The sequence below is a fragment of the Adiantum capillus-veneris genome, chromosome 21 (assembly GCF_014529385.1).
Source record: "Adiantum capillus-veneris isolate H3 chromosome 21, ASM1452938v2, whole genome shotgun sequence".
Classification (NCBI taxonomy): Eukaryota; Viridiplantae; Streptophyta; class Polypodiopsida; order Polypodiales; family Pteridaceae; genus Adiantum; species Adiantum capillus-veneris.
Window position 1 is genome coordinate 30331456 of NC_140951.1, and position 144179 is coordinate 30475634.

Consider the following 144179-nt stretch of genomic DNA (forward strand, 5'->3'; position numbering starts at 1 on the left):
ATAAATTCCTTGGTTCGTGGATGCTTAATGGCTCTGCAATTGCCTATCCTGAAGGTGTGTAGGTTGACAACTTTTGCATGGGGATCATACGGCTCCCGAAACAACAACAATCCATTGATGTCCAAAATAATTAGTCTTTGCAAACATTTTGTAAAACAAATAAATAGTTGGACAATAGATTGAATTTCATTTTCTTTTACATTGGTTATTACTGGAACAATCATGTCAATGTCTAGCAAAGGTCCATACTGGGTTTGCCTGTCATCAAGGTTTTGTCCAATGTTGACATCCTCGAGCTTCTTCTCTTGTTCTTCTGTTGTTTGAGACTCTTGGGTCTCCAGTGTTGAGGGCTCCATTGCACCTGGATGCTTCTAACGTGGTATGATCTGTTTGTATGTCATGCATAAGTGACTCTTGATTTTCAAGCTCAATAGGTGGAGGTGTGGGAAAGGTATGCTCTGCTTGAGGGTTAGAGCGTTCTTTCTCAGCCACTCCCTAGGCATAAACTTCTTCCTCTTTTGAAACCCTCCAAGTGCAAAGGGAGTTTCAACATTTATTTCTTTGTCAAACCCTCAATCTGTGTGATCTTGCTCTTGTGTGGGCTTCCCATCATTTGTACTTTTCTCCTTGTCAAACTCTTCTTATGTAGTATTTATCTTCTCAGAAGTCCCTCCCTCCTCTTGCTCCTGTCCTTTCTCAGTTGCCCTTATGGAAAATTTTTGTTGTAATCCATCAATAGTCATTGTTAACTATACAATGTGGTCATCCAATAGCGTTTGTTTTGCATCCATGGTCACGTGATGTGAAATTGCAAGAATATGTTGGATTAGGGTGGAATGGTATCGGTGCAAATACTCTACGGTGTCCTTCTTTGTTGCACTCTGCAAAAGACAAAACAAAAACAAAAAGGATTTGAGACACATTTTTGTCCAAACTGTCACAATGTTATAGTAATGATGTGCAAAATGCATACCTTTGACATGAATGGCTTTAGTGCAAAAAAGCTCCGCAGTATATACTCGGCATGGAGGAGGCATATCCATCAACACGAGTTACCATACGTCTATAAAGGAACCGTGACTTCCTTAATTTTGACCTATAAAAATCTAGATTCTTGCATAGCCTTCCATATATGTGCAATTGTCTTTTCATGCTTTTGCAAGCAAGAGGAGTTGGTATGAGCTGTCTCCATTGTTTATTACAAATAAAACCAATTAACTCTCAATACTCATAGTCTCAATTTTGAATGTGTTCCTTGAATTGAGTTTAGTGTCAAGACAGTTGGCTTGTCAAGTTCAATGCAAACGAGGCTCTAGTGGCGATTGCTCTCAAATGGAAAAATTATGATTGTTACTTGCAGCATTGGACAATGAGCAAGACACTTCTCGAATGTGCCGATAGGGGCATTTTTCATTTTGAGAAAGGAAGAAATCTAGGAATCCAATATATATATTTTTGCATGGCTTTGTGGAGTTAGCTTGCTCTTTATCAAACTACAAGAAAACTACTAGTTGTTAGTCTCTAGCCTCAAGGATGAATAAAATTATGCTAAAGCTGGTGAAAGAATCTTACTTCAGGAAGATATATACAATTAAATCTGTGATTTGAGCACATGGATCCCGCAATATACTGATATCCGTTGTATCTAATGCAAGTCTTCTTATACCATCTTCTAGCTGTATATCTACTATTAATCCTTCCTCCATAGATGACAAAATTTTGTTGTTGCTGACATTGATTTTGTGTGTAAAAATGTGATAGTTTTTAAGCTCTTCTTCTATAGCAATTTCTCCCTTTTCCTTCTCTTTGAATTTATTCATCTCCTCTGCACGCCAGTTTTCATGTTCAATCGTGGCCCTGGTATTCACATCGTTGGTGACTTCTACAATCTTCACTGCCTCTGGCTTTGATGGAGGAATAAGCAAAATTTTATTCATTTTATTGTCTATAAATTCATTGGGTTGAAGCAGCTTATCATATCTCCACCCTACTCTTTTAAAAATTTCACTGTCCTTGTCCATGATCGTTACCCTGTGCGCATATGCTGCAGTGATTGTTATGTCAATGAAATATTCCAACAAAAAATCTTTTGCTACCTCTTATACTGCTAGTAGTGCAACAGGTTTCCACCTCATGGTCCCAAAACATGGTTAGTCTTTTTGAATAGAAGCTCTGGTACTAGAAGATCAATACATTTCTAAGCCTTCCTAATTTCCTTGAACAGCCTGATGTCTCTTTGTAGACTATTCATCCTTGGAGCTTTCAAGATTTTCATGGGATTTCCTGGTCTCTTCTTTTTACTAACATATCTTCCTCCTGCTTTAACAACCAAACTTGGTCCTTTGCTTGCCTTTCTCACAGTCACCTTTGTTCTTTCCATTTAACTATAAGCCAATCTCTCTCTCTCTCTCTCTCTCTCTCTCTCTCTCTCTCTCTCTCTCTCTCTCTCTCTCTCTCTCTCTCTCTCTCTCTCTCTCTCTCTCTCTCTCTCTCTCTCTCTCTCTCTCCCTCCGTGTGTGTGTGTCCCCCCAGTTGAAAAAAGTGGCATTGTGGTGCACAGGGGTGACTTAGGAACAACTGATAGAATGATATCCTTACACCATTGTGCACACAGGGTTCCAAGCTATGCTACAACAACATTAAAATTATTTTCTATTACACATAGGGACACCCACACACACACACACACACACACATGCTCTCTCTATCTATCTCTCTCTTCCTCTCTATACCCTGGTTGTAGTTCTCCTCCATGGTTTCATTTCCATATTTGACTCTCTATCTATGACAAAGTGTCATTATGGTGCACATATGACGTTTAGCTGAAGGTAGTGAGGGCCGCTTTTCAAATTTTGGACCACCTCTCTCTTGGTATGTGCTTGATAGAAAGGCTTCAAGGCTTCACAGAGGAGGAGGGACCTGATGCATATATGTTTTGTACATAGCTATTGTTTCAACACATTTTGATCTTGGAAATAATGAGAGGTAGGAACAAGCCCTATGAAAAAGAAAATATTCATTAGATGCTGATTCTACTCGACGGTCACTTCTAATGGTTACTTCAGGTACGAGCGCTCTCAGATTGTTGCAGGTTACTCTAAGTTTATTCCTTTTGACCAAGAGTTGACATGCCTAGAGAACAACGGTGTCATATATGTGAAGGTATTCGACAAAGAGCTCAACCTTGTGACAATGGTCACAATAAGAGAGCAATGCAATTTTTTGAAACTTTGGCATGACATCATGGAGGAGACCGCAAAGAACGAGCCCTTTTAATCCTATTTCTCAATTGGTGGAAATAAAGTAATGCAACAAAGGGAAAAAGAGATTATCTGTAGGGAAATAACTGGCTGAGTTCAAATCGTGCCAATGTAACTTGAATGAATCTATATCATGAATTACATTCCAACGTTTCTTGCAATCTAATTCTTTTGTTTCAATTGTGAGATGATCCCCACAATTTGGTTATATCTTTATTTCATTTGTAAGATGAGGTTTGTCTCACTACCTCTGTCCCTTTGTTAGTTGGAAGTGTGATTAATGTATATTTTGAACAACAAATGGAGAGTTTGATGTATAATCTCTCTTTGTTACACACACACACACACATTTCCATCGCACCATATTGAGAAGTACAAAGAATAATATTAATCTAGATAGCTAGCATTTTGGAGAGTATTTGTAAGTACAAATTTTGAAACAGTCAATGGGTTGAATTAAAAATTTTGGAGATGAGGCATCAAAATGTCCTCTAGATAAAAGTCATGCTCTTGACCTTGAAATGAGGGTGGGAGAGAGTGGTGCTCGATGGATTCAGCAAGCCCTTATGGCGTGTGTCATCTATCAACAAAGCGTTGATATCCTCATATGGGACATGGATTTGAAAAAAAGGGTTATAGAATAGGAATACATTTGGTTTGGTAGGGTGCTAGTGGCCTTCAATGTAAACACACTCCTTCTGCAAATACAAAAAATCAAATTGCAAAGTTTGATTCCCGCTACGGTGCAAACCATATTTACAAGGGGATTGAGGTTTCTCTACAGCATAGAGGACCATATCGCCCAGAATCTTGGAATAAAAAATTGAATAAACTCCTTGGTTCGTGGATGCTTAATGGCTCTGCAATCGCCTATCCTGAAGGTGTGCAGGTTGACAACTTTTGCATGGGGATCATACGGCTCCCTAAACAACAACAATCCATTGATGTCCAAAATAATTAGTCTTTGCAAACATTTTGTAAAACAAATAAATAGTTAGACAATTGATTGAATTTCATTTTCTTTTACATTGGTTATTACTGGAACAATCATGTCAATGTCTAGCAAAGGTCCATAGTGGGTTTGCCTGTCGTCGAGGTTTTGTCCAACGTTGACATCCTCGAGCTTCTTCTCTTGTTCTTCTGTTGTTTGAGACTCTTGGGTCTCCAGTGTTGAGGGCTCCATTGCACCTGGATGCTTCTAACGTGGTATGATCTGTTTGTATGTCATGCATAAGCGACTCTTGATTTTCAATCTCAATAGGTGGAGGTGTGGAAAAGGTATGCTCTGCTTGAGGGTTAGAGCATTCTTTCGTAGCCACTCCCTATGCATAAACTTCTTCCTCTTTTGAAACCCTCCAAGTGCAAAGGGAGTTTCAACATTTATTTCTTTGTCAACCCCTCAATCTGTGTGATCTTGCTCTTGTGTGGGCTTCCCATCATTTGTACTTTTCTCCTTGTCAAACTCTTCTTCTGTAGTATTTATCTTCTCAGAAGTTCCTCCCTCCCCTTGCTCCTGTCTATTCTCAGTTGCCCTTATGGAAACTTTTTGTTGTAATCCATCAATAGTCATTGTTAACTATACAATGTGGTCATCCAATAGCGTTTGTTTTGCATCCATGGTCACGTGATGTGAAATTGCAAGAATATGTTGGATTAGGGTGGAATGGTATCGGTGCAAATACTCTACGGTGTCCTTCTTTGTTGCACTCTGCAAAAGACAAAACAAAAACAAAAAGGATTTGAGACACATTTTTGTCCAAACTGTCACAATGTTATAGTAATGATGTGCAAAATGCATACCTTTGACATGAATGGCTTTAGTGCAAAAAAGCTCCGCAGTATATACTCGGCATGGAGGAGGCATATCCATCAACACGAGTTACCATACGTCTATAAAGGAACCGTGACTTCCTTAATTTTGACCTATAAAAATCTAGATTCTTGCATAGCCTTCCATATATGTGCAATTGTCTTTTCATGCTTTTGCAAGCAAGAGGAGTTGGTATGAGCTGTCTCCATTGTTTATTACAAATAAAACCAATTAACTCTCAATACTCATAGTCTCAATTTTGAATGTGTTCCTTGAATTGAGTTTAGTGTCAAGACAGTTGGCTTGTCAAGTTCAATGCAAACGAGGCTCTAGTGGCGATTGCTCTCAAATGGAAAAATTATGATTGTTACTTGCAGCATTGGACAATGAGCAAGACACTTCTCGAATGTGCCGATAGGGGCATTTTTCATTTTGAGAAAGGAAGAAATCTGGGAATCCAATATATATATTTTTGCATGGCTTTGTGGAGTTAGCTGGCTCTTTATCAAACTACAAGAAAACTACTAGTTGTTAGTCTCCATCCTCAAGGATGAATAAAATTATGCTGAAGCTGGTGAAAGAATCTTACTTCAAGAAGATATATACAATTAAATCTATGATTTGAGCACATGGATCCCGCAATATACTGATATCCGCTGTATCTAATGCAATTCTTCTTATACCATCTTCTAGCTGTATATCTACTATTAATCCTTCCTCCATAGATGACAAAATTTTGTTGTTGCTGACATTGATTTTGTGTGTAAAAATGTGATAGTTGTTAAGCTCTTCTTCTATAGCATTTTCTCCCTTTTCCTTCTCTTTGAATTTATTCATCTCCTCTGCACGCCATTTTTCATGTTCAATCGTGGCCCTGGTATTCACATCGTTGGTGACTTCTACAATCTTCACTGCCTCTAGCTTTGATGGAGGAATAAGCAAAAATTTCCTTCATTTTATTGTCTATAAATTCATTGGGTTAGAGAAGCTTATCATATCTCCACCTTACTCTTTTCAAAATTTCACTGTCTTTGTCCATGATCGTTACCCTGTGTGCATATGCTGCAGTGATTGTTATGTCAATGAAATATTCCAACAAAAAATCTTTTGCTACCTCTTACAGTGCTAGCAGTGCAACAGGTTTCCACCTCATGGTCCCAAAACATGGTTAGTCTTTTTGAATGGAATCTCTGGTACTATAAGATCAATACATTTCTAAGCCTTCCTAATTTCCTTGAACAGCCTGATGTCTCTTTGTAGACTATTCATCCTTGGAGCTTTCAAGATTTTCATGGGATTTCCTGGTCTCTTCTTTTTACTAACATATCTTCCTCCTGCTTTAACAACCAAACTTGGTCCTTTGCTTGCCTTTCTCGCAGTCACCTTTGTTCTTTCCATTTACCTATAAGCCAATCTCTCTCTCTCTCTCTCTCTCTCTCTCTCTCTCTCCCCCTGTGTGTGTGTCCCCCCTGTTGAAAAAAGTGGCATTGTGGTGCACAGGGGTGACTTAGCAACAACTCATAGAATGATATCCACACACCATTGTGCACACAGGGTTGCAAGTTATGCTGCAACAACATTAAAATTATTTTCTATTACACATAGGGACACCCACACAAACACACACACACACACATGCTCTCTCTATCTATCTCTCTCTTCCTCTCTATACCCTGGTTGTACTTCTCCTCCATGGTTTCATTTCCATATTTGACTCTCTATCTATGACAAAGTGTCATTATGGTGCACATATGACATTTAGCTGAAGGTAGTGAGGGCCGCTTTTCAAAATTTGGACCACCTCTCTCTTGGTATGTGCTTGATGGAAAGGCTTCAAGGCTTCACAGAGGAAAGGGGACCTGATGCATATATATTTTGTACATAGCTATTGTTTCAACACATTTGGAGCTTGGAAATAATGAGAGGTAGGAACAAACCCTATGAAAAAGAAAATATTCACTAGATGTTGATTCTACTCGACGGTCACTACCTAATGGTCACTTCAGGTGAAGAATAAAAGTCAATAGTGAAAGGGAGGAGAATCTTATGCATTATGGAGTTGGAGTCAACAAAATATTATCAAATTCAAGCATAATTCACTTGTGAACACAAGGCTTGCGTATGGAGTCAAGAGGGGACCGCCTGGAAGACTTTTGAAAGGGAAAAGACGGACACATATTTTTGTGGGATTTTTCTCTAACTTTTCCATTTTGAATTAGAAAAAGTTTCAACAGCAAAGTTGTAGGCATTGAGTTGATCTTTTTGCCCCTATCTTGTTTATATTTTTTGGAGCTACAGGTTGGGAGATATGGCCAAAATGGGTGAGCTTATCTGTTCACATGGGAATAAGTCATGATTATCCAACTATACAGACACAATTTTTTATAGGTTTCTCTCCATTATTGTTGGATTTTTTTATTATCTTATCAAGATTCTCTCAAATATTATAAGGAAGCTCTTGGACCAAAGCTATGGAAGGTGGCATGGAGACAAAGCTCGCCATGATGAAGGCAATCAGGAGGAAATTGGTCAATTAACAAGGCACATAGAGCTCTCTCATTGGGAGAATGCCTCTAACTGAGATTACTTTTTAGTAACTCCTTTTTCTCATAATATTTTCCCTAATCACTCTGTTGACCTATAAAAGGAGGCCTCCTCTTTTGTAAACATGACACAGACTACCCCATCTACACACTATCCCATACCCACATACCCACACACCTACACATACACACCCTTGTGCTACATGCTAGTAGCATGAACCCTAATCACATAATCACAACACCATCACCATTACTATCCACAAAATGAGCACCATATCTCCACACACTTGTAATGAAGGATTGAAGACACGATTTCAAGAAGAAGAATGATGGCTACACTCATGATAACCCTTGCCATAAACTCCCATCCTTCCATTATACATCCTATGGTCTTGTACCCTTCTCATCTTCTTGCCCTATGCTACCTATTGTATTCATATTTTTCAAGCAATCAATACACTCCATCTCGGTGCCATACCTTGTGTTGTTTGGGATATACTTCATTGTAAGTATGGTATATTCTTATTTCTTTCCATTTTTCTTATGTTGCGGTGTGCGGATTTCCCACGATACACACACTCTCTCTCCCCCTCTCATATTCCTATCATCTTGCTACTTGTGTCTTAAGGTGTGCCGAATTGCCACCTCTGGTATGAGAAGTGAGCATACTTGCATGTCCCCCTTACCTCATTATCTTCCTTACTACATGCACAAGTAGCAAGCCCATTCTCACTCACTCATCATCCCTCTCTTCTTGTTTTCCAACAACCCCATCCCACACTTGGAGGTGGATCTTGAAATTTTTCTCCATGGCATGTTTAATTGTGTATATGTATGCATTATAGCCGCATATCTTGCTAGGTGGTGCCCCTATTGTGTACGTCCCATGAGGAGGCCATCGTGCATAGTCTTGGCGCACTATAACACGTTGCACAAAAATCAACGCAGATATCGACGAGACAAAGCTTCTTTTAAAAGTAAAATTCCTTGAAATAAGCATCGTAATAAACGCCGGTATCATAGTGATAGTATATGCAATGATAGAGACCATCGGTATACACGTTGTTATATGCGCTAGAATACACGCTGTTATTTGCACCCTAATAAACACAATTATCTAAGCCGGAAATGTTTTTATATTCGGAGGTCCATACCAGTGTATATACCAAACTCTCTCTTTATTTGGGCAGAGAAGGCTAGGAACTGATGCTGCATGTACTACAGCAACAAAAAACAATCCTCTCTGCCCAAAGGAAGAGTGCACAAACAACCACACTCCACCTACAATTTGATGCTAAAGAGCGAGTGTATAGAGATTAGCAAAACTGTAAGAAGAAACAAACCACAAAATCAAAAGCTTAATCATGACAAGTTCTCAAGAGCATAACCATAATGTTGACTCCCAAACCATAGGCACAACGGCATAAAGATTTTATAGCCATAATTAAAACATGATTCGAAAACTGCAAAACCATAAACATAACCCACTTTCCATATCATAACCATTACCATAACCATAACAACCATACCATCATTGCAAAACCATAACCATAATCTGATTGCCAAACCATAGGCATCACATGATTGCCATACCATCACTAAAAACCATAACCATAACTTGATTGCCAAACCCTAACCATACCATGATTGCCATACCATCATTGCAAAACCATAACCATAACTTGATTGCCAAACCATGACCAAAACCTTTGTGCCATACCATAACCATAACCATAACCATAACCTCTGTGCCATACCATAATTGCAAAACAAATCATAATCGCAAACGAAATGCAAAACCATAAACATAAGCACTACAAAACTGTACATGCAAACAATCACTGAGTAAGACTGTACCAAGAAGACCACAACTACAAAAAAGACTGTACCAATAAGACTGTATCAAGATGATCGAGTAAGAATGTATCAAGAAGACCCTCATGGTAATGCCTCCCATTCCACATCATCTCCCTCCTCCTACAACAACTGGGTCAAAAGGGCCACAAGTCCATGCTTGTACCCATACTTCTCCTCTCGATGTGTCAGAAGGCGCTTCACGAAAACTTCCTACAAAATTATGGTTTAATCATGAGATAAATCTTCAAATAGCATATATATTTTCAACAATGCAAAGCATATGCATAATACTTACAAACTCATAGCGAAACATGTTGTAGTTTCCACTCCCAAGATGTGACACTCCAGCAGACTCTGTTAGCAGCAAGCTAACTTGGATATCATTTTTCAGAGCTTTTATTGTGAAAATACTTATTATTTTGATGAATTGAGAATGTTGTAACTTCTACTTTCCAGATAAACAGTGTAATTGATGAGCCAAGGCTAAAGCTTCTAGATTGTATCAACCTGTCTTTAGTTAAAGCTCCCAGATTATTAATTTTGACCACAAAAACCTTGGCTAAGATATAAAAGCCTATTTTTGTAAGTTTTTCAAATTTTTTGGATAATAGAAACACAGCATGAGCTAACAGAGCTCACTTCTCTCCTTCTTGTGCTTCCTACTCCCTCCTAGGTTGTCACATTGTAGTGCAATAGTCTATTGCGTTGCAACCGCAGGTAAGAGATCTATGCATTGACGTAATCATTTCATGGTAATTTGTAGCTTTTGGCATCAGTGACCCGTGGCATAATTTCATCATAAGTAGCTTTAAAACCATAAACTAAGTATAGGCAAGGTATTGGGACATCATTGCTAAGCATTTAGATGCATTCTGGTTCAAAACGACTAGCTCAAAGGCTCACCGCCCGCTGTTAATAATCGTGATTTTTGCACTTGACCTAAAGTGAGATTTGAGACCATAATCATGTGTGCTTAGGTCTTATAAACATGTCCTAGAAGTTTTGTAATGTTTAAGTGTTGCTTGATCCTGTATCGGTTGTGATTTGTTTTCTAATGAGCGACTAGCTTTGGGTGATTTATGTCATTTGAGTGTAGCTTGAGTTAGATGCGAGTTGTTTATTGTTTTCCAAGAGATTGGAAACCTCTTGTAGAATCTATGCACTAGTTGAGTCAGCTTCGTCCCATGGATTGACAATTATATTCGTTGTTCTCGTTGTGTCTGCAATAAGATAGGAGTGAGGTTAGACACCTGTCCCACATTTGGCGTCGCTGTCGGGGAACGAAGAGACCTAAACTAGGGAAAAATACGAGTGTCTTGTGAAGTTATCCTTTAACTTCCTCCAAGATCACCTAGAGCCAAAACTTTCTTTTTAAAATCGTATAGCTTAAGATTGTCGTCTTTTGCTGTATAGAGGTAGCTTGGAAGTAGGTTGTACGTGCTAAGTACCTTTTAGGATTGTAGGATTGTAGAATTAGATTAGGATTTTGAGAATGATTGATGGACGAGACAAGTCTTAAGATCAAGGCTCAAAAAACCATAAAAAATAAGAAAACGAGTGTTTGTGGACACTTTCCATAGCCCCATTGCAGTAGAACCTAGGAGTAGGATAAGTAGAACCCGAGGTACTCGGATCTCAGAACATTGCTCTATCCGAAAGAATCAATTGTGAGTTGTTTATGTGAAGTTACAAAATTTCAGGCCTACGGCTAGAAAAAATTCCAAAAGGCTGTCAACCATTGAATCCGACTGGAGATTATGCTTTAAACATTGTATGAACCAGTGGGTAAGCTTAAGAACGCAATTGAGCTAAAATTTCAAGAGTTTGAAAAAACTTAGATTAGTTACTTTTTCTTGATATTTTAGGCCAAATTAAGTTTTGACTTGACTCATAGGCTTAAAATAGCTCATAAAAAGACTATCCCTTGAAAAAGTTGAGAAAAGTGCTCATTTTAGGCCAAAAGTACATAATCGTGATTATTTACTTTCAGCTCAAAAGTGACCAAGGTTGATATCAGAGACTCTATGCATGTGTACAAACATCTTTTGTAAAGGACCATAGAATTTGGATCACCAAATTGACTCTAAAAACTTGGTAGAAACTGAATTCTGTACTGACTATCGAGAAGTTGAGTGCAAATTGGGAAACTTTTGTTCAAACTCGGTGAAACCAAAAAGTTGAGTACATGCTCAGTTCACCAAAAAGATGCAAAAATTTGCAAGAAGTAAATAATCGTGATTATTTTCATCTGTCCCATTTTTCAACTTTTTTGACCAACCCAGTATACCACTAGTTTTAGCATGTTATATTAAGCCCACAAATCAAATTTGGTAAGATTTGGATCATTGAAGTGAAAATTGTGGCCAAATTTGTAAACTCAATCTGCAGACACAAAACTGTTGACTATTTGAACAAGAATTATCCAAACTTCATGAAACTTGGCTAGGGAGCTTAAGTTGAGCTGTTTAACCAATCTATGTCAAGATTTTCGCAAAAATTTGCATAAAAATAGCAGGAGTAAATAATTATAATTATTTATATCTGCTACAAAATTGGACATTTTTGCACATTTGAGTATACCACAAGGTCAAGCATATCAAGTAGACCACATAAATCAAATTTGGTGAAATTTGGATCACAAAAGTGAGACTTAAGACAGATTCTTGAAAACTGAGTCTGTGGACACGAAACAGTTGATAACTTGAACAAATTTTGTTCAAACTAAGTAAAATTTGTCTAGAGACCTTAACAAGTTGAGTACTAGTCAAATCAAGCCAAAAAGTGTAAAAAATTGAGCAAAGTAAACAATCGTGATTATTTACTACTGATACACAGAGACAGACTTTTTGACTTTTGAGCTTGTACAATTGTTAGACCACCATAATGCAAGGCCACCAGGAAGTTTTGAGTTCAATCGGATCCAAATTAGTACAAGTTCACTTAGTTTCCAAGTTGCAAATTAGTCATTTGGATTTTTTTAAAAGTAGAATCTGAAAGTCTCAAGTACTGACTCACTTAGCTCAAATTGAAGAGATACACATAGACCAGTCACAATAGTTAGCAAAAATTGTACAGTCTTTGTGAAATAATAGCTAACTTGATTAAAAATGATACAGGAATCAGGTTGCAAACGAGGAATTGAAAGCTTGACAAGAGTTGCAATCAAGTCAAGTGGAAGAAGCTGATAACAAGTCAATCCGACGGTAAGTACTTTATCCAGGGCTTCACAAGTCTATATGAACCTTAGATCTGGTCGTATATAGCAAACCAAGGCATAATTGTAGAGACCGCTAGTAGAGTATCCACCAAAGAGAGTGTGACTCAAGGAGATCACTTGGACACTATCTTTGAGGAAGTCTCAGACACTTTTTTAGAATCAACATCTGAAATGTCTTCCTATTCGACTCGTTCAGAAACCGTAATGATAGTGCGATATAAGAACATACTCATCTTTTATAAGACTAATCGCCATGGAGCTCAGGTTTACCTGGATCCTAATGAAGAGTATGCTATTCGCATTAATGACCATGACATAGATTTTGAAGAGGAAATCAGGGCAAACAAACAAGGAAAAATGTACATGGATAAAAATGGAACTCAGTATTTATAAGTTGAAAACCTTGACATCATAGACAAATGGGGATTAGAAGTAAATACCATAATTCTAGATATGGCAGCAAAAGAAGGACCACCGACTTTAGAATTTGAGGGATATGATCAAGCTGATTTGAAGTCCTTGAAACGTCTTAGTATGGTTAATCCTACAATTGGAGTCTATTGTTGGGAGGATAGAAACGTCAAAGATATTCAATGGACTTCTCATGTCAAATTAGGACAATTAACATCAATGAAGATCATCTATATCTTCAAAATTAAAGACAAGGATTCAATAGATCTACCAACCTACCTATTTAGGGATTGTTATAACAATAATTTTGTTATGATGAGCCATGAGGAGGTGGAACAAACCAAATACCAAGGGTAGTCCATAGGAGATTGCATATTGGGCCAAGGACAAGAAAATATTTCAAAAGATGAACTCCACAAGAGATTTTTCGAGAGTAATGTTAAGAAACCATAAACTACCTCATCACAAAGAAAATCGGGTAACACTAAAGCTAGTCTAGTGCTACATGAGTCACTATTTCCAACAGGCCGGTTTGAAAGACTCGGAACATGACCAATTTTTAGGAGACCGGTGTCCAAAAATTTGCGGTCTTTCCAGCAAAGCACCGGGCTTTTGGCTGTGAGAGTTTGTGAGAGAACTCCAAAAACTATATGAAGGAGTTAAACCATAGATGCCATAAAGTATAGGGTTTGGAAGGAAGTGCAATCAAAGAAGCTTCATTCTTTCTCTCTTGTACACACACACACAAAGAAAGAACACAAAAGAGAATATCAAAACAATACAAAGATGAAAACATCAAGGCTATGGTCATATCTTATCATGGGTAATATGAAAGGGTTAATAGATGAGCTAATCACGTTCAATCTTTGCCGATCAAGCAGGCTACGAATTGTTCTTTGGAGTTGTAGTTTTGTGCTTACCATAATATATATGTTTTGTCTAGTCATGGGGATTAATTGTGTATACAAATCCTCTTGGTTCATAGCAAGATAACTACACTTACATCAAAAGAAAAGTTACAGTCTATAAGAGGTAGTATGATGAGATCCGGTGAAAGAAGTATTTCAGTGAGCCTTTCTGGGACAAAGAGAAACACTATACGTTGTTGAAAGTGTATTTTACGGCTAATCCATACGTTAATTCTAATAGACCGCACAGAGTTAAAGTGATAGAAATTCTCATCATGTGGATTATTCATCTAGGATAGTATGTGAGAAATGTAGATATGAGAGAAGTGAAGAGATGAGAAGTTTCCCTCCCAAGCCCTATTCTTGTCCGTAGGCAATAAGGATACTACGGGGAGAGATGTACCTGTAGCAAAGAGAACCTAGAATTTATAGAGAAAATGAGTTTCTAAGAGTGGGAGAGATAGATTTGGTTAAGGATATGAGATTTTATATATATATGTGTGTGTGTGTGTGTGTGTTGGATTAGAGATGAAAAAGAAAACAACAAGGAATTAACAAAATATCAATGTAGAACACATCTTACTTGTCAAACCCTTCGGTACCAATTTTGATGGAGAGAGAAGAAGAGGGAAGAATTCAACTTTGATTGATACACCAAGTCCAAGAACTTCCTCGATTAGAGTTGATCTTCCAAGGATAGCCTACAAGAATGTCTAGTCATCCTCTAGGAGAAAGTGTAGGCTTAGGCTTATGTTAATGGCTAAGTACAATTAGGCATTACTACTCACTCCCTCAGGAATTCCTCTCATCAATGTCTTGAATGACACCTCATGCAATACAAAAGAATGACATTGCTACTTGACAAAGTTTTGTAATCATGCTTGCAATAATGCATTAAAATAGGGGTATCTTTGAGAATCGTGCAAGCTAGTGTCCCAACTAGGATTTGATTCCTTCCTAGTAGCTATTTAAAAAGAAATATAAGAAAAATATGAAAAATACATAGAATATATATATATTGAAAGTTACCCTAGATATAGGATCTAGCTAGGGTGTGAGATAATAATGAGATAGTAAAAAGAAAGAATCAATTCTTTTTGCCCCAAGTTAAAGAGGCGGAGCTATTGACTCTTTTCAATAGTACTTTTTGATGATAAAGTAAGAATATGTCACCCTTGAGATAATAGGATGAGATAGAAAGATTACTATTATACTTAAATATACATATGTACATTATAGGAAATATAATTATGTATCTAAAAAGTTACAAGATAACTCTTATAGCATGCATTCCCACTATGTACGTGTCACAGCACGACATCCACCCCCTCTAAACCTGCACATCCTCTAGTATGTGCCACATTGTCTCTTTGTAAGATTAGTCCTCTTGTACATCTTCCTTGCTTTCTTCTTCACTGGATGATTCTAAAGCTTCCTCTTTACTTTGACTTTCACCTATGTTTTGTTCTTCCTCCTCATCAACATCTTCTGGATCATTGTCTCCTCTTCTCTTAAACATTTTGATCCTTTTTCGTGCAATGGGAATATTTACTTCTGTATCATCTAGTTCAGACATGCTGTAAGTAGCATTTTTATACACATGTTTTACAACATACGATCAAACCATCTTTTTGAGAACTTACGCATGACTGTGTGCTGGTTATCAAGGCTACTATCATACACTAAAACCCAGTCACCTTTATCAATTGCTTTGCTCCTGAGCTGATGTCGCTTATCAAAGTAGTCCTTGTTTTTCAACTTTGCATTTTTTAGTCGTTCTTTTGCAGTCTCAATGTCTCTAGGTCTTCTCTCTAGTTGCCTTATGCGCAATGCAAGGAGACCTTCCCTGCTAAGCCCCTCTTGCCAAGTTAGTACATTCCATGTGGGAATTGTATCTTCAATCGGCATCACTGGATTTTGACCATACATTACCTCCGCACGCATGTAGCCAGTTACTAAGCTATGTGTTGTACGATCAGTCCATAAAGCATATGGTAACAATTTTGGCCACTCACCAACTCTTCCTTCGCAAACCTTGGCCAAAGCTTTGATGATAGGAGGATGCCCTCTTTCACTCTTTCCATTGCCTTCAGGGTTGTAAGCTGTAGTAAGAGAAAGCTTAATTCCTAATCTGGAAAAGATCTCCCTTGTTTCTTGCATCCAGTTCACCTATGTGTGCAACGATCTTTCCCACACAACCATAACGGCAAATCACCTCATCAAGAAGGAATTCGCACACAGCTTCCGTTCTTAATGCTCTTCCTTCAACCTAATTAGTTAGGTCCTCTCGTGAAGAACCAAGTATCTCATCTGCTAGAGTCCTAAAGGCATTGTGACTAGATCCACAACCCATTTTTAGTGCATGGCTAGTGGATATGTAGGGTGCAATCCATCACGATATCGAACATTTAAATACATTTGACAAGTTACACATGACTCCACAAATTGAGATACATCTTTGTACATACCCTTCACCAGTATTTTTCTTTCAACTTGGAGAAGGTTGCCCACACACCCCTGTGTCCAGCCCATATACTCTCATGAAACTCTTACATGATCTTTACTTGAGTATCTTTTTTACATATAACCCTTTGTGGTGTAGCACCCTTTTGTTTAGAATGCTTCCACAAGTAACCATCCCTCAAAAAGTAACCATATGATTTCCTACGTATCCTCTTGAATTCATGTTCAAACAAATCATTCTGTTTTGTTATAGTACTCAAGTAGGTTCCAATAAGAAGCCAATCACCTTCATAAAGATCTTTCAAGAACAATTCAAGTGGATTAGTCATGTAGACATTCTTACCTTTGACATGAGAGATGGAATAGGACTTTGTGCCCACATCATCTCCCTCATCAATCATATGTGACTCATCTTCATACCTTGCCCTTGATAGCATATCTGCCATTGTATCGTCTTTACCTTCAATGTGCTTAAACTCAGGGTTTAAGGACTTAATGTAGGCAATCCACCACAACATAGCAATGTCTGGCATTGAGCAGCTTGTAATCATCCCAAGAAGTGGGAGACAATTTGTTTCAACAACCAGGCATGCACCAATTAGGTACTCTTTGCCATTTTTCAAGGCTGTAACCATACCCCATAAATCTCTCTTTATCTGTGGATAGTTTCTTTGGCAAGCACTTAGTACCTTTGCTCCAAATCTCACCACATACCTGTGTCCTTCTTCATCATCTTGCCCTATTGCCCATCCAATCCCTGTAGGACTAGTGTCTACTGTCACAATTACTGGCCTTTGACACTCATAGTCTACCTTTCTCAAAGTTGGTGCTGACTAGAGAAACTTCTTTAGCTTTTTCATGGATTTTACATGTGTTTCTGTCCATTTAAACTTTTGATTCTTTCTAAGAAATTGATAAAGAGGATCAGCTACATGTGCATAATGTAGAATCCAAATAACATAAAAGACACAAGCTCTCAAAAACCTTCTAACCTCAGTGATTCTAGTGCATGTTTCTTTCATTCTTTGGATGGCATCTACCTTTGCTGGACAAGGTTTCCTACCATATGGGCCGCACATGTGCCCCACAATGAGTACTTCATTCACACCAAACATAGAATTTTTCCGTGACAATGTAAGATTCACTTCTTCCAATCTAGACAAAATTTTATCACAATCATTTAGGTGATTTACCACAAACCTACAACATCCCCTGAGATTGAAAGCTTCATCTTTCTCACTTTCTTCACATCCTTTGATAGGAAAACCATCAATGAAAGGCATTGTGATTTGAGGAATAAAGTCACGTAAGACCTTATTCATCCCACTCATCATATGTGCAACTGAGTTGGTTGCTCCATGTGGCAAGGTACACATCCTTACCAAACTCAAAGGTGTCCTCATGCATTACGAAATTTCAGAGGTCATTTGGAGGGCCATATGAAGATGAAGGCTACGTTACGTAGGAAAGTACGTGGAAAGACTCAAAAAATAGGAAAATAGGATAAAAATTTCACGAATCTAGGATTGTAGCATCATAATTTCCTTCCTTTTACTGAGCTTTTAGGTGCTTGCATGTGGTCCCACTTCTGATATTCTCTTATGGTTATTAACGTACTGGAGGGTGACCATTAAGCCCGCACAAGATATTGGAATTGTAGAACGCTTTACCTCCATTAGAATGCTTTCAAAGTGAATCTCCCTCCACTAAAGCTTTTCTCTGAGAGCTATGGCTTCCACGTTTTCTCGCCCAAGAAGTTCCAGGTGTTTATTGTCTCTCACACCAACAACCAACAGCTGCACTTTGCCTAGAAGGCCAAGTAGTAGCATATCCTCAATTACAATATCAACTTCAACAAGTGCAGAGAACCAATGGGTTGGACAAAGGATAAACAAAGGTTCATGGGTCCTCATGCAACCAAGAAGACCCAAGAGGTCTAGTGGTATCAACGTTTACCGCTCAGCATGGAAGGCCAGAGTGTTGGATTTCAAAGTTGATATCGGCAAAAGATCTGTAAAGGAAGTTCTTGTTCAACATGTGTTTACCCATCCAAAGGTGATAGCAAACGGTGGAAATGTATCAGATATACATCAACCACGTTGCAATTGTAAGTACTCTTGACATGTGAACTTACTGATAATCTCATTATAACTTTTCTTATATATTTTGCAATGTTTCTCCCGCTTGTTATGAGCAATGTCTCCATTCTTCACAGCTAAATTACATTAGATTTGTCATTTTTACTTATTAATACTCTTGGTTTAACTCTTCTTATATATATTGCAGATGTTTATCCCTCTTCTTATGAGCAATGGGAGCCTGTGGAGTGCATAATAGGCCTCTTCCATGTTGTTCATGCCCACATTGTTTCTCTACAGTATTCAAGGAGGAGCAGCAAAAGACTGGTTGATGAGGGAATATTTTTTTATGACCACTTCTACCAACTCAGCTCAGGGAATAAGAATGGCATGTTGGTGAAAGTTCCTCTACCAACCGATTGGAACACTGTGGACTGGCCAGTTCCCGAGGAAACAATGGTGGAGGCAATTCGAAGTAAGCTCTACAAGGATATACAGAGGTCTCTACATAGCTCTATTCCCACCAAACTGGTTAGAATTGAAAGCTTTTGTCCTGTTGCACTCTTCATAGAGTTGTTTCATAGCTACAACATCCGTGTTACGAAAACTATGTTCATGTGCAAGTCATTTCAGCAGTCATCCTGTGACAAAATTCTTGATAGAGGATGGTATGTAAAGGAAGAGATTGGTTTACGGTGCGAGGTCGCGCTTGGTACTCTAGTTGTCAAGTACTAGAGTACCAAGGCCAATCACTGTTACTCTCATCCATCTCGCCAAAGCCTATGGACATGTTGTAATTAACCTACCTAATGGCCTACACACCACTATTTCTCACGTATATTATGTCCCTGGTCTCAAGAAAAATCTCATCTCTGCAGTGAGCTAACCAACAACGGAATCATCATCAAATTCATGCGAGAAGGCTGCCACATTTTGGCACTAAACAAAGATGGTCAGTATGTCACACTTTTGGTCCCCAAAACTGGGCGTCTTTATCCATTGGGTGATTCATCTCCTGCACATGCATCTGCATCATCCATAAAAACAAAAGAAAACACACTCAAATGGCATTATAGACTAGGACATATTTCTCAACATGTTTTGCACCAACTCACTCATCGCCAACTTGCACTAGGTCTTCCCAAGCACCTCACTCACATCACACTTTGTGAGGGATGCATTCTTGCTAAATCACATCATGTCCCATTCCCTACTTCATCATCACGAGCCACTGCACCTCTCGACCTTATCCACTCTGATGTTTGTGGCCCATTGCCCGTCAACTCGCTCATTGGCAATAAGTATATGCTTACTTTTATAGATGATTTCTCAAAATACACAACTACTTACTACATGGCCAAGAAATCCTCGACCTTCTCTCATTTTTGCACATTCAAGGCATTAGTTGAGACTAAACATGGCTGCCATATTAAAACTCTCCGCACAGATCATGGTGGGGAATACACTTCTCATGCATTCAAAGATCTATGTCTTTCTACTGGTATTCGACATGAATTCTCAATCACCGACCACCCACAACAAGACGGTCGTGCCGAGCGCAAGAATCGCACACTATTTGAAGCTGCTCGTGCCATGCTTCTTCAAGCTAGCCTCCCAGACACCTATTGGGAAGAAGCTACCGCCAGTACGTGCTACATTCAAAATTGCATTCCATCCACCCGCAATCCTACTACTACACCCTACACCCTCTGGCACGGTCACGCACCTCATCTTGGCCACCTTCGCATCTTTGGAAGCATTGCATACCCACTTGTGACGCAACCTTTATCAAAACTATCACCACGTTCTCAACGCACAACTTTTGTCGGCTATGGTGACCGCTTTGGCATCAAGGCATACCGTCTCTATATCCCAGACCATCACAAGTTTATCTTTGCCCGCACCGTCATCTTTGATGAAGAATTCATCATCTCAGGCAAATCTTCTCCACCATTGCACCCTACATTCTCATCACCAGTCCACTCTTCTCATCAATCTTTGTTGACGGCCTCACCAACACACACACCCATGCAAATTTCCCACCCTTCTAGGCACAATCTTGAGCCTCCCTTCACCATCCAAAGGCCTTTCCTCATCGCCCATCCACCTCCTCGTGTCTCGCATTCTCATGCACAGTCAATCGGCAACACTCCTGCACCACCTCTTACACCTATCTCCTCACAATTGACACCATCACCAACACCGTCCGTCCCGACTACCGCTACTTCCATCACACCGCACACACTCGGTGCTCCACCTCGTGAGCTCCCATCACCTTCGTTACCGGTCTCACATTTTTTCCGCAACTCCCACGAAACCTTGCTAGTTACTCCCATCCCAGAAGATGTCGACAAAGTCAAGCCTTATAGCTCTACTTCTGCCACCTCGCCATCGCAACACACTTCAGCTATACACTTGGACCAAGCCGCCTCTAGTTCGCATGGCCGCACCCGCTCTCTTCGCAAGATCTATGAAGCCACCAATTTCTCTGCTATCCTCAGTGATGAAATGATTCTTGAACATCCACTAGAGCTTCTTGAAGATGCCCTTCCCCTCTCTGTTCTTGATGCCCTCGCTTCTAGCAAGAGCAAGGACTGGCATGCTGCCATATTGGATGAACTCCAAGCCCTCAAAGAAGCTAACACTTGGGAGCTTGTGCCACCTCCTAAGAATCATAACATTGTCTCATGCAAATGGATATTAAAGAAGAAATACCACCCCAACGGCTCAGTTGATCGCTACAAGGCACGCCTTGTCGCTCACGGCTTCACTCAACAACAAGGTGTGGATTACTTCGACAACTATTCGCCAGTACTGGATATGACTACATTTCGACTTCTTATTGTACTTGCTGCTAAGTTAAATCTTCTTTTACATTATCTTGATATAAAAAATGCCTTCTTACATGGCTTGATCCAAGAGCTCATCTATATGCTACAACCTACTCATTTTGAAGACCCTCACCACCCTGATTATGTATGTAAATTGCATAAGCCCATTTATGGCTTAAAACAATCTGCACGAGAGTGGTACATCCGCATGCACCACTACTTGCTCAAATGTGGCTGGGAACGTCTTATGGCAGACTACAATATCTACATATGGCAGACCTCTAAAGGCATGGCTATCTTAGGCCTCTTTGTGGATGACATTCATCTTCTTGGCACATCAGAGTACATGTTGCTACAAGCAATTGATTGCATCTCTCATGAATTCCCAGTAACTGACAAAGGACCTATGACTTATTTTCTTGGCATTGAAGTCATAAGAGATCCAGCAGGTAAATTTATCCAATTATCCCAATCCAAATACATTGAAGAACTCCTCCTCTTCTATGGTATGTCTGCTTCAACCCCTGAGTTTACACCTTTGCCTGTTAAGCACAAGCTTGCCCCTGAATTTCATGATTACACTCACACTGATGCACTCTACTGCCCATCCTTTTATTTCCCAAAATTCTGCGGACAATTACGTTATCTTATCTCTTGCACCCGTTTCGATCTTTGCTACACAGGCCATATCCTCTCTCGCTCTATGTCAAAGCCCTGTAAAATGCACAAGCAAACCGCAAAGCACACCCTTCGCTACTTACGCACCACTTAACACTATGCCCTCACTTACTATTACAACCCCTCTAGTCCCATCTCTATTTCAGGATATGCTGATGCCAACTAGGCCGGCGACGATCCTCGATGTTTTTCTACAGGAGCCTATGTATTCACTTTGGCTGGTGGTCCTATCGCTTGGCAAACCAAACGATAATGTTCTACTGCAAGTTCTTCTACTGAAGCGGAATACGTTGCTACTGCTCTTGCCTCCCGCGAGGCTCTTTGGATCTCTGAATTGAAGCTACCCTTAAATATCTCGACTAATCCAATAACTCTTTTTTGTGATAATCAGTCTACCATCGCACTTATAGAATTACCTTCCTTCTCATCCATGCTCAAACACATTAAGATAAGCTTCCATCTCTTGAAAGAATTAGTCGCAAATGGCTTCATCAAGCTAGTGTATGTTCCATATGCAGAAAATTGGGCAGAATTTCTCACCAAGTCTGTGTCCGCCTCTAAACAAACAGTCTCATCGCGTAATTTGAGTTTGATCCCTACTGCATGAACTCCTCATTGAGGGGAGATAGCATGTATCTACGACATGGCTACATCACAAAGCTTTTTTGTATCTGCGATGTGGCTACTTCACAAAGCTTTTTTATTCATCAATCTCAATACGCTACAATGAGAAGTCCACCCTTAAGAGGGGATGTAAAAGTAACTTATGATTTTAATATGTGTGGACTTCTTCCCACCTACCTTTTTTCCCAAAATCCTTACAGCTAATTCCCACATGGACCCCTTTTACCTATGCAAGCCTCAACATGTGTCTATTCCCACCTACCTATAATTCACATGTGATGGATAATCCTCACTCCCTCAACTTGTATATAAATCTCATTAGCTGCCCTCATTTGTAACAAGGTCTTTACTCTCCATTCAAGTGCAATCTATTTTCATTACTCTATTTCTATCTTGCACTCTCTTATGTTTTGACATTAGTATATTAATTAATAGTGATATTAATCACATTTAAGTGAATCTTTAAGTTCTCACAATTGGACCCGCCGAAAACTTTGAAAAAGGAGGCCACCATATTCTACCCCCCAAGACGCTACCGTGGACACATAATAACAAGACCTCCTCGAGTCCTCGGCAAACCCTCCTCCGCAACCTTTCTGCATAGAATCAGAAAACCAAATGTGAATTATCTTACGAAGTAGGTTAATCCAACAATCCTCAAGAGCTCAATGCTTTACTAAGGCCTTAATTATGTCGGCCAAAACTGCAAGAAAACACACAGAAAATTGTTTTAGGACAATCAGCAGATGATGAGTTCCACTTGGGCTAAACAGGTGGGTGCTTCTGGTGAGACAATTATGAAGCTCATGGTGCAGTGTCGGAATGCTGGCCGTGCGAATTAGGAGAGGAGAGGAGGTCGCCGGATCATGCAAGTGAAGGGAAGGTGGCGGGGTGGTGACGAAGCGCACGCCACGCTATTGAAGGCACACACGCAAAAGGCTCCACTGTTGCTCCATAGTCAGCAGTCGCTTGGCTTCGCCATTAACAGGGACCTCGCCACGATACCGGCGAGGTAAAATACTGCTGAAGAAGGAATAATAAAGGGCTCGCTCGCTTTTGTTATGGTTATGGTTAAAGCGGTAGATCAAATTCTCCGGCGCATCCACCGTTGGCGTACACTGCATGAGCAGCAGCAGTCGATACGCATACCCTAGCGACAACAACATGCAGCAGACCAGCCATATATTCAATCGATAATGGCAATGCAGGTACCATTGTCGTTATTTCCATGCAGAGAAATGAGTAACTGAATTACCTGAAATGGCGATGAGCATGAGGAGAAGGTAGAAACATAGTCGCGTATTTCTGCCGGGTATGAATAGCATGAGTATGAGCGACATTAAGTTGGCTGGATCAAGTGCAGCTTCTGTATTTTTAATTTTTAACGGACCGAGCGTTTATGCTTTATCACGCTTAGGTAATACTTAGAGTAGAGGGCGCCCTTCTCGGCCCGCGGGATGCTCTATATTAGAAAGTCCGAGCCAGATAGTGTTGCATATAAATGTAAAAGTAAAAAATCATGGAAAAAATCATTGCAATGGTAAAAACAAACGCATGATATTCGTGTGTCGCCCTCACGAGTTCTCGGCCCGCGGGATGCTCTATATTACAAAGTCCGAGCCAGATAGTGTTGCATATAAATGTAAAAGTAGAAAATCATGGACAAAATCATTGCAATGGTAAAGACAAACGTATGATATACGTGCGTCGTTTGATGGTGGCCAAATTGACGGTGTCTAATAGGCCAAGTGGCTACCTCCAAGCGCTCATTGACAACTAAAACCTAGTCCTCATGGACTTCTCCGAGAAGATTATTTTTTACTTTGTAAATGGGAAGACTTTGTCTTTGCTCCTTTCTTAGTAGCTTTGAGCGATGGCCATATCTACTCAGGCATGTCATACATAAAGTTTGTACATCACGAAGCCCTTGAGTAAGATTCCACTCTCCTCTAACTAGCACGGGATCCTCCCAAAGGAAATTCAAATTCTTTGGGATGGAAACAAGTTGACTAACGGAGATTGTGTCACTTGAAGCACTTTGAAACAAAACATGTGGATTTATTATGATTTTCACAGGTGTTCACACATCAATGGAGTACCTTGTTTGCCCCCTTTAAGTAGGTTAGTTCATTCTTCTTGCTTTTGTTTTGATACAATAGTCTAGATCCATCAACATCACAATTGGGGTAATCTCTGATTCCAAGATCTAATTGCTCATCTTTTCATCTCTTAGATGTGGTTGTTTTCTCTGGTGAGTCTTTGATGTCATCTAGATGAGACATTTTCATCCTCTTGTGTATTGATAACCCTTAAAATCCCGCTCTTTGCAACTTTTTGAAGGTTGATTTTTCCTTTTTCCTAGCTAGCAGGGGCGAGCAACAAGAAGAGCAACCTCTAGACACCCTTCAAGGCTCCCGTGCTGCTCAATGGGGATGGGGCACAACACAACACAAACCAAAACAACAAAACCATAGCCAAATCCCAACTACACAAGGGGCACCACCTAGTTTAAGAGCGAACTAGGACGCAAAAGAGGAGAATCGTTAGAGCAACCCACAAACAAGCAAGGAATTTACACTAACCCTAACACCAATGGAACACTCTCACACACTAAAACACGAGAGAGAGAGAGAGAGAGAGAGAGAGAGAGAGAGAGAGAGACATTAGGAAATTTTAGAGGTCTTTTGGAGGGCCATATGAAGAGAGAGAATAATAGAGCGCGTCCAATGAGCACGAAGGCTACATTACGCAGGAAAGTAAGTGGAAATACTCAAAAAATAAGAAAATAGCATAAAACTTTCACGAATCTAGGATTGTAGCATCGTAATTTCCTTCCTTTTACCGAGCTTTTAGGTGCTTGCATGTGGTCCCACTTCTGATAATCTCTTATGGTCATTAACGTACTGGAGGGTGACCATTAAGCCCGCACAAGATATTGGAATTCTAAAACACTTTCCCTCCATTAGAATGCTTTCAAAGTGAATCTCCCTCCACTAAAGATTTTCTCTGAGAGCTATGGCTTGCACGTCTTCTTGCCCAAGAGGCTCCAGGTGTTTACTGTCTCTCACACCAACAACCAACAACTGCACTTTGCCTAGAAGGCCAAGTAGTAGCATATCCTCAACTACAATACCAGCTTCAATAAGTGCAGAGAACCAATGGGTTGGACAAGGATAAACAAAGGTTCATGGGTCCTCATGCAACCAAGAAGACCCAAGAGGTCTAGTGGTATCAACGTTTACCGCTCAGCATGGAAGGCCAGAGTGTTGGATTTCAAAGTTGAAATCGGCAAAAGATCTGTAAAGGAAGTTCTTGTTCAGCATGTGTTTACCCATCCAGAGGTGATAGCAAACGGTGGAAATGTATCAGATATACATCAACCACGTTGAAATTGTAAGTACTCTTGACATGTGAACTTACTGATACTCTCATTATAACTTTTCTTATATATTTTGCAATGTTTCTCCCACTTTTTATAAGCAATGTCTCCATTCTTCACAGCTCAATTACATTAGATTTGTCATTTTTACTTATTGATACTCTTAGTTTAACTCTTCTCATATATATTGCAGATGTTTATCCCTCTTCTTATGAGCAATGGGAGCCTGTGGAGTGCATAATAGGCCTCTTCCATGTTGTTCATGCCCACATTGGTTCTCTACAGTATTCAGGGAGGAGCAGCAAAAGACTGGCTGATGAGGGAATATTTTTTTATGACCACTTCTACCAACTCAGCTCAGGGTATAAGAATGGCATGTTGGTGAAAGTGCCTCTACCAACGGATTGGAACACTGTGGACTGGCCAGTTCCCGAGGAAACAATGGTGGAGGCAATGCGAAGTAAGCTCTACAAGGATATACAAAGGTCTCTACGTAGCTCTATTCCCACCAAACTGGTTAGAATTGCAAACTTCTGTCCTGTTGCACTCTTCATAGAGCTGTTTCATAGCTACAACATCCATGTTACGAAAACTATGTTCATGTGCAAGTCATTTCAGCAGTCATCCTGTGACAAACTTCTTGACAGAGGATGGTATGCAAACGAAGAGATTGGTTTACGATGCGAGGCCGCGCTTGATACTCTAGTTGTCAAGTACATGATTGCAAGCCAATCACTGTTACTCTCGTTTTGGTATATGCGATTACAAATGCTCAACGGTAAGTACATTCCTATGGACCAGGTTTCTGCAGGTTTGGAAGATAATCCTGTTGTGGATGTGGAAGAGATTGATAAAGAGCATGGCCTACTGTTGGTGGTTACAATAAGGGAGCTATGCAGTCTTCAGCATTTGCGGCATGACATAATTGAAGAGTCAATGGACAAGGACCTATCAGATTTTTCCTTTTTCCTAGCTGGCCGTAAGGTGATGCGACGAAGGGAAAAAGATATTTTGTGCAAAGAGTTGGATGGTCGGGTTGAAGTAGTGTCAATGTAACAGATATTCTTGTGAACCCAAGTGTATACAAATGACTTTCAAGACATGAAGTTTATTGAGCTCATTTTTCAATTGTGCCCTGTGAAAAAGTGTGCTTGAAATACATTTCTTTACCATGTCCAATCTCTCTCTCTCTCTCTCTCTCTCTCTCTCTCTCTCTCTCTCTCTCTCTCTCTCAGTGCAGCCGTTTTTTGACCTAGTAGACAGCAGTCCACTCTTTTGATCATAACTTCTTCATCCCAGCTCCGATTTGGGTGATCTATAGCCTCAATCGAAGAGCACGAAGTCCTCTACGCATTGATGTAAAGACAGAAATTTTCAGAGTTATGGAAGGCGTTTCTGTAGCAGCATTTCCGAAGTGAACAGGTTCAACAAAATTGATTCTCATCTCCTATTTTACATACAATGTCTTCCGGCACTCGCAAAGGTTCTTCTTCTTCAACAAGGTCCACAACCATTGTGGAAAATGATCCAAAATCTCCTAAGTGTGGAGATAGAAACACAACCACCCAACCAACGACATTGGAAACCATGATCATGGCGTACTTGGTATCATTGCAAGAGACCGTAAACAAACAAGGCGAAGACTTACGAGTACTTGCAATGGAGAATGGCACACTAAGGGTACTTGTGGTTGAGAATGAGAATCTCAAGAGGACACTTGAGATGCAAACAACACGTTTGATGCAACTTGAAGAGGAAGTCAAGGAATGTAAACGCTCTCTTGTGGACTTGAATGCTTTGAAGGAGCGGATGAGCAAAGTGGAGCATGACCATGTCTTGAAAGAGGAGAAATTTGACACTATGAGCCGGGATGTATGCGACATGAAAAATGTATGCACAAACAAGTCTTGGGCTGATGTATGTGGTAGCAATGTGGTTTCTAATTCCTCACTCATGCAAGCTATGGTTCAAACAAAGAATGTTGAGAATGTAGATGTGGAGGAGTTGAAGAAACGGGAGCGACGTTCCAAGAACATTGTTATTCGTGGAATTCCCGAAGAGAAGTTAGAGACACCTCCTTCTCTTGCCATTGTTATTGAAGATTTCTTCAAAACCCACTTTGGCATGTCCGGAGTTATGGTCTATGGAGCACATAGAGTGGGGAAGCAAGGAGCTCCTCGCTCGGGAGAACGGCCAATTGTATGCACCATGCCGGATGAGACCAAGCGAAAGATTATCCTTGATAATAGTTGGATCTATTTGAGCAATACAAAATGTTTTGTATGTGAAGATCGCACTATTAAGCAACAAAATATGCGTCGCAAGGCATATGAGGAAAAGAATAATAAAAACAATGAAATCTCTCATGAAGAAAATGTGCCCAAGGAGGAGCGAAGTCTCTCAAGCAAATAGGGATGCGTGACCTATGAGACCGAGTTACAATTGAAAATATGCTTTCGGAATTGTAATGGATACCCATGGAATGCGGGGGTTGGCATTGATGAACTAACAAGCAAAGCCGATGTTGTACTTCTTGTTGAAAGTTGGGAGCATGATACACAAAGAATTAACGGCTTGGAGGATTACAATGTACATTCATTGATGTGGTCAAAGAATCTCAAGCAACGAAGAGGACAAGGAGGGTTAGCATGTATGGTTAAGAAAGGATTGGAAGATTTTGTATCAATTGTGAAAGATGACAAGTACAAACGTTATGTATGGCTGAAAATTATGACACCAAAAAGAGCACCCATTTTTGTAGCCGGTTGCTACATTCCTCATTATGATTCTCCCTTTTATGCTTGCATGGATAGAGATCAACCATTTTCTGATTTGGAAGAGGACATTGCTTATTTCAAAGGTGAAGGTGATGTTATTGTATTTGGGGATATGAATGCTCGCACAAAAACATTGCAACATGATACTCAACAATTTGATATGCCATACATTTCAAGGGAGTTGGAGGAAGTTCACTTGTATGATCGTACTTCAATGGATGAGAAAGAGCCGGATCACTATGGAAAGTTACTTTTACACATGTGTAATAGCACGAGTATGCTCATTGCCAATGGTGTATCTTTGTGGAGTGGAACCAATGGATTCACATGTAGAAGACATAATGGGGATAGTGTGATTGACTATATGCTACTCTCTGAAGCCATCATGTATCGCATAAAGAGTTTTATGTTTGGTCAATGGACCCCGGAATCCGACCATCGCACCTTATGTATTGACCTTTCATGTGGAGAAGCAACTAAGCATGATAATCTCAGCCAAAGGAAAGAGAAGTTATCACTATGTATGGATTTCAAACGGGCACCAATGTACATTGAAATGGTTGAGCAAAAATTATGGATGACAAAGCTTCAATGTGATGCACCATTGGAAACTAAATGGGAAGCTTTCAAGAAAGCTATTTGTTCTTGTGCGGAAGAATGCTTTGCCATAAAGCATCTCCATGGTATCAACAAAGATAGATCACGCAAAAGGTGGTTTGATAAAGAATGTCAAGATGCTCGAAAGTCCTTGATAAAGCTTGATACAACTATGGACAAAGACAACTATCAAAGTCATTTGCATACATACAAGGCATTGATTCAAAAGAAGAGAAGAAGATGGGAAGTAAAGCAACAAGAATTTCAAGTCCAAGAAAAGGCACATGCATGTGGAAGATTTTGGAGAAACTTGAGAGGCAAGCGGGTTGAGAATTTTGGTAACTTGAGTCTAGTGGATATGTACACACATTGTAGGCAATTATATGAGCAAGAAAATACTGAAAAAATGCCATTTTATGGTTCACTCCCATGTATGCCGTCTTTTTTTACTATTGAGGATGTATGCGGTGGGCTTGAAAAGTTGGCCACTCGCAAAGCGGGAGATCTTCAAGGTATCAAGCCGGAGATGATCAAATGGACGGGAGATTTTACCCATGAGTGGATGTGTGATATGTTCAACCTTGCACTTCAACATGGTATGCCTTATGATTGGAGTACTAATTGAGTTAAGCCTTTGCATAAAGGAGGGGATGTAAAGAATGTAAGCAACTACCAGACTATAATGATTGGGCCTCTTATGGCAAAGTTATTTGGGTGCATAATGGAGATGAAATTGAGTGATTGGGCTGAAGAGAATGACAGGCGTGCAAAGGGACAAGCGGGTTTTCGTCGATGCCATAGCACCATTGATCATCTTGTCACTCTTCGTGTTCTCATGGAGGAAAGTCGGTTGAAAGGCAAGCGATTGTATTGTTGTTTTGTGGACTTTAAGAAAGCCTTTGATATGATTCCACGTAACAATTTGTGGAGAAGGATGGAAGAACTCCAAGTGCCAAGTGAGTTTATGCTTGCGGTTTCTTGAATCTATGAGAAGGTGATTTGTCAATTGCGCATGGGAAGAGAAATTTCAGAAATTTTTGTAAGCACTATTGGGGTTAAACAAGGATGTCCATTGTCACCAACTCTCTTTGGTCTATGCATCGATCAATTGGAACAAATGGTACTTGACTTTATGCAAGAAGAAGGCATTGAAGAGGTCACTATTTGCAATGCGGTAATCATTCTTTTGTTGTATGCGGATGATGTAGTGTTTCTAGCACACACTTTAGAAGATGCACAAAAGCTTATGGTTGTCCTTGAGAACTTTTGCTTGCATAGTGGGCTGATTGTAAATGAATCCAAAACAAAGGTTATGCTTGTGAAAACCAACCATAAGGAGAAGCCATGCATTGTGTACAACAACGAGACACTTGAAGTTGTTGAGAGCTTTAAGTACCTTGGCCTTGAGGTTCCATCCAATCACAAGTGGCATGAATGTGCTATGCGTCGTTTGCAAGCGGGAAAGAGAGCATATTATGCATTTGAGAACATGTGTAATGCGGGAAACATCAAGTGTTGGGTTCTCAAGAAGTATCTTTTTGATGCATTGGTGACACCGGTTCTTCTGTATGGAGTTGAAGTGTGGGGTGGGAGCATCTCAAAGTCTACTTGGAAAGATTTTGAGAATGTCCAAAAGCGTTTTCTTACAAACTTTCTCCAAGTTAAGACACAAACACCACATATGCTCCTACTTCTTGAGTCGGGATCTCTTCCAATTGAGATTATGGGCATGGAAAGGGTTGTGGAGTACATGATAAAGATGCGTCAAAACCCCTCACATCGACTTCCTACAATTGCATGGGAAGCAAGCAAAAAAGTTCAAAAGACGCATAAAAGCAAGATCTTGAGTACGGGATGGATGCAAGACATAAAGAAGTGGTTTGGGAGATGGGATGCATTACACTTGCTACATGATGCTTCAATTGACTCTCAAGTGAATGAAGCTTTTCTACAACGCCAATGTATTACGGCTTGGGAGAAATCCGGTGGGTCACGCTTCATACATTACACCACCTATATTGCCCCCAACTACAAAACCATGTTCTTCGCTGAGAGAGGAAACCGTACTCACACTTACATGCTTGAGCCTATTCCCTTGTCTGCGATACGCACTATCGCAGCAATTCGGCTTAGCTCCCATTTCCTTCGATGCGAGATAGGGCGTTGGGGCAATGGAGAAGAGTCAAATCGATTATGCACATTATGCTCACTGCAAGTTCGAGAGTCTGAGTACCACACACTACTAGAGTGCTCAGCTTTTGATCACATCCGAACTTGCTTCTCTCACATTTTCAGCCATAACTTAGACCTACACACTTTCCTCTCCCAGCCAAAGTGTGGGCTCTCCATTGCGACTCTCATCACTACAATTTTGGAGCATCGAGAGTCACTCATCAGCCGTACACATACTACATCACATGTAACTTTGGTCCCATAGGTCATATTTGACCTCCGAGGACGATAATAAAATCTATCTCTCTCTCTCTCTCTCTCTCTCTCTCTCTCTCTCTCTCTCTCTCTCTCTCTCTCTCTCTCTCTCTCTCAATGTTAGACAAGACAAAGACAAAGACAACCCTTAAAATCCCGCTCTTTGTAACTTTTTGAAGGTTGATTTTTCCTTTTTCCTAGCTGGCCGTAAGGTGATGCGGCGAAGGGAAAAAGATATTTTGTGCAAAGAGTTGGATGGTCCGGTTGAAGTAGTGTTAATGTAACAGATATTCTTGTGAACCCAAGTGTATACAAATGACTTTCAATACATGAAGTTTATTGAGCTCATTTGTCAATTGTGCCCTGTGAAAAAGTGTGCTTGAAATACATTTCTTTACCATGTCAAATCTCTCTCTCTCTCTCTCAATGTTAGACAAGACAAAGACATGATAGAAGAGTCATCTTAATTCATTAGAAAGTACAAACTCGTCCGTGAACAATGGACTGAGATACAATTTCTGTAAGTATGGAATCAGAATGTCTTCAAGGTAAAAATCGAAGGAATGCCCCTCGAAAGAAGGTGGTGAGATAGTTGTTCCCGACGGATTTAGTTCTCCCTTTTCAGGAGTATCATCAATCAGTAGTGTATTAGTTGCATCAAAGGGTACACCGATTTGGCTAAACGGTTTGTACAAAAGAGGTAAGTGTGGTTTTTTAGGGTGGTAGTGGCCCTCAACGGTAACGCATTTTCTTTGATCATACAAAAAGGCAAAATCTGACGTGTGAGCGTGGCATACACTGCAAACTATTCTAACTAGTGGCGACAAGTTTTGCCTTTGCATTGAAGACCATATGGCAACTCTGAAGCGCGGAAGAAGAAACTGAATAAATTCCTTGGTTCCTGGACGAACCACAATTCGACAAGTTCCCATCCGAAACGTTTGCAAATCCTCAAAGGGTTCTCTGTCACCGAGAGGCACCCGCATCAGCAGCAATCCATTGACATCCAAGATAATCAACCTCTGTAAAAGTTGACAAGTACATATAAGTAGTTAGAAGCTGAACATATTTTGCCATACTTGAATAGACATTATCGGAACAACCGTATCTACAGGTAGCAAGGGTCCATACTGGGTCTCTGTAGTGTTCATGTCGTTGTTGCTCTCCTCTGCTTTATCTTCATAGTCATCATTCACATCTTCATCAGGGGTCTCCCCCATGGCTCTTTCTGCCTCATTCAAGGTTTCCTCCAAGGTCTTTTCCTCTCCCTCGGTTGATCGGCTTGCCTCATACATCCTTGCCTGATCCATATCAGTTTGCTCATCCCTAGGCCTGCTTTCCTCATCCATATCCTTTTGCTCATCTATAGGCCTACTTTCCTCATCTTGGGTTTCAGCCATAGGCTCTTTTGGCTCCTCCACTGGCTGACTTGGCTCTTTCATTGTCTCCTCTGGTTGTACACTAGCACCTTCCATATGCTCATTTGACCTTTCCTCATCCTCGGCTCTTTCATCTTTTGCTGATATGACCCCCTCGGCCCGTTGTGATTCCACTGTATCGGATGCAGGGGTTTGTCGTGGTGTCACGTCATGTTTTGTTAGATCAATAGTGCGGTCATCCAAGCCGCTATCTTCAAGCTCTCTGGGGCTAGACATAGTAAGCAGGTGTTGTATTAAACTTACCCGGTATCTTTGCAAATAATCATATGTGTAGTTTTTTAAAGCACTCTGCAAAATTGAAAGACCACATGGTGAGAATTCTTTTATAGACTAAACCAAAACTAATTGAATGCATTGCCAAATGGGTACCTTAGTCATGAAAGGTTTTAATGCAAAGTAGCTTTGCAGGACATATTCTCCATGGAGAAGACATCTCCAACGGCAAGAATTTCCATCGGTTTGATTTGGGACAGGTACATCTTTGATTGGGGCCTTGTATAGTTCATACCTTCCACATAGCTTGCCATAGGCAAGCAACAACCTCTTTATACAACTGCACAAAGCAATGTCAAGATGTTAGCATGAGGCTTCAAATTTACATGGATATCTATAAGAAAGACTTTCTGATACAAAACACTTACAGCCTAATTTCAGGGTGGGTTCCTTTTATTGAATTGAGCACCCACATTGCTGGTTGGTCAACATCAAGGCATATGAGACTCCAGTGATGGTTGTTCTCATATGGAAAGATGATGACAGTAACTTCCAGCATAGCACAGTGGAGAAACCAACTCTCAAAGGTCCCAGATGGACTGTTCTTTTGTCTAATAATCACTGACATTTGTGGATCAAGAAGAAACACCTCTGTGTGGGTGTGTAGTGGGAGTTGACTTTTGATCAGGCTGCAGAGAGTTTACCTGAGTTAGCAAACCTATTATCTGAGTTTTCAAAGCTAGCAAGATAGTAACACTTACTTAAGACAAGCATAGATAATTGTGTCTGAAATCTGAGCATCTGGATTCTGCAATAAATTAATGTCCACTTTTTCCAGAGCTAGCTTTGTGGCTCCATCTACAAATGGTATCTCTGCAAGCAAACCATCCTTCATTGAAAGTAGAGTTTCTTGATTGCTTGCCTCTATGGACAGGGTCACATTGCATTCTGTTGCCTCTGGGACTCCACTGCTACTTTTGCTTTCTCCTTAAGCTCTGCTTCCCTCATGTCCTCTGTTTGGCGAGCAATAGTCTCTGCCCTTGCCCTTGTATTCACATCATGTGTGACATCTACAACTGTGAGTTGTGGCACTAGCTCCGGGGGGTATAGCAAAATTTCCCTCATTTTCTTATCCTTGCAAACATTGGGGACTAGTAGTTTGTCATACCTCCACCTTATTCTTTTCAGTGTCTCACTATCTTTGTCTATTATAGTAACCCTGTGGGCATGGGCTGCAACAATGGTCATGTCAATGAAGTACTCCAGTAGGAAGTCCTCTGCTACTTCTTGTAGAGCCATTAATGCCACCACCTTCCACCTTTTGGTGCCCCAGGTAGCTTCTTCACATATGGACCTCACCATCCTCTGGAAGGGCAGCTTTGGTATGCATAAATCTACACATTTCTGTGCCTTTCTGATTTCTTTGAAAAGTCCCATGCAGGTTTGTAACTTCTTCACCCTTGGCCCTTTCAGAATTTTATTGGGTTTTCCAGGTCTTTTCTTTGGGGTTGCAGATCTGCTAATTGCTTTAGATGCTAATCCTGGTCCCTTGCCTGCCTTCCTTGCAGTGGCTTTTGTTCTAGCCAGTTCACTGTACACAAAAAGAAGAGTCTCTCTTTCTTTCTCTCTCTCTCTCTCTCTCTCTCTCTCTCTCTCTCTCTCTCTCTCTCTCTCTCTCTCTCTCTCTCTCTCTCTCTCTCTCTCTCTCTATAGCTTAGCATATTTAAATAGAGCCCATTACTAAAGGCGCGCATGCAGCACGTTTTGACCTCAACAAACACCTCCGCGCGCCGTTAGTATAAGGTAAAATAAATACTCTCTCTCTCTCTCTCTATAACACTCAGACATACACTGGTCAATGCACAGTACTAACGGCGCGCATAGAGACATGCACACCGGTTATGCCTCTCTACGCGAGCCTTTGGTAGAGAGAGAGAGAGAGAGAGAGAGAGAGAGAGAGAGAGAGAGAGAGAGAGAGAGAGAGAGAGTGAGAGAGGCTGTGTGTGTGTGTGCCTGTATTTGTGTGTGTGTGTGTGTGTAAGTTATATTTGTGTGTGTGTGTCTCTCTATGTGTGTGTGTGTGTGTGTGTGTGTGTGTATGTTATATTTGTGTCTGTGTGTGTGTGTGTGTGTGTATGTTTTATATGTGTGTGTGTGTGTGTGTGTGTGTGTGTTGTGCTTGTGACTGTTTGTGTGTGTTGTTTGTTAAGATTGAGCTTAGTACTGTGACAGAAACAGAGATAGAGTGATAGAGGCAAAGGCAGAGGGAGATGCAGACCTTCGTTATGTCGATGGGTCGGCTTGCTGTCAGAGACGCGGATGACGGCTCTTGCACTCTCTCTCTTTCACTCACTCTCTTTCACGAGGTGTGGTTTTTCTCTCTCTTGACCTCTATATATGACGTACAAAAGTATACGGTCTCAATAATGACCGCACGTGTGACAACATGCAATTATACTCTAATTTATAGTGACACGTGGGGCACCGCCGTGTGTATCCGTTATAGGTGTGATTTTGAGAGAGAGAGAGAGAGAGAGAGAGAGAGAGAGAGAGAGAGAGCCATAGAAAGAGAGAGAGTGATAAAGAGAGAGAGAGAGAGTGATAGAGAGACAGAGAGAGAGAAAGAGAGAACAGATTGTGAGAGAGATAGAGAGAGGGAGAGACACAGATTGAGAGAGAGATAGAGAGAGGGAATCCTTACTCTCAGAGAGAGAGAGAGAGGGAGGGAGAGAGACAGAGTCAGTTTGACACACAAAAATCAATGGAGGAGACACCTCCCTTGGAGTTCCTGCAAACCCCACCAACAAAAGGTGATCTCTCACTCTTTCTCTCTGTATTTCCAACAGTTGGTACAAATTGTGTGTGTGTGTGTGTAAACCAAGAAAAACCCAGACTGTTGTTCAACACACACACACACACACCTCAACACATACTTCCATAGACAGAGACACACACACACATACACACAGACACACACACACAGAGATATACACATTCTCTCTCTCCCTCCCCTCTCTGTCCCCGTTACTAACGGCGCGCAGAGCCAACCAAACACTGGCTACAGCTCTCTCAGCGCGCCTATAGTATAGTTATGACTCTCTCAAAAGGCACGTTTACATCCTTACGCGCCTTTCCCTCAATTGCACTTAAGGCGCACGTAGAGAGTTGCAAAAAGCACGTTTTCGTCCTTGCGCGCCTTTAGTACAAATAGACACATACACACACACACACACACACACACACACACACAGAGACTATGTGTGTCTTTGTTTGTGCTTTGGTGAGAGACAGATATATATATATATATATATGGAGAGAGAGAGAGAGAGAGAGTGAGACTTGTCATGTTTCCTTATGAATAGGATTAAGGTCCAGTAGGCAGAAGAGGCTGAAACCAGACCCAGAGCTTGTGCCAGGATTTCAACCTTTGTAGGCTCAGTTGCTTAATGTTTCTGCCAAAAGAACTGTTGACTTTTGTCAGGACATATCTGAAGAAAAGTCAATTGGTGAAGATCAATCAGAGAGGTCACCAGGGCAAGAGGATCCCTCACCCTACAAGGCTGTGGTGCCCTGTACAGTACTTCTGAAGAAAAATACAAGAAAGAGGAATATAGACTTCTCAGATGATGCAGATGTGCTAGAAAGTAGTCCCTGTGCAACTAAATGTAAAGCCAAAGAGGATGTGTCTTCTCTGGAAGACCCAACTGCAACTGATGAGAGGATGTTTGATTTTGCAGCATCTTGTGGTGCTGGAGAAAAGTTTGATCTAGTTCATTCTATGTTTAATCCAAAGTTCGACATTGAAGACCTGTTAGCTCAGCACAGTAATTTCTTGCAGTCCTACAGAGATAAGTTTGAAGTGATGGTGTAGGTAGGGAGGGTTGTTCTGCCTACAATGACTCTTGTGCATTTAAATGACTGTGGTGGAAAGGGACAGGGACTGAAGAATTATAGGGAATTACCACCTTCTTGCCGACATTCAGCCTGCCCTTTGCATCAAAAAGAATGCAAACTCCTTCAGGAAGCCTTTGGCTTTATGATTTACCTGAACAGCCTGTTTGGATTCCTCATGCAGAATCCCGATGAGGTGTTAGAGGAGCAGGATGCAACACCAGATGAAGAATGCGAGGAGACAACTCATAAACAAGAAGTCGAGGAGGTTGAAGACACAGTCGACCTTGAGGTAAGATGTAAGATGCTCTCTGTGAGAACCACAGAAATCAAACTTCCATTGGATGTCAGTAACTTCACTGAGAAGCATGCTCAGATGATGTTGCCTGCTGTGCCTGACTTCAGGATTGGAGACAGGACCTATATCTTCTTACATGATGTGCAAAGTGTCTTTTATTTAAGGGAGGATTTCTCCCTGGCTATTATTTCCAGAGTCCAAGAGGAGAGGAGTGGATTTGTTTCAGAGGATAGTAGTGATGATGAGGCAATGGAAACATCTAGCAATCCAATGGAATGCCTTCGAAGATGATTTGAGAAAGCTGAAAATTACAAGGAGACACTACCTGATGAAGCCACCTTCCAAGCAATAAGACAAAGCCTAAGACCATCAACAAGTAACAAAGAAGTGGAGGATTGGTTTAACCATTCAGGGCAAGGGTCAACTACATCTGTAGACCTGTGGCAAGAAAACCTCTTTCAGCAGGATGAGAGCTTCATGGTAACTCTCTCTCTCTCTCTCTCTCTCTCTCTCTCTCTCTCTCTCTCTCTCTCTCTCTCTCTCTCTCTCTCTTTGTGTCACTTCTGACATGGTATGTGCAGTCTTGGATTGCTGACAAGGATGACTTCCTTCGGCGCCGGACTCGAGAGTATCGAGGAAGGGATGCGGCCCTAGCGCAGTACCTTTCAAAGCTTTGCGAGTCGCCGATAGTAGTTTTTCACAATTCCATGTCACAAGAGGGTTCAATAGCAACTTACACATCCAAGACACTATCACGCTTCTTGGGTGGACCGGTGCTACCCAAAAGTGCAGATAAAGTCATTCTTGTGGACAAAGTGTTTGCTAGAGATTGTTTTGGTTACTGCCCGGGCTATACAGGTGGTCGGGCAGCGTATTACTACACCTACACAGCAATGGCACTAGCTCTTGGTAGACAAAACCCAGATGAACTTTTAGAGTATGGCAAACATCTCATGATTTGTTACAAGGGTGACGTGCCAAAAAACAAAATTGAACCTTCAAAATCTTGATACACTTCAAGTAGCAATTGTATAAGATCATGTATTACATAAATTTTGTACAATGTCATCCACTCAAAGTATCTTTCTCCACTTGTGTTAAGGCGGTTACGCCGCTAGCGGAAGCTAAATAGCAAGAACTCAACCAACAACAGAATTTGTCAGACGAGGATGGAGCTTGACCCACAGGCGCATAAAAACAACTAGGTGGGTGTCAAATCACCTACTCGACCTTCTAATGACAATCACTACTAAGGAAATCAAATCTAAGTTCTAAAATACGCAAGTGACTGAAATCCGTACTACGAACGAATGCTATACGAAATAGGATCTAGAATCATTGAATCGATCTCAAACTCAAGGGGAAGTCTATACACTAGGTGAGAACAACACCCTAAAGACTTGAACTGCAAAATCAACCTATAACCACTCCGTGCGGCAAACGCGTATGAAGACAGGCCGAAAAATACAGGTGACCGAAACTTGACCCCGATGGTACTAATGCGTAGCTCTACTCGTTGTGGTTCTATAAATATGCTGCACGCTCTATTCCGACACATGAGTTGGAAGAAAACTCACACCGAAGCTCATAGGAACTTACCACACGTAGAAGCCGATAGCACGCACTCTTGGTATCTGTGCGTAGCTCTCACCGTTGCTAGCACAATGGCGGTGTCGCTTCTCCAATGGCGGCCCCGTAGCTCGCGTAGCAAGGAGATAAGACTCTCTCTCTCTCTCTCTCTCTCTCTCTCAGACACAGTCACGGCGCTCAAAAACTCACTTTGATTAATAATTTAATCCTCCTCTTAGGTTACAAAACTTTGGCTTATATACCTTAGCCTTGGAGGTGAGAACATATCTAATTATTTACATCAACAGGTGAAATTACTTCGAGATTACAAGCTAGAAACTCAATTGAGTCCCGTTACTTAATGAATGGCTCAAATCAAAATTAATGTCGGAAAGACATTTATTACAATCAATGGTTACAAAATGATGGGTGTGAGCAAAAATGCGGGTGTGATCCTTTGCTGGCTCAACACTCCCCCCCTCCGCGTTCATGTCGTCCTTGACATGACTTTTAGGCTTGATCAATAGAGTCCTGTCGTCTTGAGCATCTGCAAATGTGATTCGTAGCGTAGGTTGCCGATGGTCAAGGTTGGGCCAAATATTTTGCTTTCGTGAGTGAAAAAGCCGGTGTAGAAAGCTTCTTCGAATGTTTGCATGTGGAAGCTAGGCAAAAACATAATTCTTTGGTACAAGAGATGTAACACCTTTGGTGATGGCTGCAATGAAAGATCATACATCATATCCGTCACTGTGTCGGCCGTCGATAGTAGACTCGAGGTAGTGGCTTTATCTGGCGCGAACACTTCAATGCATGCTAAGAGAGTCCTGCAGATTTTCTTTAGCATCTGACACGAAAGGTCAGGAGAGCCAGTAAAGAGTTTGATGGTGCCCGTTAGGGTTTTCACCATGTAGGCTTTACCTATTCTCTCTCCTGCCTTTGGTCCTGGCATCCTTGGGTAATTAAGCCAATTTGGCTTCTTTTCTGCAATCCTACCATGCTCTTTCCAGCTTCTGACTCTTGGCACCGGGCAGAAGGTTGCATCCTCCCGAATCTCCTTTGGAGCCTCTACCAAGTAGATGAGGTAGGCTGGGTATTTGTTCAGCCAACCTTTCCTCCATCTAGGTTGAGAATCTACAATCTTCTTTGATTGTTCATCCTTTGTGATGTCGCCTTCGTAAAGAGCGACATACTGCCCCTCCTCTATTCTCTTTTTCGTCTTTATCACTTCAAATTTCATCAGAGGGAAAGGCAGGCTGGGTTGCATCCACTCTTCATGGAGCACTTTTGTGTCTAAACCTTGAAGTCTAATGGAGATGAGGAGTCTCCTTTCCCATTCCATTTCCGCCTTGGCACTTTCCTCTGTTGACTTTTCTATTTGGTCCTGGAGCCTTTGTTCTTCTTCTTCGGAGATTCCTGAAGTCGAGGCCACTTCTTGAACTGGGGCTGGATCTTCAATTGTGGTTGCCTCTCCAGTTTTTGGTAGCTCTATGGCTGCTCCCCCTGCTTCTTCTTGTGGTGTCTCTGTTTCTCTTCTTTGTTGCTCTTGGAGGTCTTGGAGCTGTTTGCGGAGGGCCTCATTTTCTGTCCTTAGTGTTTGGTTTTCTGATGTGAACCTCTCCTCTGCAGCCAATGATCCCTCCGCCATGTGCAATCTTTGCACTTGCTCTAACCTTAGCTCTCTTTGCAAACTTCTGACCTGATCTTCCAGAGCTGGAACGAGGGCTCCCTCTTGTTCTGTTCCTGCTCTGCTAGCTCTAGGGGTGGTCCTGAGTCTCGTGATTGTTCTTTCTTGAAGTTCGACTCTTTCCCTTAGCTCAATGAGCTCATCCTTGGCTGCCTCCAGCTCATCTTCTATTCGCTCCTTTGCTTCCTGTGAACTTGTTACCTCTCTTGAAGCTTCGGCTAGTTGGAGTATCAAGCCGTCTCTCTCGTTTTCTGCGTCGTAGAGTGATGCTTTATGACTTTCAGATTCAGTCATAGCATTCTCTAACATCTTCTGCAACTCTGCTTCCTTTTGTTTTGCTGTCTCAAGTGCTACTTCCTTTGCTCTGGATCTTTCTTTAATCTTGCTGAGCAGTTCATGCACCATATGCATGTCTTTTTCATCTTCATCTGTCAACTTGACAGCTCTTTCTGCCACCACCTCCAATGGCTTCGGCTCGTCCATTTTCTCTTTACTCTCCATTGTACCCTTTGTCTTTTCCTTCGTCCCTTTCCAATCATCTTGTTTCCGTAGGGATATCCCATAAACTGCCTCCAGGGCCTCTTCTTCACTGTATCCGATCGCTACCAGATCCTCATAATCATCTTTCTTTTGCTGAACTGGATCTATCTCCTTTTCCTTGGTCCCGGCCTCCGGCTTTTCCATAATTTCTGTTTCTATTTCTATTGTGGTTTCCTCCACAATAATTTCCATCTTCTTCGGGCTTGGTACAACAGTAAAAGAGGGCTGATTGTCCTCAGTCATCTTGGCTTTCCCTTTGTTTGCTTGCCCGTCTTTCTCTTGAGGTTCAGTAGACTCATCTACTTTCTTCTTCCCCTTGTCGTCCTTTTGCAGCTCAGCTTTTAAAAGCTGTACTTCCTCTTCAGTATAAGGCTCGACAGGTTGCTGCTCCAGTATGGCCTCCGACTCCTCATAAGCTCTAATATATTGATCATATTGATCAACATGTGGCCTGGCTGAGCTGGTTCCGACTTTACTGGGGTCTGGCACCCACATTTCTTCAAAGTCCCCCTTTAGAGCTCTTTCCGCTCTAAACTGCTCTACCAGCCTTTCCATTCTTGTGGCTTTTTGACTTTTGGTTTGCTTGGGATCGGCCTTCTTCTTCTCTTTCTTCTTGAGCGGCTCGTCCACAGCCTCTTCAGGTTCTGAAACTATTTCTAGTTTTCGGCGTGCTCTTGTGGACGCCCTCTTGGATACTTCTTGCTGTTCTTTCTCTTCATCGGCTTCTCTAAGCCACTCATTCTGGGAGGGAATCCGTGGCCCTTGATCCCTAGCTCCAATAGCTTCATAAGCTATTCTTGTTAGGATTTCTCCTCCTCCTATGTACTTTGGCTTCTGGTTGTGCATGGCGATTACTTGCTCGTGGATGTATTGAGCATAATTCACCTCTTTTGGCATGTTGCTCTTCAGTGCCCATGTGATGGTTGTCGCAATGGCATGGGGTGGTGCAGTATACTTCTGCGGTCTTTTATTGCACACATGGAAAAACTGGTTGTATAATCGGCAAAGGGTTGCCGCTCGTTGATCTGCCATATCTCCGTAGGTTGTATTTTGTTTCTTTGATCCATAGACCTCTATGGCCTCCCTTCTTTCTCTGACAGAACTCCCTTTGTTGTGCAGCTTCAATGCATCTGCAATGAGCTGTGGAGTGATCTGTACTTCAACTGTTTCTCCATCCATGGCTGTCAACGTGGCTTTCCCATCCTTCTGAATGGATGTTGCCAACTCATACACTCTTCTTGTGTCTACACCTGATGGTCTCGAGGTGAAGAACCTGTGTAAGTCAGCCTTTTCCAGGTATCTGCTGATGTTCTCTGATCTGCTATAATCCACTAATTCTTGTGGGATCATAGGCACATCGACCGATTGCCCTTGAGGATCTCTGAAAGTCCCCTGGTAGATCTTTATTCCCTCTTTTTCTAGTACTGCTTCCTCCACCCATGTCTTGGTTGGCTTGAGGGTTTCTGTTGGAATATCAAAAGGTTCTGCTTCTGCAAGAGCATCCTTGATGGTTGGTCTTTTTCTCTTAGTTGCCGATGACTTAGCGGAATCCATGGATCCTGTAACTCCAATCACAGAAGTTAGCGTCTTTTTAGTACTGAAAGCCGAAATGAAGCTTTTAACTATTCAAATGACTTGAAAATTGAAACATGAGCTATTCAAGGCCTAAGGATGCAATGTAGGTGAAAAAATATGCAAACTGGGCTCAAAAACATGCTTGAGACATCATACGCGTATGATGTCTTTTGTGTCAGAATGACTTCATATTGGTTGTGCTTGTAGCTGATAGTGTATACATGAGTATCATATGCTTGGATTTGAGTTTGGATCCCATTCGGTCAAGTTTTGGCCAGTTTAGTCCAATTCAGGCTCTTGGCAAAATTTTGAAAGGGAAATGGATTTTATGATCCAAATTGGATAAAACTTGGTGGATTACTTTCAAATGGCATGTAGAACACTTCTGTTTGGTGGTTGAAGCCCTGAGGTGCCAAAATCACATAGTGAGACATCATACGCGTATGATGTCTTTTAGTGCATTTTTGGACCAATTTTCTCTATAAGCTTGGTTTTGGCTTTAGATAGGCTTATTCAGTGGATTTATCAAGTTTGGATAGAATTTGGACTAAAAATGGCTCTGGAGACATCATACGCGTATGATGTCTTTTTCATCAATTTTTCATGGGATTGGTTCTGTGGACTCTCCATGTGCTAGTGAAGGACTGTTTATACTCAAATCTTGGTTTGGACTTGAATATGTTGGATTTGGGACAAAAATAGGCTTTGTATGAAGGATTTTCTCTTAATTGGACTAATGGGGTGATCCACTTGACCAAATGGTTCCAAACTTCATATGTAGCATGTATTAGATATATATAATGGATGTATGATGACAAATGAGCATTTTTGGCTCTGTAAGTGCAAATAGACATTATACGCGTATGATGTCTTTTGTGTCAAAATGGTGCTTTTTGGTTCCAGATAGCTTGTAGATGTGTTAATCAACAATCCTACAAAGTTTCATGAGTTTGGAGTTATTTTGACAAAATTAGGACCAAAAATCAATTTTATGGCCTACTTTGCGTCTTTTTGGTTTTCCTTGGGTTTTCTAACTCCAATTCTCATGATACTTGGTTCATAGGATGTGATTAACATGTGGAATGAGGCTATGCACTCAAATGTTGAAATGAATGTGAAAATCATGCTGTGAGACATCATACGCGTATGATGTCTTTTCTTGAAATGTTGGTCTTTTTGTGCAAAGAATGCTTTGTGCTAGTGCCCTAAGCCCTGCTAACTAGTTTTCAACTTAAAAAGTCATTAGTTTAGCTAAAAAGCCCCCTTATAGGCATTTCAGTCTCCGAAGTCGTCTTTTTGCCTTGGAGTTGAATTTCTTCAACTTTTCTTCTTGAGAGTTGCATTTCCAGCTCATTGGATATGTTGTGAAGCCATCCAGTTGGTTGGACTTGACTTTGGCTCCCCGTTCTCCATCTTTCTCCATTTGGTTGCCCGAAGGCGTCTTTTTCACCATCGGTAAGTGAATCAGCTTTCTTTTGGGTTTTGCTTGCAAACATAAGTCATCCATGTATAGTTGAAACTGCTCGTGAAGTTTCATGTCATTTGGTCGTCAATTTTAGCCGTTATGCCAAAATGACGCTTTGTGTGTCCGCAGCCGAATCGGTTGTTCCGACCTACTTTTGGTGATCCAAACCCGGAGATACTCCAAGGTTGCATTGCCCTCGATGTTGTTAAGCTTCCTGAGAAGTTTTGTGTCGTTCCGACAACTTTTTTCTGTTTGCCTCTTGCAGGCTCTGTTGACCTAGGGTTTTTCCAGTCGTTCTTTCTCGAGCTTTGAGTGCTAGAAACTCATCTCCTATACTAGGGTAACCCACCTCTAAGTTCTTGCAAGGTTTGGTTAGGCGGTTGTGCCCCTACCTAGCGTTCCTCCCCATTCCCCGTCTGCTCTTGTTTCTTGGTTTTGGTGAGTTTTCGCGACAAAAGTTAACGATAAGCATCAAAAGCTTATGGCAACGAGTCTACCTCTCATGTCTGGTGTCCTCTGAGCTCTCGTAGCAGTCGTAGAAGGCGGTAGAAGGTCGGATGCTCCTGTGTGCTCTTTGCTCTCTCCAAGAAGGTAATAGTAAATGAGCTTGATAGTGAAGTGAAAAATACTTAACTTCGGGCTTCCCGGATCACTTGTTACCAAATTTGACATGTGCTCCTATCTCGTCGTGAAATGCACTTTAGGATTTGAAATTTCTCAATTTGGACTCCGTTTGACCTGTTTCTGAGAAATCTGTCCACTTTGCCAAAATTCTGTCATTTCGGGCTTTCCGCAACTTTTTCAGAATTGTACCCAATTTTTACCATGGGTTGCCCTTGTCATTAGGATCATCGCCGTCTATTCTTTTCTTTTTTCCGATCTCATTTCACCTGCTTTTTTATTTTTCTTTTACTTTCATTAAGAAAATCATAAAAAACAAAGAAAAATAGCAAATTGAAGCCAAAAAATTCCAAACATACACGATAAATAGCTGGTAACCTTGTGTATATGAATATACACTTCTTTGTGATTTCTGGACTTAGATTACCACTTTTTTCCACTTTTTAGCTCCAAAAACACTCTTATTTAGTGATATTTACACATCTAGAGACCCAAATTCATCATTTGATCCCTTCTTGTTGCAAAACAAGGTATATAAGGGCATAAATATTATCAATATCCGCAATCAAACATAAAAAATTGCAAAATCATGTAAGACATTGCCCTTGTAATATAATTTTTGTTTTTCTTTGTTTTTTCCGCTTGTAGCTGCTTTGTAGCTCCTGTATACCTGCCCCCCTCCTAGTCTGAGTCCTCCCGGATGACTATGAAGTGTCTGTGGGTGAAGCATTGTAGTTGTTTTGGTCATAAGTTCCCAATGCAATTGTAGAGCGATGATACAACATTCTTTCCAATAAAGCTGCTCTTTGTTTGATTGAAGGATTGGTGGTCAGGTTTTGGGTTGGTTTTGGCACTTCGGTAGTAGAATCAGTAGATGGATTCTTCGTTACCTTGTTGTCTTTTTTCACAATCCAAATCTGCTTCCGCTTTGCTTGTGCTTGCCACAAACTCTTTGCAACCCAAACCTGCTTTGTTCTGTGTGTTGATTTCCTCGCCTTGAAATACCTAGGAGTTTCCGTTGAGTGTATTGAAGGGAGTTCCTGTTTACAAATCTTTGGGATCCAAATTTGCTTGTTGTAGCTTTGTGCCGTCATGAACTTCTTTGGAATCCAGATCTGTTTCACTGTCCTTGATTGTCGGGGATCACTCTGTTGTCTGGTATTGAAGACTCTGTTTTCCACCTTTGTGTTCTCTGGCACAGCCTTTTTTGGTCTCCATACCAACTTTGACTCCGTTTTTTTCCAAGGTTGAGCTGTTATATTATTGCTTGTCTTCCTTATCCACTGTTGAGAATTCCTCGTCGAAGAGTAATCCGGTTGTATAGAAACTTTTGGTTGCCATTGCTTCTTCTTTTTCTCTGGTTGTTGTTTATCTTTGTCTTTGGATTCTTCCTTTGGAGTTGGCTCTGCTCCTTTGGTGAACTTAACTGATTGACTTTCACCTTCGTATTTGATAAGCACTGAATTAGAACTCCAGTCAATCATTGCATTATATTGCTTCTGCCATGGTTGTCCTAGCAATAATGGATGTTGTGTAGCTTGGTCTTCAACCACGTAAAACATATGAGGATACACATACTGGTTAATCTGTATATGTAAAACTGTGCATCCGACAGTTTTGATTGAATTCTCATAGTAACTCTTTAACTCTTGCTTGGCAGTTTGTAGTTTAGTGTCATTTGTCAATTGTCTATACAAACTGAGTGAAAGTAGGTTAGCTTGAGCTCCTGAATCCAATAGTGCTCTGGCTTTGATTTGGTTGGTTCCTACTTTGCATTCAATGATGGGTTCTTCTTTGTCATTATCCATTTCTGTTATACTGACTGCGTTTATTCGTATTGCTCCTTCATTGCGCTGTTTCTACGCAGTAGTCTTCTTTTCTCCATTCTTTCCTTCGCCTCGGCTTGCGCTTCCTCCTCAATCTTTTTCTTTTTCTGGACACGCAGCTTTTCTTGATGTATTTTGAGAAGCATGTCTTGTGTTAGCGGCAACAGATACTTTTTCACTCTGCATCCACTAATCCAATTGGGCATTTCTTCTCCGTCTAATGTAGCAAGCTTGACGGCTCCACTTGGTGATAGATCTTTAATCACCAGAGGTCCCATCCCTCGCTTTTTAAGCTTCTTAGCATGCTGTTTCAGAGTGTAAACTAGGACATAGTCCCCAACTTTAAACTCTTTAGTCCGCACATGCTTATCAAAAAATTCCTTTTGTCGCCTTTTTTGAGCGTAGATGGAAGCTACTGCTTTTAGGCGAAGCTCATCTAGCTTTTCCAGGTCATCTATTCTATCAGAGAGCTCGTGCCCTGTCCACTCTAGATCCTTAGCCACCCTTAATGTTGAAATCAAGAATTCTATTGGTAAGATAGCATTTAGCCCAAAAACCATGTTATATGGGGTCGTTCCTATTGATGTTTTATATGCTACCCTATATGCCCTTAATGTTGAATGCAACTTCTGGTCCCAGTCAGTTCTCGACTCAGATACAATCTTCGTAAGGACCGTGCATATGGTTTTGTTTGTTGCTTCAGCTTGTCCGTTTGCTTGTGGATGATACGGGGCTGATTTCCTATGGATTACCATGAATTCATCTAGAAGGATCTCTATCACTTCATTTATGAAATGTGTGCCTCGATCACTCACAATTTCTATTGGCAATCCATATCGTACAAAGACGTATTCATATAGAAATTGTGCCGTGGTCCTGGCATCTGCTTTTTGAGTTGCCTTTGCTTCGACCCACTTTGTTAGATAGTCTGTAGCCACAATGATGTATTGTGCATGAGTCTTATATGCAGGAGGTGAAATGGGTCCGACATAATCAATCCCCCATTTTGCAAAATCTCTTGCCCCCATCATTGGTCTAAGCGGCATATCATCTCTTTTAAGTGGTACTTTGGTCCGCTGACAGTCATCACACCGTTTAACGTATTCCTCAGCATCCATATGTAATGTTGGCCACCATATTCCTGTGGCTAAGACAAGTTTTGCTGTCTTATCACCTGAGAAATGGCCTCCACCTACTCCTCCATGAGCTTGCTCCAGGATTATCACATACTCAGACTCTGATGCGCAAATCCTAAGCTGGTTGTCTTTACCTCTCTTATAGAGTTGATCTCCTATTAAAGCGTAATCTCTAGCTTCTGTCTCTACAGATTTCTGACGAGCTTTTGACGTTCCTTCTGGTAAAGTTCTATTTGTGAGATATTCAACAATATACTGACTCCATTCTGGAGCGATCGTTATCTGATATAATGTTGAATACTCGGGTGGCGGTTTTGATGAACATACAATACATACAGTGACATATTCATGTACGCTTTCTTTCATTCCTGGCCAATAGACTCCCAATTGTAACAAATTCCTATATGTGTTCCTTCTTGAACAATGAAATGCACATTCCTGAACATGTGCTTCGCGCAGATATATACTATATTCCTCAGGATTGATGCATAGTCGTAAAACATGATCATTTCCCAATTGATACAACCTTCCTGCAATCAATTGAAGATTCTTGGATTGCTGAATAGCAATATGTTTCAGGTTGTATTCTCTTCTATCGAACTCTCCTCCATAGGTTAATAGGTTAACGACATTTTGAGACCACTTAGGTATCATTTCTATGTTGAACAAGTACGCGTCTGGCATGTCGTCATCTACTCCTATAGGGTCTTCTCCATTCGTCAATCGCGAAAGATGATCAGCTCTAAGATGTGTTTTTCCTTTCTTTACTACTACCGTGAAGTCGAATTCCAGTAAGATAATGAACCATCTCACTATTCTCCCGGTATTGCATGGTTTATTCACTAGGTAGAGCAAGGCTTGGTGATCCGTAAAAAACACAAACTTGTTGGCTAGAAGATAATGCCGAAATTTCTTCACAGCATATATCATTCCTAATCCCTCTCGCTCTGTTGTGGTGTAATTCTTCTCTGCATGGTTGAGCTGTCGACTGGCGTAACAGATAGGAAAATCCATGTTTCCTTCTTCTGGCTGAGCCAGAATGCATCCTATTGCATATGCCGAAGCATCTATGTGCACATGGAATATCTTCTCCCAATCTGGTGATTTCAAGACTGGAGCAGTAATGAGTGCCTCTTTCAATTTCTTGAATGATTCCTCACACTCCTCTGTCCATTCAAAGTTCACTATTAGCCTGTAAAGTGGTTGGCCTATTATAGCGTACATGTAAATGAATCGTCTATAATATCCAAATGTCCCATAAAGCTCTGTACTTGTTTCGCATTGGTTGGTCTAGGCATATCCACTATAACTTTTATCTTCTCTAAATCCGTGGATATTCCGTTTTGTGAGACAATATGTCCCAGAATTCTGCCCTGTCGGACCATAAACACACATTTCTCAGGATTGAGACAAATGCGATATGTCCTATATTTCTCAAATACTTTTCTTAGGTGTTCTAGATGCTCATCTCTCAGTAGAGAATGTACACATAAGTCATCCATGTAGATTTCTAGAAACAGCCTTAAGTATTCTTTGAAAGCATGCGTCATCAGCCTCTGGAAGGTTGCGGGAGCATTGGTTAGACCAAAAGGCATAACCCGATAAGCATAAATTCCCCACTCCGTTGCAAAAGCTGTTTTATGTTGATCTTCCAGTGCTATGGCTAGCTGGTTATATCCTGAAAAACCATCAAGAAAGGAGTATGCTTTCCCTGATACACGCTCTAGAACATGATCAGTTATCGGCAGGGGATAATTGTCCCTGATTGTTGCAGCATTCACTTTCTTTAAGTTGACACACACTCGGAGTTTTCCGTTCTTCTTAGGTACTACCACAATAGGAGATACCCAATCAGTGTGTTCAATCTCGTATATGAATTCAGCTTCCATTAGCTTATCTATCTCTTCCTTGATTCGCTTAGCAAAAGTATCATTATATGTGTATGGTCTCTGTCTGCTAGGCTTTGCGTCTTGTTTCAGTGGGATTGAGTGTTGGCATATCGATGGGTCAACTCCCTTTAAGTCCTTATAAGACCATGCAAACACATCCCTATACTCTCTGAGAAGACTCAAAAGTCTCTCTTCCTCGCCTGGAGACAAATCTGTGGCTATGTACACCGGTCTAGGTGGCTCACCTGGAGCTGCTAAATCAACTTTTTTTGCATCCTCCGGTCCGTCATAAGATTCGTTCTCCTTCCTCTCTCGAATAGGTGGGGTTAATATCACCTTCCTATCCTCTATTGTGAATTTCCTATAGTGAGAGGGAACATCCATGTTTTCCTTGATTTTGACGTTTTCGTCCTCTCCACTCTCAATTTCTGTCGTCCAAACTTCCTTCAGAGTTTTCTTGAGCTCTCTGTACTTGTTTCTACGTTCTAACTTGGACTCCGTGTATTCTCTGTTGCGCTTGTTCTTTTCTGATTTTTCTGTTTCAGTTTTCGTTCCATTATTTTGAACTTGATTTCTTGAGCCTCTTTTGTCTTTTCGTAAGCTCTTTTGATCACTGCCTCTCATTCTTCCAGAAATCTTATCCTTAACACAATCTTCAGCCTTTACTAGCATTAGGAATTGATTTTTTCCTCTTATTCTAGGCATCGGATTGGTTCTAACCCCTTTTGTTTTTTTCTTTGCTCTATAGTGTTTCTGGCGTTGTTTAGTTTGGTTCGGAAAATCATAAAATCGGACATCCGTTATAGTTTCTTCGTTTCCGCTTGAATTGTCCGTTGACTCGTTGTCTGCTTCATTTCCCCACTCTGGATGATTGGGAATGTCGTGAAACACCTCTTCTTCATCTTCCTTTTCCAGTGTATCGTTCTTTTCAGTTTCTTTTTCGAGTACAGTTCTCAACATGAAATACGGAACCACGTCGTACCCGTCCTTGTCGCAAAATTTCGTTGTGGGACCATCCGGAATTGCACAAACATCTAGGGTTGCTAGAATGTGTGTCCATTCTAATGGTTCAAACGTGTCCTCTGGAAAGGGTTCTCCTACATAAGTTTCGTCTTCGATAGCCCTTTCTAAAACACATTCTTCTCGTTTCAGACTTCCACATTTCGAAGCTCCACACATCCATAACTCCTTGGGTTTACCTAACCAAGCTGGAAATTCGGATCCCGCCAAAGTAGCTGAATCAAACTCCTCTACCGGTGTTCGGTTCACATCTTTGTAGCTATGGTCTTTCAGGTTCACACGTGTAGTGGTTTCCATATTTCTCAGGTATATGTGATCGTAGCCCCAATCCTGGACCATTTTCAACTGTCTCATGAATGGTCTTCCCAGTATGATATCATAGTTATTCTCCTTGCCAAAATCGACAATAGCAAAAGTATGTTCGTATTCAATGCCGCAAGAAGTCACTACAACTTTCTCTAATAACCCCATAGGTTTCTCCATGTGTCCATCTGCTAATTGGAGTTTCAACCTAGTCTTCCTTATTGCTGGTTTCCCCCATTTTTTCCAGATTTCTTTTGTAGCAATGGCTACCCCAGCTCCGCTGTCTAGTATTGCCATTGTGTTCACTCCTTGGAATTCAACTGGTAAGGTTGTATTCCCCTCTTCACCTTCGCAATACTCTCCGACCTTGTTTAAGGGTACAGGCTTAGCGTTCTTTTGTGGCTTGCTCAGCTCCTCTATGCTCTCTTGCAATCTCGATGTTGGATCTTTTATCCCGAATTTCTCCAAGCATTTTCCTACAGTGGTCCACATATGTGGTCTTAGCCTCAAAAGCTCAGCTAGAGTGATAGTGCATGTCACTGGTGTTGACAAAATCTCTATCAATCCTTGCGAGTCCATGACTTTTTCTGATGAGATTTTTCGTGAGGGAAGTGCTCTAATCTCGGATTTTGCTTCATACTCTCCTAAGTATGAAGGTAAGGTTTTCAGTGAATGAGGTTTGCTCTCCATTGTTCTAACAGAGCCCCCATCTCCCCAGTAAGATTGCAGATCCAAGTCCACTTGAGATCCTGCCTCAAATTCCACTATGGGAGGATTCCTGATGTCCTTTTCCCAATTTGTCTGATTAGCTTGGCAACTTAGCTCGTTTGCAAAGTTTGCCTCTCTCACTTGTTTCCAAAATTCATTGTAATCCTCATCTCTTTCGTAACTCCTCTGTATGACTGGATGAAAACTCTCTATCTCCTGATCGGTTGTGTTCAATACTATGCGGTCATCCTTTTGTGTATTTTCAGGCTTTTGTGCACTGGGAGTCTTTTCAGCTACCCGTGAAACGATAGTCTCTTGCTGAATTGGGTTTTCCTTTCCACAATTCATTGTTTCTTTTGGTGGTTCTAATAAGGCTTGTGCAGTCTCGATCATTCTCTGGCACATTTCAAGTCTCTGCTTTTCCAATTCCGCGTTTGGGTATGTCATCCACCTCTGTTCTTGTGTTTGGTTGTTCTTTAACCTAGCTTCGTAAGCTCTCATCAGTGCGTCCAATGGTTCGTGTACTTTGTCGACTAGCACTGATCCCCCTGAGCTTAAGCTCGTTGTTTCTTTGATACTCTTTTGTTTCGTTCTTTCCGGGCTCATCTCTCGTTTCCCGTTTTGACTCTCAAGTTTTTCTAATCTAGCTTTAGTTTGCTTTAGTTCCTCAGCTAGAATAGCGTCTTCACGTTCTTTTCTCAACTTCATGCGTGCTTTTCTAGCTTTCCATGTGTTTTTCTGACTCCGCGGTCCTTGACTAACCACTTCAGTCGCTAACTTTCCATTCTCAGGTTCTCTAGTGGTTTTCTTAGCTTGAGCTCTAGTAACAACTTGCGTTGGTATCAGAGTTTCATTTTCAGACCCACTGCTGGTAGGAATAGTTTCTAGCATATTCAATGTCGTCTTTTGCACTTTGTTTGGATTCTTTGAACAATCCTCAATGAAGTGAGTAACCCCACACTCAGTGCAATAAGCGTTAATTCTAATGATTTCCGTATGTGGGCAAACATTCATCAGATGGTCACCTCCACACTTGTAACAGGGTCCTAGTGCTGGTCTTGGTCCCATTTGATTCGTCCTTTGTGGATAGGATGGTCTTTGTCCTGTTAACCCTCCATGAGCTATGAACATCAAGGTTCTTGCGTCCAAATTGTATCTCTCTTCATCAGAAGCACTTGTAACTGTTGGTGTTCCAACATTCCCCATCATGCCCCATGGTTCTGGTTGTTTTGGTTCTTCTGGTGGGTAATACACTGTCGGAGACATGTGTGCACCCGATTCTTCGTAATAGGCTTGAACAGGCACTAAGGCTTGTTCTTCCTGATTCTCTAAGGTTGGTGCATATCTAATGCCCACTGGTCTTGCTCCTGGTAAAGGTGGTTGTTGTCCCAATACCGGTTGCGGTCTTTCTATCCCCATAGGTCCTGGTACATTTCCCGTTGGGTATCGAGGTACTGGATGTATCTGAGGTGGTGCTAATTGAGCAGGAGGTGCATACTGGCTCCCTTACATACCCTTTGTTGTAATAACACTCCTCTGTTGGATGATTTGTCCATTTTTGTTCAATAGCACACCATTTCAGTGTTTTTGGCAATGGTTTTTGGTATGGTGCCATCCTTTTTAGAGCATCTTCTATCATTTGCTCTACATTTGGCATGGTTGTTGTTTGAACATTCTTTTTAGTGGTAGTCTCGCTCGCTACGGAGGAGGAGCTACTGGATGCAAAATCTGTATCCGCTGACACCTCTCCATAAACCGTACAGTTATCCACTAAGTACAATGCCTCTCTCGTTACTTGCTCGAAACTTGTACAAGCTTTCAAGTGCAAGTCCTTCTTGAGAGTGTCGTTCCTCAGTCCCTCAATAAAGAGAAGAGATAGTCTGTCATCTTGTGGTCGTTCACGTACTGGACATCTCTCAATGTATTGTTTGAAGCGAAGTGAAGCTTCCTTCACCTTTTCGTGTTCTCTCTGTTTAAAAGCATATATTTGTGAGACCGTATTGTGCTTAATCCCTCGTTTTGAGAATTCCTCAGCAAACTCTCTTAGCAAATGGTCAATGTCATGGAATCCCCCTATGTTCATTGGTTGAAACCATGTCAATGCAGTACCTTCTAGAGTAAGACCAAATCCCTCGTATTGTGTATGGAAATCTGTTATCTGCTCAGCTCTTAAGACTTGCTTAAAGAGTGACACATGTGCATACGGATCTCCTGAACCACCATACTTCTTTGGCATACACTTGGCTACTTGAGATGGTCTCATACGTCTATGATCTTCTACCAATCTCATTGCTCCTGTGTCTCGGCTAAAGCTTTCTCTAGCATCATGGACTTCATGGGTTACCCTTGTCGGTTCCCCCGCCCTGAATCTACTACTGGGAGGTAAATGTGATGGTTCCGCTTCAAACCTTGGACCTGGAGTGGTATAGGTGGGGATTGGAACTGCACTACCTCGATTTGTCTCCATTGACTCTCTGGAATGTAATGATCCCATTGGTCCGAGCTTCGAGTCCCAAGGTTGATTGAAAGAGTCAGCAACCTGAGTTCTTTGTCCTCCTGTTGTCATTGAGTTTTGCACTCCAGTTGTTGGTGCTGGTCTATGTGAGCTAGAAGTAACATAATACTGATGTAGTGGTCCCCCAAAGTATGTATATCCTTCTAATTCTTTCTTGCCCATTGTTGAGTATTGCCTGCCATACTTATCGTAAGAGGCAATTTTCACTTCCGATCCCTCTGTGTAGGTAAAGACATAGAGTCTTTTTTTGTCTGTCAACTCTCCGGTGTAGGGTTCTTCACATCTATAATAGAGATCTTGCTCCCCATTATTATATTTGTATAGCCCCACATAGATGTTATCAGTGTTGATCCTTGTAGTTTCATTCTCTCTTCTTAACCTCGCATTAGGGAAGTTCATTATTGGTGCTTTCTCCTCGAGTTCTTCATCTATTTTGGCTTTGGTGCCCATCAATCCCCACTTGTCCACAATGTTAGGGTTTAGGACTACCAAGTACATGGTACCCTCGTCATCTAGATATCTATCTCCGCTATAGCTCACCGGCACTAAGTCCTTGAACTCACTAGGTCTTTCTTCTATCTTTACACAATAGCGGTCCATTCCATCTTTGTAGATCTTGGCACCTTGCTCATTGTCGTACTGGTATTTTATGAACAACAGCTTCATGGTGGCGGAAGGGTTTGATGATCCTGCTGCCATATTTTCTCTATTGTTCAGGTTCAAGTGTTCCAAGTTTTCGGTGAAAATCTCGTAAGACCTCTCCGAAGAAGTATCAGAGACACTTCCTTCAAAGATCGGCTCTAATGGCTGCACCCAACTTTGGTTTACACTTCCCTCGGTTGATATGACACTTGCTGGTTCCCCTTGTTTTGGTTGATTATTCCGGAGATTCCTGCCCGATCTCAAATTCATCAATTCCCCTAAAGGACTGTAACTTTTCCGTCTCGGCAATTTGTTTTCCCCAAGTTTTTGTGGTCAGAATTGATCCAAACTGATTGATACTTGGTCAATTGTTTAATCTTGTCAGTTGGACAACTTCTGTTTCATCAAGTGAGAATTTTGTCGCAGTTATGCTGAAAAAGACATTATACGCGTATGATGTCTTTTTTCACAGATTTTGACTATTTTGGTTATGCTCACTCTCAGTGACCCCTTTATGCTCTGTTCACTCACAAAATTCAGTTTGAACTCTGTTTGAGCAAGTTATGGCTAATTTAGGCTTTTCTTGGCAATTTTCCGCTTTTGACTTGTTTTTTGGGTCAATTGTGATCCAAATGGGATGAAACTTGAAATATAACCTCTAGACAGCTATTACAATGGATCTGTGTTAGCAAAGTATCAAAATATGTCCAAAATTAGGTCAAAGACATCATACGCGTATGATGTCTTTTTCATCAATTTGGGTCCAAACTTGATATTTATGCTTTCTACAGTGTTTGTAACAATCTTGTCAGGTCAGATTTCAAAACTAAGCAGTGGAAGTGCCAAAAGACATTATACGCGTATGATGTCTTTTGTCCCAGATTTTGACTATTTTTGGTTTTAAGCCTTCTCCAATGTTTATAATTGAGTTTCAAGTGTTTTTGTCAGGTTTGAATGTAAAAACAAGATCTGAATCCAAAATTTCCTATTCTTTGCATTTCTTGGACTCCGACTTGTCTTTTTGGGTTTCTTTGAGTGTTAATGCCCTTGTTTTAAGTTGATCTTAGGGTAAAACCCCCCTTCTAAACACTCTGGCAATGTCAAATTTTCAATTTTAGTCTCTGTTTAGGTCCTAAGACATCATACGCGTATGATGTCTAAAGTTGCAGATTTCCAGTTTTTCAGCACAGAACTCTTCCAATAGCTCTTTTAAGTGCTCAGCAACAATCAGTTACACAGAAAATTTTTCTGAACTTTGTTTATTGCATATTTCACTACCAAAGCGACTTTTTTCAGTGATCTAACATGCAATCAAACACATCAAGCAAATAGAACACCAATTGATAGCTCTAGATCAGGATCAAATCAGGCCCTACCTAAGCTACTTCTAATCATAAAATGGATTTTTTGCAATTGAAAATATAAAGAGATTTACTACCACACAAGGAGTAGCAAATGCTTTTTATGTCAACAACCCCTTAACACCATCAAAAACAATCTAATCTAAGCTAAACTAAAAATACTGTCAACACGAAAGACCCAGGAATACCCCACTTCTTAGTATCTCTCGAGACCTTCGGAGTCCACCACTCCTAGATCTTTTCTAACTAAAGTATACAAAGTAGTTTATACGACTCACCTCGTAGGATTAGTCTAAGGTCACCTACTTAGGGCTCTCGCCCCCGGCAGCGGCGCCAAATGTTAAGGCGGTTACGCCGCTAGCGGAAGCTAAATAGCGAGAACTCAACCAACAACAGAATTTGTCAGACGAGGACGGAGCTTGACCCGCAGGCGCATGGAAACAACTAGGTGGGTGTCAAATCACCTACTCGACCTTCTAATGACAATCACTACTAAGGAAATCAAATCTAAGTTCTAAAATACGCAAGTGACTGAAATCCGTACTACGAACGAATGCTATACGAAACAGGATCTAGAATCATTGAATCGATCTCAAACTCAAGGGGAAGTCTATACACTAGGTAAGAACAACACCCTAAAGACTTGAACTGCAAAATCAACCTATAACCACTCCGTGCGGCAAACGTGTATGAAGACAGGCCGAAAAATACAGGTGACCGAAACTTGACCCCGATGGTACTAATGCGTAGCTCTACTCGTTGTGGTTCTATAGATATGCTGCACGCTCTATTCCGACACACGAGTTGGAAGAAAACTCACACCGAAGCTCGTAGGAACTTACCACACGTAGAAGCCGATAGCGCGCACTCTTGGTATCTGTGCGTAGCTCTCACCGTTGCTAACACAATGGCGGTGTCGCTTCTCCAATGGCGGCCCCGTAGCTCGCGTAGCAAGGAGATAAGACTCTCTCTCTCTCTCTCTCTCAGACATAGTCACGGCGCTCAAAAACTCACTTTGATTAATAATTTAATCCTCCTCTTAGGTTACAAAACTTTGGCTTATATACCTCAGCCTTGGAGGTGAGAACATCTCTAATTATTTACATCAACAGGTGAAATTACTTTGGGATTACAAGCTGGAAACTCAATTGAGTCCCGTTACTTAATGAATGGCTCAAATCAAAATTAATGTCGGAAAGACATTTATTACAATCAATGGTTACAAAATGATGGGTGTGAGAAAAAATGCGGGTGTGATCCTCTGCTGGCTCAACAACTTGTGATTCACATACACCATTGTCTCTCTCCACCTTCGTTGACTTTCACGAGCTCCGAAGTTGTTGTATGCCATTGATCTTTTAACTTTTTGTTGTTGTAAATGTCTGATGGCTTGTGCTGTTGCTGAATTTGCCAAGACTTCTTTTGCCTGCATTCGATGAATGATTCTACGATAGAACCATTGAAATAGTTCTCTCAAACTATTAGCCTTGATTCGAGAGCCACCATGTCGTGTGTGCCTGAAATAAGCATTTCTCGCCATGTAATGAGACTTTTCCATTCCTTGGGTATTCCATATTGCCGGGTTCCCATACTTTTGTATAAAATATGGTAAATGATTGAAGATGATGTGCTGGATATGAAAACAGATTAGTTAGAATGTTTTACAGTCACATATTTGCACATAAGAGAGAAAGAAATACATGATAATACCATGTAGTGAGTAATCTGGGTGTCTGTCCATGCTGTCTTGAATGATTTTTTCAGAAGGTTGAGATTTTCCTTGAACTTGTTCATATCACCTTGTGACCAGTCATCTTTGTCGCACATCAAAAATAGGATGTCTATTGATCGCCAAACCTCATCCTTCGCGTTACGAGTAGTTGGTTCGTGGTCTTTGACTGCAATATGTAGCTTTTTCCAGCTCTGATACTCTACCTTGCTAACATAAGATGTGTTATATATTTTTCCATGTTTTGCTAGCTTCGGATCTCTTGTACCTTGGGGCTTAGATAAAAACCTCCGTGCCTTCACCCCACCGATGGATGGTTTGCATGGGACATCCTTCTCAGCAGTTGATCTCTTTTCATCTCGCTGGATTTTCACATTGCCACCATGAAGCCCCATATCCGACAGTACCATTTCTAAGCACTGCAGGGCTACTTGTCGTTCTGCGGAGTTCTTAATCTTCCAAGCAAACCCGATGTATAAGTAGACCAATTTCTTCACAATTCTACAAAGGGCATGCATTGTACAAATGTGGACATTCACAAGTGGTATTTTCAAAACCAGTCGAAAAGCAAGATCCTCAATGTGACGTGTTGGAGCTTTTCTCCACCACTTTGGGTCCATGACCTTTGCAGGCTCCATGCAGAACAAACACGGCGAGTTTGCCATTGCACCCATTCCACAATTATACATGCACTTTAATGTTTTGAGGTCATCTGCAAGATGCCACTGAACTTGAAAGTCTCCCCTTCCATCTAGACGTAGTACCTCTCCCTGGTTAGTCTGTCGATCAATCACCTCTGGAATATTAGTTCCATGGAACACCCAATATAGAATCTCACAATCTTCTTTCTTTACCTGCAACACAAAATAAATGAGACTTAAGTAGATGTGAACATTTGAGCTTACCTGAGAATCTCGCTTACCTCAAACGCACCAAGCCACCATATGTTAGATTCTGATTGAACACTAAAATATAAAGGATCATCACTCGGACACTTTGAGAGGGCTCTATTCATTAAAGTAATAGTAACACGCTCTAGCTTTTTCTCTTTAACAAGCTCACACTCATCCAATTTTAACACAAAATGTAATACCCCTCGTGACTCTTCAAATGTGATGTTGTAAAACTCCACCATTCTCTTCTGTAATATCCGCAGGTCCATAAAAATATTGTTGAGCTCATCATATGCCATGTTTGCTCCATGGCCACTGTAAGTTGCTTTAATATGAAAGGGCTGTCCAAGATAGTCTCCCTGTGCCTCGTTAAGCTGAAGCCTCTCTTTCCAAACACTTGAGGCTGATGGTAGAAGTTTGGATTTTATACCCTTCCTAACAAAGATGGATGAGACAGACTTTTGGAAAGCCGAATATCCTCTTTTTCTTACACCAAGTGAATCAAGTGTGCCTTGTATCTCTTTTGTAGGCACTGAGTTCTCTAAAATAAAGCGGTCCACCACATTTCGTTGTAGGACCTTAAACTTCTTGTCATGTACTATATCTGCTGCCAGGCTTCTACTTATAAGTGGCTTCAATCTCTTTCCTATATTGGATTTGGGGTCAATGTTTTCCTTGTCAGGATAGATTGAATCTCTACATGAAGACAATGCATAAGTCAATAACAGAAAATTTGCTTCACTAACACTATTTAGGCACATGAAAACAATGCATAACAAGAAAAAACAAAAAGATTACGTAACTAAGACAATGTAGCCAACCAAGAAGCATCACCTTAATGCTCGGATTCTTTTCTTGAGACCTCCTGATGCAGCCTGCAATGTTTCAAGATTGCGCAATTTCTTCTTTCGGATACGACCACCCAAGATGGTGTCCTTCATTTGACAACTTCACACCTTTCCTTTCAGTTCTTGTACCTCTGTTTTATGTTGCAAAATGGTAACCTGATCTGTAGAATGTAAATGTGAAAGGCGAACAATCTCACATTGTTGAGCTTGGAGAATGCTCTTGTAAGTTTCAGCTTCTCTTGTAAGAGATTTACAATAACCTAGAAGGCCCTTTTCTCCATCACCAGCAAAGGTCAATAAGCTTGTAGGATTGACAAACGGTGGAGACGCATTAGTCATTGGATTCTTAGGGTAGAGATCCCCTCTCGTCCAGATATCTATGTGTTTAGCTCCCTGAGCTCTGAGTGTGTCTATGGAAGCGGGAGGTATACGTGTGTTTGTTTTACTGCGCTTAATCAATGGTTGGTACTCATTGTCCAAATCAATGTGAAGGTGATATTTGGCTCGTTTCTGGGTAACATTTGTGCCATTTGAGGAGTGCGCCATTAGCCAAATGTGCAGGTTTAATGGAAAGTGAATAGCGGCTGCGCCTTCGTCCCTCCATGTTAGCCTCATTCCCTCCATATTGACGAGGTTCATTCAATGCAACTGAAAAGAGGATTATCCCTCAATCACTACGAACGAATGTTCAGAAGAGTAAGGAATCTACTTAAAGTACAATTTTTGAACTTTTACTATGAAAGACCCAGCTCTTTTATTTGCCATTTTTTCTAGAGAGAGAGTGCAAAAAATACATTTTCTTAGAAGGCCCTCCAAATGACCTCCGAAATTTCCTAATGTCAATTGGTCTAAAGAAATTTCTCACTCCAACTCTCTTTTGCTTCATTACATATGCATGTGGCTACCTCTCATGGTGATTTTATTTGTGTCACGGCATTGCATAGATGGAGATGAGCTCTCTATGCAAAGTGTGTTAGTTTGATGTAAGTGATTCTCTTGTGTGTTTGAGAGGCAAGTCTTGCGCGCATGATTTTTTTTATGAGTGCTTGAGAGAGGAGGAATTTGGATGTATTATGGGTATTCTTATGGGGAGAAGGTGAATGCTATTCCACAAATTGCATATTTCATTTGATGCACGGCATTGGGTTGCATAATCGTTGATGGTGTTCAAGTGTCCAAAGTGTATATAGAGTAAGGGGGTTTTCAAAGTGTGTTGCTTGAGTGGGTGAGTGCAAGTGTTATTTTGATTGGTTTCCTTCTCCACTCCCAAAAGAAGTTGGTGCCCCAAGTAGTGTGCGTACCTCTTTACGAACATTTTGTGAGGGTAGGCCCATTGGGTTGGGTTTAGAGGCCCCATTTCAAAAATCTCGCCCTCACTGGGTTTGGTTCTTTTTTAGTCTAGCTTCATAAGCTTTTAACAGTGCATCCAACTGCTCATTTACCTTGTCAGCCAGTAGAGATCCTCCTAATCCTGCACTTTTGGGCTCTGCTATTTCCTTGGGTGCTATGGTTGCCGTGGTGTGTGAGCTTAAGCTAGTTAGATCCTCTAACCGCTCTAATCTCTCCTTTGTATTTTTTAACTCCTCAGATAGAGCTGTTTGCTCTCGTTCATTCCTGGCTTTCCTACGCTCCTTTCTAGCTTTCCAAGTGCTTCTTTGATTTCTCGTTTCTGAACTTTGGGCATCGGTTTTTGGTTCTTCAACTATGGGTTCATTCGTCCTTCTTTGAGCTTGGGCTCGTGTTACCGCCGAATGGGTATCATTGTTTCATTTTCCGATCCTCCACTGGAAGGTACTATTTCTAGCATGTTCAAGGTGGTTTTTGCTCCTTTGCTCGGGTTTTTGGGGCAATCGGGAATCAAAGAGTAATTCCACATTCTGGGCAATACGCATTGACTCTAATGATTTCATCATGAGGACAGTCTCTCAGCCAGTGGTCTCCACCACACTTGTAGCAGGGTCCCTTGGGTTGTTGAGGTGGTCCTTGAGCTCCTCTTTGTTGGTAAGCATGTCTCTGTCCGCCCATGCCTCCATTAGCTATGAACATCAGTGTTCGTTCATCTAAGCTGTATCTTCCTTCTCCTGCTACCTGTGCAGCAGTTGGTGGTCCTGTATTTCCTATCATACTCCATGGTTCTGGTGTCGGGGGTTCTTCCGGTGGATAATAGACAGGGTTTTTTGCATATCCATTGGGATCTTCATAATATGCATGCATAGGCACCAAAGCCTTATCCTCTGATTCAGTTACTCTTGGTGTGTATCTTATACCAACAACTGGTCGTAATCCTGGTAGGGGTGGTTGTTGCCCCAACACTGGTTGTGGTCTTTCTACACCTACAGATCCTGGTAGGTTGCATGCTTGATATCTAGGCATCGGTGGAACCTGAGGGGAAGCTACTGGAGCTTGGGGATCGTAAGGTCTCTCTCTCTCACATATCCCTTGTTATAATAGCATTCCTCGGTCCCATGGTTTGTCCATTTTTGTTCAATAGCACACCACTTGGGTTATTTAGCCTGGGTTTGGCGTACAAGTTGATCTTTTTAGCACTTCATCTACAAGCTGCTCTTGGGTTACCGCTACTTCTCCTTTCAGTGCTGTCTTAGAAGACTTGCTTCCACTTTGTTGTGAAGAAGAATTGTCATCAAGGTCCTTGAACTCCCCTTATTTATAGACCGCACAATTGTTCACCAGGTAAAGAGCTTCCTTGGTCAACTCATTCAACGTAGTGCTCCTCTTCATATGTAAGTCTTTCTGGAGATCTGCATTCCTTAGTCCTTGGATGAATATCAGCATAAGTCTGGACTGAGTTGGCAGTTCTTCAATAGGAAAGAACTTAACATATCTTTCTTAGGGATGCCTTTCATACAGATTCTCCATCTTTCTGTTTGAATTTATGGATCTGTGAGACGGTATTATGAGCTATTCCCCTTTGTGATAATTCCTCGATAAACTCATCAAACACTTCCTCCATAGACTCAAAGTCTCTACGCTCTACAGAGTCAAACCAAGTGGTAGCATCATCCTCTAGGGTTAGTCCAAACCTTGCAAATTGGGTAGGAAAATCTAACACCTCTTCGGCTCTAGTTACACACACAAAGGCTGCTACATGATCTCTTGGGTCTCTGCTTCCTGTGTATTTCTTGTTTACCCATTTTTGCACTTGAGAAGGCCTAATTCTCCGATGATCTACAAACCTCATCATTGGATCTCCCCGTCCTAATCGATATACCTCCTCAGGTCTTTTGTAATAGGTTGGTTCCTCTCCCATTGGTGCTCCTAAGCCATAATTTCTAACGGTTCTCGCTGGAGGTGGTTCTTCTCTTCAAACTCGCTCTACGGGTGGTCCTCCACGCTCTGTTGACCATTGAGTCTTTGGATTACTCTCTGCCTGATACCTTGAATAGAGTGGTAGTTCTTGCAAATCCCTTAGCCCTCGTGCGGCTTGATAACCATCTCGGTTTCAGTCTAGTTCCATTGTTTCACTCTGTCGAATCCATGCCTGCAATGATGGCTGGTTTGCCGGTTGTTCTTGGCTGTTGAATGCTTGTGGTTGGGTGGAATGTGAGGTAGTGTCATACTTATCTAAAAAAGGATTCATTGACTTGCTTGGGGTGTAGGTGGCTCTTGGCACTTCCTCAGGGGCATATGCTGATGCTCTTGGATCTGTTGCCCTCTCTACCTCCTCTGGGAGAATACGTTGGTATTCTCGCCCGTATCTATCAACAAAAACTATACCCTTCCCCGTAGCAGTTTCATAAGAGAATACGTAAAGAACCTTGTCTTTTCTTAATTCGTTCATGTATGGTTCTTTGCTGCAAAAGTAAGAGACTATACCCTCACTCTCATGTTTGTAGATTCCCACATTATCATTATAAGTTGGAACCCTGGTTGTTTTCTTATCATACATAAAAATAGCTCCGGGCCGATCAATGTTTGGTGGCGGTTCTTGAGTTTCTAAGACCATTTTCCCTTTCCCCACGTTATCTCCATATCTGTTGTAATCTTCAGGGTTACTAACTATTAGATAGTGGTTCCCCTTTTCGTCTCAAAATCTATCTCCATCATCATATACTCGTATTATCTCCAACTCCTGAGCTGGTCTCTCTTCGATACAAATGCACTTGAGTCCTTGATAGTCAGAATAGACTAGGGCTGCCCTCGAGTTTGTTCCCTCCAAGAAGATCACAGTGAGCTTGGAATCATTCAAAGGATTTTGGGAGGTGCTTCCTCCTCGCATAGGTCCATCATAGGTGAAACCTCCTGGCTGTTGACTACCCATCATGAAGAAAGATTTGTCTGACAAAGTGTCAGTATCACTACCTTCCTCAATAATCGGTGCTAGCGGATCTAGCCTTCCCTGAGTTACACTCTCTTCGGTGGACACTAAGCTACCTTGGTCACCTGCCACCTTCTGGTCTCTAACAATGTATCTTCTTGATCTTAAACTCATCAAACTTATCAATGCAATTTGTCACAAATCCAACCACTCACCTGGAAAAGTGTCAATTTCTACACAACTTCTTGCTTTGTTGCTGAATATACCTGTACACAAGCGTTTTAATTTCGGCTGGAGTCAAAGCATTTATCTGCTAGAGGTTATCTTAATAATGATTGGTATAACTGGAGAGTTAATCTCAACCACTACTGTATTTTATACACTGCTGATGTTCTGGATTAGGTCTGCTGATCTGAAACTGTACTACCCTGAGATGTTGGTCAATTTACACAAGAAAGTATGAATTCAGTCTTTGCTTCGTCAAATGGGCAAACAAGGTCTAAATTCACTTCTGAAATAAGTTCTGGAACCCTTAAGCCAAATGGAATCTCACTGTCTATGCTAGGTCAAATTTTCTTTGTAGTATGCCCCTATAGATATCCTACGCGTAGGATGTCTCTTGCTGTGTTTTGCCTGGATTTTTTGCACTGTGGTTTCCCCTTGTTGTGCTGAGACTACAACTGCTTTTACGTTTTTGATTTGGACACCTATTAGCTAGTCAATGAGTCAGAAACCTGTTCCGACAACGTGTTGTTGCAATTGATCAGTCTAATCAACTCCAAATTGGACCAAAATTGACTAGGAGGCTTGCCTTAGGCCATATAACACCTGGCTATGCTCACTGTCAAAGTCTATCTTCAATTTCTTGCTTTAGACATCCTACACGTAGGATGTATTTTTCATCAGAATGGCTTCAAACTCAAATCCCAGGCTCCCGTTGAGTTGCTGATCACTTTGGTATACTCAAAATTTGGTTTGGAGTCCAAAATCACTCAGAAGACATCCTACGCGTAGGATGTCTTTTTGGCCTATTTGACCCCAAACTTGTCCTACAGCTTCCCTTTTATGTTAGTAACCCAGTGGTATGCTTAGATTTTGGTTTGGATGTCAAAAGTCCCAAATTTTAGTTGTTCGATCTTGCCTTTTTCAGTCAAGAGTGCTAAAGACCGCTTTGAATCCAATTTTCTCACCCAAATGAGGTGAAACCCCTTTTAGTCACTCAATATATCATGCAAGACATGCTCATGCAGCCATCTTATGGTTTTGGTCTCAAAATAATGTTTTGGCACTATTTGGGTAGGATGTCTGGCAATTTCAGTCTATCTAGGCCGTATCCTGTCAAGATATGGCCAAATTTTCACTTTCCAGTTGAAATTCCTCCTAGATTAGTCTCTAGACATCCTACGCGTAGGATGTCTCCTAGCTTGAAATTAATTTTTTCCTGACAGAAATGATTTTGATGCTCCGTAGATCTATCAGAAACACTCACAGTAACTTTTGGACTTCAATTAGGCTTTCAAACACACCTTTGCGTCTTTTACAAACTTGTAATGACTTTACCAACAAGTGTACATGCATGAAATGCTCTAGATCCTGCATCATGATGTCCTACTTACTCTACTTCTACTTATCATGTGAAATGGTGATAATGGTGATTTTGGTTGCTTTTTGGCCTCTCCGGACTCTCAAGCTCTCCTCTCACCGCTTCTACCACTCCAACTCCTACTCTAGAACTCGACTACTACCTAAAACTACCTTGGTCTACCTAATCTACCTAAGTCGAAGGATCTAGGCCAGGCACACACTTCCTAGACTCCCCCAGAAGTTCCCCTGAGACATCCTATGCGTAGGATGTCTTCTGGTGATTTTTTCATGGATGGTGCTCCCAGTGCTTGCCCTTGGCCCCCCTAAGTCCCTTTTGAGCCTAATTTCAACAAAAAAGTCAAATGGATAGAGAATAACTCCCTGTGTGGACTTCAGAGCCTCCGAGCCGTTTTCTGACTTTTGGAGTGCTTTTTGGCGATGAAATTTCTTGATGTTGGTCTCCATAGCTTCCCGCTCCCTTGGGGATCCTTGCCGTAAGGTTTTTGTTGGCTTTGGCTTCACCGGTGTGAAAAATTGAGACTATATTTGTAATTATATACAAAATAAAGACAATGTGTATGTGTGACACATAGACGCAAGGTATGCTAGACGTGTCAAGCCATATGGATAGCTACAAGAAGTGAAGGTAGAAATCGATAGCTCAAGATGGCACACCCAGTCAAGCCATATGACCATGTGAAAAATTGATACTATATTTGTAACTATATACAAAATAAAAACATTGTGTATGTGTGACACATAGACCCAAGGTATGCTAGAAGTATCTTGGCAAGAAACTGTAGCTCAAGATAACACACCCGGTCAAGCCATATGACCATGTGGGAAATTCAAACTATAGAATTTGTAACTACATGTAAAAGAAACTAACGATCTTAAAATATTTAACGCTATGATGTCATACATCCAGTTTGAGATTAAGTACATTCTTTATTGAGTTAATACAACACTACCACCCAAAATTGTGAGTATCACTAACTTGCAAACTCCAGGATAGATTTTGAGCTTGCCTTGAAAAAATTTGACAAAATGTGGCAAGAATTAGTGTAACTACCGATAGATGCTTCAAACTATGATCTAAAAGCCGATTTAGTGCATTGGATAGGCAATGAGAGTCAACAGCGCTGGCGGCTGCAGTGGAATAAGTTGGGACTTGGGTGCTAGTTCTAGTAGGTCAAGACGTTAGGACTAAGCGTCACTAATCAGAAGGTCAACACCCGGACGCCATAGCTAAAGCCTAAAGGCATTGAGTAGGCAAAAATGAGTCACGACTAAAGTGAACTGAGAACTCACCCTACGTCTGGAAATTGCTTTGCTTGCAAGGTGCTAGCCTCCCATCGTGAGCGTCAGCACAAACTCCTCCTCGCATCATCATCATCCTTGCCAAAGAAGTCTGAAAAGAGGAAGCTTAATAAGATGAGGCCCAAGGAATCCATTGAGAATGAAAACTTGCTGCGGGAAGTAGAGCTCAAAATTACAAAACAAATGCCTCAAAGAAAGCAGTCACATATCTAAATGATTAGTAGAGAAAAACTAGATTTTTATGAGATGTAGCTATATCGGAAAGAAAAAAGCATTGTTCCAGGTATACAAGAAACCATCAACTAGTTTGGTAGGATTAATGACATGATGCTAAAGACATTGAAGGTTCTCCCACTACAAAAGCTTGCATCATAGTGTATGTGACTAACATCTCAAGCATAGAAACAATATACAATTTACAGATCAACATTAATTGAAGAAAGAGTTTGTGGAAAAGCCTTACTAACTTGAAACAAATTTGGAATCCAGCACTAGCTAGGAGTGGGGAGTGATCTAAAGACAATGTCTACCAAGTGAGGGGGGATACTAGGAAGCTAGAGAAGTTAGAACAACACCGGTGAAAATTTCACTTAAAGAAATCTGACAACCTTCATTGAGGACAAATCTGAACATTGTTTTCAAACCTTCACTAAGGACATATCTAAACATTTTTTTCAAACAAGATAATTGCACATGCTAGCTACATCGTCAAATATAAACAAAATTGACAATAGAATCATTATACCAGACATAAATGGAACTGTAACATCAAAGAAATGGAAAAGAAGGCATGTCAAAACAACATTTCACAGAAGAAAATAGAATAAAGAACGATAGAATGAGATCTTAAAGGCACTCACCTTGAAGGAAGTTACAATTTTCAGCCTCTTTGTGGACAATGTCAACGATAGAATTAATGAGCTTGGCGCCTTCGGTGTAGTGACCCTTGGCCCACTTGTTGCCAGCTCCGGACTAGCCAAAGACAAAGTTATCAGGGCAGAAGATCTGCCCATAGGGGTCCGTTTGAACACTGTCCATAGTACCTGCCAGCACGGCGCGAGGCACATAGTACCCGCACCTTGCCTCGTTGTAGTACACATTCACTCTCTCCCGCTGCACGTCAGTGTCGCCGTTGTATGACCCCATGGGATCAATGCCGTGTACCACCTCCCAGAACATGGTGCTGATTTGGCTGCCTGTTGTACCTGTTTGTGCATTCACAACTTTTGCGACGAGGAGGTATCTACCTCATAAACTCAGTTAAAGAAATCAGCCAATTGAAGTCGCTTGATTGCAATCCCCGCATTGTAGAGCGACTCTTCGCCTCACTTCCTTGTTGGTTGATATATGAATATCGTTCATCTGCTGCCCCGTTGCCCGGTGTCCAATGATTCCATCTTAGCTAGCACCGGCTAATGAGTAGGAACATTTGCATAATCACTCGCGCCAAGACCATATTAGGTAAAGTGGGAAAATTCTAATTCCCAGGTTGGACAACTTTCAATATATCATGTACAAAATATAGAGATTTTGTCAAAAAATTGAGTTTTCTTACGGTCTCATTCCACTTTATGCACATACAATACACAATGAAAACAACTAAAATTCCATGGTTTCAATTGGATTATTAGGAGACAAGTATATTGCATCCATTATTATTGTCTATGTTCTACTGTCCTACCTACAACTTATCTCAACATGGAGAGCTTGTTTTCTAGGTCCACCACTTGTCCAAGTTAATGTAAAAGTGACTCAAGGCTCACAACTTGTGAAAGAAAGGATCCATTGAGGAATACAATCCACTAGGCTATTTTTCCTTACTTTATTGCATGTGAAATTTAAGCAAGGTCCACTTCTAATTTAGAACTTCTTAATTTGAGGCATGGGGCATACATAAAATATGTAGCATATGCTCTACTGCCTCATAGGAAAGTTGGTTTCAAGGTGCACTTATCCAGGCTAGCCTATCTTGGAGAAATGATGGAGCTTGCTTCTCTCCTTGTTTCAATGGAGACTAGCTTGGACAAGTGGTGGACCTTTGGTTCTCTCTATGTTTCAATAGAGTTAGCTTGGACAAGTGGTGACCTTGGAACAAAACCCCCATGTAAAACATATCATGGGTATTCCAAGTGATTAGAAAGATTACCATTTAAGATATAACCTTATAGGTTGGACAAGTGGAGCCTAGCTTGGAGAATTGGTGGACCTTTGATTCTCTCCATGTTTTAATGGAGCCTATCTTGGAGAAATGGTGGAGCTACTTCTGTCCATGTTTCAATGGATCCTAGCTTGGCTAATTGGTGGACCTTTGCTTCTCTCTATGTTTCAATAGAGTTAGTCTAGACACGTGGTGGATCTTCAAACTAAACCAACTACTATCAATGTTTCCTAGCTTGGACAAGTGGTGGAGTGTTTCTTCTCTCCATGTTTCAATGGAGCTTAGCTTGGACAAGTGTTGAATCTTAAAACAAAAACCCCATGTACAACATAGCATGGATTTTCTAGATTTCAATGGAGTCTAGCTTTAAAAAATGGTGGAGCTTTCCTTCATCCATGTTTCAATGAAACTAGCTTGGACAAGTGGTGGACCTTGTAAAGAACCCCCCCATGTACAACATATCATTGGTTTTCTAAGTGATGGGAAGGAATACCATTCAAGATATAAACTTATAGCTTGGATAAGTAGTTGACCTTAAAACCAAATTCATCATAATACAATGAAATACAGGTCAACCAATTTGTAAATCTTGAGACCAAACCTCCCATGCTATTAGAGATAATATATTGGATAAGTGGTGGACCTTCTATTATTTTCCCATGCCTAGTTTAGACAACCGGTACACTTTGCAGCTCTAAAGGTTGGACGAGTGGTGGAGTCTTGTTTCTATCCATGTTTTAATGGATCCTAGCTTGGACAAGTGGTGTACCTTGGAGAAAAGCTTCCATGTACAACATATATGAGGTTTTCCATGTTTTAATGGAACCTATCTTGGACAAATGGTAAAGCTTGCTTCTCTCCATGTTGATTTTGGAACTATCTTAGACAAGTGGTGGAGCTTTTCTTTTCTACTCTTCATAATACAATGAAGTATAGGATGGTTACATGGTGAATCTTAAGGGAAAACCTCCCATTTTACTAGAGATGATAGGTTGGACAAGTGGATCAACCTTCTATCATTTCTCCATGACTATATTAGACAATTAGTAGACCTAGCATCTCTCTATGTTGTTTAGAGATGAGCTTGGACAAGTGATGGACCTTATATCCACAATCTTAATCCATTACAAAAAAGTATATGAAAAAATAACATAGGAATCTTGGTTTGAAGGTCAAGCAATTAGGTTCCAAATGCACATAATAATATATTTTCCACCCATAAGAAAAGAAAGTTAAATATGTTATTTCATACCAAATTGACAAAGGTAATGTCCAAGAATTTTATCTTTGCATCTTGTTAGATCTAAACCTTCATCAAGGCGACATGCATGTATACATCAACTTTCAAGCCATTCAAGAATACATGCACTTAGATTCCATAGTTTTCTTTTCAAAGTCTTTTAGGCTCTAAAACTCTTTCACATAAAGGATGTAATGATAAAATTCTTAAAGCAAACATTTGTGCCCAAGAAAAAGATCCCTCTCACATATTTAAAGTCCATGAATTCTCTAATCCACACTTACAAGTTTTATTTTGACATCAAACATCAATTCTCTCCTAGTTAGAGATAAATGCAACCTTGATATGAATTGAGAAAAAATGAATTTCTTTTACTATATGATCCAACATAGGCCCCAATCAAATAAAAAATGAGTCCCCAAAAATTTGGGTGCACTCTAGCAATACATTAGAGTCCCCTTACAATAGGATGCACTCCAATAGTACATTGAAGTCCCCTTAGAGTAGGGTGCACTCCATTGAAGTGTTCATAAAATTGACACACCTTTTTTTTTTTTTTTTAAAGACTATATCAAATTATACGAATGTTGAAAGATACACACTAGAATAAAGAAATCATCTTATGGCTATATTTATTCAATGCTTTCGTGTTCACAAGTACACACCAAGGACATAATTTGTCTCAGAATCACTGTACTAATTTACAATTGTGTTGTATGTATAGATTCTCTTATCTCTTGCATACAACCATCCTACCAACCATGGAATTATTGTTCTCTGCAAGAAGTTTTGAAGTTGCTCAGAAGGTTAACTCCACATCTTTGGAAATATAAGATATGTCCCTAGCATGTTCCACATCACCCTATATGGAGTGTCATAAAAAATTAAGGTATTGTTTGAATCCAAATCCTCAAATATCTTCCAAATATCACTCAAAGTTTTATGATAAACCCTTGTAAATCCTAACATGATCTTTGGATTTTGGAAATTTTTGTTACTCATAAGCACCTTGAACTTGGTATACTGCTCAGGAAAACATTTTTGTGTGATGCGTTGCACCCTTGTTAAGTTATAGAAACTCCATATCTATAGCTCAAAGTATTCAGCACAAAAATCCAAAAAACTTTGTGCGTCTGGTCGCACCACATGATAAACTTCATCTTTATCCTCCACAAGTCGCATGTGTTGAGCCCAAGCTGGCATAGAATCTCCATGTTTCATAATTGTCTTGAGAAGTAACCCCTATAGATCCAAGATAAGTACTCTTTTGATGTCCTTGAAAGCAAGTGGTAGGTGATAAGGAGGTGGTTGATTCCTCTGACAAGGTCTTGGATGAGGTTGGATGGGTAATTCAATAGTTTTTTTCAATTTATGCCAGCATATAGCCAATCCATTTTTCTGTAATGATTTTGGAATTAAAGAACAAGAACACTTAATGAAAACACAACAATAGACATGAGTTTTACATTGTCTACCCTAAGGTTGTATTAGATACCAAAATCCATCTATGATCTAATCAGTAATAGAAACAAAGTCAAATTAAAATTCTGACTCTTTTTTATGCTACACAAACTCTTAGTCTCAATACCATGGAGTTCAACTAGACTTAAGTCAATACTTATTGTTAAAGGTATGCTTGAAGTGCATAAGGCTTAACCAATGCTCTAGTGTAGAATGGGTATTTAGGTCTCAAGGTCTACCACTTATCCAAGAAAAGATCCATTTAGATATGGAAACCCAATTTTTCTTAATATAATGATATTGAGTGGACAAGTGGTGAATCCTGAGACCAAACCACTCATGCTACTAGGGATAATAGGTTGTACAAGTGGTGGACCTTGAATGTAAACCCCCCATGTACAAAGTATCATGATTTTTGGGTATTTCAATGGAGCCTAGCATCTTGGAGACATGGTGGAGCTTACTTCTCTCCATGTTTATGCATGGTCATTGATATAAGGACCACTACGTTTTCACCTATACTATGCTCTATCATGGATGGTTTCATATCCCACCAATTTTCCAACCTATTTAATATGTTGTATTATGGGGGATTGGTTTCAAGGTACTTCACTTGTCTAAGGTGGGTTCCATTGAAGCATGGAGAGAAACAATATCTACCACTTGTCCAAAATATGCTCCTTTGAAACATAAAAGCAAGGTCCACCACTTGTCCAAGCTAATGTAACAAATGGGTGTTGGTTACAAGGTGTATCACACTTGTCTAAACTAGTCTCCCTACAAGGTCCGCCACATGTCCAAGCTATATGAGCTTGGTTTGAAGGTCTACCACACCTCTTGATGATTAGGATCCATGTAAGGTCCACCTTTTGTCAAGCTATGCCTTTAGTGAGTACTAAAACTAAGTAAATTGCAATACTTAAATACCTTTCCAATCTCATTATGATTTTGGTCTCTAAGGCCACCACCACATGTCTAATCCATGCTCTAATTGATTACTTATGCTAGTTCTCAAAGTCCAAACATAAGCTCCCTTCTAGCCAGGTTAGTTTAAATTTAGGCTCCACCACCTGTCTAAGCTAGGTTCAATTTATGAAGCATCACCATTGAACCATGCTAGGATCTAATGTAGCATATCAAGGGGGTATTGATAAAAGGTCCAAAACTTATTGAGTTCAAGCTCTTAAGTAATCAAGTCTTCGTGAGTATTAAATGTTATAGTTTTAGTCTAAAGATCCACCATTCAAAAACTCAAGTAATTTACTATTTACATTCAAACCTTAAATGCTTGAGATAAAAAATACAAACTCAATCAATACTATATAAAGAAAAATCTAACGTTAAGAGTATCAAATCAGCAACAAGAAACACTAACATGCACAAGAAGCTCAAAACATACGTGTCTCCATTTCCAAAAAGTCCTCCATTGACAGACGATTTGTTGTTGTTCTTCTTCTTCTCTTCGTGGAGAGCACTTCTTTGTAATAGGCACAGTGTCATCTGATTGCAAAGTGGATTGTTGAAGTCCAACCCATATTTCTATATCTTCATGAGACTTAACAAAGTCTAGCAGCCTAGTCTCCACGTTTTTTGCCTCCTCCACACTGTCAACTAACCATATAACTTCTTTTTTCTGTTGTACTCCTTCTTGTGCAACCAAGGAGACATCACCAGAAACATCAACAAGATTGCGGTCTTCAAAACAATATGTACAAATGTAGTGCTTGACCAAAGATCTTTTTTTGGCCTCCAAATATTGCAAATCTGAGATATCTTTATCTGCTACTTGAAGAAGAGAACAATCAATTGGCACGAGATGTTCCTCTAATCTTCTTCTCATGTCTTCAAATGCATTGCCTTGTCCCAAGAAGTCAATAACTGTTAGGAATTGAATTGATCCTTTGCAAGGATCTGATGGAAAGTGATGCAATGCACCACAACAATGGTAGCTCAGATTATCTCCCATGGCATGAAAGGCACATTGCAATTTTGTGAAGTTAGTGAAATCCACAAATGCAAGAAAGACAAATCTAGGATCTGTTGACCCTCCATCAATAGCCAAGATCCCATTCAAAGCATTGTTAAATGTCTCCTCACTCCACTTCAAACTGCCTTCAACGTGTTTTGTCATATCTAAAACACATAAGCCAATAGGCACTTTATTATTGAAGTGGCGCATCAAGTAGAGATTGCCTTCCATTTGTAGGCTCACCACATAGATTGACCATGGCAAATCTCTAGGCTCAATTTTCTCCTTTTGAAGGTGAATTGCCCATTGCATGTATTTTATTGCTCCATCTGGAAAAGCCATTTTCTTTGTTCCACGCTTCAAACTAGATCTGATCCATTCCTCGCATAGCATTAAAAGTGTTTTATAAACAACATCATTGATACTATACATGTTGACCACCTCCTCCCAGTCTTTACATGGTGAAGACTCATTCAAATTGTTGAAGCCTTCAAGAAGTGCATCTTGAATCAATTTGTCTTGCTTCAACTGCTTGATTCGATCATACATGTCAGTTGCCTCACCATCCTTTGCACTCTTTGACAGTAAAATCTTCTCATCTGTAATCTCTTCTTGAATAGTCTTTACCTCTGATTCCTCAAGGCCACAAAGGTATCTAAATACAGTTGTTGGGGGTTTCTTATTCTCCTCTTCTAGCCTTTCAATGATTTCTATCCAGCAATCATAAATTGGATCAGAGTATGTGACCATGTGTGCCTGTTTAGCAATCCAACTTGGTGTTGCACTCATTCTTGCCAATCGAAGAAAAGCCTAAAAATAAATAGAGAAATAATTAAACTATTGAGAAAGATTTGTTAATTAAACACTATCAAAAAGACAAAGAAAATAACTTACATCCCATCCGGCACGAGATGCACGTCCCTCAACAATTCCACTTGCTGCCTTTGGTGGTCGTCCTGAGAAGATCCATTGACTCCGTAAATGTCTCAATATTTGGCTGTAAGGTTGATTGACCTACAATGCTTGAGCCTCCTCATTTGCAATGGCAGATATAGCACTTGAAACAAATGGAGGAGCATTCACAACAATGCGAGCCTTTCTAAATTTATACACGCCAATCAGTCTTTCAAATATCTCTTTGTTGTTTTGTTCATTGTGAAGCAAAACTTTTGCACCATAGATTGAATGCTGCCCATCAAGAATCCAAGAATGATAATCTTTAATTTTTTGCTCTTCTACCTCTTCTACTACCAAAGGAGTCCCCTTCTTTGACTTTGCATTTCAAACAGGCATCAAATATGCACATGCTGCAGGCTTGGTCGTACTCCGTGAAAATCCAAATAACACACTTTCAGTGTGTTTTTTATCCATAATACCTGCATTATAGTGATCAGAAGCAAGCCAACAATTTTGAATAGGGATATCAAATTCCCTATATCGGAAAGGAAAATAGTTTATGTACTTACTCATTCCACCTGTATCTTTTTCTTGCCCTTTCATGGCCTCAGCTTCTAAAACATCTGGATCCATAATTATCATCTTTGACAATGAGCCCTCTGTTCGTGAGGATGCCAAAGATGCCTTGTCTACATCCAAAATGGAACTAGTTCGCTTAGCTACTACTTTCTGCACTTTTTCTTTCTTGTTTGTGGATGGTGGTCGTGAAGCTTTCACCTTTTTTCGTTGTAGTGTGGCAATGATGGATCTTTGAAGTTGATCTGCTGTGATATTTGGATTTGATTCTGCAAACTTATATCCTCGAGAAAACATTGTCTCTTCTTTGTTTCTAGACATGCGCTCAAATGCATATGCTCCTGGAGATGGTTGAAATTCTAGATTCATTGGAACTAGAATGTCAATGCATTCCACCTCCGGATGACTATCAACTACATAGACAGATGCTTCCACAACTTGTCCAACATCTTCAAACAAGCTGTCATTCTCCTTTTTGGTAATAAATAGATGCACCTTATGAAATTGTGCACCCTCTATACCATGTATGTCCAAATACCACTTCCTAAGATCATTGCAAGTATAGTCAACTAAGGCAGCAACCTGTTTTTTTGGAGCCATCTTTCTTGAAATGTTTAAAAAAAAACCAAATGTTATTTTAACATATAGGCCTCGTGGAACTGAGAAAGAATAGCCTCCCCGCAACCAAGCAAGCACTGCTTTGATAGCAAGAAAGGCTAGAATTAAGTTTGTGTGAATACAAGGTCCACCACTTATTCAAGCTAGATCTAAGCAAGTATACATAGTGATCTTTTAAGCTAGTAAACTAGGGGAAGAGAGAAAAAGGGCCATCACTTGTCCAAGCTCAGCTCTAGACAACATGGAGAGATTCGAGGTCTACTAATTGTCTAATATAGGCTAACTCTATTGAAACATAGAGAGAAGAAAAGGTCCACCACTTGTCCAAGCTAGGCTCCAATGAAACATGGAGAGAAGGATGCTCCACCATTTGTCCAAAATAGGCTCCATTGAAACATGAAGAGAAGCAACCTGCACCATGTCTCCAAGATGCTAGGCTTCATTGAAATACCTTAAACCCACGATATTTTGTATATGTGGGTTTTAAATTCCAGGTCCACCACTTGTCCAACCTATTATCCCTAGTAGCATGAGTGGTTGGGTCTCAAGATTCACCACTTTTCCACTCTATGTCATTATATTAAGAAGATCTGGTGTTAAGGTCCACCACTTGACCAACCTATAAGGCTATATCTTAAATCGTATTATTTCCCACCACTTGGAATGCACATGATAGGTTCTACTAAGGGGTTTGGTTCCAAGGTCCACCACTTGTCTAAGCTAACTCTATTGAAAAATAGAGAGAAGGAAAGGTCCACCATTTGTCCAAGCTAGGCTCCATTGAAACATGGAGAGAAGGAAACTCCACAATTTTTCCAAGATAGATTTGATTGAAACATGAAGAGAAGCAACCTGCACCTGTCTCCAAGATGCTAGGCTCCATTGAAATACCTTAAACCCATGATTTTCGGTACATGGGGGGTTTACATTCAAGGTCCACCACTTGTCCAAACAATTATCCCTAGTAGCATGAGTGGTTTGGTCTCAAGGTTCACCACTTTTCCACTCTATGTCATTATATTAAGAAGATCAGAGTGTTAAGGTCCACCACTTGTCCAACCTATAAGGCTATATCTTAAAGGGTATTCATTCTCACCACTTGGAATGACCATGATAGGTTTTACATGGGCGTTTGGTTCCAAGGTCTACCACTTGTCGAGGATAACTCTATTGAAACATAGAAAGAAGGAAAGGTCCACCACTTGTCCAAGCTAGGTCCCATTGAAACATGGAGAGAAGGATGCTCCACCATTTGTCCAAGATAGGCTCCATTGAAACATGAAGAGAAGCAAGCTGCACCATGTCTCCAAGATGCTAGGCTCCATTGAAATACCTTAAACCCATGATATTTTGTACATGGGGGGTTTACATTCAAACTCCACCACTTGTCCAACCTATTATCGCTAGTAGCATGAGTGGTTTGGTCTCAAGATTCACCACTTTTCCACTCGATGTCATTATATTAAGAATATCTGTGTGTTGAGGTCCACCACTTGTCCAACCTATAAGGCTATATCTTTAAGGGTATTCTTTCTCGCCACTTGGAGTGACCATGATAGATTTTACATGGGGGTTTGGTTCCAATGTCCACCACTTGCCCAAGCTAACTCTATTGAAACATAGCAAGAAGCAAAGGTCCAACACTTGTCGAAGCTAGGTCCATTGAAACATGGAGAGAAGGATGCTCCACAATTTTTCCAAGATAGGCTCCATTGAAACATGAAGCGAAGCAAGCTGCACCAAGTATCCAAGATGCTAGGCTCCATTGAAATACCTTAAACCCACGATATTTCGTACATGGGGGGTTTACATTCAAGTTCCACCACTTGTCCAACCTATTATCTCTAGTAGCACGAGTGTTTTGGTCTCAGGATTCACTACTTTTCCACTCTATGTCATTATATTAAGAAGATCGTCCAGGTGCTAAGGTCCACCACTTGTCCAACCTATAAGGCTATATCCTAAAGGTTATTCTTTCTCGCCACTTAGAGTGACCATGATAGTTTTTACATTGGGGTTTGGTTGCAAGGTCCACCGCTTGTTCAAGCTAACTCTATTGAAACATAGAGAGAAGCAAACTTCCACCACTTGTCCAAGCTAGGCTCCATTGAAACATAAAGAGAAGCAAGTTGCACCATGTCTCCAAGATGCTAGGCTTCATTGAAATACCTTAAACCCACGATATTTTGTACATAGGGAGTTCACATTCAAGGTCCAACACTTGTCCAACCTATTATCCCTACTAGCATGAGTGGTTTGGTCTCAAGATTCACCACTTTTCCAGTCTATGTCATTATATTAAAAAGCTCTGGGTGTTAAGGTCCACCACTTGTCCAACCTATAAGGCTATATCTTTAAGGGTATTCTTTCTCACCAATTGGAATGACCATGATAGGTTTTACATGGGGGTTTGGTTCCAAGGTCTACCACTTGTCCAAGCTAACTCTATTGAAACATAGAGAGAAGAAGAGGTCCACCACTTGTCGAAGCTAGGGTCCATTGAAACATGGAGAGAAGGATGCTCCACCATTTGTCCAAGATAGGCTCCATTGAAACATGAAGAAAAGCAAGCTGCACCATGTTTCCAAGATTCTAGGCTGCATTGAATTACCTTAAACCCATGATATTTTTTACATGGGGGGTTTACATTCAAGGTCCACCACTTGTCCAACCTATTATCACTAGTAGCATGAGTGTTTTGGTCCCAAGATTCCCCACTTTTCCACTCTATGTCTTTATATTAAGAAGATCTGGGTGTTAAGGTCCACCACTTGTCCAACCTATAAGGCTATATGTTAAAGGGTATTCTTTCTCGCCACTTGGAGTGACCATGATAGGTTTTACATGGGGGTTTGGTTCCAAGTTCTACCACTTGTTCAAGCTAACTCTATTGACACATAGAGAGAAGCAAAGGTCCACCACTTGTCCAAGCTAGGGCCCATTGAAACATGGAGAGAAGGATGCTCCACAATTTGTCCAAGATAGGCTCCATTGAAACATGAAGAGAAGCAAGCTGCACCATTTCTCCAAGATGCTAGGTTCCATTGAAATACCTTAAACCCAGGATATTTTGTACATGGGGGGTTTACATTCAAGGTCCACCACTTGTCCAACCTATTATCGCTAGTAGCATGAGTGTTTTGGTCCCAAGATTCCCCACTTTTCCACTCTATGTCATTATATTAAGAAGATATGGGTGTTAAGGTCCACCACTTGTCCAACCTATAAGGCTGTATGTTAAAGGGTATTCTTTCTCGCCACTTGGAGTGACCATGATAGGTTTTACATGGAGGTTTGGTTACAAGGTCCACCATTTGTTCAAGCTAACTCTATTGAAACATAGCGAGAAGCAAGGGTCCACCAGTTGTCCAAGCTAGGGTCCATTGAAACATGGAGAGAAGGATGCTCCACCATTTTTCCAAGATAGGTTCCATTAAAACATGAAGCGAAGCAAGCTGCACCATGTATCCAAGATGCTAGGCTACATTGAAATAACTTAAACCCACGGTATTTCGTACATGGGGTGTTTACATTCAAGGTACACCACTTGTCCACCCTGTTATAGCTCGTAGCATGAGTGTTTTTGTCTCAATATTCACCACTTCTCCAGTGTATGTCATTATATTAAGAAGATTTAGGTGTTAAGGTCCACCACTTGTGCAACCTATAAGGCTATATCTTAAAGGGTATTCTTTCTCGCCACTTGGAGTGACCCAGTGATAGGTTTTACATGGGGTTTTGTTTCCAAGGTCTACCACTTGTCCAAGCTAACTCTATTAAAATATAGAGAGAAGCAAAGGTCCACCACTTGTCCAAGCTAGGGTCCATTGAAACATGGAGAGAAGGATGCTCCACCATTTGTCCAAGATAAGCTACAGTGAACCATGAAGAGAAGCAAGCTCCACCATGTCTCCAAGATGCTATGCTCCATTGAAATACCTTAAACCCACAATATTTTGTACATGGGGGGTTTACATTCAAGGTTTACCACTTGTCCAACCTATTATCGTTAGTAGCATGAGTATTTTGGTCTCAAGATTCACCACTTTTCCACTCTATGTCATTATATTAAGAATATCTGGGTGTTAAGGTCCACCACTTGTCCAACCTATAAGGCTATATCTTAAAAGGTATTCTTTCTCGCCACTTGGACTGACCATGATAGGTTTTACATGGGGGTTTGGTTCCAAGGTCCACCACTTGTCCAAGCTAGGGTCCACTAAAACATAGAGAGAAGGTTGCTCCACCATTTGTCCAAGATAGGCTCCATTGAAACATGAAGCGAAGCAAGCTACACCATGTATCTAAGATGCTAGGCTCCATTGAAATACTTTAAACCCACGATATTTCATACATGGGGGGTTTACATTCAAGGTCCACCACATGTCCAACCTATTATAGCTAGTAGCATGAGTGTTTTGGTCTCAAGATTCACCACTTTTCCACTGTATGTCATTATATTAAGAAGATTTCGGTGTTAAGGTCCACCACTTGTCCAACCTATAATGCTATATCTTAAAGGGTATTGTTTCTCGCCACTTGGAGTGGCCATGATAGGTTTTACAAGGCGGTTTGGTTCCAAGGTCCACCACTTGTCCAAGCTAACTCTATTGAAACATAGAGAGAAGCAAAGGTCCACCAGTTGTCCAAGCTAGGGTCCATTGAAACATGAAGAGAAGCAAGTTGCACCATGTTAGAAGCTGGACACACCCCACGGTATCTAACTATTCGGAGGATTATTATTTTTGTAATTATTCATTCATTGAGGAAAACCTGATTTTTCACCTTGTAATTATTGGGACTTACAGAAGTTTCCAAATTGTATCGCATTTTTGATAGTTAGATTGAGTAGATGGTTGATTTTGAAACTTTAGGGTTTGAGAAATTGTAAGGTATATATACCATTTTTTGACCTTAATGAAAAAAAACCTTTTGTCATTTTAAAAAACAAGTTTTGGTCTGTGAGTGAGTGTACTGTGTACGAGAGAGAGTGTATGAGATTCATCTTGACGCTACGTGTGCTCCGGTGGTCGGAATCGAGTGCGGAGAATTGCAGCGTGCTGCCCCGACGAGAGCTACGCGTCGATACCTACATTGCGCGCGTACGGTGCGGTTTTGCGAGCTTCTTCTACGAGCTTCATCGGGTGTTTGGGTGAGCATACGTTGTCCGATTTTGCATTACAACATATCCACGCGTTCACATTGAGTAGAACTACACATTAGGCAATTTAGATTTGGGAAACGAAGACCTGCAGATTTCGGCCAGACATCCTACGTGTTTCTGCACCGGGTGTTTTGGATTGGGATTACTGCTCATAGACCTTAGGGAGAGCGACCTATTGGTATTAGTAGGGTGTCCTTCAAGTTCTATGGTGTTTTGAGATTGTTTGATGGGTGTTCGGCTCTAGAAAGCGTTGTAGGAATTAGTTTCCTCTTATGCACTCTTGAAGGCTGTGACTTAGACAATTGGTAGAGATCTCTATAGGAATTAATTAGGAGTCGGTCGAGTGTAGGTTGACACCTTATGCTTCTTCCACGCGCCTGCGGGTCAATCTTCGTCCTTAGCTGACATTACATGCTAGGTGAGTTCTCGTTGTGCTGATGTCTGTCGTGGCGTATCTGTCCAACATTCGCGCCGCTGCCGGGGATGAAAACCTTAGGTAGGTGACTGAGACTAATTCATGATGCACATTTTCTAAATGACATTTACAAGCTATCCACAAAGTCTCATCACATTTAGACCAAATTTGACCTCATATGCATGAAAAAACGCAAAGTTAGGGCATAGAGGCAATGATGGGCCATAGACCTACCAAATCTTGTCCAAATCCAATCAAACTTGCACAACACATCAACAACCAATACGTGTGGTCAGAAGGAAAAAATGATGAAATAGACATTCTACGCGTAGGATGTCTATTTGACTTTTTTGACATGTGGATGTTTTATCATTCCATATCCAATCACCTCATCATCAGGAGCCCATATATCAAGTTTGAGGCCATTCTAATTATTTTTGACCCCCAACACCTTCAAGATACACTTTTTGAGCCCAAAAACACCACACAGGCCCTTACAAGCATCAAAAAAATCTTGTCCAAATTCAAATCCAAGCACATGGCCATGTTCCATAGACCAAGGACAACACACAGGACAAGTTTCATGTCATTTTGATGAAAAAGACATCCTACGTGTAGGATGTCTCCAGCATAAATTTAGCCTTCTGTGCAAAGAGTGACACCATGGGAGCCAATACCATGGTGCAATTATCCCATATACCAATTTTGAACCCATTTGGACATCAATTGCTACCTATGATGGACATTCTACCCAAATTGTGACCTAAAGCCTGAATCAGCCCAAAAATCCACTTTTGATATCCAAATTCAAATCCAAGCATATAGCCATGTTCCATGAGCCATACACTACCAGCATGTCAAATATGAACCAATTCTGATGAAAAAGACATCCTACGCGTAGAATGTCTAGATGAAAATTTTTGGTCAGATTTGCACTGTGAGCACATGCACAGCTTCACAAGTTCCTTTTAAGCTTCATTTTCAATTTTCAAGTCATTTGGATAAGTAAAACTCAATTTCGCAGCTAATATGGAAAAAACGCTAACTTCGAACTACTGAGTGCAACAGGATCTATGGCAGCCTCAAAGTCACCGGCAAAGAAGAAGAGAATGACCATCAAGGATTACCTGGAAGAAGTGGAACCCTTCGTCATTCCAGAAGGAACACTAAAGCCCACCAGCACATGGATTCAAGAGGATCTGTTAGAGTCCAATGACCTAAAGATCTACCTAGGAGTGTTCAAAGACACTGAAGGCAATGTTATCGAGCTACCAATTCTGTCGGGAGAACTCAATGAGTTCGTACGAAGCAAGATGGCCGGATACTTGGAGAAGATTGATCTCCACAACTACTTTGAAGCAATACCGGCAGAAGTGGACATCAAGAGATTCTGGGAGTTTGTGACAAGCATCAAAGAGGATGGAGTGGCCAAAGTAACAGATTTACAAGGCAAACCAGAAACAGAGATAATAATCACTGAGCGGATTGTAGCAGATGCACTAGACCTCTCCAACGAAGGGGATAGTGTAACAAAAAGAAGGGATGAGGTCAAGATGTACAAAGAGAAAAAGGCGAATTAAACCTTTGAAGATATTTCCAACCCAAGAGTGGAAATCATGAGCCAGTTATACAACCAGTACTTCCACATGTGCACGAAGAGGCCACAAAAGTACAGGATGTGGCCAGGTGCAATTGCCACGACATTCACGTGGGCAATGACGAAAGGCACCCCAAAGATAATCAACTATGCGGCATATATACATGACAACCTAGTAAAGATGGGTAACAAAAAGGCAACCTATATAGTGCCAAGAGAACTCATCACCAAGGTGGTTTATGGGGCACTACACGCAAAAGGAAGGTGGCCTGACCCCCCGTCTCAGAATGATTGGCTGAGGTTAAAAGAAGACAAGGAAGACAAGCCGCAAAGAGCACCAAAAGTGGCTACAAGACTGAAAAGACGGCTAGCGCCAGTCCAAGAGGAGCATCCCAAGCAGAAGAAAGGGAAGAAGGAGTTTGCTCAAGTGCCGGCCAAAGAAACACGTTCACACAAAGTGGCAAGACTAGAGAGGCTGATGGAGAGCTTCCGAGCAGAGAGAGCCCTCAAGGGTGATTTAAGTGAACTCTGGAAGCTATCTTTAGAGTCTATGTTAGGATCGTCCAGAAGAGTGCAAAGGGACCGATTTGAAGATTACATCAATAATTTTGAGATTCTTGATGCTGCATCAGAGAACATTCCACATGTCCCTTTCACAGAGGAGGAAGTAGAGCAAATAAGACATAAACTGCTAGATGAACAAGATGGCCAAGAAAGAGAAAGAAAAACAAAACCAGATAGGGACTTAAAGGGAAAACCTGCATCTTTACCAGCTAGCCCTAAACCCAGCCCAGAGCCATCACCACCGCCCTCACCACCTCCTAGCAGCCCTCCACCAGAAGATAAGGAGGATGAGGACAAACAAGAAGAAAAGCAAGCGGAAGAGCAAGAGCAGAGACGAGAGCTGGAGCCAAAAGAAGAGGCCAAGCCTCAAAGTGAGAAAAAAGAATTAGATGATTCTTACTATGCATTTTTGGACCTACTAGCTCTAGGATATATGAGGGAAGAAGCCACCACAGTCGCATTCGACTTGGCTAGGATAGGGCCTAAAAAACAGATGCAAGGCATCAGGCTAGTGGAGTTAAAGGAAATTGCTACAGATACAGTGGACCTGCACCCGCGCTCCAATGACTGGGATGTGGTGATGACAAAGCTAAGAGGATTGAGAGCACAATCCATGGCTTCAGAGAAAGAGATGAAAACTCTCAAGGCCACTGAAGAAAAGATCAAAATGGAAGTAGATTATCTGCAAGCACAAAGCCAAAGACAAAAGGAGAGAGAATCTGACCTACAGGCCAGCTTAGCAAGGGCACTAAAAAGCTGCCAGGCAATGGAGGAAGCCAATCAGGAAGCCGCAAAAAATGCAAGCAGTTGAAGAAGAGTGTCAGCAGCTCAGTAAGTCACTGCTAGATGCCGAGAAGGAAAGAGATAATCTGACACTACAACTGACAAAAGAATCTAAAGAAGTAGAAGCCATGAGGAACGCAAAGGAAAGAGCAGAGATAGATCAAGAAGCAAGCTAGGATGAGGTCCTAGAGCTCAAAGACCAACTCAAGGTCAAAGATCAGACCATCCAGAGGTTGCGGGCATCATCTGCTAGAGTCAGAGCTACTAGCTCGACTCAAATCACGACTGAGAGTCAACTCTATGAAGAGAAAATGCAAGAACTTCAGAAAGAGCTGACTCTAGAGAAAAAGCAGAGATTGATGATGACAAAAGGATCTATAGTCATGCAAACGAGAATGGAAGAAGGCCAAAAAGCCCTGCTAGAGGAAGTGGAAAGAATGAAGAGAAAGCTTGAGGAGGCGGAAAGAATAAACGCCGAACTTAATGACCTCCTCGTGAACATGGGCGAAGAAGCGGAGACGGAAAAGCAAATACTCCTCAAGCAAATTGAGGAGTTGAAAGGCCAGCAAGGAGGAGAGGCAGAGAGCATAGGGCCAACCGCCAATGAGGGAATTGACCTAGAAAATGTGGCAAATCCGGTAGACACGCCCATGCAAGAGAAAATCCTAGAAGGATCCTCTCAAGAGCCACAGGATCTAACACAAGAAGAGGAAGAAAAAATGTGTAAAGCAATAGAGGTGGAGCTCAGAGAAACCACAAAGGAAGCCTTGGAGTGGGAGCAAAGGGTCTTCAAGTCTATGACTATTCAGAAGATCGATGCCAGCAACCTTAGGCACGAGTGGCTTCAACCCTCTCTCCCATATCCATTGCTGAAATATGAGGCAGCTACCATAAACAAGCGGATCGGAGAAGAGCCAGCTGTACCTCTTTACAATGTAGATACCTCAAAACTAGAAGGGATCAAGCTCATTGTGGATTCCCAATCCAAAGTGGAGGAAGGCCTGGCTTACAAAGTACCCACAATACCTAATCCACTTCGTAGAGGCACCTAAAAATATCAGAGACAACCTCAGCTTTTGTCCTCTACCAAGGATGAGGACGTGGAAAGCGCAGGAAATTTTGCAAAGAAGCCAACCCACTTGGCTGAACTACCCCAAGCTGTCGGGCTTGAAGGCAAGTGAGAGAATAAGTGTCCAATACATGGTGAAAACCCTAATGGGCGCCATAAAGTTGTTCACTGGCTCACGTGACCTTACATGCATTATGATGAGGAAAATCTGCAGAACCATCTTAGCAGTGTTCGAGACCTTCAAGCCAGGCAAGGTGACTGACAACATCTTTTTCTTCCAAGATACATGCAGATGCGCTTATGATCTGCCAGGTCAGCCTTCCAAGGAGGTGATACATGCGCTGTATCAAAGGATAATGTTTCTACCATCCTATCACCTCCAAGCTTTTGAAGAAGCGTTCTACACTGGCTTCTTCACCATAAAAACTGATATTTTTGGCCCAACAATGCTGAACCTGAATGCCAGATACAAATCACTAAAGATGCGAGAAACGATACGATGAAGAAGCAGATCACGGCCATGTCGGGGACGACATAAGCAAGGAGGGGGAGAGTGTTAGAAGCTAGACACACCCCACAGCATCTAACTATTCGGAGGATTATTATTTTTGTAATTATTCATTCATTGAGGAAAACCTGATTTTTCACCTTGTAATTATTGGGACTTACAGAAGTTTCCAAATTGTATCCCAGTTTTGATAGTTAGATTGAGTAGATGGTTGATTTTGAAACTTTAGGGTTTGAGAAATTGTAAGGTATATATACCATTTTTTGACCTTAATGAAAAAAAACCTTTTGTCATTTTAAAAAACAAGTTTTGAAGTCTGTGAGTGAGCGTACTGTGTATGAGAGAGAGAGTGTGAGCTTCATCTTGACGCTACGTGTGCTCCGATGGTCGGAATCGAGTGCGGAGAAGTGCAATGTGTTGCCCCAACGAGAGCTACGCACCGATACCTACATTGCGCGCATACGGTCCGGTTTTGCGAGCTCCTTCTACGAGCTTCATCGGGTGTTTGGGTGAGCATACGTTGTCCGATTTTTCATTGCAGCATATCCACACGTTCACATTGAGTAGAACTACACATTAGGCACTTTAGATTTTGGAAACGAAGACCTGAAGATTTCGGCTAGACATCCTGCGTGTTTCTGCACCGGGTGTTTTGGATTGGGATTTTGGTTCATAGACCTTACGGACAGCGACCTAATGGTATTAGTAGGGTCTCCTTCAAGTTCTATGGTGTTTCGAGATGGTTTGATGGGTGTTTGGCTCTAGAAAGCGTTGTAGGAAGTTTCCTCTTATGCATTCTTGAAGGCTGTGACTTAGACAATTGGTAGAGATCTCTGTAGGAATTAGTTAGGAGTCGGTCGAGTGTAGGTTGACACCTTATGCTTAATTCCACGCGCCTGTGGGTTGAGCTTCGTCCTTAGCTGACATTACATGTTAGGTGAGTTCTCGTTGTGCTGACGCCCGTCGCGGCGTATCCGTCCAACGCACCATGTCTCCAAGATGCTAGGCTCCGTTGAACTACCTTAAACCCAACATATTTCTTACATGAGGGGTTTACATTCAAGGTCCACCACTTGTCCAACCTATTATTTCTAGTAGCATGAGTGGTTTGGTCTCAAGATTCACCACTTTTCCACTCTATGTCATTATATTAAGAATATGTTGGTGTTAAGGTCCACCACTTGTCCAACCTATAAGGCTATATCTTAAAGGTTATTCATTCTCACCACTTGGAGTGACCATGATAGGTTTCACATGGGGGTTTGGTTCCAAGGTCCACCACTTGTCCAAGCTAACTCTATTGAAACATAGAGAGAAGCAAGGATCCACCACTTATGCAATCTAGGGTCCATTGAAACATGGAGGGAAGGATGCTCCACCATTTGTCCAAGATAGGCTCCATTGAAACATGAAGAGAAGCAAGTTGCACCATGTCTCGAAGATGCTAGGATCCATTGAACTACCTTAAACCCATGATATTTCGTACATGGGGGTTTTATATTCAAGGTCCACCACTTGTCCAACCTATTATCCTTAGTAGCCTGAGTGGTTTGGTCTCAAGATTCACCACTTTTCCACTCTATGTCATTATATTAACAAGATTTCGATGTTAAGGTCGACCACTTGTACAACCTATAAGGCTATATCTTAAAGGGTATTCTTTCTCACCACTTGGATTAACCATCACTACAAGAGGTTGTGTGCTCTTGTGACGCTGTTAGCGACGGAAATACACTAGGTTTTTATAACCCACGGCGTTGCTAAAACCGTCGCTACGAGAGCGTCGCTAAAAGCGTCGCTATAAGCGTCTCTATATAGAGACGCTCATAGCGACGCTCATAGCGACGGTTATAGCGACGTTTACACAGAAGACTATAGCGACGCTACAGAGCCATAAATAGCGACGGTTATAGCGACGCCCGAGAGAATTTTTTTTTGGTGACAGGGCATCCATCAACCATATTGTACTTGATTCACTTTTTAAAAAAAGTGCAAGGGTAGATAATAGACCCAAAATAGTCACCCACAAGACGCATTGTTTGCAAAATTGACAAGCGTAAAATTGACAATTGTACACATCATAGGCAAAATGAATTGATTGGCAAATGTAATAATGACAATTGTACAACATCATAGGCATAAAGAATTGATTGGCAAAAGGAACTGCGGTGACAAATGTAATAATATACATGGTTCAAAAAGACGTATAAAATCTGTCTCATGATACATAAGCTATGAGAAACCCTAAACTAATGCTATCTAGCTATGGCTAAACTGACGTCGTCTAGTCAGACGTCTCATCGCGTCCAAGCGGCGTATCTGTCGGATTCTGCAAAAAAAGACAATAAGACAGCTTTCAGTAAGTATAAACATATAACGACATTTATAAAACAATACAAAAAATAGAAAAGAGTAAACCCTAATACTAACCATGCCTCCGCGAGAATTGAGAATGTCCATCAGGGCGTTTAAGCCCTTCTTGCCTGCGTACTCGCGCTCGTACGGTGTGGGATCACGTCCTGTCATCGACCACTGTCAAAACATACAAAGATTTCATTATGTTAGAATTAAAAAACTCATAAACCCTAAACTATCGAACATAAAGAGCAATGCGAAAACACTTAAAAAATCGGCCTCAAATGATGCCCATCCACCGCTCCCCAAGTGGTGCGAGCTCCCTGCCTCTACTCACGCTCTGGCTGCATCCTTTTGTTGCTTCCACTTGTCGGGATTCTCGCGCGCTGCTTTCTTTGTATTCTTCCAATCTTCTTTGGCCAGCCAATCTGGCCTGTTCCACCCATTCTTGATTGCTTTTTGCACTTTGGAACGCTTGTGTTTGCAGTATTCGCGCATTCGAATCTTCATCAGGTCTTCATTGAAGCGCTGATCCCGTGTTGGAACGGGAAACTCATCATGAAGTATGCTGATGACTCTGTTTTTTAAATCACTTGGTACTTCACTCCATTTGTTTAGTATGTAGTGTCTAAACAGCTGAGAGCAAAGACCACGCATGCGCGAGATCACCTTCTTGCCGTCATCATCCATGATGATGCCGCCGCTGAAGTCGACGGAGTAAGGCAAGCCCTCTGGCCGGTGACACGTGAACTTGGGTGTCCCGGCAGGGGTCTCTAGTGGCGTGTCGATGGGGGTACGGACGTCAGGTGTCTCCACCGGCGTCTGGGCCCCGAAGCGAGGAGTGTCGAGTGGGGTGGCTCCTGGTGGAGTAGGTAGAGGTGTGTAGCTGCTAGGAACAGTCAGCCGCGCAAAACTTGGCGTAGATGGCGATGCTGTGGCTGGTGTGGGGGTGGGCAAAGAAGGGGAGGGTAAAGAGCCTCGTCGAACACGAAGCAGTGTGGAGGCATCGGCGGCGGAATCCCCACAACAACCTCCACCGCCACCACTAGAGCGCCGGTGTCTGGACAAGTGTGAAGATCGTCTCGTCGACGCCGAAGCTTCGGAGCGCGCCGAATGCTCCGAAAGAGAGGGAGATGCGGATGGAGTAGGAACGCGCGATGATGCGCCAAAGCGATGACACTCCACGTACCACTGTCTCTGCTGCGGTGACAAAGAAGAAAGAAACTCCTCATCATCCATACTTGCATTAAACACACGAATATTTAAACTTAATATTGAATGAATAGAGTAGACAATGACGCAAAGACCATTAAATACAATGACGTAATAACGCATATAAATACAATGACGCAATGAATTGAGTGATAGAAGAGGCAAGTCGAAAACTTAGAATTTTCAATCAAAAGATGTGAGCGCGAGTAGAAAAGAGCGTTATACACCATGGAAGGTACTTAGAGAGCCAGAGCTTTTACAACACGGAGCAAAATTGTTCAAATACAATATTTGTGGCTTGAAGAGATCTCTCTCTCGTCCTCGCATAACTCAGCATAACTTCCTATATCTATATAGAGCTCTCCGTTTAAACACATATCCTCTGTTTCATTTTGTAGCTCCTCTGCATGCACCCCATATAGAGTAGTAGCATCTTGATGCTCATCTTGCACCACCGCAGCGGCTTCTGATTGAGCATCTTCTCTGATCTCCTCCATTGATCCCGTTGTGATTGGCACATGGTATCCTTCATACGTCCTTGCACTACGAGGGGCTACCTCTATGACGTACCACCAGTTTGATGTAGACTTTGTAGGATGAAATATTACCTGCCAGAGCCACATAACTTACATGAGAGCTTTCAAGCACATAACTTGTAAAAGGGGGATGTTAACTATTTACATACTTACTTGTTCACAATGCTCTGGTAGTACGAAAGTGTCTCTTAGGTCAGTCCATTTCTTAGTAGAATCCACCTCAAGAAAACCAGACTCTCCTCTACGCACAGTAGAGTTGCGACCCTCCATGATTATCTTGAACCATTGCACGTCGAACAAGTCGACAAGAAATCCTCTGTAATCGATCCTCAAAATCTCTTGCAGCGTGCCGAAGTAAGTGAGTTCCGCCACCACAGGATCTGCATCAGAGGAACGTCGTCGACTAGACTGTTCAAATTTTGCCATGATTCCACAATCTTGAGTAAAACGCTTTTTGTCGATCCGTTCCACCCTAAAATGTCGACCTTTACACCATGCTGCTGTGTATGACTTATACTACAACGAACAAAGATTATGAGTGGCCGTTCAAACGTTTAGAAATAAAGTCACTAGCATGTCGTACATTGCAAACTTACCTTGGTCGCGCAACCCCAAGAGTACTCCCACTCTTCCTCAGTCACTTCGTCACTGCATTGTTGTGCGCTTTTCAATTGGTTGTGCAACCATCTTAAGCTCATGAAGCTTGGTAGGCTCTCCAGACCCGTCGGATAGTGCATCAGTGGTCGTCTTCCCCGTCTCCACTCGATTCGTGCCCTTTGTCTCTCTAGCTTTGCATCCTCATATTGTGAAATCCACTTTTGCATCACTGGATTGTGAAGCATGCAAAATCGGTTGATTTTAGCCTCTAGATCTTCCGTCATCTTCTTCTCAACACCGAGATTGCACATGACAATCCCAGATATGCGCTCATCATCTATGGTTCGCCATAGCGTGTCCCGGGCTTTATCAAATCCGTCTAGCCACTCTCCAATGTACACTAGGGACTCTAATACCAACCAACCTTCTGCCATGCTACCCTCCGGACGTGCCTTTTGACGCACATATCCCTTAAGCGTTTTCATGAAACATTCTAAGAAGAACATCCATCTAGAATGAACTGTGCCAGCTATTTCCACCTCATCAACTATGTGAACAAGAAGATGCACCTGAATGGTTAGCATGGTAGTAGGAAAATGTTTCTCAAACATGCACACAAGCTCTGCAACATTTAGTTTGGCGAATGGTATGGAGTCTACGTTGATCTCCTTTTGTGAGATCCATTGCACCAGCTTTGCAAGTTTGTAGATTGTGTTACGGATGTCGAGAGACAAACATCCCTCAATGGCAACCGGTAAAATAAACTGTAAAGTATGTGCAGCAATGATATTAAAGTCCACATTTTATGCAATGATATTAAAGTCCACTATGAACGTACCTGACACATTTTATGCCAATCGTGTGACTTCAAACCGGTAAGCTTTCCGTCTTTAGTAAAACACCTTCGGAGCGAGTGCATTACGCCAGTGGGGGTCCGCAAAGATCGAATGGTATCTTTTACTTTGCATTCTTGGGCTCCTGTGAAAATCCATGGTGCTTTAGGGAGTTTTATCGATCCATCAGACGCTGTTTGCGGCCAATATTTCTCCATACGATCCACATTTCTAAGGTCAACTCTGGCTCCCAAAGTATCTTTCTTGCCGGTCAGATGGTCCCATAGTAGATTACCCACATTCTTGAATATGTGCATTGGATCGATCAAGTGATTGATCATGAGTCGGGGCCAGTATGGTAACTCGTACCATAGAGATAGTCTCTTCATCCCTGGAGGCAATCCGTCATCGCACATCTCCTTCTGCTCTAACCATGCTTGTGCAGACATCCTTGGTGGCTCTCTTCCCAAAAAGCCGTCGCGTAACACATGATTCTCTTGAAGATACGCTTGATGACCTTCGTAGATTTGCTTCTTCAGTGAGGGCACCCTACGTGCATTCAGTCTAGGTCCACATGTGACACATGCTCTGTATCCGCTTGTTTGAAGCCCTGCATGTATACACATGATAATAGATCGACTATGGGAAAAAACAAGATTTACAGTGTCTGAGTGAGGAGTGTTAATAGATCACCTGAGCATTCTGTTAGCCCGGGATAGTCATGCATGGTCCACATTAGAATGCCTCTGATCAAAGCATTCCGTCGTCCTGTGTGTTGGCTCATATCCACCACCTCTATGCCAATCCACAATTGTTGTAGCTCTTCCAATAGTGGACGAAGATACACATCCATATTCTCCACTTTATATCACCCTGGCACAATCAAGCTTAGCCATAGGTGCCCCTTCTTCGTAGTCAACCACGGGGGAATGTTGTAGTTGACGATGACAACGGGCCATACACTGTAAGATGTTGATCTTTGACCAAATGGATTTACGCCATCCATAGCCAGGCCTAAGCGCAAATTTCGAGCTTCCCTGGCAAAATCCGACCATGTTCCATCTATATGTTTCTAGGCTGCGCAATCTGCAGGAATTCGTAGCACACCATCCAAAGATTTATTCTCCTCATGCCATGATGCTAGGGCGGCCATGGACTTACATTCGAAGAAATGCTTGATGCGAGAAAGCAGAGGAAAATGTCGCAAAACCTTTTGTGGAATTTTTGTTTCGTGGAGATCTACTCGATATCTTTCGGAATCACATTTCGGACACTTCTCCATGTCTATGTATTCCCCTCTGAAAAGAATGCAGTCATTAGGACAAGCATGGATAGAATTGTAATCCATCCCCAAGTTTCGCAAAATCTTTCTTTCTTCATATCGGGAATCTGGCATCACATTGTCAGCTGGTAGTATGTGCTCTTTAAGCAATCTACACAACATAAAAATACGATACAGTCGTGTAAAAATCTATCAGATCATTATACATTTAGAGTTTTATTAAAGTAAACTAATTGTAATAGATCACCTGAAAAGCGCTGTGACGCTAGTGTCACTCCATCCAAACTTTGCCTGCATGTTGAGAAGAACCAGGAGTGCTTTCAATCTAGACATACGTGCTCCATTATACAATGGCGTATCGGCTTCACTTTTCATATCATCATAGATAAGCCTTTCTGAATCCATGATCGTCTCGATCATTTCATCAATCTTGGGCTCAAACATTGCCTCGTTGGGAATGTGCTCTGCGTGATCATCCCCCAAGCTGTCAGAGGCTACATCTTGTGGCCTCACATATGCTGCTTGACCAAAGCGCCTGCGAACACGTCTATTGGGTTGCAAGATTGCTGCTTGTTGGCCAGCGTCAGAGTCCAACGAGTTATAATTGGCAACAACTCGATCTATAATAGATGGATCGAACTCGCCAAATTCGCGAACGTGCTGCAAAGAAACACGTCTTGTCTGTCGCACAGCATGCTTGCATTGATTACAAGGACATAAGACCCTCGTTGAGAGATAGGTGTTTCGGTTGGACGGTCCCACATCCTCATCACTACTCATAATGAGGATAAAAATCTTATAACCTGGACAACAAATTTAATATTCTATTGGCATTCTTCGTCTTATCTCTCTCTCTCTCTCTCTCTCTCTCTCTCTCTCTCTCTCTCTCTCTCTCTCTCTCTCTCTCTCTCTACCTCACATTCTCTAGTCATGTCCAATTCCCGCACACCTCGGTCTAGAGGTGCACGGAGATCAGAACCACCGGGTTATAATCTCGTCTTTATTGGTCAATACCTATGTTTGTGGGTACAAGAAATCTACAGACCCACGTCTACATGATACTGCATGTAGTGGACAAAACCCCTTTGCCTCTTCTCTAGTTGTAGCACTTCACAGCATCTTAACATCTTTTCACAGTAGATCTTTTCACTGTTCGTCTAGCTCTAAACCCTAAACCGTAAGTAATTCTTGCATGGACTCGATCTAACGTAAATAAGCGTAAATCTAAATAAACGTAAATCTAACTAAAAATAAACCTAAATCTAATTTAACGTAAGTCTACATCTAACCTAATCTATAACGTCTTTTGGGATAGTTTCCTACGACGTTAAAACTCTCTTCTTCTTGTGTGTGTGTGTGTGTGTGTGTGTGGGTAAACCTAAATAAACCTAAGTCTAATTTAATATAACATAAATCTAAATCTAACGTAAATTATGTTATATTAAAAACAAAGAACTAAACTAACAGGGATTATAAGAACCTTAAAACTGATTTAACACATAATTTTTCACATAACTCGGCAAGAGTTGGCATTCTCATCACTAAAGATGTGAGAGTTAACTTCCGACGGTGACGCTGCCTCATCTCCATCCACATCTGACGACAACAATTGGCCCTTTAGACCGTTCTTGCTCTTGTTACTAACTTTGAAGTTGCTGTTGAATGACTAGAGGTTGTCTAGATGGTCATTGTCGGGGATGTAGTGACTCTTGCCGCCCTGAAGATCCACCTTCTTCCCTATCTTCTGAAGACATTTTACCAGTACTTTTGGATCGACGGAGCCCACCATGAGTGAAGGCAGCAATACCCTATATTCCATTGAGGGCTTTCTTCACCCGCTTCATGCAGGCATCGCAGTCTATGGAGACCTAAATCTAATCTAATATAACGTAAATCTAAATCTAGCGTAAATAAACGTTAATCTAACTAAAAATAAACCTAAATCTAATCTAATTTAACTTAAATAAACCTAAATCTAATTTAACGTAAGTCTACATCTAACCTAATCTTTAACGTCTTTTAGGATAGTTTCCTACGACGTTATAACTCTCTTCTTCTTGTGTGTGTGCACGTGTGTGGATGTGTGTGCCAATAAAAAGAGATAAATGATATAACCTTTCTATCACCCATGCCAAGTATGATAGATTGGTTATGCCATTTCCCTCTTGAATAATAGGTCTTGAGTTCAACTCCTCGTCGGCTAGATCTTTAGGTCTTTTAATTTTAATTAGTTTCCTACGACGTTAAATTAGTTTCTCTCTCTTTCTCTCTCAATGTGTGTGCGTTTTTTTGGATCGTATGCATGTTTTCTCTCTCTTTTCCTCTCTCAATGTGTGCGTTTTTTGTTTATGCATGTTCTCTCTCTCTTTTCCTCTCTCAATGTGTGCGTTTTTTGTTTATGCATGCTCTCTCTCTCTTTTCCTCTCTCAATGTGTGTGTGCATTCTTTGTTTATGTATGTGTGTGTGCGTTTTTGTTTATGTTTGTACTCTCTCTCTCTCTCTCTCTCTCTCTCTCTCTCTCTCTCTCTCTCTCTCTCTCTCTCTCTCAAAAACACTATGTGTGTGTGTGTATGTGTGTGTGTGTGAGAGAGAGAGAGAGGGAGAGAGAAAGAGGGGAAGGGAACATGAGAGTGAGGAGAGGGAAGGAGCATACCTGGCTCTCCTTCCTCTCCTCGTGTGTGTGTGTGTGTGGAGAAGAAAAAGAGAGAGAGAGAGAGAGAGAGAGAGAGAGAGAGAGAGAGGGAGAGCGTTACCTGCTCCTTGCTTGAGGGCGCCGAAAAACTCAGATCTGAGATCTGAGTTTTTGGGCGCGCTCTGTTATTTTTTTAGCCCAGTCGGCGTCGCTATGAGCGTCGCAAATTTCCAGTCGGCGTCGCTATGAGCCCAGTCGGCGTCGCTATGGGAAAAAAAATTTTGAGCGTCGCTGTGTGAGCGTCGCTAATATGAATAGCCTCTTGTAGTGCATGATATGTTTTACATGGGGGTTTGATTCCAATGTCCACTACTTGGAATGACCATGATATGTTTTACATGGGGGTTTGATTCCAATGTCCACCACTTGTCCAAGATAACTCTATTGAAACATAGAGAGAAGCAAAGGTCCACCACTTGTCCAAGCTAGGCTCCATTGAAACATGGAGAGAAGGATGATCCACCATTTGTCGAAGATAGGCTTCATTGAAACATGAAGAGAAGCAAGCTGCACCATGTCTCCAAGATGCTAGGATCCATTGAAATACCTTAAACCCACGATATTTTGTACATGTTGGGTTTAAATTCAAGGTCCACCACTTGTCCAACATAATATCACTAGTAGCATGAGTGGTTTGGTCTCACGATTCACCACATTTCCACTCTATGTGATTATTTTAAGAAGATTTGGGTGTTAAGATCCACCACTTGTCCAACCTATAAGGGTATATCGTAAAGGGTATTCTTTCTCACCACCTTGAATGACCATGATATGTTTTACATGGGGGTAGGTTCCAAGGTCCACCACTTGTCCAAGCTAACTCTATTGAAACATAGAAAGAAGCAAAGGTCCACCACTTGTCCAAGCTAGTCTCCATTGAAACATGGAGAGAAGGATGCCCCACCATTTGCCGAAGATAGGTTTCATTGAAACATGAAGAGAAGCAAGCTGCACCATGTCTCCAAGATGCTAGGATGCATTGAAATACCTTAAACCTACGATATCTTGTACATGTGGGGTTTACATTCAAGGTCCACCACTTGTCCAACCTATTATCCCTAGTAGCATGAGTGATTTGGTCTCAGGATTCACCACATTTCGACTCTATGTCATTATATTAAGAAGATCTCGGTGTTAAGGTCCACCACTTATCCAACCTATAAGGCTATATTTTAAAGGGTATTCTTTCTCGCCATTTGGAGTGACCATGATAGATTTTACATGGAGGTTTGGTTCTAAGGTCCACCACTTGTCCAAGCTAACTCTATTGAAACATAGAGAGAAGCAAAGGTGCACGACTGGTCCAAGCTAGGTTCCATTGAAACATGGAGAGAAGGATGCTCCACCATTTGTCCAAGATAGGATTCATTGAAACATGAAGAAAAGCAAGCTGCACCATGTCTCCAAGATGCTAGGCTCCATTGAAATACCTTCAACCCATGATATTTCGTATATTTGGGGTTTACATTCAAGGTCCACCACTTGTTTGAAACCTATTATCGCTAGTATCATGAGTGGTTTGGTCTCAAGATTCACCACATTTCCACTCTATGTCATTCTATTAAGAAGATCTGGGTGTTGAGGTCCACCACTTGTCCAATCTATTAGGCTATATGTTAAAGGTTATTCTTTCTCACCACTTGGAGTGACCATGATAGGTTTTACATGGGGGTTTGGTTCCAAGGTCCATCACTTGTCCAAGCTAAATCTATTGAAACATAGAGAGAAGAAAAGGTCCAACACTTGTCCAAGCTAGGCTCCATTGAAGCATGGAGAGAAGGATGCTCCACCATTTGTCGAAGATAGGCTTCATTGAAACATGAAGAGAAGCAAGCTACACCATGTCTCCAAGATGCTAGGATCCATTGAAATACCTTAAACCCATGATATTTTGTACATGTGGGGTTTACATTCATGGTCCATCACTTGTCCAACCTATTATCCCTAGTAGCATGAGTGGTTTGGTCTCAAGATTCACCACTTTTCTACTCTATGTCATTATATTAAGAAGATCTGGGTGTTAAGGTCCACCACTTGTCCAACCTATAAGTCTATATCTTAAAGGGTATTCTTTCTCGCCACTTGGAGTGATCATGATAGGTTTTTCATGGGGATTTGGTTCCAAGGTCCACCACTTGTCCAACCTAACTCTATTGAAACATAGAGAGAAGCAAAGGTCCACCACTTGTGCAAGCTAGCGTCCATTGAAACATGGAGAGAAGGATGCTCCACCATATGTCCAAGATAGGCTCTATTGAAACATGAAGATAAGAAAGCTTCACCATGTCTCCAAGATGATAGGCTCCATTGAAATACCTTAAACCCATGATATTTTGTACATGGGGGATTTACATTCAAGGTCCACCACTCGTCCAACCTATTATCCTTAGTAGCATGAGTAGTTTGGTCTCATCCCATCTCTCCAGGATTTCCATAGCCAAGAAATATGCATTTCTTTGACTTAGGAGGCAACTTGCTTCAAAATTCCTTTGGAACATGGCAATACGCCTCACAGCCAAAGACTCTAAGATGCTTGTAAGAAGGTGTCTTCCCAGACCAAAGCTTTTTAGGTACCTTCTCATCTAAAGCCTTGTTAGGAGATCTATTAATAAGATGGATAGCAGCTGTTGCTTACACTTCTTCTTAAAATCCATTAGGAAACTCTGCAGTAGATAACATGCTACATAACTTCTCTTGTATGGTATGATTTATCCTCTCAGCAACACCATTTTGTGGAGGGTTATATGGAGCAGTCAACTCTCTTTTGATACCTTTGGAGGGTTATATGGAGCAGTCAACTCACCACCATTTTCTGACCTTAACATTTGACTTTCTTGACAGACTGATTCTCCACTGATTCCACTAATTCCACTAATTCTCCACTAATTCCACATAAAAATTCTAAAAGTCTTTAGTGACATACTCACCACCATTTTCTGACCTTAACACTTGACTTTCTTGACAGACTGATTCTCCACTAATTCCACAAAATTTTGAAATTTTGAAAGAACTTCATCCTTCTTCTAGAGAGGATATACCCACACTTTCCTTGAGAAGTCATCAATGAATGTAACAAAGTATAATGAACCTCCGATGGGTATGTTAGGCATATGTCCACACACATCACTATACGATAACTCTAATGGCTGAATTTTTCGAGTGCTTCCCCTTTTGTGTGGTGGCTTTATTTGTTTACCATAAAGACAATGCTCAAAAACTAAAAGTCTAAGAAATTGAAGCTATGAACATAACCAAAACGAGACAAGATTTTCATTCCCTTTTAAGACATATGTCCTAACTGGTGATGCCACAAAGAAACACTTGGCTTCTCGGTTGCAGAAATTACATGGTTTTTAACATTGGATACATGTAGCATGTACAAAGTCCCAGACTTTGAACCATGTGCTACCACTAAAGAACCTTTGATGATATTCCATGAACTATCACCAAATGTGCAGTAATGTCTTGCATCATGCAATGGTCTTGTACTAATCAAGCTTTTGGTAAGCTTCGGCACATGTCTCACATTCTTGAGCATGAATGAAGAACCATTCTAAAATTTTAGCTACACATCGCCGACATTAACTATGTCGCAAGCAAAATCACTGCCAAGACGAACATGACCTTTATAGGTTGAATCATATGTACTAAACCACTCTCTGTGAGGACTCACAAGAAATGATGCACCTGAGTCAATAACCCAATCCTGTAAAACATAGTCATCAGTGGCAACCAAAAATGCTGAACCATGGAAAATGTGAGATGAATGTCTCCATCAAAATCTTCAACAAAAACATTGTTGATCTCTTCAATCTTTATACTTACTTCTTTAGTCTTGCCTTCTTCCTACTTCTTGTCTTTACCTTTCTCTTGTTTCCACTTTCAACAGTCTTTCTTCATATGACCCTTTTTGTGACAATGATAGCACTCAATGTCTTTTTGGCCACATGATTTGCTATGAGATTTTCCTCTCTAATTATGCTTGCCCTTTTTTTGTGATCGACCACGAACAATGAGAGCATTGCTAGTACCGCAAGAAGTATCAAGATTCTTCCTGCTAACCTCTTCAGGAAGCAAAATTCCCTCAACATCATCACATGTCAAACCATCAAGAGGTGTTGAGTCACTTATGGATGTGTAAAAAGTATCCCAACTTTCTGGTAACGTAGCTAGCAAGAGCATTGCTTTGACCGAATTGTCAAAATTGACTCCCTACGGAGAAAGCTAACTGAAAATTGTGTTGAACTCATTGATATGGTTGCACGTGGGTGTGCCCTCATCCATCTTCAAATCAACTAACATTTTCAGCCAATAAACGTGTGATGCTGCACTTTGCTTCTCATACAGGTCACATAACTTCTTCCACAGCTCATAGCTAGTCTTTTCCATATTCACATTGAAGTACACATTCTTTGACAAAGTCATCATGATGGTGTACCTGACAAGCTTATCCAACTCCTGCCAAACATACTCATCCATATCCTCAGGCTTTATCCCCTTCATCTTTATCGGCTGGATTTGCTTCTTTTGTACTAAGACATTGTAAATAGTTTCCTTCAAAAATGGGAAGTTAGTGCCATCTAACTTCTCAATGTTGAACAAAGAGTTCTTCGATGATGAATCCATCACTCGACAAGGAAAAAAAGTGATAGATCCACTGCACTAAAGAAGATGATAGAAAACTTGAAAATTTTTGGCAGTCCCCCCTGCAAAACTGGCTTCTGTACCCAAAACAAATGTGTACAATGATTGAAACGCTGATCAAAGTGGCTAAATTGGCAAGATAGAATCTCAAAGAATTGTCACCGTCACTATCTCCAACTCTAGAAGAGTGTCTCAGACCAATTGAACATTGTCAAACGTACACGTGTAAAGATGACATCAATACCAACAATGGCGGGTTAGCAGATGCACACCAATATTGCACTAACCGCATAAATGTACATCCTATGTTGATGCCAAAACTATGGGGATGTTGGGAGATCTCTCCAAAACCTGTATCACCAAAAGGATCTCCACATTTGAGAATCCCCTAGCTCAATAAAATCTTACCATGACCCTCAACAATAGGCTTTGCATATTTCCATCACAATACATAAACCGCATAAGATCTTACATCAACCACAAAAAAAAAAATCTGTAACCATTGCGGCGGTTTGTCTAATTTAGCAAACCCTCAAGATCTTACATCAAATATGCATGTGACAGAGATTGTAGAAAGAATCTGCAGCAAAAACTTGTATGCAGAAGAATCGACGAAGGTAGGCCACCCTGCTGTCTGAATTGGATATCTCTCAAACCGTGCAAACTTTGCAGAAACTTGCCTCTGCAAAGTTATAGATCACGCAAAAACGATTGGGAGCAGGGGGGATGGACATGAAATAAGCTGTTTTTACAGGTCAAAACAGATCTGTAAAAATCTGCAGCTTGTACTTCACGACCTACAGGCAGTCTGAGTGAAGTATCTCAAAATTGGTGAAGATTTTGAGAAAACTTTCTTCTGCAAAGTTGAAGAGGACAAAAAATCGCTCAGGATAAGCTACAAAAGGCTTTAATGAAGACGTTTTGGTAGGAAAAGACAGACCTACAAAAATGTGATGTAGATTTTGCTACTTCTCCGCCTGCCTCCTCGTTGAGCTCTAATGGTGCTCCCAATCCTTGAGCTCTGATACCAGTTAAAGTGCACGTGAAAGAGCGTGTGTGTGTGTGTGTGCAGAAATGGAGAAGAGAAGAAGAGAGGAGACACAGGTTTGGGTGGACTCCAAACACAATAGTGTTAGGGTTATGAGTCCTTACTTTTTTTATGTAGAATGAATGGTCGGTGCTAGTTCTTGGTTAGGTCGCCCAACACTTAGGTGCAGCAAATTGGGCTTTACCACCCCAAAAGCCTCCACTTGTCTGGATTCTCACACGTTTATCACTTTTCAATATTTCAATCTTCTTTACTCAGCCAAGTTAGCCTGCCTCACCCATGCTTTATTACTTTCTGCACTTTGGAGCGCTTGTGCTTGCAGTACTTGTGCATCTGCACCCTCATTAAATCTTCATTGATGAGTCTATCCTGATTTTCCACGAGAAACTTGTCATGCAGCATGTCAATGACTCTATCTTTCAATTTTTTGACCATTTATTTAATATACATTACTAAAAAACCTAAAAGCACAAGCTACGCATGTGCATAATCACATTCTTGCCATCCTCATCCAAGATCAATCCATCGCTGACGTCGATCAAGTATGGAAAGTCCTCTGGCCTAGGGCAACTGAACCTAGGTGTCACGGTAGGCATCTCGATAGGGGTCTTGAGTGGTGTCTCAAGAGGGGTCGCAATTGCAGGTGTCTCCACGGAAGTTTGGGCTCCAAAGTGAGAAGTGTCAAGTGGGATGAGTCCTAGATATGCCAAGCAGTGCCAGAAGTGACTACCCATCTACTACCAAGCTAAAGTCTACTCCTTAGTTTGAGTCCTATGATATTGCTAGTGTTGTTGGAATTTTGCATCAGCTGTTCTTTTCAATTGGAATTTTGCACAAAATATTTGGATATTAATGACAATTAACTTTGACAAGTACTTTTTTTGTGAAAATGCTTCATCTTTTTGGTCTCCATTTTGTAAGGTCTTTTTGTGGTTGGATGGAAAAAGGTGTGCCAATATCATGTCTTTAAGATTGTATGGTTTTTTTATGTTAAAAATAAGAAAGCGCTTGAATACCATAGGCTTGTCATGCTGTAAGGACATGGGTCCTACGAGCAAGGCCACCGGCATGGCCGGACAATGTGTACACAAGGGGGAGTCTATAAGATAGCACGGTTGGGTGGAGACTAGCACACGCATTATCACTGCCCTTTCAATGGTATCCAAGCTATTTTTGGGGAAGGGGAAAAGCGGTCTTCATGTGCATGCAACGTGCTGCTTCTCTCCCACAATTCGCAGACAAGGACAACGATGTCTCCACCGTGCAACAAAAAGAAGACATGCATAGAGTTCTGTGCGTAGCACATTCATCTTGTTGATCTCCATTTTGTAAGGCTTTTCTGTGGTTGGATGGGAAAAGGTGTTCCAATATCATTCCTTTAATATTGTATGGTTTTTTATGTTAAAAATAAGAAAGTGCTATAATACCATAGGCTTGTCATGATATAAGGACATGAGTCCTACGGGCAAGGCCATCAACACGGTGGGGAAGGCTTGTCATGCTATAAGGACATGGGTCGTACGGGTAAGGCCACTGCCATGGCCGGACAGTGTGTACGCTTGTCCACAGGCTTGTCATGTTGTAAGGACATGGGTCCTACGAGCAAGGCCACCGGCACGACCAGACAGTGTGTATGCTAGGGGGAGGCTATAAGATGTTGAGAGAGAAAGAGAGAGCACAAAAATAGAACCCCAAAGTGTGTAGAATACACACATGAGATGATGTATATATAGAGGGGACCTGGGTGCCATATATAGAGAAGCCATATATTGAGTAGCTTGACATATAAGCTCAACACCCCCGCTCAAATAAGGGTCCCTAACTGTGGATGAAAAAACCCTTGGGGGATCAAGGGAAAAACCCACAGCTCTATATACACCCACTGTTATATTATAAAAATCATTAAATATACAAATGTTCATGAGGAGCTACATCACTCCTTTTACAATGAATATTTTATGAGGAGCTACATCACTCCTTTTACAATGAATGTTTTATGAGGAGTTACATTACTCCTATCCTATCAAAAACAATAATGAATACAAAGGTTCAATAAAGAGGTGTAAAGGCTATCGATTAGCTCGTAATCAGAAGTGTCTCCATGAATCTGCTATGTAGCTTGTCATCACTATCGTATCACCAAACATATCTTCATGTTGTCATCAATATGACATCACCAAACATATCTTCATAAATCTTTTATTGTCACCAAGTTTATCTTCAAAAAATCAATTCTTTGATGAATCCTACATAGATCATAGACTCAAAAAAAACATAGTCATGAAAATTATTAGCATCGTTAGTGAAATAATTAACGTTCACAATGCCATAAGAGATGGTTCGCGATGCCACTCTTTTGACGACATATATACGCACGAAAACATATGGTACATAGAGTATGAACGTAAAAGTACAAGATGCGTGATTACGTGATGCAATGATATGTGTATATACTACATAAAACAACATTTATCAACGTAGTGATCAATGAATATCATCAAAGTATTAACAAAACATCATCATTGTATCAATAAAAATGAATAAATCATCATGGTATCAACAAAAAGCATCATGATATCACCGAAAATAATCATTGTATCAACGAAACAAAATCATGGCATCACCGAGAATAACCATGGTATCAACGAAACAACATCATGGTATCACTGAGAATAACCATGGTATCAACTAAACAACATCATGGTATTACCGAGAATTACCATGGTATCAACGAAACAGCATCATGGTATCAACAAAAATCACCATGGAATTAACGAAATATCATCATGGAATCACCGAGAATAACCATGGTATCAGCGAAACATCATCATGGCATCACCAAGAATAACCATGGTATCAATGAAATATGACAATGGTATCAACAAAAATCACCATGACCAAAGTACTAACAAAACATCATCATGGTACCATCAAAATCACTATGGTATCAACGAGAAATTATCAATAAAACGACGAAACTATATCTCTAAAAGAATAATTATACGAGAATCAATGAGCGAGCATATCATATAACAAAAGATCATGTACCAACAGTAGCTCGATAGAATTTGGACGATCATCAACTGCTCGACTGAATCGGAACGATATGTAACTAGCTTCTGCAGCAAAGTTACGTCAGTAACAAATATATGATTGATGAAGAAAAAATATAATTGAGAAGTTTTCAATTATGAGAAAAATCAAAAGCAAAAAGTAAAATTTTGCTTTTCAAACGTATTCGCAGTCCAAGACGATAACCCAAAATCGCTGCAGAATTTAGAGAAACTTTCTTCTGCAAAGTTATAGACCACATCGATTACGATGGCTTAAGCAAATAGTTTCTCATCGATTCCGATGCCTGCAGCGGCTAGTTCCTTCTGCAAAGTTGTTGACCACATCGATTCCGGTCCCTTGCACGGGTTGTTTATGCAAAATCGTTTTCAATTATAGCAGAAAACTCAAAAACATAAAACGAAACTTGCTTTTCGGACATGTACGCAGTCCGCGAACGACAACTAAAAATCGGTGCAGAATTTGAAAAAACTTCCTTCTGCAAAGTTGTAGACCACATCGATTCCAGTCTCCTTGACGGGTAGTTTCTGCAAAATCGTTTTTAATTATAGCAGAAAACTCAAAAACATAAAATGAAACTTGCTTTTCGGACATGTACGCAGTCCACGAACGATAGCTCAAAATCGGTGCAGAATTTGAAAAAAACTTCCTTCTGCAAAGTTGTAGACCACATCGATTCCGGTCTCTCACGTAAGTAGTTTTTGCAAAATCGTTTTCAATTAGCAAAGAAATCAAAAACAAAAAGCGAAAGTTTCTTTTCAGGTATGTACGCAGTCCGCGAATTATAACTCAAAATCGGTGCAGAATTTGAAAAAACTTCCTTCTGCAAAGTTGTAGACCACATCGATTCCAGTCTCTCGGTCGGGTAGTTTCTGCAAAATTGTTTTCAATTAGGAGAAAAATCAAAAACAAAAAGCGGAAGTTGCTTTTCAGGCATGTACGCAATCCTCGAACAATAACTCAAAATCGGTGAAGAATTTGAAAAAACTTCCTTCTGCAAAGTTATAGACCACATCGATTCCGGTCTGTCCTTCGGGTAGTTATAGCAAAATCGTTTTCAATTAGGACAAAAATCGAAAACAAAAACGTACTGCTCTGATACCATGTTGAGAGAGAAAGAGATAGCACAGAAATAGAACCCCAAAGTGTGTAGAATACATACATGAGATGATGTCTATATAGAGGGGACCGGGTGCCATATATAGAGAAGCCATATATTGAGTAGCTTCACATACATGCTCAACATAAGATATCATGGTTGGATGGAGACTAGTACACGCATTACAGCCACCCTTTTAGTGGTATCCGAGCTATTTATGGGAAAGGGGAAAATTGGGTTGCATGTGCATGTACCGTTCTGCTTCTCTCCCACGATTTGCAGACAGAGACAACGCCGTCTCCATCATGTAGCAAAAAGAAGACAAACGCAGAGTTCTATGCGCAGCACGTTCATCTTATTGGTCTCCATTTTGTAAGGCTTTTCTGTGGTTGGATGTAAAAATATGTGCCAATATCATGCCTTTAATAATGTATTGTTTTTTATGTTAAAAATAAGGAAGTGCTTTAATACCACAGGCTTGTCATGCTGTAAGGATATGGGTCCTACGGGCAAGGCCACCGGCACTCGGATAGTGTGTACGCTAGGGGGAGGCTATAAGATAGCATGATTGGGTGGAGACTAGCACACACATTACCACCGTCCTTTCACTGGTATCCAAGCTATTTTTGGGGAAGGGAAAAAGCAGGTTGCATGTGCATGCGACGTACTGCTTCTCTCCCACGATTCGCAGACAGGGACAATGAAGTCTCTATCGTGCAGGAAACAGAAGACAGGCGCAAAATTTTGTGTGCAACACATGAAGGCAGATAATGACAGCCCCACCTACGCAAGCGACCAAGGCAAACTCAATCGAAAACTCTACGATACCAAGGCTGAGTTGGTTGCACGCGTTAGGAAGGCTCTCTAAACCCCTGCATGAAGGAGGATTGAACCCACCCCATGAGGGTAAGAGGCCAACAATCTACCATCCAAGCTATTGAGCCTTGTTGTGTATAGCAAGGAAAGATAGCATACTTGTGTTGACAAGAAAGCTAGAAGAAAAAGGAAATCTTCAAACTTCAAGAAAGTAGTTTCACCCTTCATTTTCACTTCTTGAAGGAAGGCAAATTTTTCTCCAAAATTCCTTTTTCTTCAAGGAGGAAGGTTCACACGTGAAGAAAAGACTTCACAAAAACGACGAGTGTTTGTGAAGAATCAACAAAGGTATTCTTACAACGAACGCGACGTGAAGCACTACAATTTCCGCAAGGCGAGGTTCGCATGCAACACAAATTGCCCAACATTAAAAACACAAAGACTTGAAGCTTTACAAGGTACAAATTAACATTTTTTTCTCTCTTTACATTAGTGTGTGTTTACCAGGGTCAGTGAGGATATCCCACCTATGTACACTTTTGATTTTGAGCATGTATATCAAAATTAGGGCACCACGGGTGCTGCCGACAACAATGATGATCTAGGATATCATGGCCTTGTCAATATGGTTGCTTTCAAGACTTTGAAAATTACCAAAGCGTACTTGAATGCAACCTCTCTGCACTCAATGAAAATGTTACAAATGTTACTGAGCTACTTGTGCCATTTATGAATTCACATATGGCTCAAGGAGCCACAAGTGGCACGGTTCAAGGAAAACAAGCTCGCACAACTCAAGGAGTCCAAGAGACAAGTGCTTCAAAAGATGCAGAAGGTAGAAATGCATTACTTAAGAATATCACCATTCCTAATTTTCACGGGGAAGAGCATGATCGTAACAAGGATGTGATCAATACGTTCTTACACAAATGGATTGATATTCATAGGTTGAGACACACTCCGGATATAAAAACGGTTGTGAAAACAAGTCTATCTCTTAAAGGCAAGGCCTATAAGTGGTGGATGGCATTTCCAATAGATGCCCCTCCTCCATCTTGGATTGTGTTTCAAGCTTCTTTCTCCAAAGAGTTTTTGGACTCCAATGAAGAAGATAAGAATTGGTTAGCATGGGATGCATGCCGCATGTCTGGCCTCTCTCTCACACAATACCTTTCAAAGTATCGGAAAATCATATCAAAACTAGAAGGTCTAGATGAATTCCAAAAGATATAGGGTTTTAATAGGGGTCTTGACAAAGACTAATGTCTTCATGTCAAGACCCAACACCCAAAAACTTTGGAAGAAGCCTTCGATCATGCGCAAAGATATGATGATGACCAAGAGAGGAAGGAAAATGTTCCCTACTCTAAGAATAATTTTGCTAAGAGAAATGTGGCTAAGAGCCCATGGTAAGGTAGATCTCCCACAGGTTCCAAGAGGAATAAGAGACAATCTACCTCTCCATGTCCACAAGAGGCTAAGAAGCCTAAGAAATCATGAGATACTCTACGTGGGTTTCTTAGCACTGCTAATTTTGAGCGTCAAAGAAACACTATTTGTGTTTCTAATTTCTTTCGGACCAGCATAACAAGAAGGATTGTCCTCTTTTGCAAGGCAAAGAAAAGGCCATGCACACGTTGCAACACCTCACATTATATTCATCTCCTAAATATTGTGATGTAGAGGCTCTTCATATGGAACAAAAGCATAAGTGTTGTGTGCCTGCTTCAATGTGGCAGTCCACCTTTGGCACCCATGATTTGATTCGCATGCATGGCACTATTAACGGACAATGCGTTCATATTTTACTGGATGATGGTGCAACTCATGACTTCCTGAACTATAAGCTAGTCAAGAAATTGAAGCTTACACACACTCCCTACTCCCACAAGTATGTGGAAGAACAGATGTCTGGAAATGATAAAGAAGTATGGGACACGGTAGTTCAAGGGGTTGAGCTTATTGTTCAAGATCATATGATGACCCTTGATTATCAAATTATGAACCTGGACCGTAATGATGTAGTTTTAGGACGGGAGTGGTTGCATGGTTTAGGAAACACATTGCATACTAGTTATGAACACAACTCTCTATCCTTTATGGCCAATGGTAAACATGTGCTTTTGCTTGTTGAGAAAAGTATACCATCTGCACATCTTATATGTACATCCGAGCTTTCTATTTTACAGAAAGCACATTTAATAGATGAAGTCTTTTTGTGTTACTGCTTCACTCCAAGTCTTGTGAATTCTCAAGAGAAAAGTGCTGTGAATTCTAGTGATGGTATGAAAAGTGCAATGAATTCTAATGATAGGCAAAGAGTTAACAATTCTAAAGAGAAAAGTGCTCTCAATTTTAATTCTATTGAGCAACGTGCAACAGTTGTAAAACAAACATTACAGAAATTACAAGATTCTCCATCCTAACATAGCTCTAGTTTACTTTCTCCTTTTGCACGAAAAAAGTTGACTCACTTACTCATGGCATATAGTGATGTATTCTCAAGTGATTCACCACCGAGTTTACCCCCTACACGTCATGTGCACAATGGCATAGATGTCCTTCCGGGCACTAAATCGGTGAGTAAACCACCTTATTGTATGAGTACTAGTGAGGCCTACACACTTTTCTCTCCCAACCACAATGTGGAATCTCCATTTCCACTCTCATCACCACAATTTTGGAGCATTGAGAGTCCACACACATACTGTTATGGAATTGATATTTTATTATTTGTTGTAGCTGACAGGTGGAAAAAGACTGAGACCGAGCTAGGCCTATGCGAATGAAAGTATATACATTGTACATTTTATTATTCAAGGGCTCTTTTATGAGCTTTGGCCATTTATGACCGACCGGCCAGTTTGTACTCAATTTGACCATTTAATAAATCTATAAATGAAATACATGCAAGAGGGAAATGGTCACTTTTGCACGGGGGGAGATTGTACCCAGTGCTTGTGTCTTGTTCTCTCCTCTCCTCTCTTCTCTCTCGCCGTGCCGGCGAAGCACTCCGCTCTAGGAGGTGCGCCTGCACGTGTTCTTTCGCTCTCTCCCGCTCTCTATCTCTCTCTGTTCGTGTAAGACTTGATTATATGCTCACAGGCTATGTCAGGTATGAGTACTTGCGGTGTTTTGTTGTTTCCATCATGCTATTCGAGGTATTTTGCAGGGACGCTACGTCTTCCGTCTGTAGCAGTGGTATCAGAGCTAGGCTACGCTCCAAAGATTGAGGATCTTGATAATCAAAAGCTAAGTATTTCATTCCTTTTGATATTTTTTTGCTTGCACATGCGTTTAATTGATTAAACTTGTTAAAAATAAAATTAGTGCTAAACGCATTAGATAGTTAGTGGCTTTTTGATTTGGTTAACCCCGAAACATAACGCAACTATTTTAGTGAAGTATAAGTGGATTTTAATGTTTAAGGCTATTTATACTCGCATGATGAGAGATTATAACGTGGATTAGACTGTGAATGTAGACACAAAAATAGCAACAAAAAATGTATTTACCTATGATGTAACTTTGTAAATAGGAAGTATAATCGAATTCTGTAACAGAGTAAGTACAAAAAGAGAAGAAGAAGAAGTGGTCGTAGTAGTAGAGAAGACTTAAGGCCATAAGAGTAATCCCGTCAAGATGCTGGAGAGTGATTTCACGCACACTTAGTTCAAAGATGACCTCTTGGCGGCCTTGAGTCAACATGAGAACCTATCCTATGTTTATCTTATTCTATAGCAAAAAACAAAACAAAAACAAAAACAAAAACAAAAAAAAACAAAACTAAACAAAACAAAGCTATCTGCACACATAGATCGGTGCAAGTGCCTCATGGTGCAACAGGTTCTGCATCGGATTCTAGCCCCCCCCCCCCCCCCCCCCGCCTCACTGCAACCAGTGATCCACACATCATTAGAATCTCTCTCTTTCTCATCAGATGGCTGCCACTAATTGTGAGCGGCAGCTCACTGCCTTACGCAAGGACACCAACCGCAATTCGCTGAAAGCCGCAATCCACTGAGTACAGCTGCAGTGGGGTGTGGTCTGTGCATGCCACTACCCACTGAACTCTCTCTCTCTCCTACAGGCAGGTAGTACCTATTTTTCTTTTCTCTCTCTTTCTCTCTCTCCAACCAACCACCGCCTGCATGCAGCTCTACGGCTTTCATCATTGCATGCACATCTCGTAGCATCTCAAGGCGTTTATCACAATCAGCGGCTCCATACCAACTCTCTCTCCCTCCCTGTGCCAACAACACACGGTCAGACTCTCTCTCTTCGTTGGTGCTCTCTCTTTATTAATATCCACTATCGCAGTCACACTCTCTCCCACACACACACAAAATCAGTTGAACTCTCTCTCTCTCTCTCTCTCATGGACACCGTCTCTTTCTCCCTCTCCCTTTAGTTGGCAGCCACCCCTTGGTGGTATACCACCCACGAACCCACTCTCTCTCTCGCAGTCGTCGCCCTAGTTCTCGGTTCGCCAACCAGAAATACTTCTTTGTGGCTCTCTTCAGTTGTCACCACCATGCATTGGCTGCTAGACATCACTAGCATGCTAATCCCTGACCACACGATCGAAAAGCCTGATGACGCAGCTCTGCTAAAAATTTCTTCGAGTGATGTAATGCATGACACTAACAAATAAGAAAGCAGGTAATGCTTTTTGGCCTTATTTGTAAGGCTTCTTAACTTCGAGTCACAAGAGATCGACCACATATTATCGGTTACTGTTTTTGTCATCAGATGAGACTAAATTTATAAACAGAGAGACTTTTGCCATTCGAAATGTACTTTGGAACACCCTTAGTATAAGATGATTCTCCTGCAATTTTTATCTTTCTCTGTGGAAGCTGATGCTACACCACGCTTACTCATGGAATCGTATAGAGGTGTATGACAACTCGGTCCTCGCTCTCAAAATAGATATGCTCTATAACACTAACAAGCTGAGTTCTGCACATATAAGTTCAATAGCTACATCACGAGCTTGGTCACGCCAACCAGATCTCTCTCCCTCAGCAGATTCCAAGCTAAAATCAATGTCTTTGATGCTTCTATGAGCTTCTACCTAATCAAGCATAAGCCTTAAACTTGGCCCCTCCAAGACCGGGCCAGTACAAGATTGTTGGCAATGGTGGAAGGAAGATTGGCCAGCTCGTGTTCTTGATAATGTAGTGACAATCAGTAGGTCAGACGGCTCTACTGGCGCTATTCTTGAAGCTCGACACGAGAGTGGAAAATAAAACAAAAAGTTGGCTTAAGTGTACAGCGTGGGTGCTTTCCCACTAGGTGGAAAATTGCGTAGTTGTTCTCCTTTTACAATGGTCTTGATTATTTCAATTCCTTCTCGAGGAAGTGGTCGAAAGTTATGAGATTTGTTGAGCATGTCTACAAGGTGTATTGGGATTGTCCCTACTACGTAAAAGTTCGCTTCTTCTTCATCTTCCGTGTCCTATACCTCAAATTTCCCTTAGATACATACTACGATTCTAACATATAAGGCACATCTCCTATTTCTTACAGTGTATGTCATTAGTAGATACATAATATGACTACTACAAGAATGTGATATGGAGATCCAGGCCGTTATCGAGCAAGGTGCTATGCATTAGCAAGAAGCAGAATCATGTGTGTAATAATTACGAAAAGAAAATTAATGTTTTATGATAAAAATAGTATAGTTTTTTGCGTCTTGTTAGGCATAAATTCTAATTGGTTTGTTGCATTAGAGTCACGACCATTAGATTCCTCACTGTACCCAAAAATAAATTGTTAGTGAACTTTGACATAGTATGGATGGCCAGTCGCATCCAAAGCGTCATCAGTTTTGGAACATGGCCCTTTGTTGTCATGCAGCATCTTCGCCAGCATACACTAACGAGTAGATCCCCAACCACTGGAATGTGCATATGTACTGTGCAATGCACCGTAGTAAAGCTGGCCTGGCGCCCACTTCTTCGACCTACATCATACAGATTACCACACTCATGTGCACTGCCAAACCTCCCCCTCTAGCACATGAACCATCCATCCCCCCTCCGTCTCCCGGATCTCAATCAACCAGTAACTCTCTCGCTCTCCCTCTACAATAGACTATCCTTTGCTAGGAGGCAGCTGAAGGCAATGTAACTATTGAGTATGACAGTCATATGGAGTTACTCATTGCAAAAGAGATGGTCATCAACAATAGCCTTAGCATCTCATTAGCTCCTCTACACTCTTCCTTGCTTAAAGGCTTGCGTATCCACTTGAGTTTGAGGGGTGAGCCGAGTCGTATTGATTTCAACCATCTCAGATAATCTCGAAGGCTGTAGAGAGGATTCATTGGAGTACTTTTCATGGTGTCAAACTCGCAAAATGGAAATCACATGGCTTCAAAGTACAGCATACAACAAAATTTTAGTACTCATGCTTAGAGTGTCAACCTTTTATAGTATTGTGGAGGATGATAAATAAACAAATCATTGATTTATTTTATTTTTGGGTAAAGTGGTACTTTCTCTTTATAAATTCTCGTGACGTACTACTTCATTTTTACTACTTTTTCCTCTTCTACTTGCTACCTCTAAAATAGTTACAAATAGACCGTTTCAAATTCACGTTCCTTCTATTTTATTATGTCTATCACACACCATGACTACTTAATCTCTCATGTCGGTACTTAATATTAAGGATAATTACTTTATATAGAAATTAAATAAAAATATGGCTACTTTGTGTGATGAGTTTTTTTTAAAAAATTAACACCTCTCAGTATCAGCTTCAATTTGTATAAAACAAAGTTCATATTTTCATTCTAGTGATTTGAAAGTCATTCCTATCTCCGAAAGCTTTGTTTGCAGGTGTCTATGATCTTTTGTCCTTTTAATTTTGATATTAACAGTCATAAAAGCGTCCCATGTGTAATAGTTTTGAGTTTTTATATATACAGTTGTACCACTCTAGATGTTAAGTCATTGTTTACTTATCATACCTTAATCAGGATGGCATATTCTTTTAGTTCATGACAAATCAGTCACACAAAATTAACACATTTTGAATTTTTTAACTATAATTTGGTGTAAGTTTGATAGTTTCAGCTTTCTCCTACTTATACCTCTCTTCCCACGCACAAACTAGTGTATATTTCAAATGCAGTACATCCTCCAGTTTGAACTAAATTGAATTGCTATGGAGAGCTTTTTGACATTAAGCTATGACCATACTCAGACGAGCTGAGCTACTTCAATAATCCCAAGACTTTGTGCGTACTTTGATATACTCCAAAGTGGTGTCAAAACAGATATTAGCTATTTTAATTTTTTTCCCCTTTTACGTCTTGTCTGGTCCATTGGTCACATGCACACAGATTCGCCGATTTAGGCAGTGTGTCAATGCTCATCTGGTGTAGATTCGCCGATTTAGGCCGCACAACAACTAACTACAGATTCATGATTTTTAAACAATACAAATGCAGATTCGCTGATTTAGGCAGCATTAGTGCAGATTCGCCGATTTAGGTAGCATGCCTTATTGGTGTAGACTCGCCGGTTGAGGCAACACCGATCACAAGATCATACTGCAATGGATGGCCACCACTGTAACTGGTATGATTTTGTTACCCCGGTACATAATGAAAGTGATTTGGATTTGGACTTATATTTTGGAATTGGAATTGGATTGGGAATTGGTATCTGATGGTTACTTTATCACGGCAGTGTTTATGTGATGAGACTTGACATTATGCAATTGATGATGAGCGTGACCAATGATATCTTGATTCATCAGGGTATGACATATACTGCTTATTCTAATGGTCTGGGACACTAGAATAGGTAGTATGTGGATGACGGCAGGCATAAGCAATATTGTCTAGTTTTATGAATTTTGTTACTATTTGATAAAGATTTCTAATCATTGTTTTTTACAAGTATTATTTGCAGATTTCTATCTTCGCAACTAAGGACAGTTTCTTTCCAATGGAGAGGTATGTTATGGAATTGATATTTTATTATTTGTTGCAGCTGACAGGTGGAAAAAGACTGGGACCGAGCTAGGCCTATGTGAATGAAAGTATATGCATTGTACATTTTATTATTCAAGTGCTCTCTTATGAGCTTTGGCCATTTATGACCGGCCGGCCAGTTTGTACTCAATTTGACCATTTAAGAAATCTATAAATGAAATACGTGCAAGAGGGAAATGGTCACTCTTGCACGGGGGGAGATTGTACCGAGTGCTTGTGTCTTGTTCTCTCCTCTCCTCTCTTCTCTCTCGTCGTGCCGGCGTAGCACTCCGCTCTAGGAGGTGCGCCAGCACGTGTTCTTCCGCTCTCTCCCACTCTCTATCTCTCTCTGTTCGTGTACAACTTGATTATATGCTCACAGGATTTGTCAGGTATGCGTATTTGCGGTGTTTGGTTGTTTCCATCATGCTATTCGAGGTATTTTGCAGGGACGCTACGTCTTCCGTCTGTAGCACATACTACATCACATGTAACTTTGATCCCATAAGTCATATTTGACCTCCGATGATGATAATAAGATCTCTATATATATATATAAATATATATCCCTCTCTCCCTCTCTCTCTCTCTCTCTCTCTCCCCTTAGAATCAATGGATTTTAAAACTAGTTTGGTAACCTACCAGGACATAAAAGTTTTCTTTTAGGGTTTTGGAAAAAAGTTATGTACTCATAGTATATGTGAAAATTTTCAAAAATCCTTACATGAGCGACAAGCTAATAGCCCATTCAAATTTCAAAAAATAAGTAGTATGCCTATCTCTTGATTTCTTGGTCATGACAAGCTTCCAAAGCCAAGGTAGTGCTACATTTTACCAAAAACAACATACTTTCATGGTGACCCACATGGTACACCATATATAAAATTGTTCATGCTACAAACCTATTTTTCCCTTGAACTTTAGTGGGTTCTTAGTCATAGTATATGGATACAATAGCCACAAAAATTCTTAAACTATGTGTAGATTTATATTAAAAAAGTGTCATGTATTTCAATCTGCTAACCTATCCTCCGTGTTTGCTTGCCCGTGCCCATATTATGCACTAAATAATCTATCTATTGATATATCTTGGTAAACCCTCATATTGACACCAAACAACTATCAAAGACATGCAAACATGTCTTATTATGATCATTCTAGACACAACCACAAGACACAAAGACTACGATAGTGAAAAAACTGCAGTCTACATTGTGGCCATCCTAGCCTCCTTGAAACCCTCATTGGATTTGTATGCTTAGGTATGGACCCAAGATAGAAGTTGAGAACGTTCATCGAATGTAATCACCAATATCAAACATAATACATGTCTAATTCAAAATGAGTGCCATTTTGGTAAAGTGGAATTTTCTTTCCGACTTTGTATTTTTATCTCTTTGGGTAGTAGGTTTCCCAAAACTTATGAAATAAGCCTTACATAGTTACGAGATTATATGCACAACCAGAACTACCTTTGTATAGCATAAACGTATCCAAAGAATTCATGAAGTGTCAAATTTCTCCCTAAATCTACATGACAAATATTTGATAATTAGGCCTAGGCAAGCAAGGGTCATCTGTAGGGTATGATTAAGGGGATTTCTTACTCCAAACAACCTCCAAAAAGGGCCAAATGGGTTGCTAGTTCCATGTGTTCCAAGGTGCCAGATTAATACTCTAGAATGTAGTATTCAAGGTGCTCTAGAATCTGGTCCAAATGGCTCCTCAAAACAAAGCTACAATGCAAAAGTTATGGTGGTTTCAATTTGGAGTTCATTGCAGATTCTTGGAGGATAGGGGAGAGTGGGGCAGGTGGAAAGAGAAAACTTTAGTACCTAAAGGGAAAGTGCTTGAGTTGTGGAGCATGTTGTTCCTTCCGAACTGAGAATTGGATCCCAAATGTGCAAGATATGGTTAATTGAAATTTTGTCAGGGGCCAATTATGTGACCACTTAATTGCATTGGTAAACATTACCCTTTGGTGGGTTTTTTGACTTGACTAGATTTTAAGGGGTAGCATGCACTATATAGAGCTGGCCGGATTAAAGTGCTTGTCAATTGGACTCTCGGACACCAAGTTATGTCAGGTGGAAGTTGGTGATAGATGTTAGAGAGAGGGTGACATGTATGTTTATCCCATTTTTGTGGCCTTGGTTGGTGGTCTCAAGAAAGTTCAAGTGCGGCAGGAATCTGATGGTTGAAGTCCACGTGATGGATTTTGATGCGATTCAACGGTTTGGAGTTTGGATCACCATGCATCAACTGGCAAAGCTGTGGAAAAGGTGGGGAGGGAAAACTTTTTTGACAATCTTTAAGGTGAAGGTGAGGAGCTTGGAGGGGTGCAAGGCACCTGTGGCTACCACATGGCAATGGCATGAGCCCGCATGCGGAGAGGGGTATGGGAGCTTGGCTTGTGAAAAGCCCCCATCATTAGCCCTCCCCTTTTGGCTAGAGGCATTCATGTCTCTAGCTCATCTCTTTTATCATTATCGTCGGAGGTGGTGGCTGATGGTGTGTTCTCATCTGGAATGTCAATTGGTGGAGCCTGGTCAAATCGAAGAAAATAAGGTTTAAGTCGCCAACCAGTTACCCTGGTTTTATGAAGTTTTCCATCAGTCTCCATAAGCTGGTAGCTTCCATTGGCATACTTTTTCCTAATGATGAAAGGGCCTTCCCATCGGGAGTAGGAGTTTCTTATCCTTGCGCGTGTCGAAGCAATTGTGGTAGAGGAGCACCAACATTCCTTTCTTCAATTCTTTTTTCCGGAGATGCTCATTAAAGCTAAGCCGTCTATGCTCTGCTTGTGCTGCATAATAATTTATTGCTTCTTCTCTGTCTAGCTGCAGTCTTTCCAAGTTGATGATGTGATCGCTCAAATGCATGTTGGGCTGTTGAAGCTGGCTTGCCATTACTCTGAGACTTTGTAGTTGCACTTCAATGGGCAAGATTGCTTCCTTACCAAATACTAGATGATACGGTGTGAATCCCAAGGATGTACGAAATGAAGTTCTGTAGGCCCATAAAGCTCGTAGTAGAAACTTATCCCAGTCTCCAGGATGATTGTTTACCTGTTTGGTAATAATTTTAGAAACCATTCCATTTACCTTTTCAACTAGGCCATTACATTGAGGGTAATATGGTGAAGAGTGCCTCCTTGTAATGCCCAGTTTCTGCATTAATTCTCCTACCAAGTCTGCTCTAAAACCTGGCCCTCTATCAGAGATGATCTCTAAAGGTGTGCCAAACCTACAGCATATGTGCTCGTAGATAAATTTAGCTACCTCTACCGCTGTGATTCTAGTGGTGGCTGTAGCCTCTGCCCATCTAGTCATGTAGTCGACCCCCATGATAATGTAGAATTTTCCTGAGTTGGCCCTAGGTAATGGCCCAATGGCATCGATACCCCATTTTCCAAATGGGCCATATGAGAGAATAGGTGTCTGTGGTTCAGGCATAAGTGACCTAGTGCCGGCCTTTTGACACAACTTACATGTTTTGCACCAGTGGTGTACATCACGATTGAGGCTAGGCCATATGAAGCCTGCCTGCAAGATTTTCCTACTTGTTATGTCTAGGGCAAAGTGACCACCACAAACCCTGTCCTGACAGCTAGCAATTACTCCCGTGATTTCCTGAGAGAGAGGGACCTTCCTGAGTATTTGGTCCTTACCCTTACAATACAAACCTTCATTGATGAGTCGATACCTTGTGGCCTTCCGCGTCAGCCATTTCTTCTGTCCCTTTGTTAAATTTGATGGGCATTCCCCTCTTTCCAAAAAATGCATGATGTCAGGCAAGGCATCACTTCCTTGAAATAGAGGGAGCTTTAGTTTTATTGCTCCAACCACCACTTCCTGTAGTCTTTCACTTGCTAGGGCATCTGCTTCTTGGTTTTGAGCCCTTGGGATATGGTGTATTTGAACTTCTTCAAACTTACCCAACAAGGTTTTTACACCACTTAAGTGAGTCCTTAAACTAGGATTCTTGCATGTCCATGCTCCATTTACTTGCCTTACCAGAAGTAGAGCATCCCCAAATACATTAAGGCGTTGTACACCTTGCGAGACGCACCATTGTAGACCCTTGGTTAGTGCTGCATAGTCAGCTTCATTGCTAGAATGTGAATCTAACAATTGTCCCAACGAAAATACCTTTGTCCCTTTGTCATCAAAGACCACTATGCCTGTAGCTGCTTTGTCGGACGCTCGCTTGTACGCTCCATCAAACTAGAGAGAGTATGCTCCTTCTACCATCGTGGTACTCGAGGTAATCGGACTTCTCCTTCCTTAGATTTCTTCTCCTTCCTTTCAAAGACTTGGTAGGTCATGAGTCCCCCCAAACTTTCCCTTGTCGTGCTTTCTACCTGTACTGTGTAGTCAAACTCTTGCAGACGAACTAGCCATTTAGTAATTCTAGCAGACACATGCATGTGTTGTACAACATAGGGAAATATTTCATCCATGGTTAGAATCACAAATTGCTTAGGCAGCAAATATGACCTAAACTTTGTAGTTGCAAATCTAAGAGCTAGGACTAAGTGTTCCACATGGGTGAAACCTTTCTCTCCTGCTGTCATCATTCGACTAGAGAAGTAGATTGGCCTCATGAAAGATGTCGTCGTATCCTTTTGGAGTAGCACAGCCCCCAATGAGTCATCACCAACACTTGAGGTGACATACAATTTTTCATCCCACTTAGGTGGTGAGATAGTTGGCAGAGTGGCTAAGACCTCCTTTACCTTGTTGTAGTGATGTTCGCTTTCCTCGTCCCAAGTGAAAGTTGATCTTTGAGTGAGTTGTTGCAGTGGTAGAACAAGTTGTGATAGTAGATGTATGAATCTACTTAAGTATCTCACCTTCTGTAGAAAAGAGACCAGTTGGCGTACAGTCGTTGGTGAAGGTAGGGCTATGAGTGCGGACACCTTACTTGGGTCGGCGTTGATACCTTTTGCTGAAATCTCATGGCCTAGTAGAATGACTTTACTCTCCCCAATGTGGCATTTATCCACATTTAATTGCCCACCTAGGCTCTGCAACCTGGCCAAACCTTCATTTACCTTTTCTAAATGTGAAATACGGGAGCTATATATACAAAAATCATCAATGAACACTCTTATGGATGTTCCAAAGAACGGTTGAAAAACATATGTGACATATCTTTGGAATGTGGCAGGTGCATTTGTGAGACCAAATGGCATAACCCTGTATGCAAAACAACCCCATGGCGTGATAAAAGTGGTTTTTAGCTGATCTTCCAAGGCTATGCATATTTGAAAGTATCCAGAATAACCATCACAGACGGTATAGCATTCAAAACCCGCTACTTCATTCATAATTTCATCCAAGAAAGGGAGAGGAAAGTGGTCTCTCTTTGTAGCTGCATTTAGTGGTTTGTAGTCAACACAGACCCTCCACTTACCATTTTTTTTAGGCGTCACCACTACGGGTGACACCCATTCTGAGTTTTCTACAGGATAGATGAATCCCGCCTCCAGTAGTTTCCTTACCTCAGCCAAGAGTGCCTTTTCTTGTATGACCCCCAATCGTCGTAGCTTTTGCACAACTGGTTTTATCCCTTCCTTCAGCTTAATATGATGTTCCACCACTGTAATGCCTGTGATTCTTTCATAGTTGTCAATGAACAGGTTAGGAAATCCCATCAACATTTGCAAAAAATTATCTTTCTCCTCAAGTGTTAATTCCGTAGACAACATACCCTTCAACCTACTTCCTCCTAGGCCAGGTGATTTTCTCTCCTCTTCATTGGGTTTCCCTTTTGGTGATGGATCACCAGTTGTGCTTACCCTTTGTGGATCCTTCATAATGATACCCATCACATCAATGGAACTGTCACTTTCGTTGGTGGATGTGGTCTCCTCCTCAGAATTGGAAGATTCGCTAGTGGTTTCATCTTCCGATGTTTCCAGATTCATTTGCTTCTGCTTGCCAATCCTCATGTCGTAGTAGATTGTCTCCCCTTTCTTACCGGTCATGCGTAGAAGGCCAGTACCCCAGTCCTGTTTTGCCTTCATGGCCATCAACCATGGCCTTCCCAAAATTAGTGGATAGCCCTCCCCCTTAGTAGGCATTACAAAAACATCTACCTCTACCTCAGTGTTGAAAGCTTTGATTTTCACGGCACTTACCACACCCACACACTTTACTTTTGCGTTGTTTGCCATCTTTGCCTTGCATGGAGAAGGCCTGTCAACCTCGAGCCCTAATCGAAGCATCATAGCTTCGCTCATTACACAGATTTGTGCACCTCCATCAATGTAGGTGTTTCCAACCCTCTTTCCTTTTATGTTTACGTCGACAATTGGAAGGATGTCATCCACGTTGCATCCCGAAATTGCTCCGGCTACCTTTGTTTTGGAGCGTCTTGTACTTACCATTTTAGACCATTGTCGCCTTACTTTTGGTGCAAGATGTAGCAGCTGTGGCCATGTAATCTTCGGTCCTTGCTCTGCCACATCCAATGTTAGATCATAGGGCTTAGAACTTTCCCCTAGCTGGAAGTCGGTGATGCCCAATTTCCGTCGTGGCCTGGATAGCCTCTTGCTAGTTTCTCCTCTCATGCTTCTCTCATCATCTGATTGTGTAGCTTTCTCCCTCCTAGCTCTTTTCACAGTCATGGCTTCAAGTGGTTCTAAAAAGGTTACCTTCTCCTTACCCTTGTCCCTCTCCTTTGCTCTGGGTGGATCCACTACTATGGCTTTTCCTTTCTCTTCTAGCCTTATGATGTTTACAGGGCGATCAGGTGGTGGGGCTGGTGGAAGAGGTGGGATGGATGCTTGTAGTGGTGTCTGGGGTGGACGTAGAATTTGTGTTGGTGGGGGTGGTTCTCGGGGTGGGGGTGTTCTTTCTCTAGGGGGTGACAATTGGTTCCTCCTACCTCCTCTATTATAGTTTTGTTGTGGTTTGGGACAGTAGTACATACCGTGACCGTCTTCTCCGCAGTTGTAGCAATGATACTCCTTGTTTTGTCATCGTGCTCTTCCATGGTCTTGATATCTTTCTTGACTCCTCCCTTGTTGTATTAAGTGGACGGACAAATTCTGCAGTTGGTCAGTAATATGGGCCAACATATCTTGTTGGTCATCTCTTACCCCAAGAGCCGGTGGTGGTGGTCTAATGGTGGTTGTCGTAGTTGCTGGCCGACGTGATGTTCCTGATTCTGTTGACTCGATTTCTTTGGCTTTCATTTGCAGCTTCTTGTCTTTAAGGCGAGCAATCTCAACGGCTAACTCGTACGTAGCTGGGAATCTACCTTTCACCTTCTCCTTGAGAAGCGGCCATAAGCCATGCGTGAACCGATCTTTTTTTAGGAAATCGGGTGCAGCTTCCCCCCTAGCCAGTGACTCAACCCACCGTTCCCACAAATCCACAAATTTGGACTCATAGGCGGCATATTCTAAAAGACCCTCCTGCTTCAAGTCTCTCAACTTGTCCCACAACTTTTCATAAGTGGTACCTCCCCCAAAGCGCCTCTTAAAAGCGGTTTTTAAGGGTTCCCAGTCATCCTTGGTTGCTTGTGGAAGTGCATTGTACCATGATCTAGCTTCTAGCTTCATGAGATGCTTAAAGATTCTAACCCGGGATTCATCCGTATCTTTGTTTCTCACTACACATGCTACTTCAAAGCCATCTAGGAAGTCTGTTACCAAATCCTCCCCCTTCTTTCCTTTAAATGTTGGAAATGCTACACTTGCCATGATTAGTGAGAGAGAGCTAGAAAGACACACTGCTTAACTTGCAAAAGTTTTTTTCTTCTTTACAAGGAGGCGTGTATACCCTCTTATACTAGGACATGGATTAAAACTTCAAATGGTACATTCCCTTGTACCAAAGGTAAGAGAAATGGTTGATCTAATGCCAGAACCTCCAAAAACCGCTCCCCACCCGCCATGGTGTCAATGACGTGCTAGTAGTGAGCCTTCAAATCCAGTATTACCTTGATTGAGCGTACACGTGTTGGTATGTGTGATCTGTCTTGAGGTAGGTTGTACTGATTCATGTGAAGCTCATAGGTGCTTAGTCACTATCCAAGCTTGTGGGAGAGGGTGGTGCTCTTTCCTGAAACAAACTCAGTAGATCCCTAGTTTCTCTAGTGAGAGTGTGAGCCAATGCTTCCGTTATCTGTGCTGCAGCATCAGGTGCGACTTGAAAACTGACTGTGATAATTAGCTCAGTGACTTGAGTTACCCGATTCTCAAAGTAGAATAGTGTTGATTCTCTATTGTGTAGAGTTCCTTCCATTTTGTTGTTGTGGGTTGGTTGTAGGTTGCGGACATGGTTTCAACCTTCTCCTTCTTCTTCTTGGCACTTGGCCTATGTATATCCACTGGGTTCGGCGTGTTGGTTGACTCTCCCACTGCAAATAGATTACCGTTACGCCTGGCACTCGAGCTTCGATGGAGATGCGGAGTTCGTCTAGTTGTGCTTGGAGCTCTTCTTCTTTTGTCGTCCAATTAGCAAATCCTGCTAGCCATTCATCCATTCACAATAGTTTAAGGGTTTCAGTCTTGTAAACTAAAGGGTTTCATGAAAAGATCCTCAGTGGGGGGACCAAATGACGGAAGCAAAGCGAACCCCGAACCCCGACGGCCTCTTAAACACCGGGGACCGAATGGCGCGCCTCGAGCCTGTCATGGTAAAGCAAACAGGGGGCACCACCTAGCTTCAGCGGCTAGGACGCAAACAACACACCACCATAACAAAGTTTTCATCCAAGAGAGATGGATGCTTGGGAGTAATGATGAAAAGGAAAGGGAATGAGATCAATTGAGAGAGAGAGAGAGTGAGGGAGGGGGTATAGCGGCTTAGTACTTAGGCATCACAAAAGGATGGCAAATCCGCACACCCTTCACACATACACAAGCTCACTCCAAAACACAAGACTAGGTGGCGATTCCGCACACCTCACATGGGCAAAACATTGCAAGAAAACATACTCACAAAACCTCAAGCTTTATTTAGAGAATTAGGCGATGAAATGGGGAGCATAGGGTAGGGGAATGAGAAGGGAGAGAGTGGTAGAGCACATGGCGGATAGGTGGAAGTTGATGGCGAAGACTCGCACGAGGATTATGGACATCATCCTTCATTTAGTTGCCCTTCATCTTCCATAGCCAAGGGTGTAGAGGTCATGCTCAAGACAAGCATGGTGATTGCGGTGATGGTGATGGTGTGGGTGTGTGTGTGTGTGCACTAGGCACACACAGTGCATAGTGTGTTCTTTGGTGATGTTGTGTCCTTAGTGTGATGGTGACCCCTCTTTATATAGGGGAGGAGGGGGGAGAAATTCTAGAATTTAGAAATAAAGAAATCATTATCTACATAGGCCATGTGACTGTGGGCCCCACTTGTCTGGCTGTGTGTATATGTGCCAGAACAGCAGTCTCATGAGAGAGAGATGGGTTGATGAAAAAAAGTGAGAGGTGACATGGAGAATAAAGTAATTACAAGAGGGGAGAGAGGGGAGTGTGTTCAGAGGTGAATCTGTGTGCAGATGTGTGTGAACACAAGAAAAATCAGGTAACCACCGGGTGGGGATGGGTCTGTGGGCACCTTTTTCAGTGAAACTGAGTGTGTGTGAGTGTGGGGGAGGTTATTTAGCTACAAGACAAGAGACATGGCACCCTTTAGAGAGAGAGGGGGGTATTTGGGTCATGGGATATGATAAGAGAGAGAAAGAGGGGGTGGGGTATACTATTTTGGAAGATAGGGTAAGTTGCATGTGAGTTAGGGTGCATTATTGGTGAGTTATAATGCATTATTGGTGAGAGGTGGGGTAGCTTGAGGGGAGAGAGAAAGGAGAAAGGACAAGGGGAAGAGAGAGGGGGTTGACCTTTTGAGTGGAGGAGAGGAAAAGGGACACCCGGCGGGGCAACAGTGAAGAAAAAGGAGGCAAGGTGGGGATGGGCTACCCCGCAGGCATGAGGTGGCCTATTTTACCTTTCTTATATATTTACATAATCATACTTTATTTTTTTCTTACTTTTTCCAATGCTTTTTTATCACTCCCTCCCTAAGAGGGGGTTTTCATAGGGTGGGGACGAGAGAAGAGGGGTATGGTAGCTTGGCTTGTGAAAAGCCCCCATCAGTGCATTGGTGTAGAAGCTGTCACGAGTGCCAAATATATCAAAAGAGAAAGCTGATGCCCGAGCCTTTGATACACATTGTAAGCTATGGACCTTTTGAGAAGTGGGGTGTGGATGTAATTGGTCCTCTTCCAGGCACTAGAAATGGGAAGCACTACATACTTAGTGCAGTGGATTATATGACAAGATGGCCAGAAGCAAAGGCTAGTAGAGGGGCTACAAGCAAAGATGTATGCAGCTTTATCTTTGATTGCATATGTTGTAGATTTGGAGTGCCGTTGGAGCTTGTAAGTGATCAAGGGAAAGAGTTTAGGAATGATCTTATCACTGAATTGGTGGAGAAATTGGAGATCAAACATAGGTATGCTACTCCTTATCATCAACAATGCAATGGGTTGGTGGAGGCATTCAATGGAGTTTTACAAAAGATATTGTTCAAGCTTGTGGAAGAACATCCAAAAGATTGGGATATGTATTTGGAGAGGGCATTGTGGGCATGTAGAGTGACTCAAAAATCATCCACGGGATTCACTCCATTTCATTTGGTGTATGGAGAAGAGTGTGTTATGCCGATTAATGTGATGCTTCCTTCATTGGAGTTCATTTTGAAGCATAGTTTGGTTGAGGAAGAGCATGTAAAAGAGAGACTGGCATCTATGCATAGCCTCTTGTTGGATAGAGAAAGTGCCATTAGATACTATTAAGACTTGGGAAGAAGAAGGGCTGATGTATTCAATGAAAAGATAAAGGACAAAGGGCTATGTGAAGGCATGTTGGTTATGAGGTATAATAGTGCTTTGGACAATACCTTTCAAACAAAGTTCAAGGCAAAGTGGGAAGGTCCTTTTGTGGTGCATAAGGTGTATGATAATGGAAGCTATCAGCTCAAGGACTTGGATGGAAAGATGCATAAGGCAAGAGTCAATGGGATCCGAATCAGGCTTTATGTGACCAGAATCATGTGATGAAGCAAGAAATGTACATAAAACACTTGAAAGTGTTCCATGCTTGTTGGGGGGGCAATATGTGACGTGTTTTTACGGAATGATGCAAGCCACCCCAAGGACTTTGGAAAGGGTTTTCTAATGCTTTTGGGTCCCTTATATGTAAATAAAGCATGCTTGTACAAAGTGTACAAAGGCGGTTTTATAGCTGTCTCTACGCATGCGGGCTAGTTGTGCAGGGTACATAGTTTTGTTGTTTTTGTACATAGACGTGTCGAGACTTGAAAGATTCACTTAGTACTTGAAAAATATGAACAAAACGGAGTTTTTATCAGCTTGAGGTCATGAGTGAGTGGGGAATTTGACAGAGGAAGATCTAGCAGCAAGAAGCCCTGATTGCCGCGAGGGATAGAGGCGTTTGGGAGTAGAGCAGCCTATCTTGCTAGTCGAGGGCCCGATGTGGTGAGTTGAGAGTGTGTCTCTCCTCAATGGGCTGATGAAAGTGGGTGATTAGCTCTGCATATTGACCTCTCTTCATCTTGTTTTGAGGTATGGTGGCTATGGTGTGTGCAGCTCCTTGTGGTGCAGCTAGTCGAGGGTAAACTATGTGCTGCAATGCCTTGCTTGTACATATATCAAAGGGCAAGGTTTCCCCCAAGTTTTCCATCACTTTTTTTGATTTTTTTTTCTGAACTTTGTGGGTTTTCAAATTAATCTTGAGTTGAGTGGGTTTTGGTCAAGCTATGTGTATATATGGGAGCGCCTATGGAAGCCCTATTAGCACATGGAAGGGCGTTTGAAAAGAAGTGAAGCTCTTTGAGTTATGGTCAAAAGTGCAGAGATTTCCATGGTTTTTTTCTCACTCTTTTCCTTGATTTTATTGCTTCCTTGGTGTCTTTGAGTGCAATGGAGTGTAGTGGGAGTTGTAGCGGTATAGAGGGAAGCTAGTCGGAGCTAGTCGACGCTAGTCGAGGTTGAGTGTGTGTGAAATTGAGAAAATTAGTGAGAGAAGATCAGACCATATTATCTCGAGAGAGCTATACTCTTCATCCTCTTTTCTTGGTGTTGGTTTGAGGTGTTGTAGAGGCCAGCCCCCCAATCCTTCACAGCGTTATGATTCATACAAGGATTCTTTAGGTAGATGCATGGGTTCACATTTGGATGCATAAACATGGTTCTCAAATTGGAAACTTCATGTTTTGCTCACATTCGGATACATCATGCAAGAATATAGAGGAGTGTAGTAGGTAGGGATTTATTATACATCCTCAGCATAATTTGATTCTCGTTCATCATGTCGTAATTGTCATGTTGGTGATGATGCTAGTCATTGAAATTGTTGTCATTTGTCCATTCTTGAGAGGGTGCGGTCCTCTTTGCTAATGTTGTGATGCACACATACATGTCATATGTAGTGCTCATCATGTATGTGCCAATGTGTATGCTCATGTGAAATGTCTTACCTTAGTGTTAATTTCTCATATATATGTGTGTAAAGTTCCTTCATGCACACGTAGTACATATATATATAGTATTTTGCAAAGTCACTCTTCACCTTTTTGCAAGAAATTTGGTTTCTTGGTGCTATTGAGGTTCCCAAGGAGACCCACTGAAGTGCTTGCTTAGATTTTTTTAACGCATTCCGTGGATAATAGGTTTCATAAAGGCATAACTAACTGGGGAAAAACTGCAAGTAGATGGCATAGTGGAGTTTGAAGTTAACTGGCACATCACCACGCTTGGCAAAACAAGCCCGTTGATTGGCCCATGCTTGTTCCTTAGAGCACCGGAGATCCTCACAAGGTCTAGCACAACACGCAATGTGGTGAGCATCAAGGACTAGGATGGCAAAGTTCTAGGCCAGGAGGTAGTAGATGTACTTGGAATCTCATGATAATGGAAAATCCATCCCCGAAATTTGAGTATTATAGCATTTGTTTTTTGGACCAAGTGCGAGGTCCCCCAACCCGCTGAGACCAAAATTGAGATGGGTCCTTGACAGATCTCTAGGCCTATTAAAAGCCAGAGTCTCTAAGTAAGAAGGTTCCAAGGAATAGACCTTTACCATTAACAATGGCTTGGGTCTATAGTCCTAGAAGAAGACCTTGTATTGTCTCACAAACGAAAACGGGATAATGTCTTAAAAGTCCAAAAATCTTTGGGCCCTATAACTTCCACAAATTGGGCCACTGTATCGATCCTCAACCAATCATTTTTCCCCCCTAATAAATGTGAAGGCACAACTGGTGGTGGACTCCTCTTCCTAGTCAAGAGGTTTTCTAAACGTTTTTAGTGTGCAAGAATGGATAGTTACCTGACTAATCAGGTCCACCCCTCCATGATTGACAACCTTAGTCAGCCCCCACTTATCACCCTGCAGTACTCACACATGATTCTTTGTTTCCTAATTACTACCACACTCTTTTGACATGTAGAATAATGGTTTCCTTTTAGATTTCTTGTACATTAGTTCATTGAAACAAGTCTTAAAAATCAGTATTAAAAACAATCTTTTAGCAAACAGACGCCTTTAAACTTAAGATAGGGTACGATCAACCAAAAACATTTACCATAATAACCATGACCAATACTCTTCTTGTTTTAAGAACACCTAAGGGTGAAAAACGACACCTAGTCCTTATTCATAATCTGGGATGGAAACCCATTACCCAAAGTTCGAGGTGTCTATATGTCAAACCAATTCCACATACAATGGGGCCGTTCCCCTAGGATAAGAAACAACGTCTTAACTTATGTAGAAACATGAAGACATGACACAAAGTAGAAACTCATCGTTCATGGGGCTAATCGACTCATTAGTGGCCTTATAGCCATCTTTATTCATCAAAATATACCAAGGAGTCCGAGGTGTCTTGAGATAAGATGTCTTAAGGATGATCAATCATTCTTCCCTAAGTCAACCAACCTTAATCCAAGAATTTATTTTCTAATTTACAAACAAGTGTACGCTGGTGTCTTGGAAGATACCTTCCGTTTTAAACCAATTTCACCTTTTCTTATTCCTTACCAGCTCTTTTACGTATGCAATGTTAGTACTTAAAGAAGAACTTTGAATTATTCAAACTTGACCACCTGGGACTGGTCCAGCATTTGCTGCATTGCTAGGACTTGAATGCTCTCATCTGTAGGCCTACTACTAGGCGTGGCCTCGTGATCATGTGACGCTCTAGCCCTCCTGGGAACATTGCCCTCTTTAGAGTCATGAGTTCTATTTTTATAAAAAGGACGCCTATTTATTAGGTAAATCCTAAAAAATTGTGATTCTTACAGTTCTTAAATGTATTTTCATTTCTTAGCATAATTGCTTAGATCTTGGAGTAGTTTAGTTGTTTACAGAAGATTCCTAGGTTTTTCATGTCTTTTTGTAATTCTTTATACCTTAGTATTTCCAAGGGAATTCCTCGATTAACTTGGATAACTTTTCTATTGGTGTTTTCTTCAAATTGTACTAGAAAACATTAGATTCTTAGTATAAGATTTTTTTAATTACTCATATAGCTAAGACATTTTTATTCTAGATTCAATTTGGATATTTGAGGCCTCCGTAACTTTTAAATAAATTTTTGCATCCTTTTTCTAATTTTCCTTTCTTTATTAATCGTCAAATTTTTGCTATTTTTGGTTTAATATTTATCAGACTCATTATCTCCTAAAGATTTAATTTCTTAGCTTCATCTCAGTGGTTTATACTTGCAGCAATTTTTTACAAAACTTTCCAAATTAAATTTTAGCTTAAAATAAGGTTTTGAGCTATTATAATTGTTTAAACTAATTAACTAATTATGATATAATTATATTGGCTTAATAATAATGCTTCTTAACTTTGATAATTACCTCATAGTTATATAATCTAATTAACTAATTTCCCTCTTTAAATTTTAGCTAAAATCAATTAATTTTAGCTTAATTAAATAGCTAAACTAATTTTTTGGTAATGAGATAATTATCTCAACTAGCTAATGATTTTACTAGCATCAATAATTACTTTATAATTATCTAGACTAATTAATCAATTTCCCTCTTTTAATTTATAGCTAAAGTTTGTTAATTCTAGCTTAATTAAATAGCTAAACTAGTTTTATGTAAATGAGATAATTATCCCAATTAGTTAATGATGTCTCCTAACTCTGAGAATTACCTTGTAGTTATCTAATTTAAATAACTAATTTACTTCTTTAATTTATACCTAAAATCAATTAATATTAGCTTAATTAAGGTGCTATAATATTGAGCTTATTATTCCAGCTAATTCATGATGTTTCCTAACTCTGATAATTACATTGTAATTATCAAAGCTAATAAACTAATTTATCCCTTTAATTTATAGCTAAACTCAATTAAATCTAGCTTAGTTAAATAGCTAAACTAATTTTCTATTTATGATCTAGTTATCATGGCTAGCTAATGATGTTTCTTAACTTAGATAATTACCTTGTAATTATCTAAGTTAGTTAGCTAATTTTATCTTTTGATTTACAGATAAAATTAGTCAATTTTAGCTTAATGAAATAGCTAAACTAATTTTTTGTTAATAAGTTAGTTATCCTGGCTATTAAGTGATATTTTCTAGCTCAAATAATTACCTCTTAATTATCCAAGTTAGCTAACTAATTTCCTCCTTTAGTTTACAACTAAAATTAGTCAATTTTAGATTAATTAAATAGCTAAAATATTTTTTTGTTTACTAGATAATTACTCTATGTTCCTAACAATGTTTGCTAACTCTAATAATTATCTTGTGATTTATTAAGCTACTCTACTAAGTTTCCCAGTAGTTTTATGGTTAATAACAACTAATTTCTGCCTAATGAAGTACAAAAATTAATTAAAAAACTATGATATAATTTTCCTAGCTTTCTAATTTAGTATAATCAAACTTTGATAATTATCTTGGAGTTAACTAAGCTTTAATAATATAATCTCCATTAATTAAGATCAAAATTAATCAATTTCAATCGTAATTAGGATCAATAATTAAGTAGATTACTCTTACTTAAGATTAAGTAATCAAAAATTGAATAATGTATAAGAGATTAATTAATAACAGAGGATGGTCTTATCTTTTCTAGTTAAAAGATTAATTATAAAATTTAGACCTAAATTGATATAAATTGCTAATTACTTGAGATTAGCATTAATAATCTTACTTAATCACTTAGAGTTTTGCTCTCTTAGTGATTTCTATGTATCTCTCTCACATGAGAGATTTCTAGCCAAGACTCCAAGCTTGAGCGTGTTTGTGAAGCATAGGGTCCTATTTATAGCTTTTTCTAGCGCTCACAGTCCCTCACACACTAAAACTGGCAGTTGCTTTCACTCCAAGCAGTCCCCCAAGCTCAAAAAGGCTCCATCTACTGCTAAATCCAGCTTTAGAAAGTCTAGATATCCTCTCCCAGTACTTGCCTACTTTGAAAATCAAACCTGCTAAATTTTGGGCTATTTTCTACTATTTTGATAAATATCTGGAAAAATATATAAGGTCTATAATGAAACTCCTAAGCTTTAATGATTGCTAAAAACCATTCAATTATTTTTGCAATTTGGAGTGGCAATAAATCTTCCAGAGAGGATAGTGGTGTCAGATTTTACCCGAATTTAGTTTTGAGGGTTCCTAGGTATTGGCTTATCTAAGTCTCAAGTGTGTGTCACAGACACCAAAAGCTATTTTCTCTAGTGCAACCTTATCCAACCAGATTTGTGTAGCTACAGGTCTCCATATGAAATGAAACTGAATACCTAGCAAGGGTAGAGTATCCTTTACACTCTCATGCTGTTTTTGGCACCTAGAAAAAATCGCGCATAAGATAAATAGCCCATTTTAGGGTTGTCGCTTTCGGTCCTAGAAGGGCTCTACAGCTTCCTCTAGCTAGATATGCTCTATCTATCTTTAAGGTAAAAATCCATTTTTAGTGCATATATTGTGCATAGAGAGAGAAAACAGCTCGCAGACGAGCACGACTAAAAGTAGAACTCATCGCGAGAAACTTGCACAGAAAGAGAGAGCTTTCACCTTCAAATGCATTGGTATGCTCGGAACAACAATGCAATACCGCACGCGAGAGAGGTGAGAGGTTGAAGAAACTGTAGGCAATCGTTGAGCTACTACAGCAACACTTACTCTTTATTATCCAACAACTTAGGTCTTGAAATTACAAAAATTGACTTTTATTTATACCTTAGCCAAGGTGTAAAAAGGGATCCCTCGCTGATTGGGGCTCAATATAAGGTTAAGAGATTTCACAGGACTACAATCGTGGAAGCCATTGGCCCCTTTAGACTCACTAATACCCAATAACATTACAACGGCTTTGGACTTGCGGGATTTTTCAATCATAAAATGGGTTTGATTACAATCATTAGGCTTGAAAAAAAGTGTGGAGTCCTCCTTGATTCTCTTCTTTTTCTCTTGTTAGCTGAGCATCTAACATTCCCCCCTCCTTGCCTGTGTCGTCCGCGACACAACTACTTGGGGTGTAAGTAGTGGTCGGGCTTTCATGTCGTCGTTCTCTTTGCTCGATGCTCAAGACCTTGTTGGTACTTGATACGTAGATCTTTATCTTCAGTGGACATGAATTGCACGTTGATTGCATTCTTGAGCTCCATTGTAGAATAGCTGACAAACCGACCCCGCATGTTTGTGATGAGAGGACCAAATATCTTTGATCTGTAATGAAAAAGCCCATGTAGAATGCTTCTTTTGTTCACTTGTGAAGCTTCTTTCTTGAATAAAAAGGAACTTTGGAAGAAAACTTGCCTTTCTCTAGGGAGTGAAAGGAAGGGTGAAACTACTTCCTTGAAGTTTGTAGCTTTCCTTTCCTTCTATCTTTCTTTGTCAACTCAAGTATGTTATCTTTCCTTGTTGTATACAACAAGTCTCAATAGCTTGGATGGTAGGGTGTTAGCCTCTTACCCTCATGGGGTGGATTCAACCCTCCTTCATGCAAGGGTTTAGAGGACCTTCCTATATGCGCAGCCAATGGTAACAACGTAGCCTCGATGCTGTAGAGCTGTCAATCAAGTTTTCCTTTGTTGCTCACCTTGGTCGGGTGGTGGTGGACAATTGACATTGTGTCTGTCTTCTCTTTTGCTGTGTTGTGAGCCGTCATCTTTCCCGTCTGCGGATCATGGGAGAGGAGATGTGTGTTGCATGCACATGGAATCCGCTTTCCTCTTTCCCAAAAATAGCTTGGATACCACTGAAAGAAGGAGAGTAATGTTGTGTGTTAGTATTCTCTACCCAACCATGATATCTTATAGCCTCCCCCTAGCAGACACACTATCGAACTTTTCCCATAGGACCTGTGTCCTTACATCAACGTAGACAATTACAAAGACCTTTTCACGCTTTGTGAAGATTGTCATTGTATAAGTGTTGGCTGTTGGATTCGGGTGGCTTGGATCATGCCAAGTGGCTACTTTTAGGCCCAAGAAATGACAAAAGCACATTAGGCTCACCAAATAACAACTCCATGTTGAGGTTTGGGAAGGCCTGACCGTGAGATGTTATAGCACTAAAAGAATCTCCACAAAAAGTGGCAGTTATTGTTTGAGTTCCCCCTCTCCCTCAAAGAAGATTTTTAAAAGTCACCCCTCTTCCCCATATTGTGTGAGAGCACCTAGCACCTAAAATGCACCCATAATGCATGACTTTTGTTTATTCCCTCCTTGTTCTCACTTTCTAACACCATTCCACGGACTGCGACTTGTGAGTAGTGTGAACTTGTGAATTGCCTCAAAGGGAGGGATGAAGTGAGTACAAAAACAGACAAAAGTTGCACTTGATCTGAATTAATGTCAGTGCTACTCATGTTATTCATACCCAACAAAAATACGCGACTATGTTTCTACCTTTTGTCGATGTTCGTTGCGATTGCAGGTAATTCAGTTACTAATTTCACTGCATGGCCATTATGGTTATTGTGATGTAGCGGTTGCATGGAATATTGCAATTTTTTCCATTGAATATATGGCTGGTTGGCTACATGTTATCGCCAGGGTATGTGTATCAACTCTACTGATCTTCATACAGTGTACCCAACAGTGGACACACCAAAGAATTTGATCTACCTAGCCAACCATTTATTATTCCTTCTTTAGCAATATTTTACTTGGTTGATATCGTGGAGAGGTCCTCGTGAATGGTGAAGGCAAGAGGTTATTGATTGTGGAGCAAAAGTGGAGGCGGAAAGAGCTAAATAATTTCCATGTGAAAACCATGCTACCATATTTGGACCATAAAAGAATGTGAGAATCCATCACATCTACGTACTACATGAAGTAATTCATTAACTAAATATAACTTTGTTACATGTGTAAACAACCATTGGTTAAAGTTTTTTAACAATACTTGTAATCGACTTAACAAGTCTTACTAAGAATCCGACAATTTTTGGCCACTGAAATTTTTCATGATAACAAGGTACTAAAAATGGTCTAGTAAACGAATTTAACCAACACCTAGGAACTTTGTCGCGACACATAAGTAAAATAATGGTGGTGCAACTTAAGTGTGTCGACCATAGAAGATGGCACAAGAGGGGATGTGTATGCTAGTAGGTGCATGGCAGGGGGCTGAAGTAGATCTTGGACAGGTAGGTACCGACGGCTAATGTGTATGGCTAATGTGGTTTTCTAGACCAAAAGGGATTCAAAGTGGTCCACATAGGATAGTAGGTAAAATATTATAGTTAATGTAACTAAATATTGCATGTCTTTGTGCAATATGAGAGTCTAAGAGAGGGTTTGGCAATTTAGAATGAGAGAGAGGTAGTGTGTGTTTTTCTTTTAAATTCAATAATTTTGTATTCAGCATGTATGTGTATTTGGGTAGTCTAAAGAGTAGTTGAATTATTCTGTGTGCATGTATCTAGTGTTTGTGCCACGACACACTTGAAGTTGTCTTCTTGCTGAACTCTTTTTGTTTGTCTGGAGGAGATAGAAAAAATCTAACAATTCCTCTGTAGCACTAGCACAATGCCTTCTATTATTGACCAAGCACTACCTCTTTGAGTATGTCTCCTAGAGCCATCACATTTAATTCAATCTTCTTAAGAGTTATCTTAGATGCTAATTATGTTAGATTCTTGTAGCAAAGATTGACCAATAATTCTTAAACATGGTTTGAAACCAATTCAACTTTCCCTTACAATTGAATAGAGCTATGGATTGGAGCTTTCTCCATTTGTACATTCTAGCACAACTCCTATTCTTGTTGGTGCCACTATAAAGGATAATTGATTGATTTGGTCTTGATTGCTAATACAATAAAAATTTATCTCCTTGTTAAGCAATGAGTTCACAGTATGGCCTTGGCTAGAACACCTATCTTTTGAATCCTAAATCAATGGTGGTGGTAGTGGTAATCCAGGAGAGTGCTTATGAGGTTTCTATTCACCATTGGAAATAATTGGTTGAATCCACTCCCATGGCTAGAATAGCGCTCTTGAATCCAATTATTTTTTGGCATTTCTAGAGAGGTTTGTTTTCACCATTTGTAACTAGTTGACTTCATTTCCATGGCTACTATTGCTCTTACATCCATGTGTTGATCCATGGGTCAAAAATACGACATAACTCAATTTTGATACCACGGTCTTATTGTTTGAGATTTATGAAATGATGCGAATTATCGTTAAAAAAATAATTTGTAATGAGTAGCTATTCTAGTTGTAGAAGCCGGGGTGCGATGGCACTTCCAGATTGTAAATACAAAGCCATTTGACCCATTGAGCTCTATTTTTGGTTTAACTTATGGTAGCCTTAGTATAAAAGGTACCTATGTCATTTTTTATAGAGAACTTTAATCTTAATCAAGGTATTGTGTTGTCGTCCACTGTGTGAGAGAGAGAAAGAGAGAGAGCATGAGCTTCATCCTGACACTACTTCCTGCTCGTTCATCACATTGGAGATTCGAATGCACCATTGCAATAGGTGTGGAGAGAGCTACGTAACAACGCCAAGCATTCCACGTGAAATGGAGCATGCGTGTTGATGCATCTACGAGCTATTTGTGGTCGTAAGTGTATCAAACAACGTCTGTTTCCTATGTACAAGTAGTCATTAGAATCATGGTGACATAAGCTATGCATACAAACTCATAGACTTAAGTTTTGAGCACTTTCAAAACTTTGCTCTATCTTCATACGCGCTTGTCGTAGATGGGTTTGGAGTGTAGAGGATTTGAGGCAGGTGTATCCTAGTAAGGGGATGGTGTCCCTTAAGTTTCGTACCATTTTGGTATGGTTTGGTGAGTTTCCTTCCATTTGTGTTTATGTGGGTTGGGTGGTGTAGTTGAGAGCAGTAAGATTCTTGATTTTAGTTTAGTTGCCCTTCCAGAGTGTTGTATGTGTGGGATGGTCTCAGCCTGGCAAGCTATAGAGATCGCCTTTGTGCGTCTATCGTGTCATCAGTGTCCTCGATTGACATTATGTTGATCTAGGTAGTGTTGCATGCACTTTAGAGGTGGTGCGATTCGCTCCTACAACATTGGTGCCGTTGCTGGGGACACAAGGACTTAAGTAGGTATTCCTATTAACACTCATGTGATGGTTGTTTGCTTAAGTTTTCACTAAAGAGAGCATTTTTCTTAAGTTGATCCGAAATAGAATATTTCAAGATGAGGAATCCCAAACTCCGAGCAAACTTTTTTGAGCGATGATAAAATCGAGCGAGTTAATGAGAAGAACTTTATTAAAACACACATAGTGAAGAGTTTCTATAAGTTACTCATTTCTTCACTTGAGAGACTAAATAAATTGGCGCTATACCTTCTAAAGATGGCGATTAAATTAAAGAATGGCTATGCTAAGTAAGACGTACATGCTAGTAAGCTTGACATTAAATAACTCTTGAGCTTGTTCTTTCTTGTGTTTTTTTCTAGCAAGTAGAAGAAACCTCTTAGCTTTTCCATTGCCCAAAGGAATTTGGTAAGTTTGTGAAGACCATGGTTCCCAAACGCTGGTCTAACATTGCTAACATGTTGTCTGCAAGCCTTCCTATGCATTAGTGCTCGACCTTGCAGGCTCCCCCCCCCCCCCTCTCTTACTTTTGCACTAAATTTAAGTATTTTTTAACTTTTTGCTTAATAATAGGAGGCCTTAGTATTTTTCAACTCTTTGCTCGTGGGGTAACCTTAGTAGCCGACTATCATGAATATTTTTAGGTGCTACAAATTCAGACCGTCACCTATGTATTTCTATTTGTTGACCAGTATCAGTATCCTCATTGGGTTTTATTTAGATTTTATGAGGAATCTACCAAGATCCCAAAAGATAAATTGATCATCAAAAGTAGGCAACAAATATGTGTTGTGTCAATTACTTCATGATTGTCTCACCTCTCTCTCTCTCTCTCTCTCTCTCTCTCTCTCTCTCGTGGTGTTATCTTGAAGGCTTCTCCCAAAATTGAGAAGTTGACATGCGTAGAAGCTTTAGACTCTTTTTGGTAGATGCAATTTGCAGGCCTTTTGTAGACGATGTTGATGCGTAAGAGGGAAGGTGCCTTTATTTGTGCTTAAGGAAGGAGGAAAAAATAAAGATAAAGAAGTCAAACTACAGTTTGAAGAAAATAACCCGTAATATCTTTGATTCTCAAACTAGAATTGACAAATTGCAATGCTCTCTGCTCCAGTCCCATCACAAAACTAGAAGATCTTGATTGTGTCTCTCTTTATCGCCCTATCTACATATGCATCTACCGAATACATGTGATCCTAGTGACAATTCTATATCCATATAAATCAATGTGATGACGAAGCCACCTGTAGAGAGCTAAAGAATGTGACTTTGGCATCCTTGTGCTAGTGGAAAAAGGGAGGCATTCTCTCTCTCTCTCTCTCTCTCTCTCTCTCTCTCTCTCTCTCTCTCTCTCTCTCTCTCTCTCTGCAAAATATATTCCCTGCCTAAATTTACTAGCCAAATAATATCATACACATTGCAATACAAGCACATGAAACTACTAACCAAACTATGACACCTGTCTAATCAAGTTCGGAGAATGTCCATGATCTTGGACAAAGGGGAAACCCAGGTCGCCTGTCTCTCATATAAAAGCACAACCACTCTCCTCATATGTAAGAAACTTGTGAAACAAAGGGGACCCTAGGGAGCAAGGGCTACCAATGCTGATGGGGTGGACTACACCTAGGTAGACTCCACCTTGGGCCATCGCATCCATCCATGCACTTTTCCTTCCTCAATTCAGCTCCTAACTTGTTTTCCTTGCAGGATATTAAAAACAAGAGATAGATTGGCATTGCCTTTTTCCTCTTTCTGTCTCTTTTCAACCAAGGAACGAACCATCTCAAAGAGGATCCCAACTAGTATGTATGATTTTGTATGTGATACTCAATGCGGCTAAGTTGTAGAGGATTTCAACTTATCCCCCTCCCTAAGCCCCATGCACCAATGCAAGGGGCTGAGGCAAATATTTTTTTAAAAAGGGAGGGTAGGGAGCTTCCCACACATCCACATGATAGCTCTCTCTCTCTCTCTCTCTCTCTCTCTCTCTCTCTCTCTCTCTCTCTCTCTCTCTCTCTCTCTCTCTCTCTCTCTTTGTGTAGTTAAAACAGGCGGACCCTTTGATGGAGTTTTTTCAAAAAAAACTACATAGAGAGTGTAGCCACTATTTTTTTGAGATTGCTATGGGCAGGGGCTATAGAATCATTTTTTTGAGAGGAAAATCTCTCTCTCTCTCTCTCTCTCTCTCTCTCTCTCTCTCTCTCTCTCTCTCTCTTCCTACAATTGCATGGGAAGCAAGCAAAAAAGTTCAAAAGACTCATAAAAGCAAGATCTTGAGCACGGGATGGATGCAAGACATAAAGAAGTGGTTTGGGAGATGGGATGCATTACACTTGCTACATGATGCTTCAATTGACTCTCAAGTGAATGAAGCTTTTCTACAACGCCAATGTATTACGGCTTGGGAGAAATCCGGTGGGTCACGCTTCATACATTACACCACCTATATTGCCCCCAACTACAAAACCATGTTCTTCGCTGAGAGAGGAAACCGTACTCACACTTACATGCTTGAGCCTATTCCCTTGTCCGCGATACGCACTATCGCAGCAATTCGGCTTAGCTCCCATTTCCTTCGATGCGAGATAGGGCGTTGGGGCAATGGAGAAGAGTCAAATCGATTGTGCACATTATGCTCACTGCAAGTTTGAGAGTCTGAGTACCACACACTACTAGAGTGCTCAGCTTTTGATCACATCCGAACTTGCTTCTCTCACATTTTCAGTCATAACTTAGACCTACACACTTTCCTCTCCCAGCCAAAGTGTGGGCTCTCCATTGCGACTCTCATCACTACAATTTTGGAGCATCGAGAGTCACTCATTAGCCATACACATACTACATCACATGTAACTTTGGTCCCATAGGTCATATTTGACCTCCGAGGACGATAATAAAATCTATCTATCTATCTATCTCTCTCCCCCCCTTTTGTACCAAGTAGGGCACACGACTTTGGGATTGTTGCTTTTAAAACTAATTTGGAAAGATACATTTAGTTGAGTAGAGTTAAAGAGGAAATCAAAAGGAGAGGGTATTTGTGAGAAAAGGATGCTAGGCAATGTGAACTCGTGAACAACAGTGCTAGGGGTTATTGGTAAAATCAATCCTTATAGGGAGCACATGTGCTAACCCAAATGGCCTAGCTCAATGGTTCTAGTATCATGGGTGCAACCGTCTGCATTTGATGCTTGTCATTGGACTTGTTGGCCTTGACAAAAGCCTATTCAAGAGAGAGAGAGAGAGAGAGAGAGAGAGAGAGAGAGAGAGAGAGAGAGAGAGAGTGCAAAAGCTCACGCCCATTGCACCCTATCCTAGTCGTGTATGCACCAAGCAATAGATCCACATATTGATCTCAAGCACTTGTATTAAAACGCATCCAGCTGGCTGCCCCCTGTGGTTGCACTCCTCCCCATCATGCTTTGCTGTCACAGTTTTTTCTCCGTCTAGGCCAAAGCAAACAACATAGGGAGAAATCTAGATTTGTGAGCAAAGTGATTAGAGTGTGAATGTAGGCAGAATGAGAGAGATAGAGAGAGAGAGAGAGAGAGAGAGAGAGAGAGAGAGAGAGAGAGAGAGAGAGAGAGAGAGAGAGATGAAATGAAATGAAATGTAATATTAACATCTCCTGACCCTTGCCCTATTTTCACACTGCTACAGTCCCCTCTCCTGTTTGTGTGGGTCGATGTTCATTCTTTGGACCTCTTCGTGCATTGCCCAGCCTCGCGTCGGTTCTGCAACATTCATGACATAGGTTTTCTAAAGTGATGCAATCACAAAAGGTAATGCAGATAGTGTAGGCATTTAACATTGCACCACAGTTGCACATAAACAAAAAATCTTTGAAGGCTCTGATCCTTTCATTCCCATTGTCATCAAGCAGTCTACTGGCATCATGGGTATGCTCCAGGAAAACTTCGTATGGAGGTAGAATGAGATTGATTGCTAGCAAACAAGAATGCAAACAAAGAGCTACATCTCTGCATTCAAATGGAGTTTTTAGCAGCCAGATTGTGTGTTTTTTCTCAAGAATTGGCCACAATACCTGCGCGCTCAAAACGCCACAAAGCTCTCTCTCTCTCTCTCTCTCTCTCTCTCTCTCTCTCTCTCTCTGTGTGTGTGTGTGTGTGTGTGTGTGTGTGTGTGTGTGTGTGTGTGTGTGTGTGTGTGTGTGTGTGTGTGTGTCTTGCATGAGTCCTTCCCTCCATTTTTCTCCTCAAAAGCATGGAAGCATCTAGGGAGATTCGCACTAATTAGACCTACTTCTAAAATTAGGCACGCATTTTTTTTATAGCAACACGTATTCATTAGTTAATTAAGTGGCGAGATTCTATTCCATCCCATTTGCAAAAGTAAAAGTCCATACTTCCCGCGTTCCCCACGCTCGTTCCTGAGCCTCACCATTGCCCAGCTTGTCCTACGTACCCCTCCTTCGACACACCTTTGCCCATCCCCTTAACACAAGCCTCGTTATGGTCTCACCTTCTTTGCATTTTACCCTCACATCACCGCCTCACCATTGCTTCGTCTACACAGCCCTCACCCGTTTTATTGGTCCCTGTCGTATCTGAGTCTCTCTTTGTTTTATTTCCAAATGCGCTTGCTACCCTTTGTCCCTTGCCATTTGCAGGTCTCTCCAGCCTTCTTTTGCTCCACACACCACCTCCCAAATCCTTGATCTCCTAGCAACATCTCCCACCTCAGCTCGACTACTCATCGTAGCAAGAGAGACTGTCTGATCACAAAAATGTTGCAGCTCATCGGTGGGTGGAGTCCACAACCTATTTCCAAATCTTGATCAATGCAAGAGCAGTGGAATCATTCAATGTTGCAGGTGATCATTTTGCTCTGTCCGCCATCATGCAACTTTTAGCAACACACGTCTTCGCCATCTAGCACTTGCCTTTCACTTTTTTTCCCCATCATAACTTACTTTGAAATGGTCTCTTGCTAAGACCCTTTAAGAAGATCGGTTTTTGGCCTGCCCAAAGGGCTAAGGCCATAACGATGTGTTCCCTTTTTGGCCTGCCCAAAGGGCAAGGCTATAGCGTTGCCTTCTCTTTTTACTGACTAAAATAGAAAAAAGGTTGAGTTGTATTTTTAAGCATTTTTTGATAGGTCAAAAATATTGATTGGTTGAAATAAGATAGTGGACACTAGTTGAAATGAATTGTGCAAATTTAATGATGGGCATGTCTTTGAAATATGGAATGAACTCTAGTATATCAAAGAAAAGATTTTGGGTTATCCAATGCCTTTGAAAGCATGGAACGTTGACAGCCTTACTTGTTAAATGATAAAGCTTTAGAAGCTCTACAGATTTCCAAGAGTCACCTTTTCATTTTGAAAGTGAAGAAGTTCTTTTAGCCACCTTTTCATTTTGAGAACTTAGTTCACCCTTTGAAACTTAAGGACTTAAGGTAATAGACTAAAGTTATAATTTTTTATAGTTAAAACTTTATGGAAGGAATTTATCATTTAGGGTTTTATCCTTTAAAGACTTTTTATTTTTATTTTTAAACATTTTAAAGCTAAGTTTAGAACTTGAAGATGTAGAACTTTTAAAGTAAGGTCTCCAATGATCCAATGAGGACCTAGAGTTTTTTTTTAATTAGAAGGTAAAACTTTGAATTAAAAAAATTGAAAATGTTACATGGATCCACATGTAAGGAAAGGGTCACACGAGACGCTATAGTTTTAAGACTTAGAACTTTAAAGCGTTTAAAGTGCGATTTACAACTTAGGGATCACAATTTTAAATTTATAAAAAGGGCTCTAGAGCTTAAAAAGGGCATAGGGATCTAAAATTTAGGGTGTAGAACTTAAGGGTGCTTTTTCAATTCAATTCTTTGGGCTTATGTTTTTTTTTTTAAAGCTTAAAGATGTAGTGATTTTAAAGTGATATTTAACCTTAGAATTTCAAGGCCTAAAATTGATGCCTATTTTTTTTGTCAAGGGCTATTTTGCCTACCAAAAAAATCTCAAAATTGCCTGTCATTTTTTGTATTTATATCTTTAAGTTAACGTTATATATGGCAAATTATATAAGTTGATTGCATTACACAAAGCATATGAAAGAGAACTTGAAAAATTGCATGTCAAAAAGAAAATTTTATCATGTCTGGTGATTTTATCACTTCTTTCTTAAAGAAAAAGGAGAGAATATTTTTAAAAATGTATATTTTTTTATTGGTTAGAAGAGACAGAGAAAAGAGACAAACCTGTAAAAGCCACGATGGAAACTTGATCATGAATAGGATACTGAAATTTATTAAACAAAAATTTAACTTTTATTGGTTGGAAGCAGCGCTCGAAAAAAACCTAGGTTTAGTGTAGTCCCACCTATAAATTTTGAAATTTTATTTTTGAAGGTGAGAAAACCTACAAATTTTTTTAAAAATTAGTGTAATTTGACGTAAAAACCGTCAAATTTTGTCAATTTACCTCTGTTGTTTCGCATATGTAGGTTTGCCAAGTTTTTGGAAAAAAGTTTTTTTCGAGCACTGGTTGGAAGAGAGAACAAAGACACGAGCAGTATAGATTCACATCAAATCTAAATGAGTGTTCCCTCGAGCCGCACATCTCCTGCCCTCGGCCCCGACCTGCAGACCTCTTGTCGAAGATTTCCTCTCGATCTTCTCATCTTACACGCCCTCCTGCCTGCACAGCACGATGCCCCTCATGCTGGGTGCGCACCATGGCACATCAGCTCGTGTGCCTTCTCCTGGCCTCCGCTTTATGAACCCTTCTCCAGTTACGCACAAGGAGCTTTGGACGGCTTACCATATGGCAAAAATATATAATTGCTAGATATCTTACTAGTTTCAATACACACATCTAGCAAAAGTGCAAACTAGTAAGTGTGAGAATACTCCTAGATGCATCAAGTAGCAATCTTGTTACCATATAGTAAGTTGAGTAGCTATATGGTAAGATAGTTGCTAAATGAATCAAGAGAGTTCAAGCTCACTTGCTAGTTTGAGATGTGTTTGGAAGCTAGTAATACATCTAGCAACTCAAAGATATGACATAGTAGTTCATCTAGTAACTTCATAACAAAACGTGGTAATCCTCCTAACCCTACTCAATGTCTCCCTTAAAATTACCTCAACAGCCCTACCTTCTGGTGAAAGTCCTCATCCTACAACCTGTGAAATCCACACTTTCAAATAATCAATCAACCCATGGCACTTTGAACAATCCACAACAAGAGACATGACTCACAAGTAACATGAACTACTACACACCCACACAAAACTATGGCCGGATGTATTGTGCCCGGCTCACAATCAACTTATAAAGACTTTGGCCTTAAAAAATAGTGGTCATACACTAGAATTCAATACAAGACGACTCCCACATGCAATAGTGCACATCCACAAGAAATTTCCCCATCGCATACATCAACCCACAATGTAAGCTGCAAATTCCACCTGCTACTCCACAACCAAACCACAAGGGGTTACCCTTGCCCTCACTACCATTTGTTATGGTCTAGCCCTAAGTAATGGCTACAACTCCACCTATGTGAGTACTCCAAATCCAACTTCACCTAGTGTTGTGCCCTACTCATCCTTGCACTCTTGCAACCCTGCAACTATACATAAAAGCAATCATATAAACAAAATAAAGAGAATCCATGATTATGTCTTTACATAATATGAACTTTAAAACAATCCATGTACAATCCAAGCTTGTAATTTACTTACGAGATGCACCAAAAATAAGGTTGCAAGGACCTTTTACATACGACAGAGATGTGAGCACAAAAGCCTTGCTCAATTAAGTTTTGTACACAAGCTAGCAGACCAAGGCACCAGACCATGGTTGTAATAGAGAAAAACATACCCAACATAAAGTAGAACGGCAACGACTGCCAAAGTGACTTGAGTTAAGCAACTACATAAAGTAGAACGGCAACGACTGCCAAAGCGGATACACCTTGAGAAAAACCGTAAAACAATGCCACAAGGAACAAAGCCCATATCTACATGAACAGTTGAAGAAACAAATAGTCAATCAGTTTCAAGAGGCTACAAACTTAAAACTCAGAAGTAACCCTTCAGCCTCCAAGACAATGTCACTTACACCTCCGCTTAGAAAGGGTCTTTGACCTAATTTAATGACTTTCCAGATAGCAAACAGTGTCATCAATACCTACACATGACAAGAATATGCTCACACGTGTGTT